Source organism: Zonotrichia leucophrys, chromosome 7, assembly GCF_028769735.1.
Source record: "Zonotrichia leucophrys gambelii isolate GWCS_2022_RI chromosome 7, RI_Zleu_2.0, whole genome shotgun sequence".
Taxonomy (NCBI): Eukaryota; Metazoa; Chordata; class Aves; order Passeriformes; family Passerellidae; genus Zonotrichia; species Zonotrichia leucophrys.
Window position 1 is genome coordinate 1,254,687 of NC_088177.1, and position 109,096 is coordinate 1,363,782.

The following is a 109,096-nucleotide window of genomic DNA, read 5'->3' on the forward strand; positions in this document are numbered from 1 at the left end:
CCAGCTGCTCTGGGAATTCTCAATTCCCAGTGTCCCATCCATCCCTGCCCTCTGGCGCTGGGAGCCATTCCCTGGCTCCTGTCCCTCCATGCCTTGTCCCCATTTCCTCTCCAGCTCTCCCGGAGCCCCGGATCCTTCCCCTCTCCCGGTGAGCATCCCCAGCGGTCCCTCCCAGCGCCCGGCGGGGCTCCGGGCTCGCCCCTCCGCTGGAACCGTGCCGGGGCCGGGCTCCGGGGGTTTTGCCGTCCCAGCCCCGCCCCGGGGCCGCCCCCCGCCCGCCGCCCCCTCCCCAGCGCGCTCCGCCCCGGCGGCGGCTCCGCTGCGCCCGGAGAGCGCCCGGGAGCGCGGGGAGCAGCGGGAGCGGAGCCATGGCCGCGGTGCGTGCGGGGCCGGGGGCGGCGGGGCCGGGGCCGGGACCGGGACAGGGACAGGGACACCTCCTTGATGCTTTGTCCCCGGGCAGGTGACGAGGGGCACCGCGACGCGCCGCAGCCGCCTCAAGCGCTCGGACGGCAGCACCACCTCCACCAGCTTCATCCTGCGGCAGGTCAGCGCCGGGGCTCGGCACAAGCGGGGGGCTCGGGCACAAGCGGGGGGCTCGGGCACAACCGGAGGGCTCCGGGGCTCGGCGGGGCCGGACCCCGTGCGGAGCGCGGCGGTGCCGCTGCCCGGGGATGCTCCGGCTCCGGTTCCGGCTCCGGCACCGCTGGAGTTGCGGGCACGGCGGAGTTCGGGGCTGGGAGCGGCCCCAGAGCCCGGCTGCGGCCGGAGGAACGCACGGATCGTCCTCGCCTCGGGCTCCCGGCGCTGTCGGACCCGCTGGGCATCTCCTCGTTATTCCCCGGGACACCGGGAGATGCTCTTGGCGTAGGGAATGGGAGCTGAGGTTTTAGTGATCTCCTGACTTGAGGATTTCTGGAAGGGAAATGGTTTTAAGTGTGTCAAGAGCATCGGTATGTGAGGTTGGGCTGCTCGGAGCTGGTTGCACAGCAGCCCCGTGCACTGCAGGAGCACTGGTAGCCATCAGCGTGGAACCTCATGCTAACATTCCCCTTTTCCTTCTCTGCCTCCCTTTTCCATCCCTGCTCCCCTTTTCCATCCCCGTTCCCAGTCTCCCACTCTGCCTGCCAGCTGTCCCTGCTCAGACACAGACATGCATCCCGAGTCCCCCAGAGCATCACTCTCTGCTCAAACCCCTGTTTGCAGTAAATATTATCCATTTCATTCCCAAGTCCAGCGTGTGCAGCACTCCCCAGAGCATGACCCTGCATCCCAGGGACTCCAGAGGGACTGAAGGAGGCTCAGGGGAAGCAGAGCCGGGCCCTTGGTGGATCAGGGACACTCGGCACGCGTGGCAGCGTGCTGTGCTCAGGCCGTGGAGGTTGCTCTGTCACAGAGGGGGATTTCAATAACCCAGGGAGGTTTCACTGCCTGCTGGCACCTCCTGGTCACGGCCCCGGCCCGGAGCAGCCGTTTGGGGCTGGCAGGCCCCGTTCCCAGAGTGACATGTGAGAGTGTCGGGATGAGTGTGACGTTCAGGGTGATCTGAGCCGTGCAGACTGGAGTTGAAGCAAGGATAAACGAGCAGAAAGGCAGTTTTGGGTTATGCTGGAGGGTTGAGGAGATGCTGCCGTGGGTGCTCCTGGGAGATGTCCTGGAGCAGCTCTCAGCCTGCAGGGGAGCTGCTTCCAGAGGTGCATTTGTGCTGCCTGGGAGTTCGGGGCTGGGGGTTTGGGCACAGGGTCCTTGGCATCACCCGGTGTCCAAGGCAGCAGGAATGACCTGGAATTTTGGAAGCCAGGCCTTTGTCTGGTTTTGGGGGACTCACTTCCCTCCTGACCCCTCTGGGGGTCATTCCCCCATCCACACTGGATGGGCCCTTCCAGTTAAAAGCAGGAAAATCAGGTGATGGGATGTTTTCCCTGTCCTTTACCCTCCCACAGGGAAGTTCTCCCTCATAACAATCAGGCTCTGCAAGCACAAGTGGAACAGAAAGTGCCACCAGCAGGGATCAGCTTCAGGCAGCGCTGTGGTGCTTGTGGGTCTGATTTAAAAACAAATGGGAATTCTGTCAGTGGGATCTGTAATCAGTGTCCCAAAGGAGTTTAAATCTTTTGTACATCTTGTATACATGAAAAACTGAGCACCAGCTTCTTCCCAAGCCCTCAGTACCTATGGAAATGACATCCTTGGTTTCCTTCTGTGCCAGGAGAGAAGCAGCTCCCTGGGATTTGAACTCATTACTCGACTTTTCATTATGTTGCATTTAATTTCTGGTTTCGATCCGTTGCTCAATCTAATTTAGGAAGGGAATAACGTTTGGAGGAGCTTTTGGATTTGCATTTTTTTTGTCCACACCGTGTGCTGGGAAGCAGGGAGGGTCTGTGGACTGTGTGTGTGTCCACAAGGACAGAGCTCCCAGCTGCAGGCTGGCAGTGCCCTCTCTGCTGGGGGAGATGCTGCTCTGGAGGGCACAGGGGGACTCCTGTGCTGCCAGGAACAGCCAGGCGGGTGCTGGGAATCCGTGGGATGATGTTTGAACACCCCCAAAGGCAGTGGGGTCCCTGCTGTCCTGGAGTGACTCCTGATGCAGATTCCCAGCTGCTGGGATGGGCCCCACATCCGGGCACAGCCAAGGCTGGCAGCAGAGCTGGCACTGAAGGGGTCAAGTGTGGCCTTTGGGCAAGGAATGGGTGCACAGAACTGTTCCTCTGACGTGGCAGGTGCTGCTCAATTAGAGCCAAGAACCCCTTAAGGGACAGGAGTCAATTATTAGACACTAATTAGGGCAGCTGGAAACATGTGCTTGTGATTCCGCACAACGCTGGCATCAGAACTCCTCCTTGTGTTTTCTGGGCGTTTGTGACACAGGGTTTGGTGTTTTCCCTTGGAATTCTGGCAGGATCAATTTATTCCCTGAGATTTCTGATGAGATTCATTTCACTGACAAAAGCTGTGACCTGTGCAGGACAACAGCAAGAGGTTGTGTCAGAGCATCCAGCACTTCTTGGGATGCTGGGGTGGAAGTTCAGCTTCCCTTTCTCCTCATTTTTCTCCTTCACCTCCTCTCCAAATGTCTCCCAGAGGAATATTTACACATTTTGCTTTTTATTGGGCCAACTGTAGCCCTGATGCTGGTGAGATTGAGACACTTCCTCAGGCAGGGTCTCCCTTTGGAATGTTCTCCCTCACACCTCAGGCTCAGGAGGGGCTGAGGGAGCCGGGCGGGGCCTGGAGAATCCCTGAGGGAGCCGGGCAGGGGCTGCAGAATCCCTGAGGGAGCCGGGCAGGGGCTGCACAATCCCTGAGGGAGCCGGGCGGGGCCTGGAGAATCCCTGAGGGAGCCGGGCAGGGGCTGCACAATCCCCGAGGGAGCCGGGCAGGGGCTGCACAATCCCCGAGGGAGCCGGGCAGGGGCTGCACAATCCCTGAGGGAGCCGGGCAGGGGCTCAGCCTGGAGAAAAAGAGGATCCAGAAGGGAAAAGCTCTGCAGCAGAACCTTCCTCAAACTCCCCTCACTTCTTTTTTCCCTCACATTTTCCATTTTCTCCCACTTTTTGATTTTCCCCTCATGGCAGGAGAGACCCTGAAGGGAACCCCGCTGGGGAAGAGGCTGGAGAATTCTTGAGGGAGCTGGGAAGGGCTTGGCCTAGAGAAAAAGAGGATCCAGGAGGGAAAAGCTCTGCATCAAAGCCTTCCTCAGACTCCCCTCATTTCTTCCCCCCCTCATGTTTTCTCCCACTTTTTGATTTTTCCCTCACAGCGAGGGGCTGGAGCGTGTCCAGGGAAGGAAATGGAGCCGGGCAGGGGCTGGAGAATCCCTGAGGGAGCCGGGCAGGGGCCGCACAATCCCCGAGGGAGCCGGGCAGGGGCAGAAACATTCACGGGAATCAGTGGAAATCCTTTCCAGTTTGTGCCAGAGACTCCAAGTGAAGCCACTTGGAGTGTCCCTGAGCAGCCCAAGGACATTCAACTTCACACAAAACTATATTTAGACGTGCAGTTTATTTCTGGAAGTTTTTGCTGCTTCTTTAGAGATAGTTGAGGTTAAAGCCAATTTTCTTTTGAGACTTAGTTACACCTGGTGCTGCATCTCTGGCAGCACTCGTGCTTCCCCCTTTTAAATGTAATTTTTCCTGTGTAATATTGAGAGGAAGAGAAGAGCAGCATTTTGTGTTATCAGCTCTCATGCTGTAACAACACTTCAAAGGTTGAGGATATTGTGACAAAAGAATTTAGAATCTTTAAAAAGAGTTTTGTGGCCTTGTTTCCACAGGGCTCTGCTGGTCAGTGACCATCTCTGAATTCTTCCCAGAATTTTGCATTTTTTGGTCTCAAAATCCTTTTCCTCAGAGCATCACCTGGAGACTCTGGTCACCCCTGCAGCTGCTGGGAGCAGGGTCCATTCCAGGGGGAGCCTGCAGTGATCCAGGCATTCCTCAAAATCCAGCACTGATTAAATGGATAAAAATCGTGTCTGCAGAGGAGCAGAGCAGAGGTTCAGTAATTTAGCTCAGGATGAGCTCAATCCTGCCATGAGTCATTAATTTCTAAAATACAGCTTACTGTCATGGAATGTGATTATTCCTTAGGCTGGGCTCTTATTTTCCTCTGTGCAGCACTCAGGAGCTGTTTAAGCATTTGACAGGTGAATAAAAGGCTGAGCCCTCTCCCCAGAGCAGCAGCCCTGGCATGGTTGTGCCTCATCCCTGCTGGAATCAGGGTGCTCAGCTCAGCTCAGCTCTCAGGGTGTGCCATTTGATGAAGAAACAGTGGATTTGGTTTGTAAAAGTCAAGATTTGACTTTGTAAATCCAAATATTTAGGTTGAGTCGAAGAGGGGAATTAAGGCTTGCAGTGAAATGAGAGTTCCCAGGGTGTCTTGCTTGACTTTCCCTCAGGTTTGGGGTTTTCTCCTGCATTCAGCACCACAGAGTTCACAAAAGCTTTCCAAAAGGGCCTTGCTGCTTTGGGGCAAAGCAGTGTTTTCTGCTCATTGCACAGAATCATGGAATCCTGGAATGGTTTGGGTTCAAGGGACCTTAAATCCCCTCCCATCCCAGGTCCCTGCCATGGCAAGGACACCTCTCACTGTCCCTGGGTGCTCCCAGCCCAATGTCCAGCCTGGCCTGGGACACTTGGCCCTGTTGTTGTGTCAGTCCTCACGGCCTGAGGCCAATTCCAGGTGATTTTTGGGGCTGGTTTGCTCCCTGCAGGGCTGCACAGGGACAATCCATGGCAGGAATTCCCTGTGAGGGACTGGGGAGCTCCCATGGCATTGTCCCCTGGCAGCTGCAGAGGAACCATCCCACCAAGGGGCAGGGCTGGGGTTTGGGATGGCTGCAGTGACCTCAGGGAGGAAATGCTGGGAAATGAGGAGTCAGCCCTGCTTCCCTCCAGCTGCCAGTGTGCAAGGTGCAGGTGGGCCCAAGGCCGTGCAGAGGCCATCCCTCCATCCTCCTGCAGGTGCTGCCCGTGTGGATGGGTCAGAGCCATGGCATGCCCAGGTGGGGCCTTGCCCAGGGTTGCTGGAAGGAAATGGAAGCACGTGGAGCGTGTCCTTTGTGGGGCTGGGCCAGGATGGATTTAGGGCAAGGCTCTTTCCCCAGAGGGTGCTGGCACTGCCCAGGCTCCCCAGGGAATGGGCACATTCCCAACAGCTCCAGGAGCGTTGGGACAGCACTCCAGGGGTGCCCAGGGTGGGATTTTGGGGTGTCTGTGCAGGACCAGGAGCTGGATCCATGATCCTGTGGCTTCCTTCCCACTCAGGATATTCTGTAACTCCATGAACCTTCACCAGGCTGAAATACCAGCAAACGAAATGGATTTTTCCTTTTGCTTTTAATTATAAAGCAAGGAGTAGGAAAATTGGCTTCTCTCCTGAGTTCTGTCATCACCAGGGCCGGCAGCCTTCTGCACATTCCCGTTTTTCCTCTGGAATGCTGCGTGCCCGGGAATCTCCGTGGCACCAGGAGGTTTAATTGAATGTTTCTTCCTGCTCTAATTGAATCCCCAATTAAGCTCTCACTCGGGGCTCTGTTGGGAGGCGATCCTGTGTGTGCTGTGTTTGCAAGCACATCCCCGTGGTTTTCCAGGGAAAACCCCCCCAGCTGCTGGGTTTTGGTCAGGTTTGGAGCCTCAGGGGTGATGTCCACGCTGAGGTGTCCAGGATGGTGCAGCTCCCATGGGATTGGGGCACCATCCATGAGCAGGGAGGGGCTGGGGCTCAGCAGCAGCTCTGGAACGGGGGCTGGGGTTGGAGCTGCTGGAATGGGGGGGATGAGCGGGACGGCTCCCTGGGCTGGGATTGTCCCTCCCAGCCGTGTCCTGCTCCCAGCGGAGCGCTGACCGCCCCACCAGCGCCATGGCAACCGGGCCGGGCTTTGCACTGAGCCCGGAGCCACCCGGCAAAGCCGGGCGTTAACAGAGAGCAACGCAGGCATGGAGAGAAAACGGGATCCGGCTGCTCCTCACCCCAAATCTGGGGGGTTTGGGGGGGATCCGTGCGGCTGTGGCGGCGGTGGGCGTTTGTTTACGTGGCTCTGTGCAGCCTGACCTATAAAATGAATTCCCTTTGCTGGAGCTGTGTGATCCCAGCGAGCATCTCCGTGCTCAGAGCAGCAGAATGGGAGCAGGATGTGAATGGGGGAGGCTCGAGAGGTGACAATGACAAAATACGTGCACAGGCAGGAAATACAGGGATTAAAAATGTATAATATAAATAGAAATATATAAATAGTCAAATATATAAATATAAAAATGTATTTGTGTATTAAGATATAAATATTTAAATATTTAAATATTCAATATATAAATATAAATATAAATATAAATATATAGGGTATGAATACACAATGCTCTTGATGTCCCCCTTCAATATTTAATAGGCAAGAAATACCTTTACAAATATGCAAATATATACATATAAAAGCATATAGATATATTTTAAAAATATATACAGGATATAATATATTATATAATAACATATACGGATTCACAAGGCTCTTGCTGTCCCCCTTCAATATTTAATAGATGAGAATGAAAAAATACCTTTGCAAACATGTAAAAAAATATATATGGGAGTAAATATAAATATAAATGGTATGAATGCACAATGGTCTTGATGTCCCCCTTCAATATTTAATAGGCAAGAAATACCTTTACAAACATGTAAATATATACATATAAAAGCATATAAATATATTTTAAAAATATATACAGGATATAATATAATATATTATATAATAATATATACGGATACACAAGGCTCTTGCTGTCCCCCTTCAATATTTAATAGATGAGAATGAAAAAATACCTTTGCAAACATGTAAAAAAATATATATGGGAGTAAATATATATATATAGGGTATGAATGCACAATGCTCTTGCTGTCCCCTTCAGTATCTAATAGGAAAGAATTAAAAAATACTTTTACAAACATGTAACTATATATTTTAAAATGTTATAAATATATATATATATGTGTAAATATATATCTATATATATAGATATTGAGAGATATATATAGATGTATATATACATAAATATATAGGGTATGAATGCATGATGGTCTTGCTGTCCCCTTCAATATTTATTAGGAAATAATTAAAAAATACCTTTACAAACATGTGTATATATATATATAAAAAAGGTTATAAATATACATATGTGTGTGTAAATATCTATGTGTATATATATATATATACACATAGATATATATACATAGATATATAGGGTACAAATGCATGATGCTCTTGCTGTCCCCCTTCAATATTTAATAGCAAAGAATTAAAAAATACCTTTACAAACATGTAAATATATATATTAAAAAGATTATAAATACATATGTATAAATATATATATATATATAGATATATAGATATATATAGAGAGATATATGTACATAGATATATAGGGTATGAATGCATGATGCTTGTGCTGTTCTCCTTCAATATTTAATAGGAAAGAATGAAAAAATACCTTTACAAAGGAACTGAAACAGCTTTTTATCCTAAACCCCTTGGGTTCTGGGGGACCCACAGAGCTGGAAAAAAGAGAATTCCTGAATTCCTTTCTGTTGGTTTCAGGGTTAGGAGGGGAAGCCTGATGTGAATAATCTTCCAAATTGGCTTTAAAAAATAATCAAGCAGAGCTCTAGGAAAATAAAATCTAAAAATTCTTGAGCCACTGACAGTGTTAAAAAGATCTGCTGTTAAAAGGGGTTTTGGCTGATTTGGCTGATAGTCAAGTGGGATAAAAAGAATCCCAGAACCCCAGACTGGTTTGGGTTGGAAGGGACTTTAAAGCTCCTCCAGTTCCACCAGGGAATTGTCCCAGGGTGCTCCAGCCCTGCCCAGCCTGGCTTGGGCACTGCCAGGGATCCAGGGCAGCCCCAGCTGCTCTGGGAATGCCAGCCCAGGCAGCAATTCCCAGTTCCCAATGTCCCAACTAAATATTCTGGTAATGACTGATGGATAATTTGACAACTGAGGTAATTTAGAGTGGGAATAAGAACGTGTCTTTCCTGTGTTGTTTGAATTTTTGGCTGCTGGTAATGAGGTCTCCAGATGAAAAGGGATTGGGAGCAGCAAGGCCTTCCCCTTTCCCTCTGACAAAAACGGGAAACTTTCCTGAAGGCCAGGGAGGGAGGGTGGGGATCCCTGCTGGCCCCATTCCCTGCCCTGGGACAAACCCCGTGGGTTTGGGGACCTTTCACACCCCACCCCTTCTGTGGGAGGTGCTGCTGCCTCGGGCTGCTGGGAATGGTGGCGCCAGCTTTGGCGTGATCTCTGAGTGTCCCTGGGTGTCCCCAGTGTCCCTGTGTGTCCCTGGGTGTCCCTGGGTGTCCCTGAGTGTCCCTGGGTGTCCCTGGGTGTCCTGAGTGTCCCTGGGTGTCCCTGGGTGTCCCTGGTGTCCTGGTGTTCCTGAGTGTCCCTGAGTGTCCCTGAGTGTCCCTAAATGTCCCTGGGTGTCCCTGAGTGTCCCTGAGTGTCCTCAGTGTCCCTAAATGTCCCTGGGTGTCCCTGAGTGTCCCTGAGTGTCCCTGAGTGTCCCTGGGTGTCCCTAAATGTCCCTGGGTGTCCCTGGGTGTCCCTGAGTGTCCCTGAGTGTCCCTGTGTGTCCCTGGGTGTCCCTGATTGTCCCCAGTGTCCCTGGGTGTCCCTGAGTGTCCCTGAGTGTCCCTGAGTGTCCCTAAATGTCCCTGAGTGTCCCTGGGTGTCCCTAAATGTCCCTGGGTGTCCCTGGGTGTCCCTAAATGTCCCTGTGTGTCCCTGAGTGTCCCTGGGTGTCCCTGGGTGTCCCCACTCCCAGCCCTGTCCCTGGGGAGGGGTGTGAAGCACTGGAAGGTTCTGGGGCACACACCCCCTGCTGGTTCCACCCCTCCCGTTCCCACTGAGCAGTGAACCCTCAGCATTCCCTCTCCTGGACACTTCCATGATGAGCAGCACAATTCAGGGAAAACCTTTTCTCGTCCCACATAAGGGATTTAACATCCTTGAGTGAAGGTCCCTGGAATCCTGGCAGTGCCACCTTTCCTGCCAGGAACAAGCAGGCAGGAAACCACGACCTCCTCCTGGCTTTCCCTGGATCCCATTTCTCCCGAGGCCTGTGCTGGATGGGGGTCCCTCTCCAGGCTGTGCTTTCAGTGCTTACCCAGGCTCTCTTTTCCCAGCTTACATAATCATAAATGCATCATTTCCATTTATCCCTGCAGACAGCAGGAGCTGCCCCCCTGCCTCCACATCTCTGCAGGTTTCTGCACTTAATGCACTTTGATATCCCTGCAAAAATCACAGATCCCCAGCCAGGCAGGGCAGTACAAGAATTCCAGACTAGAATTTTCCAAAACCCTTCTGAAAATGCTCTTTTGGAAATCAAGACATTTTTTTTCTTGGGATAATTATTGGGATTTGCTGGGTGACCTGAAGCAGCAGCAGACACCTGGATTGAAGCAGGAGAATCCCAACCATGTCCTGGGGGAAGATCCCAGTGATGCTCCTCACCAGTGACTCCTGTAAACCTTGACAACTACAGAGTCTTCCCAAAGAGAAATGTGGATTACAGGAGGATTTTCCAACCAAATCCCAATGTTGATTTGGATTTGCCAGGTTCTTGTGGTGAGTTGCATTCTCCACCTCAGGGGCTTAGGGGATCTTCTCCTGGATGGGACCTTCTTGGGGACAACCCTTGACATGTAAATGTTCACTCCCATTTATGTGAAGTGTTTTTGGAGTCTTTTATTCCCTCCACACTTCAAAGTTCACAGGTGGACTTTTTGTACCAGGAATTCATTGGGGTGTCCATTCCTTGGGTGATCTCCTCTGAGCAATGGGAACTGATTTTCCCATTAGGAGATATTTCATAACCTGGTGGAGTTTTTTATTCATCAGAGGGGGATAAAAACACCCTCAGCCCTTGGCATTTCTTGGGCCTTGATGAGCAGTGGAGGTCAATGGCCTGAGACTCATCTTCCAGGAGCCTGCTGGCAACTGGGGCTGGAATATTCTCCTGCTGCTTTGGCATTGAGCACCTTGGGCCAGCAGGAGCAGCTTCTGCTCCCTCTCCCTGCTGCCCACACGGGAGAAAGGCTCCATCCCGTGGGACAGAGCTCTGCTCTGCTGTGGATAAAGGACATGTGTGACCTGGGGGTGGCACAGGGACAGCTGGGCTGGGTGGGAGGAGAGGGACTCCAGGAATTCCAAATGGAACCCAGCTCCTCGGAGGAGAAGGTGGTGTGGGAGATGCTCAGAAGTGAGGAATGAGCTGGGGTTAAGGGAGGTGAGGAAGAGGAGGTGAGGGGAGAGCGTGGGAAGGATCCTTGTGGGATGAGCCATGGAATTGTTAAGGTTGGAGAAGACCTTTGGGATCATCCAGTCCAACATCAGCAGCACCGCCGTGGTGCCCAGTGACCCGTGGTGCCCAGTGACCCGTGTCCCCAGGTGCCACCTCAGGTGTGGGGACCCCACGCCGCCCTGGGCAGCCATTGCAGGCCTTTGCACCCCATCCCTGAGCAAACTGATCCTGACATTTCCCCTGAACCTCCCCAGCCCACTGGGGCTGTTTCCTCTGCTCAGCCCGTGGCCCTGCTCCTCTTTCCTCTCTTCTCCCTTCTCCTCCAGAAGCTCCCTCTGGCCTTGCCTTGGCTCTCTCCTTTCCACCAGTGCCTCTCTTTCCTCTGCACTGAATTTCAGCAGCTGCCTCATTACCCACTTTTGTACCAGACAAAAAGAGTGGGAAGAGGGGAAATCCCAAATTTTTACTATAGTAACTGGTTCAATTCGGATAAGGACGGCGTGTGGGGATTTTTGTTGTTGTGGTTTGTTTTTTTTTTTGTCTTGTTTTGATTTTTTAATTGTTGTTGTTGTTTGTTTCTGTTTTTCCTGGGAATGTTGTTACTCTCTTTTATTTCCCATTGTGTGTGCCACAGCTTGTGTTTGTCCCTTGGAGGTGACAGTGTTGGACACTCCCTCCCCAGACCATGAGAGCTGCCCAGGACAGGGTGGCACATCAGCCCAGTGATGGGAACAGATTGGGGGATAAAAAAAGAGCTCCCCAAAACCTGACAAAAAGCATGGCCAGGGAAAAAAGTGAGAGGAAGGAGAAGAGGAGGGGGAAAAAGACCAAGAAAGGGGAGGTGGAATCTGTCTCTGGTTGGTGTGCAGAGAGTCTGTGAGCACAAAATGTGGGTAGTGGCCCTAAAGAGTGGGTGACTCTTTCATAACTCATCTTCTGTCACTTCATTCCCCCATTCTTGGGTGTTCTGGAAGGAAAATTGTTCCTTTTCCTTTTGGGAGCAGTTGGATGTGTCCTAGGCACACTCACTGCTCCTGGAGCAGCTTCCTCTGCTTCCATCCCTTTATTTTCCTTTCTCTTTTCTTTCTGGTTTGGTCCTTTCCCTTTCCCTTTCCCTTTCCCTTTCCCTTTCCCTTTCCCTTTCCCTTTCCCTTTCCCTTTCCCTTTCCCTTTTCCTTCTCCTTTCCCTTTCCCCTTTCCCCTTTCCCATTTCCCTTTCCCTTTCCCTTTTCCTTCTCCTTTCCCTTTCCCCTTTCCCATTCCTTCCCATTTCCTTTCCTTCTCCCTTTCCCTTTCCCTTCCCTTCTCCCTTTCCTCCTTTCCCTTTCTCCTTTCCCTCTTTCCCTTCTCCCTTTCCCTTTCCCTTTCTCCTTTCCCTTTCCCTTTCCCTTTCCCTTTCCCTTTCCCTTTCCCTTTCCCTTTCCCTTTCCCTTTCCCTTTCCCTTTCCCTTTCCCTTTCCCTTTCCCTTTCCCTTTCCCTTTCCCTTTCCCTTTCCCTTTCCTTCTTTCCCTTTCCCTTTCCCTTTCCCCTTTCCCCTTTCCCCTTTCCCCTTTCCCATTTCCCTTCCCCTTCCCCTTTCCCATTTCCCTTTCCTTTGTCCCTGCAGAGTTTGGGTGAGGATTGGTACAGAAGGTGGCCCCAGGGGACAGCAGAAAGGCCACCAGGAGTCACCTGCTGCCTCCTGCCCCACGCTGCCCTCTCCATGGCACTCTGCATGTCCAGCTTTGCCCCTCTCCTTTTTCCAAGGGATTTTCCCAGGGATGTAGTTTATAGGGTTTCTACAAGGCACTGAGATTGGTTTGATTTTCCCTGTTCTCTCAGTGGCCAAACCTTCACAAAGGAAATTTCCTTGGCCCCAAAGCCCATCCAGCCTGGCCTTGGGCTCTCCCAGGGCTGGGAAATGTTTTCTGCATTTATTTCATGCACTCAAGGACTCTTCTGCTCCAAACCATCCACAAGTGGGGGAGCAGCTCTCATGATAAATCTCTTGATATTTTAAACTTCTCCATGCCCTGGCTCCTCTCTGTGCTCTGTGCAGGTGATTTAGGAGATTTTTGTGGGTTTCTGTAACCCAGGCTGATAAATAACTGAGAATCCCCCACAGCCTCTCAGCTTTCCAAGTCCAACTTGGAAACTTTCACCTGCAAACCTTTCCCCTTCCTTTTTCCACAGATGCCTCTGGTTCCTGTGATGGAAAATGAGAGGCAGGAACACCGGGAGCTGGGGAATCACAAGCTGGTGTAATTTATGCAGGAGCAGTGTGGGGGAAATTGCAGCCCACTCCTGTTCCACATAAATTATGGATGTACCTCCTTGGAAATAGCTACGGAGGGGGTTCAGGGTTTTTTTGGCTAATGAATCATGCCCTGAATTTCTACAGTACCTACATTGACTCAAATGTCTCCTTTTGGCCCCACCTTTCTTTTTACGTCATCTCTAAACTTTGGCTGAACTCCCAGCTCCGGATGCTTCTTTATTTTCCTCACCACAGACCCCTTCCTTGAGGAATTCTGAAGAATTTCCCCCTTCCTTGAGGAATTCTGAAGAATTTCCCCCTTCCTTGGAGAATTCTGAAGAATTTCCCCCTTCCTTGAGGAATTCTGAAGAATTTCCCCTTTCCTTGAGGAATTCTGAAGAATTTCCCCCTTCCTTGAGGAATTCTGAAGAATTTCCCCTTTCCTTGGAGAATTCTGAAGAATTTCCCCTTTCCTTGAGGAATTCTGAAGAATTTCCCCCTTTGGAAAAGGGACTCCTAAATTTGCTCCCAGAGCCTTCCATCTTATGGACTTTCCATCTTGTGCTTTGGAGATCTCTGAAGAGATCCCTCAGCTGGTTTTGAAGGATCTGTGGGAATAAATGGGGGTTTAGGAAGGTGCAGTCTGCTCTGGTGTGCATACATCCATGGATTTAGAGCCTTTGGAGCTGTGGCCTCCAAGCCAAGGGCCTGGGTGACACTTTGGGACTGAGCAGGGAAATAAAGGAATTGGGAAGATATTCCTGAAGGAGGTGAAGGATGCTGCTGCTCACCCTGCATTTGGGGGTGTAAAATACAGATATAATATTGATATTGATATTGATATTGATATTGATATTGATATTTCTGCAAGCTGAGGAGGGATTTAGAGGAATGCTGAGTGCAGCCCTAGGAATTACCCATGAGGAATATCTGGGGAAGATATTGGAATATCATTGGAAGATATTCCTGAAGGATGGTGCTGCTCACCCTGTATTTGGGGGTGTAAAATACTGATATAATATTGATATTGATATTGATATTGATATTTCTGCAAGCTGAGGAGGGATTTAGAGGAATGCTGAGTGCAGCCCTAGGAATTGTCCATGGGGAATATCTGGGGAAGATACTGGAATATCATTGGAAGATATTGTTGAAGGAAGTGAAGGATGCTGCTGCTCACCCTGTATTTGGGGGTGTAAAATACAGATATAATATTGATATTGATATTGATATTTCTGCAAGCTGAGGGGGGATTTAGAGGAATGCTGTGTGCAGCCCTAGGAATTGTCCATGAGGAATATCTGGGGAAGATATTGGAATATCATTGGAAGATATTCCTGAAGGATGCTGCTGCTCACCCTGTATTTGGGGGTGTAAAATAGAGAAATAATATTGATATTGATATTCTTATTGATACTGATATTGATATTTCTGCAAGCTGAGAGGGATTTAGAGGAATGCCTAGGAATTATCCATGAGGAATATCTGGGGAAGATACTGGAATATCATTGGAAGATATTCCTGAAGGATGGTGCTGCTCACCCTGTATTTGGGGGTGTAAAATACAGATATAATATTGATATTGATATTGATATTGATATTGATATTGATATTGATATTGATATTGATATTTCTGCAAGCTGAGGGGGGATTTAGAGGAATGCCTAGGAATTATCCATGAGGAATATCTGGGGAAGATATTGGAATATCATTGGAAGATATTCCTGAAGGATGCTGCTGCTCACCCTGTATTTGGGGGTGTAAAATACAGAAATAATATTGATATTTCTGCAGGCTGAGGGGGGATTTAGAGGAATGCCTAGGAATTATCCATGGGGAATATCTGGGCTGGGATCTGACCTCCTCCCCTGCAGCAGAGGGAACATCCAGGAGCTGCTGGGGAAGGGCTTTGGGGAGGGAGTGGAAGGTGAAGAGAAGGGGTTTGGAACAGGAGAAGATGGAACAGCTTTGGACCTAAAATGAGGCTGCTCCAAGGATACAGAACGTGGTGGAAAGGAGGAGTTGGAAGTGTGATTCTCATGGTAATAAAGGAGCGGGTGGAGCGGCGTAGGCACCACGGAGAGGGGTGGAATGAGGAGATGCAGGGGGGAGGATCGTGGAAGTCAAACCCAGTCCTGGAAAACCATTTGGATTTTGCCATGGCTGCAGCAGGCAGCATTTCGAGATGCTAAAGAGAGACACTGGGAACGTTTTATTGTCTTGTGTGAGGAGCCTGCCTGGGCTATATTTAACCCATCTCATGTGTGCTTTCATGAGGAATGTGTGCAGTTTCCCCCGGTTTGTGTCATCTCTGAAGCACAATCATTCTGTTCTGCTGGAAGGTGTCGCTGCCATGGCAGGGGGTGGAACAGGATGAGCCTCAAGGTCCTTGCAGCCCCGGCCAGCCTGGGCTGTGACTCAGTGCCACAGCACTCCCTCCCCACACACAAATACCAGAGCACTTGGGTTCGGGCCCTGGCCATATGCTAATGTAAAATATGCTAATGAGCAGCTAATGAGCGAGCAGGGAGGATGCTCTGCCTGAATTCCAGCATCAGTTCCCCGGGGTTTGGGGAATTTCAGCTAAGTCTGGCTGGGAGAGGGGTGGCTCTGCCATCCACAGCAGTTCCAAGCTGTGCCTTTCTCCCATTCAGGTCTATTATTAGAACCTTTCCTTGGTACAATGTATTTTAATAAAATCCCTGGGTTTTTTTCCTATTCAATTCTATTCTTAGAACACTTTCTTGGTAGGGTATATTTTAATACAAGCCCAAATCAAAATGCACTGTGCTGATGGTTTCTGGCTCCCCTGGCAGGACTGTGCCTCTGAACTGGTCCTGCTGTGTCCACCCACATGTTACTGCCTTGGAGGGGGTCAAATCCTTTGTTCCTGGAAAAGCCCTTTTTGGGTTGTACCTAAAAGGCAACATTTTGGGGTGGGATGAGCTTGCACTATTCCTATGGAAGCAAAATACTGTGCAGAGAAAAAAACCCCAAATTTCAGAGCATGACTGGAAATCCGTGACCATCTGGAGGGAGAAGCCTGCAGGGAGGTGTCCATGTGTCCATCACAGATGTTCATCACCCCTCGTGGCACAGCAGATCCCGAGGGATCCCAGGGATCTGCCTCCCTGGCTTCCACCCTGGCCCTGGCAGCTGTGGCTTGGTTTGGGCTTGAGGGGGTTCAGCTGGGCTTGGAGAGCATGTGGCACATCTCCAGTCTGCCCTGGGCATCCCAGAATCCCAGCATGGGTTGGAAGGGTTAAAGCCCATCCTAATCCACCCCTCTGCCATGGCAGGGACACCTCCCACTGTCCCAGGGTGTCCAGCCTGGCCTTGGGCACTGCCAGGGATCCAGGGGCTGCTCTGGCAATCCCAGCCCAGCCAGGAATTCCCAGTTCCCAATGTCCCATCCATCCCTGCCCTCTGGCACTGGGAGCCATTCCCTGGCTCCTGTCCCTCCATCCCTGTCCCCAGCCCCTCTCAGCTCTCCTGGAGCCCCTTCAGGCCCTGCCAGGGGCTCTGAGCTCTGCCTGGAGCCTTCCCTTCTCCAGCCATCATCCACAATTCCATGTGCTGCTCTGGCCCAGCATCAGGATTTGGGAGGCACCATGGGGAGAAGGCAGGGAGGGGTAAGAAAAGGAGATTTTGGAACAATTATTTTGCTGCATTTTGTCCCCAGAGAGAATCTCCAGTTCTTGGAGCTTCTCCGTGGCCTCCTCAGGACTCGCTCCAGAGCTTCTCTGTGCCAGGGCCTGCCCACCCTCCCAGCCAGGAATTCCCAATTCCCAACAATTCCCAGTGTCCCATCCATCCCTGCCCTCTGGCACTGGGAGCCATTCCCTGGCTCCTGTCCCTCCATCCTTGTCCCCAGTCCCTCCCAGCTCTCCTCCCCACATCCAGGAGAGCAGGCACAAGCGTCCCTGTGTTTCCAGCAGGTACCCAGCAGTAATAACAATCTTCCAAAATGTAAAGTTGTGACCAAAATAAATCCTGTGTCTTCCCTGGAGTGGTGATCATCATGGGAGATGATCCTGGTTTGGATCCTGGTTTGGTTTGGGTCAGCTCCTGGTCCTGGTTTGGATCCTGGTCCTGGTTTGGATCAAGATCCTGGATAGGATCCTGGTTCTGGTTTGGATGAGCTCCTGTTTGGATCCTGCCCCTGGTTTGGATCTCAGTCCTGGTTTGAATCAAGATCCTGGTTTGGATCCTGATTTGGATCCTGGTTCTGGTTTTGGATCCTGGTCCTGGTTTGGATGCTGCCCCTGGTTTGGATCCTGCCCCTGGTTTGGATCCTGCCCTGGTTTGGATCCTGGTCCTGGTTTGGATCCTGGTCCTGGTTTGGATCCTGCTTTGGATCCTGGTTCTGGTTTTGGATCAGCTCCTATTTGGATCCTGCCCTGGTTTGGATCCTGCCCCTGGTTTGGATCCTGCCCCTGGTTTGGATCCTGCCCTGGTTTGGATCCTGGTCCTGGTTTGGATCCTGCCCTGGTTTGGATCCTGCCCTGGTTTGGATCCTGGTCCTGGTTTGGATCCTGCCCTGGTTTGGATCCTGGTCCTGGTTTGGATCCTGCCCTGGTTTGGATCCTGGTCCTGGTTTGGATCCTGGTCCTGGTTTGGATCCTGCCCCTGGTTTGGATCCTGGTCCTGGTTTGGATCCTGGTCCTGGTTTGGATCCTGCCCTGGTTTGGATCCTGGTCCTGGTTTGGATCCTGGTCCTGGTTTGGATCCTGCTCCTGATTTGGATCCTGGTCCTGGTTTGGATCCTGGTCCTGGTTTGGATCCTGGTCCTGGTTTGGATCCTGCCCCTGGTTTGGATCCTGCCCCTGGTCTGGATCTTGTCCCCAGCCCTTCCCTGGCTGTGTTCCCTCCCTCAGCCTCTCAGATTTAATGCAGGATTCAAGCACAAACCCCTGAGCTGCTGTCTGACCCCCCAGATGCTGGTTTGGGCTCAGAAGTGCTGGGTTTGGGGCGTTTTGCTGCTGCTTTTTCTCTGCTGGCTCCCATGAACAGCAGGTTGCTGCAGTTTGCTTGTGTTGCTGCTGTCTTGCTTTTTCTGTGAGTCCTTCCACCCTCGTGCCATCAAGTGAAGCATTTTGTAGGGACACACAACGCTGAATTTCATGGGAATTAAATATCTGGTCCTAGAAAAAATAGGAGCAGTGTTTATAAGAATGTCAGACCATTGGGACATGTCTTCACTTACACAGAAAGTCACTAGTTACCTTCTAAAAATCCATTTTCACAAGATTCCTCCTTATCCTTAGCTTTCCTTCGAGCAGGAGGAAGCTGCAAATCCTGGCTCAGGTGGTGAGCCCAGGTTGTGAGGGGAATTTGGAGGAGTCTGCTCCTTGGTTCTGGTGCAGTGTCAGGATGAAGATCCTCTTGATTTACTACAAGGAGTCTCGTGGCTGTCAAATACACAATTCCCATTTCTTTACAAGCTCAGATCCATAGGAAAATCCTTTTCCAAGAGAATTAGAGGCAGGAAAATAATTAAAAAGCGAAATCCCATGCCCGGTGTGCATCTCGGCTTAGGTGGCAGCAGGAGCTGAGTTTCTGGGATGGAACTCTGCAGTTCTGCTCCAAGCCACAGGATGGGGATGTTGGATTGAGGCTCGCTGGAGCATCCCAGTGTTCAGCACCGAGTCCTCACCACTTTAAGTCCTTTTCACAATTTAAATGTGGGGTTGATATTTTTATATCTTTATGTTTTTCTATTTTTCAAAGTCCTGAGCACGTCAGCTCAGGTGCAAGTACCACAGACACAATGGGACTGATTTCCAGGGTTGCTCCTGCTGATTTCTGGGGAATAATTTGCAGTGCTGGATGTCTGTGAGAAGCCTGGGTTATCCCAGGAGAGATGAGTTGGAGGTACAAGGAATGCTGCTTCCAGGAATTTCTGAATTTTTTTAGCCCTGCTAAGACAACCATGATGGCTCTCTCTTGCCTTAAATGTAAATTTGTAGAATCCCAGGATGATTTGGGTTGGAAGGGAGCTTAAAGCTCATCCCAATCTACCCATTCCATGGACAGGGACACTCCCACTGTCCCAGGGTGTTCCAAACCCCATCCAGCCCCTTGGGCACTGCCAGGGATGCAGGGGCAGCCCCAGCCCAGCCAGGAATTCCCAATTCCCAGTGTCCCATCCATCCCTGCCCTCTGGCACTGGGAGCCATTCCCTGGCTCCTGTCCCTCCATCCCTTGTCCCCAGCCCCTCTCAGCTCTCCTGGAGCCCCTTCAGGCCCTGCCAGGGGCTCTGAGGTTTTCCTGCATCCTTCCCTTCTCCAGGGGAACATTCCCAGCTCTCCCAGCCTGGCTCCAGCCCTGGAACAGCCCCAGGTCCCTCTGATATTGGAGCCCCTTCCCTGCAGGAGCTCAGCTCCAGGATGCACCGGGCAGGGTGAACATTCCATTTTGGAGCATTTCCCAACTTCCCAAATGCAATATTTCCACGCCCACAGGGGGGGATGCCAACCTCATCTCCAGGCAGGACTGGCAGCACTTTGTGGCTGTGAGAATAAAGAAATAAAAGAACAAAAATAACAAAATAAAGAAATAAAACCCTGTGCCAGCCCCCAGAACTGCTCCTGCAGAGCTGTGTGCTCCTTTCCATGTGGGAAACCTTCAGCCTGTGCCAGGCCAGGCTCTGGCTGCCCAGAACTCATCAATAACTGGTAACTTATCAATAACTTGTAACTTATCAATAACTGGTAACTTATCAATAACTTGTGGCTCATAAATAACTGGTAACTTATCAATAACTTGTAACTTACCAATAACTGGTAACTTATCAATAACTTGTGGCTCATAAATAACTGGTAACTTATCAATAAATTGTGGCTCATAAATAACTGGTAACTTATCAATAACTTGTAACTTACCAATAACTGGTAACTTATCAATAACTTGTGGCTCATAAATAACTGGTAACTTATCAATAAATTGTGGCTCATAAATAACTGGTAACTTATCAATAACTTGTAACTTACCAATAACTGGTAACTTATCAATAACTTGTAACTTATCAATAACTGGTAACTTATCAATAACTTCTAACTTACCAATAACTTGTAACTTATCAATAACTTGTAATTTATCAATAACTAGTAATTTATCAATAACTTGTAACTTATGAATGCCAGAGGCAGGTTGGAATTTTTTGTTGGGGTTTTTTTTGGCTGGGTGGGTGGGTATTTTCGTTTCTCTCATTGACACTTTCTGTTAGGCAGGGATGGATGGGATATTTGGGATATTGGGATTTTGGGATTTTGGGAAGGAATTCCTGTCTGGACCGGGATTCCCAGAGCAGCTGTGGCTGCCCCTGCATCCCTGGAATTGTCCAAGGCCAGGCTGGAATCTGGGGCAGTGGGAGGTGTCCGGTCATGGCAGGGCTGGATTGGGATGGGATTTGAGCTCCCTTCCAACCCAAAATATTCCAGGATTTTCTGATCCATGATTCCCTTTTTTGCCCTTCTATTTACCCCACAAACCACCATTGTTTTGTTGTGATTGGCGCAAAATGCTCATTAATTTCTCTCATCTCCTCACAGACCTGTTGGTTTATAAGTTGCATAAAAAGTTGGTTTAAGTTGCATAAAAATATTTTGTCCTGAGAGTAGAGGATGGGAATTCCAGGAGTTATTTTTCCAAGGAAGAAGATTCCATGTTTCAGCCCAGAAATAACTGTAAATCCCCAGTGGAGTATGGTGGGGTGCACGGTGGCACTGCTGAGATTTGGGGAGATGTAAATTAAAAATTGGTGCTTTTTAATGATAAAATCTTGGATTTCCTTATAGATTAAACTTTCTAAAAAGAACTGGGCAAGGCAGCCAGATATCGTAATGCAAATGACCCCATTTGTGCTGCTTTGGCACCATAAAACTGTGAGAAATGTGATGAAAAGAGCACTGAGGAGGTGCAGTTTTCCCAGCTGACTGCCCCATCCCTTGATGTTCCATAGGGAAAGGTCTTTAACTGGGAAAATGAAGTTATTCCCCCATCCTGCCATTAGGATTTCTCTGGGAGAGGCCACTGCCCTATTGTCTCCCTGAGAGCTGCAATAAGAGCACGTGGCTGTGTCTGAATCACAGCTTTTCCCCCAAAACCATCTTCCATCTCCAGCTATCTACTCCATAATATTACATTTTATACTTATAAATCATATATTTATACTTATATAATTTTTATATTCTATTTTATATTATTTATCTTTAGATATTCAATTTTTTTTAAAATCCAAGTTTGTTTGGAAATGTTCACATGGAAGCCAGCAGAGGAAAAGGTCTTCCAAGGTCTTCTCTGTGGTGACTTTATAGATTAATAATTAAGTAAATAATTTATAGATAAATAATTAAGTAAATTAAGTAAAATAATTAAGTAAATTAATAATTAAGTATATAAAATAAAATACAAATAAAATAATAAAATAAAATAAAAATAAATAAAATAAAATTTTAGTTCATTAATGAAATTAAATGTATTTATTTATTTACTCATTATTTCTAATAAATCTCCTGGGAACGTGGGCTAGGGCTGTCTGCTCTCCTTGTCCCAGACTGGTGGAACTGGGAGTGCTGGGGGGGATTTCAGAGCTGGCTCAGCCTTTGCTTTGTCTCCTCAGAGCCCTAAAAATGTTCTGCTGATGTCAAATCTCTGCTCTCTCCCCCTCACGTCGTGGAGCACGGGGAAAATCTGGGAAAAGCTCTAAAGATGGAATAATTCTGAGTCACTGAGACACTAATAAACACTCCCACACGCTGGCAGGGCTCGGGTTTGGTTATCCTAAATAACCATAATTGCTGAAATTTGTCATATTTGGTGATTTTTGGGTTTGTTCACTAAATCAGGAGCTTCAGGAAAGCTCCAGCTCCTGAGTCAAGCTGGGAGAAATAGTAAGAGAATATTTATTTATTCCCTTTGCCCAGAATTGTGCAGCAATTATGACAAAACAAATTTATTCCGGGTTCTGCCGATTGCCATGGAAACCCACATGGAAAATAGCAGTGCAAGGCCACTTAGCATGAGGCATCCAGAGGGCTCATCCCTGATTAACTGATTCATGCTAGAGATTTGGGGAGAGAAACCCCTAAAATGGAGCCATTGCCCTGGCTAATGGCAGCTCTGTGGGACAGGGAGAATCCTCCAGGGAAGGGAGGAGATGCTGTGGCTCAGGGAGTCTCTCCTGGGACACCCAACCCTCAGATTGCACAACTGTGCCACAGGGTTTGGGCTTTTCCAGCAGCAGTCAGTGAGGGAGGACGAGTGGCTGTGCCAGGCAGAATTCCCAGGTGGGAAGGGCAGGATGGTTTTGGGTGTTTCTGGAAGGCAGAGCCATCAGAGCTGTGCTGGAGCTGCACTTTGGGGCTCTGGGCTGTGGGACCCTCTGGGATGGGGGGAGCTGGGAGGGTGTGATGGAATTTGGGAACTGATTTAGGGATTATCCTGGAATCATTAGGGCTGGAAAAGGTTCTCGGAGATCACCAACTCCAACCATTCCCTCAGCACTGCCCTGTCCCCAGATGTGACATCCACAGGGCTGTGAAATCCCTGCAGGGATGGGGACTCCACCTGAGCACCTTTTCCTGCAGGAATTGTCCCAAATCCCCCCTGAGCTGCCCTGGGCCGGCCTGAGGCCGCTCCCTCTGCTCCTGTCCCTGTTCCCTGGGAGCAGAGCCCGACCCGCCCGGCTGTGCCCTCCTGGCAGGGAATTGCAGAGAGGGAAAAGATCCCTGGGGATCCTCCTGTGCTCCAGGTGAGCCCTGCCCGGCTCCCTCAGGGATTGTGCAGCCCCTGCCCGGCTCCCTCAGGGATTGTGCGGCCCCTGCCCGGCTCCCTCAGGGATTCTGCGGCCCCTGCCCGGCTCCCTCAGGGATTGTGCGGCCCCTGCCCGGCTCCCTCAGGGATTGTGCGGCCCCTGCCCGGCTCCCTAGGGATTGTGCGGCCCCTGGGCTCCCTCAGGGATTGTGCAGCCCCTGCCCGGCTCCCTCGGGATTGTGCAGCCCCTGCCCGGCTCCCTCAGGGATTTGCGGCCCCTGCGGCTCCCTCAGGGATTGTGCGGCCCCTGGGCTCCCTCGGGATTTCACCTGGTCCTCGGGGATTGTGCGGCCCCTGCCCGGCTCCCTCAGGGATTGTGCGGCCCCTGCCCGGCTCCATTTCCTTCCCTGTCCAGCTCCAGCCCCTCAGCCCCTTGCCATGAGGGGGAAATCAAAAAGTGGGAGAAAACATGAGGGGGGGAAGCAATGAGGGGAGTCTGAGGAAGGCTTTGATGCAGAGCTTTTCCCTCCTGGATCCTCTTTTTCTCTAGGCCAAGCCCTTCCCAGCTCCCTCAGGGATTCTCCAGCCGCTGCCCAGCCCCATTCCCTTCCCTGGACATGTTCCAACCCTCAGCAGTAAAAGCTGCCCTCATTTGTTCCCAAACCAGCTGCTTTGGAGCCACTTTCTCCCTGTGTATATTCCTTTTTTAATGATTTAGCTGTGCTTGTTGAAATTTGTAGCTGTGATTTTATTGAAATCAAAGAGTTTTTTTTTCCCCCAGTTGTGCTGGAGAAGCTTCCAAATGAAAGCTGGGATTGATTGATGGATTGATTGATTGATGATTGATTTCTGATGTTTCCCTGTCTCCAGAAATGGAAGTGTTGAGGAAAGCATTCAGTGTTACCCTGGTGCTGAAGCTGAAGGACTTTGTCATGCTGTGCAGTTTTGCACATCACGGGTGTATAAATATGAGTATAAATGTGAGCTCTGTGCTCTGAGTCACTCTGGGAGCTGCCGGGGAGGGGAGCCCTGGCTGTCCATGGAAGCACAGAACTGGGAAAAGGCTCTGCCACTGTCCAGCTGCCCAGGGAGCTCTGATCTGTGCAGGGCCAGCAGGGAATGATGCAGGAGAGCTGCTGCTGGAGAGGGGATCACAGAATATCCACAGGGGAACCACCTGTGGGAATTTTGAATGAATTAGAGACAAGAGCTCTGAGTTTTTTAGATTATGTGATTCATTCCTGCATAGGTAGGAAGGGTGAGTTGGGCTCACACCTTCACTGCAGGGCTCAGAAGGTCCCAAGACCCTCAGTACAAGACTTTTAAAGGATCTATTGACCAATAAAGCACTGCCAACAAGGATATTTATGCTTTTGACCCAACCCTTAAATATTTCATTTTATGGACTTGTGTGTGAGCTTTCTTAGCCAATCATGTTATGGCACACAAACCCACAGTGCTGCATCCTAAACTCCTTGTTCACCTCTGGAACTGCTTTTATTTTTTCTAGATCTTAAACTCTAAAACTCTAAATTTTACTTAGCTTAATGTATCTCTGCTTTAAACTATAAATCCACATTCTCACTTCTAGCACCTGAGTTTGGGAGCCTTTTCCAAGGTCTCACACCAAATCCTGTGTTTAATTCTGAACTTTGGCTTCCAGGCCCAAAGTTCTGAGAGTTCCTGCATTTCAGATTCCAGCAGGGACCCACAGGATCACTGATCTGCCTCCTGCACAGACAGCCCAGCAATCCCAATGCCTGAGAATCCCAGAATCCCAGAACAGTTTGGGTTGGAAAGGACCCAGTATGTCTGGACTGGTGTCACAGACATATTTTCTGAAAAATCCTTTGCTAGGATTTTTTCTCCTGAGATGCCTCAGAGGAAGAGAAAAACAATGGTTATCTGCTGCTGTGGAATGCAACAGGTGCATCTTTGATTGGTTTCATGTGGTTGTTTCTAATTAATGGCCAATCACAGTCCAGCTGTGTTGGGACTCTGGTCAGTCACAAAATTTTATTATCATTCCATTCCTATTCCTTTCAAGCCTTCTGATGAAATCCTTCCTTCTATTCTTTTAGTATAGTAAATAATATAATATAATATAATATAATATAATATAATATAATATAATATAATATAATATAGATATATAATATACGTCATATTAATATTATAACAATCATATTAATATATATCATAAAATAATCAGCCTTCTGAAAGATGGAGTCAAGATTCTCATCTCTTCCCTCGCCACCACAGGCTCAGTGCAGGACCCAGGGGAGCCCAGGACTGGCTTTGCCCACTTTGTGTGTGCCATTTCCTCCTGCTGGAGTTTATTTTGTGGGATTTGTGGTGCTTTGTTCGAGCAGAAGCAGGCTGGCAGGTCTGTGTTGTCACCCCGAGCACAGCTTGTCGTGTTTTGGGTTCATTTTCTGGGTTTCTGGCCCCAGTCCAGCCTGGGCTCAGCAGCCTGTTTGTCCTGCCCACGTGTCTGTGCAGGAGTGCTGCAAATCAGAGCCCAGGTCTCCAGAGCTGCTAATTAATGCACCTCCATTAATTGGCACTTCTTTCAGGTGTTGGACTTCAACCAGCTCATTTGAAAGAAGGAAATGCCACTGGGTGTGAAGCATTCCTGGGCCCCAAATGGCCATAACGTGCTTATTCCATTCATTAAATGTATTTTGGGGATTTATGAATTGATTGGCTGCGCTGGAAATTACTGTGAATTACCTGTGAGGAGGATTCTGGAATCAGACATTGCTTTTGGGTTGTTTGCTGGGTTTTTTTGTGGTAGGAAAACGATGCCTGTGAGTCTTGCAACACAAGAGCTCTGTCTGGAAATGGCTCCTGAGATTCCTAAAGCTGAGCTTTAATCTGCATTCTGGATGTTGGGAGGGAATTTTGGAGCTGTTGTCTGTCAGTGCTCAGCAGGGAGGGGAGGAATTGTCTGCAGCAGAAGGAATATTCTCATTACCTCTTCGTACCTGCTCATTGAAGATAAAGGCATTTAAGAGTCTGCTTTCAATTAGAGCCATTTGGTGTTTTAAGGAAATGCTTTCCTGGATGGATCAGCCCTGTCAAGAGCTGGATATTCCCAGTTGTGAGCACAACTCAGTCCCCTCTGCCCTCCCCACCCACTCACACCCCCAGGGTTTAGGTGGGCTCTGCACAGGATGAATAAACCCAAATTATCTGCACGAGGAGGAGCTCAGGGCTCTCCAGCTCCGTGGGGAGAGTGGGCACGCACGTGTGTGGGCAGCAATGAGCCCAGGGACAAAAGAACCCGTGAAATCCTTCAAGCCTGCTTCCTGCTACTATGAAAAGTACCGAAGACGTTTAATAAAAACCCTTTTATTTTTATTTTTTTTCCCCATGACTAAGTCTGTAAAGCTGCTGTGGTTAAACCCTGTGGCTCTGGAGTGTGTGAGTGCAGCCTGAAGGACATCCAGCCTTTGGGGGTCACCTCACCTGTGATTCAGAGCTTTTGGCCCCTCCATCAGGCAGGATCAGGGCTGTCTGTGGATTTTCACAGTGGACTTGCCCCAGTTCCTGTTGCTCACGTGTGGCTGTGGGGTTCCAGTTTCCCTGCAGGATTGCAGTGATGGCTGTGGCTGCTCTGGGCTGGGATGGAGCTGCAGCTTTCCCTGTGCCTGCCCTCCTTCCATGCCTGGGCTGGGCTGGCATCCAGGGGCAGCAAAGGGAGCCCAGCTGGAGCTGGGGAGGGCTCTGGATCCTTGGGAAGGGCTGGAAAACTCCAGAGGGGTGGCTCTGGGGTTCCAGTTTCCCTGCAGGACTGCAGTGATGGCTGTGGCTGCTCTGGGCTGGGATGGAGCTGCAGCTTTCCCTGTGCCTGCCCTCCTTCCATGCCTGGGCTGGAATGGCATCCAGGGGCAGCAAAGGGAGCCCAGCTGGAGCTGGGGAGGGCTCTGGATCCTTGGGAAGGGCTGGAACACTCCCGAGGGGTGGCATGGGGTACCCAAAATCTGACTCAGCTGTGCGGAGGAGGCACAACCAAAGGCTCAGAATCCTCCTCTGGAACAGTTTTGCCAGAAATTCAGTGTGGAGTGAGTGAGAAAGGGAAGTGAGCTTTGCTGGTGCCAGACAGGAAGGGTTTGGGTCAGGTATTCCTTGTGGGGAGCAGGAAACCAGAAACTTCCACAAGAGGGGTTCATCTGCAGCCTTGGGAGATTTGATGTAAAAATACAGCACACAGACATTGAGCAGAAAAATCATAAACTTCTGTTTCTATAATTGTAGGTAAGAATGTGCTTAATAATTAAATAAGTGAGAAACTAATTATTATAAATATTATAAATAAGTGAGAAATTAAGTGAGTGAGAAACTGTATGGGTAAGATGATGAAGGGTTTATAGTAGGGGTGGGGTTGTATAGAGTAAGCTGAGAGTTTAGAAGTTATAACAGAAACAGAGTTTAGAAATTATAACAGAAACAGAGTTTAGAAATTATAACAGAAAGAGTTTAGAAGTTATAATAGAAGCATCTGTGTGTATGTGAGACAGAAGCCGTTGGACAAAAGTATCCACAGTGCAGCAGAAGTAAGTAAAGATGATAGATCAGAAAAGTAAAATAAACCCTGTGGCAGCTGTCTATTAATTTAGAAAGTTTTACATTGTCTTGTAATGAAGAACTTGTGATTACTCTTGAGCTATGGCTGACTGCTTGCTCCTCTAAAATCTCACAGCCCTGAGATTGATGTTTATCTGAGCAATAAATCATTTTTAGCCTGAAAATAATCCCATCCCTTCATTTCTAAAGCAACAGTGACAATTCCTGACCCTGCCAGGCCACGAGGAGCCTTGGAGCCTGGGCACATCCTGGTGAAATCAGTCCCAGTGGGACATGGATGGGAGAAAGGGACACTGCTGGTGCCTGCTGGATTTCCATTTGCTGGGAATTCCACGTTTGTTGTGGCCATTGGTGCAGCTCCAAGGAGGATTTGAACAGTAAAGTCAAATTATGGATTTCCCCCCTCCAAACTCCCTCCATGCCCAGGCAATTTTCCTTCACTCAAAATCAAGAGGTGATTTCCGAGTATCCCATTTCCAGGTGGGTTTGAAAGCCATCCCAAACCCACAGGTTTCCAAAAGCCACATTTCTGACTGGAGAAAGCAGCCAGGAAAGCTCCACCTGCAGCTCTCTGGTTCCTCTTACCCTGCTCCTTTCATCCTGCTGAACCAAGAGGTGGCAGCAATATTCCCTGCTAAGGCATTTCACGTGTTTTACATGAATATAATATTTCATTGCCATAATGAGCCATTTTATTTCTAGCCTGAACTGGAACAAGCCCAATTTTTCATCACAGCATTGATGTATCTGAAAATTCTGCTGCTAAATTTCTGGTGTAGCCCAAAAAGTTTGGGTTTCCCTTGGCTGCACAGGGTGCTGGGCAAAGCAGAATTCAGTGAATTATTGTGTGTTTAAGCTGTTGTTCTGCCCATCACAGCAGATATTTTCAGAGAATAAAATTAAGTGCAAAACAGATATTTAAAAAAAAATCAACTTTAGGTCCCTTGCTAAACCTGTTCCTCCAAGGGATCCAGGCTGAAGTCAAAGCTTTGCCTTTATCCCTAAATTTTGCTAAGCACAACGTGCAGAGCTACAGCAGGGGTAATATTCCAATTTATGGCAAATCTTTTTTTCAGGATGAGCTTCCAAGTTCTTCATTCCAACAGAGCCTGGGCTTTTTCTCCATTTGGGATAAATAAGTCCTTTTATGAATTTGGAGTTCTATCACCTTTTAATTCCGTGCTCCCTCATCTGGACACTGAATTAAATGCTGAGAACATGAGGTTCTGATCTGCTCCTCTATTGCTCATCATGATTATAGGCAGGGATGGCAGAGCTGCCATTAGTTATTATTCTCCACAATTAGAATATTCTGTTTTCTGCTTGTAACTCTGTCAGCCTGAGCTGCTCAGGCTGAATTTTCCCATTTTTTGCTCTCAAGTGAAGTCCAATTCTCACTTGAAATACAGTGAAAATAAAAGTCCCCAAACTTTTTTGGGGCTGCAGAAAATATTAATGCTTTCCTAATTAAAATATGAATCGAGAAATTAATTAATTTCTTAATTAAAATATTAATTTTATACTTAAAATATTGATTAATACTTAATATTAATTTTCTAATTAAAATATTAATTATTTGGGGGCCACTGAATATTAATGCTTTCCTATTTCCTTCTAATTTTTCCTTCCTGTCTCGTAGGTAGTTTTAGATCTAGGACAGAACTTTCAGCAGTTTATTTAGAGTTTGGGGGTTTTTAAGTCATCTCTGTAGGGATGTTGTAAAAGCCTGGAATAAACTAATGATCTTGGTCTTTTTTTTAATGCAGAGTTTGAGAGATCAGTGAAAAATTCATTGTAAAAATGCATTGAAAGATGCATTGTAGCAGGACCATGTGGGGTAAAAATGTAGGTGATTGGTGTGAAAATGGGATTGAAAAATATAGTATGGTGAGAAATTGGTGTGGTAGAAAAAAATGTAGGTGATTGTGTTAGAAAATTGTGATGTGTTAGAAAAAAATACAGGTGATTGGTGTTAGAAAAATATAGGTGATTTGTGTTAGAAAAAATATGGGTGATTGGTGTTAGAAAAATATAGGTGATTGGTGTTAGAAAAATATAGGTGATTGGTGTTAGAAAAAAATACAGGTGATTGGTGTTAGGAAAAAAATACAGGTGATTGGTGTTAGAAAAAATATAGGTTATTGGTGTTAGAAAAAATATAGGTGATTATCAGCAGCATTGTGTGGCAAAAGGTACCAGGCTGAAAAACATTCCTAAGGGATTGTGACCAGGAATTAGGGTGGCTTCTGATGGAATGGTGCTGAGTTTTACATCTCTTGTGTCTCACCCTTCATCGAGACTGATAAGGGAATAAAATCTTTTCAAACCCCTCTCAGTTAGCCCATCTCTGTGCCAGCTGGGAAAAGCAGCAAATGGAGTTTTTACACGTTGCAGGCAGTGCTGTAAGGAGGATGAGGAGTCATCATTTTGAGGATTTTTCCACAGATTGTGTGTTGTGCTCCTGGATGGTGAGAACATCCCAGAGTCATCGTTTCAGCAGGTACAAAAGGAGAGGTCTCTGCAGGAAGGAGCACAGCTCACTTAAATATGCAGAGCTAAAGCCAGGAATATTTGTTCTTCTCAGCTCAGCTCCCAAGTACTCTGCCTAAATATTTCAAGAAATCAGGTTGGACGAGTGGTTCCTCCTTCATTGATCTGTTATTTCTGGATCAGTTTCTCCACTTGGACAGGAGGCATGGAAATGTACTGCAGGGAGCTGAGGAGTTTCCTGCCATCCCCTGCCATGGAATTCCGAGTGCTGTGTTGCAGCCTGTGGTAATTGGATTATAAAGCACAGGGAGAGGCAATAAAATCAGCATCCCTCATCAAGGCATCCCTGTAAAGTCCCAAGGGGAAGCAGCAAATGGGAATGAAGTTGAGCTGTGTCTGCCCATTTAAAAAATTATTTATTTATTCTTTTAACCTCTTAACAAGAGCAGCAAATTCTTCTTAGCACTGGAATTAAAAGCTCTGTGTGTGACTACCCTTTGCCCTACTCCTTGAGCCTAAAAACAAAATAAAACATGTAGTTTTACTAGTTTAGCTGAAGAAAAAAAAAAATCTGCATGAGATCCTGTATTTTACAGAAGCTGGAGTTTCACTGTAGCTTGCAGATTGTCTTTTTGCTCACTTTGTTTTCTCCAAAGAACTATTCCATGATAATCGTAATTTACCAAAAATACATTTAAAGCAACCTTTTCATGAGTGTGCGCTGATAAAACTGCAAATATTTAAATGCATCTGGGAAATTAACCCCGACCAGGAGCTCTCTGGGCTGTTTGCCTGTTCTGAGACAGGAAAACCTTTCAGTTCTTGCTCTGTAGAGGTTGGATCTTCAGCCATGGGATGTCCTGGCATTCCCAGCACACTTCCAGAGCCCCTTCTCCCTGCAGCTTGGCTGTCCCCAGGCCCAGGGGGATGGCTGCAGCCCTGCTGGGTCTGTTCCACTGTTGATGGGGTTTCCAGCATGCCCTGGTGCCTTTCCCTGCTCGGGTAAAGCAGCAGCAGCTTCCCATAAAGTTTGTAATTGGCTTTTAGAGAGCGTTTCCCATCATCCCAACAGTTGCAGGCTGAAGAGTTGCACAGAAACTCGGCATCAGCACTTATGGCAGCTAAGGAGATTGATTAGCATTCATAAGGGAAGCAGAGGAGCTGAAAATAAGGAATAAAACAAGTGCTTAATCCTTTGGCCCAGATGGTTTTTGGCAGGGCAGATAAAAACGTGGCTCTTCCCTAAAAACAGAACCCTCCCCATCTCCATTCCAGCCAGGAAATCTGACACAATTCCAGCCACAGATCCATTCTGGCTTTTTGGAGTGTGACTTGATGTTTTGGACCTTCTCAGCAGCCTGGGAGCTGCTGGAGGGCTCAGTGTCCATGGATATCCCTGTGCCTGTCCATGGATCCTTCATTCCAAGCTCTCCATCCTCCAGAGGGTTTGGTGTCCATGGATATCCCTGTGCCTGCCCATGGATCCTTCATTCCAAGCTCCCCATCTTCCAGAGGGTTTGGTGTCCATGGATATCCCTGTGCCTGCCCATGGATCCTTCATTCCAAGCTCCTCATGTTCCAGAGGGCTCAGTGTCCATGGATATCCCTGTGCCTGCCCATGGATCCTTCATTCCAAGCTCTCCATCCTCCAGAGGGCTCAGTGTCCATGGATATCCCTGTGGCTGCCCATGGATCCTTCATTCCAAGCTCTCCATCCTCCAGAGGTGTGGCTGTCCATGGATATCCCTGTGCCTGCCCATGGACCCTTCATTCCAAGCTCCCATCTTCCAGAGGGTTTGGTGTCCATGGATATCCCTGTGGCTGCCCATGGATCCTGCAGACCCTTCATTCCAAGCTCCCCATCTTCCAGAGGGGTCAGTGTCCATGGATATCCCTGTGGCTGCCCATGGATCCTTCATTCCAAGCTCTCCATCCTCCAGAGGGCTCAGTGTCCATGTCCATCCCTGTGGCTGCCCATGGATCCTTCATTCCAAGCTCCCCATCTTCCAGAGGGATCCCTGTGCTCACACAGGGCTGTTCTTGAGGCCATTTGGGATTTGTTCCTCTCAATCCTGTGCTCCAGTGGAAGCCACATTTGGAGCTGGCTGGAGCTGTTGAACCCCTGGAGCACAGCCTGCCTGCCCCAGGAGCTGGGATCGTCCCCTGTTCCCTGTGCAAAACCCTCTGGAAGGCCTTGGCTTCCTGCAGGTCTCCCAGTGCCAGGGAAAGAGGCATTTCACAGCTCGTTAAATATAGAGGGTACCTACAAATGTAGCCCAGTTACCTCTCACTGGAGGTGCTTCCAACCAAGAGGAAGTGACAACCGAGTCTTCACACTCTTTAATTATAGCAGCCTTTACATAACAGTGTCAGATAAATGTGTTTTAGGATAGGTGGCACCTCGCTTCCTCCAGAACTGTCAAATTAGACCAGACTAATTTATTACTTGAAATTCCAAGGATTAAAGCATGCCGTCCACCCAGTCTGTTTGAATAAAACCCTGAAATTCACCGAACCCTCTGTGCCACGACATATCCCAAACACCAAAACAGTTTGAAACAGAAATAAATCCCTATTCCTCTGCTGGCTTCAAGGACTTCCAAGTGCCACGAGTCCCATTCTGCTGGAAAACAGGGTTAGAGGGGATCTCGGGAGGTTCTCCTGGCTGTGCCTCCTCCCAGGGCAGAAGCTGCTGTCACTGCACCAGGTTCTTATCTAATCTCTATTATAAAACAGAGGAGGAGGGAGAGAGGCAGGGAAATTGCTTTAGAGGGAGAAGGGGCAAGGAGTGGGGCTGTGCCAAGTAATTTAGGAGAGTGAGGAACTGGCCTCCTTCCCATGGATGGAGGCAAGGTGGATTGCTGGAGATTGCTGATGGTCCTTTCCCTTTCCATCACTGAAATCCATCCCTGGGCTCTTCTGCTGATGGCAACAAGAGCAGCTTTCCATAGGGGAGAGCAATTTTCCTTTAGCAGGGCCTGGAATCCAGGTGAGGCAAGGTGAAACCCAGAGTTTGTGTTTGATGGGGAGGATGCTGATTGGTTTTGGATGGTCCTTTCCCTTTCCATCACTGAAATCCATCCCCAGGCTCTTCTGCTGATGGCAACAAGAGCAGCTTTCCGTAGGGGAGAGCAATTTTCCTCAGGTGGGGCAAGATGAAACGCAGAGTTTGTGTTTGATGGGGAGGATGCTGATGGGGACTGTGGGTTTTGGAGCCCTCTGTGTGCTGGAAGGAGCAGATCCATATCCAAGGCTGCTCCTTGTGGGATCTCAGCACCTCAGGACTGAGGTGTCACCGAGACCACCCCTGGGGGGCTCGGGAGTCCTGGAATGTTCCAGAAGTGTCTGGTGGCTGGACTTTGATCCTACACAGGAGACGACACCTGTATGACGATAGGAGGATTCCACCGGAGTGAATAGTGAAAAGATTAGCTAATTAGAGAGGGAAACACAAAGTTTAGGATTTCTGTACAGGGGGGTTTAGAGAAGTAAGATGGAGGAATTGGGGCGTGTCCTGTCCTTCTTCTTCTTCTTCTCCTCCATCTTCTGTGGTGATGGTGGCACTTTGGGATTGGTCATTACTGAAAGTGCACCGGACAATAAGAATAAAAGGTATTGGGGAAAAATGATAAATATTGTACACGTAACCATGGGTATAAAGATAGGTGAGTGTGCTCATGGCTGGCTGCTGAGCAGAGCTCTGTCGGGCCGAGAGAAAATCTTTTAGATAAACAATTAATAAACACAGAGACTGAAAGAAGAACTGAAGCCTCTTCTCGTCCTTTGATACGCGGGCTGCCCCAAGGCCACCCCGGGCCTTTCCAGGCCACCCAAACAGCCGAAAACCGGACAGCTCCTAATGCAGCCACTAATGCTGTTTGCTAATGTGCCCTTGCCTTCTGGGGGGTTTGCCTCATTATCCCTGAGTAATGCCAGGAATCCAGGAGCAGGGAGAAGCCGTCAAGAACGTGGCTGTGCTGGGGTTTTGCTGCTTCAGGTTCAACGTTGCTGTGGCTGCCCAGAGCAGCAGGAAGGGAGGCAGTGCTGCTGCTGCTGCCCTGGGTGAGACCCCAGGTGGAAGGGCGTTTGCTGGAGTGGGGAGCAGCAGAAGTTGCTGACTCCCATCCCGCTTGGCGCAGTGCGGTGCCGAGGCGTTCCCTCGCCTCGGCAATCTGGATCCTGCACATTTATTTATTCCAGCAGCTCTTCAGTGTGTTTATGCAAATAGTTCATTGCTCCGGCTCCTGAAAGAACCACACAAGTGCTGTCATTTGATTGAGGAATCATTAGATCGGGGCTGGAAATAAAATTTTCTCTGGTTCTGTATTCACGCCCTCGGAAAAAAACCACCCCAGTGCTCCCACATTTGGGTAGCTCAGGACTGACTAAATAATGGTATTTTGGGATGGATGGATGCACGTCTCAGAGAGATTTCCTTTGTACTCTAATTAAAAATAAAGAGGATGTGAATAATCTCTAATGGCAGCAGAGTATTTGGAGGAAGCCAAGTATTTTTGGAGGATTGTGGATACTCAAAGTATTCTGACTTTCGAGCTCTTCTCTTTCTCCCACCTCCAAGCTGAAGATATTTTAGTCTGGGTTATATTCTCAGTGATTTGTTGGGCATTAAAAGTTTTGGATGACTCGTGGTCTTTGTTTACATCTCTTTCAAAATCTCCTGTACCCTTGGAAATGTGGAGTTATGGGCTCCAATTAACATCATCAGTGAATCCTATTAAAAAAAAAGGAATAATGCAGCAACTGAAGCCATTCAAAAATGACATTTTTTAAAGGTTAGACTTTACCAAGGCCCATTTCAGCTCCTTAGCCATTGCATGTTTTCAGCAGGTCATTTCTGTAGTGCTGAACAGTGGAATTCCCTGCAGGATAATATCAGCTCCATTCAGCCCCCCGTTCCCTCAGCACATTTATTATATTTATATTACTTCCCAGTCAACTTGAAAGAGCTGGGTGTCTTCCTCCCTCACCTCGGTGTGTGTTTCTTGGATAAATTACCTCATAACATTCAAAACAGTCTTTGATTTAGAATTCCTCTCTATTACAGGGAATTGTATTTTTATAGCATCTTTTAGGAGCCTATGGAGTTGAGTCATTAAATATGTATTTTTAATAACTTCTGTGTCTTAAAAAGGACAGTGTGAAATGCAAGGACTGGAAATCAAATGTGATTCCCCTGATTTCTGAATTGTTTTATTACAAATCTGTGTGAAGTTCACTTCTTTCCCTTCGTCTTGACCAAATTATTCTTATAGTTCATCCTTTCACTCTGGAACAGCACAAATCTTCAAGAAGTCTGTAGAACAGGCTGCAAAAATTAACTCCTGAATTGGGAGTTTTATAAACATTTTAAAGACCATTTTAGAAACTGAGATCCTCCTCAATCAGAATTAGTAAATTGGGAATAAGATTTAGCATAACTTTGGGGGATCTTCCATTGAATTTGTAAGAAACTGTGAATATGGGAATATTCACAAGAATAACACCTTTGGCTTTGCTTCGGGTGCCTGTTGGACACTTCCCATGGGATTAGTGTTAATTTTGCAGAATTGATGGAAGCTTTTGGGAGGAAAAGTGGATGAAGCAAATGGAAAACACAAATAGGAAGCGTTTGTGAAACTGCAGTGGTGGATCAGATTGCACTGAAGATGAGGTTTTAAGTAATTGTTTTAATAAGAGTAGGAAGTAAATTGTAAATTAGTTCTGTCATTAGTGTTTAATTATTTATTGACTTTTTAATCACGTAGTGTTACACCAGAAGTTTAATTTGTAGAGCTCCAGGAGGAACCTGTTTAGATTTTGTTTCTTAATTTAGTTGTAAATCAGGTTCACACTTCTGTTCTTCTAATTCTTGGTGGTTAGGATTTGGTTTTCTTGTTTCCAGACATTGTGTGTGTGTGTTTTCTGTCAATTCTTAGTGTTTAGTCTTAGTGGCTTCGGGGTTTCCAAATATTGTTGGAGGGTGGAGGGATGGTTTTTTTGGAAACCACCTGCTGTTCTCTGGAGTCTTGAAGAAGAAAGGCTGTATTTAACTTCTGGATTTATTATTTTATTATTTTATTAAATCGTGTGTTTTATTGTAACTAAATCACAGGATTGGGCTGGACGGGACCTCTGGAGTGGCCTGGAGCAGGTGGCACAGGGATGTGTCCAGGTGTTGGGAATGACCTGGAGACTCCAGCCCTTCCTGGGCAGCAGTTCCAGTGCCCTGCCCCCCTCATGGAAAGATGATTTTCCCCATGTTGAGCTGGAAGTTGTGTTTTATCTTATGGCCATTGCTCCTCCACCTGTCACTGACACCACTGAACGGAGCCTGGCGCCAGCGTATTTTGGAGATATTTGTATACATTAATGAGATCCTACGTCAGTCGTTTCTAGACTATACGGTATTATTTTATTGTAAACCAGATTTATTACAAATAAGCAAGTGTCCGCCGCCGTGTCGGCCGCCCGCGGGGCTCAGCGGCCGCCGCCATCAGCCCGTGAGGCGCCGTGAGGGGCCGTGAGGCGGCGCCAGCGCGCAGCGCTGCTCGCGGCCGGCGCGTCCCAGCCAATGGCGTGGCGGCACCGGTGCGTTCCAGCCAATGGCGCGGCGGCGGCGGCGGGGCTCAGCCAATGGGGGGCGGCGGCGCGGCGGGCGGGAAGCAGCGGGGCAGGCGGGGGGGCGCCGGCGGGAGGCGGCGCCGCCGCAGCGCTCAGGGAGCTCGGCCCCGCCGCCTCACCGCGCTCCGCCGCCGCGCTCCCCGGCCCTCCGGCCCCGCACCGGCTCTCCATGTACGACAACTTGTACCTGCATGGGTTTGAAGACTCGGAGGCGGTGAGTGCCGCGGGGCGGGGAGCCCGCACGGGCGGGCTGGGTGTCCGTGTGCGGGCGCGGTGCCGGGGGGTGACCCTGCGCTGCCCCGGAGATGCCGGCACGGGCTGCCGTGGTTCCCTGGGGAATTCTCCCTCCCGGCGCCCCTCACAAACCGGGTCTGTGGCTGCACGGAGCCCCCGGTGCCGCGGGCGGACGCCGCCGTTCGGGAGCGTTCCCCGGCGGTGCCCGAGTGGGGTTTTTGGGGGTTTTTGGGCATTGCCGGGATTGCCGCGGCCATGGACACGCTGCTCCATATTAAACAGGGATCCGTTACATAAGGCGGTGTGGACAGCTCGTAAAATACATAGATAACAACATAATATAGAGTGTACGTCAATGCAGACGTATGTATGGTATGATGTGGTGTCCTCAGGAGAATGGATGGGTCCTGGAGGGCTTCGGATGAGGAATTTTTTCCTGCCTGTGTCAGTGTTGGTCTGGAAGTGCGATCCCTCTTAAGTGTTACCTCGCTTGTTTTAGCATCCCTTTATTGCAGGCAGAGAGGAACAACAACCGGGCAAAATTGTCATTAATGCAGTGCACCATGTTGAGAGGAAATACTGTGTATTGCAATCCTTCCGAACTGGGTATTGCAATTATTTTAAAACTCTGCTGCTTAGAAGCCTGGACTGGTTTGGGTTGGGAGAGTTTAAAGCTCATCTCGTGGGCAGGGAGAGCTTCCACCATCCCAGGCTGCTCCAAGCCCTGTCCAGCCTGGCCTTGGGATGAGGAAAGCTTTGGGTCAGTTTAGAAATCCCTGCCCTTTTGGTGTGTGTGTGTTGACTCTTCCTTGGGTCCCCTGTCCTGCTGCTGCTCACAAGCTGCCAGGCTTGTGCAGATGAGTGTGTTGGTTCCTTTAGGGATGTGATTTGGGATCCAGCTGGATGTTTCTGTAACCCAGGCAGATTGTGAGTCCTGGGGAGCTGTTCTCCATCCCGAGTCTGCCTTGTGCTGGTTTAATGTCTCTCAGCAAAGTCTGACTATGCTCTTAAGAAGATAACTTAGAAGTGCAGAATTAGGGCTGAGAAAACTGAGCTGCTGGGTAGTGGTTGGTGTAGAAGAAATGTGTCATTTATAAAAGTTCATTAGAGAATGCAGGTAAATGTGTGCTGGATTTAAAGGTGCTTCTGAGATGCTGAACTCTGTGCATTCCCAGAATCCCAGGGGATTGGAAGGGACCTCTGGAGATCATATCCCATTCCAACCCCCTCCCAAGGCAGGGTCACCTGGAGTTGGTGACACAGGAACACATCCAGGGGGTCTGGAATGTCTGTGGAGACCCCACGGCCTCCCTGGACAGAGTTCCAGTGCTTGGCCACCCTCCATGGAGAGAAGTTCTTTCTCATGGTCAGGTGGAATTTCTTGTGGTTTAGTTCATATTTGAGTAAACCCAGGTGATCTCTTCCAAAAACGTTATTTGGGAAAAGCAGCTTTGATGACACCTGTTGCACAAACATCTGGGTTAGGGTTTGTGCTGGAAGAACTGTTTATGGATGAGAGGAACTTGGTTTTTAGATGTCCACTTGGAAGCAGTGGAATGAGGAAATCGTTTCCAGATTCCCTAATACTCTGTTAAGCTGTTTATGATAATGCAGTTTTACAGCTGGTTCAATTTTACAGCCTCTCTGCAATTGAGAATGCTTTTAATAGACCTAATTTCCAGAGTCACAGGAATATGTGAGAACCTCCCTTTTCTCAATAAAAACACCCCAAACCTTTAAAGCAATGTGGATCTCCCAGTTGTATGGAAAAACTGGAGGCCATAAACCCCAAAGGCTCAGGCACCAAGCAGTTAAAATTCCCCGAGTGTCTGTTTGCTTTGTGCCATTAAAACATGAAACCTTATTATTTTAGCTCCTGACTCAGGGCCTGGGAATGCCTGCTGAGACAACGGCCTGGCAAACAGGTACTGGGGATGGCTCACATGAGAGAGAGGAGAGGAGGCCAGAGAGGAGCCAGGGAGAGGATGGAGATGCTGGGAAAGGAATGGTGGTGCTGGAATTGTGGTGCACAGCGAGTAACTGCGAGCAGCGAGATGCCAGCAGGGCTCTGCGTTGCTCTGGGTCAGGACCTGAGGGCTCATCCTGCAGCTGGAGAGCTGGAGCAGCCCCGGCTGGGATCCCCTGGAGCACTGCAGGGAGGGCTCTGCTGATCACAGCCCGGAATAAAGCACAGCCATGAGTCACTGGCACGGGAACGGCTGCCTGGAGTGGGCATTGCCCTGAACCCACCCAGCCCTGCGTGCAGAGCTCAGCCTGGAGTGGGCATTGCCCTGAACCCACCCAGCCCTGCGTGCAGAGCTCAGCCTGGAGTGGGCATTGCCCTGAACCCACCCAGCCCTGTGTGCAGAGCTCAGCCTGGAGTGGGCATTGCCCTCCAAACCCACCCAGCCCTGTGTGCAGAGCTCAGCCTGGAGTGGGCATTGCCCTCCTGAGCCCACCCAGCCCTGCGTGCAGAGCTCAGCCTGGAGTGGGCATTGCCCTCCTGAACCCACCCAGCCCTGCGTGCAGAGCTCAGCCTGGAGTGGGCATTGCCCTCCTAAACCCACCCAGCCCTGCGTGCAGAGCTCAGCCTGGAGTGGGCATTGCCCTCCTGAACCCACCCAGCCCTGTGTGCAGAGCTCAGCCTGGAGTGGGCATTGCCCTCCAAACCCACCCAGCCCTGTGTGCAGAGCTCAGCCTGGAGTGGGCATTGCCCTCCTAAACCCACCCAGCCCTGCGTGCAGAGCTCAGCCTGGAGTGGGCATTGCCCTGAGCCCACCCAGCCCTGCATGCAGAGCTCAGCCTGGAGTGGGCATTGCCCTGAACCCACCCAGCCCTGTGTGCAGAGCTCAGCCTGGAGTGGGCATTGCCCTCCTGAACCCACCCAGCCCTGTGTGCAGAGCTCAGCCTGGAGTGGGCATTGCCCTCCTAAACCCACCCAGCCCTGTGTGCAGAGCTCAGCCTGGAGTGGGCATTGTCCTGAGCCCACCCAGCCCTGCGTGCAGAGCTCAGCCTGGAGTGGGCATTGCCCTGAACCCACCCAGCCCTGCGTGCAGAGCTCAGCCTGGAGTGGGCATTGCCCTCCAAACCCACCCAGCCCTGTGTGCAGAGCTCAGCCTGGAGTGGGCATTGTCCTGAGCCCACCCAGCCCTGCGTGCAGAGCTCAGCCTGGAGTGGGCATTGCCCTCCTGAACCCACCCAGCCCTGCGTGCAGAGCTCAGCCTGGAGTGGGCATTGCCCTGAACCCACCCAGCCCTGCGTGCAGAGCTCAGCCTGGAGTGGGCATTGCCCTCCAAACCCACCCAGCCCTGTGTGCAGAGCTCAGCCTGGAGTGGGCATTGCCCTCCAAACCCACCCAGCCCTGTGTGCAGAGCTCAGCCTGGAGTGGGCATTGCCCTGAACCCACCCAGCCCTGCGTGCAGAGCTCAGCCTGGAGTGGGCATTGCCCTCCAAACCCACCCAGCCCTGTGTGCAGAGCTCAGCCTGGAGTGGGCATTGCCCTGAACCCACCCAGCCCTGCGTGCAGAGCTCAGCCTGGAGTGGGCATTGCCCTGAACCCACCCAGCCCTGTGTGCAGAGCTCAGCCTGGAGTGGGCATTGCCCTCCAAACCCACCCAGCCCTGCGTGCAGAGCTCAGCCTGGAGTGGGCATTGCCCTGAACCCACCCAGCCCTGTGTGCAGAGCTCAGCCTGGAGTGGGCATTGCCCTGAACCCACCCAGCCCTGCGTGCAGAGCTCAGCCTGGAGTGGGCATTGCCCTGAACCCACCCAGCCCTGGCTCTGCATTAAGGGCACGAGTGATGGGCAGTGAGTGCCACTCATCCCCTCTAAACATGCTCACTTCTGCAAAGGTGCTGTAAAATTTGTACCTAACCTCTCCTGATTCACTGCTCAGCAACAAACATTTCTTAACAGTGAACAGATATTTCTGTGATTTTTGTAACAGCATCTCTTATCATAATGTGTTTGTGTGTGTACATAGATATAAAACAAGCAAAAATACCATTTTTATTGATGGATATATAAAGAAATGAGCGTGTGCATGGTATTACAGTCCATTACCAGCTGTGATGATTAACGTGAAGTAGATGATGCAGTAGCTGGTGTGAGGCTTTTTGGAGGAGGAAAATTACACTGCTGAAGCTGAGGAAAACTCCAGTGACTGTAGATAGACAAACAGTCATTTCCAGGTTTAGGAAAAGAGGTGCAGGGATATGGAAGTGAACAGTTCTGCAGGGACAGGTGTCCTTGTCAGGGGCACAGGAAGATGGAGAGGGCATCACCCCAGGGGGAAACATCTTCCCACTGAAGGTTTTTCCTTGCTTGTTGTCCTGCCTTGTGATTTTTTGATTTTTAGGCCTTTTTAAAAATTCTTTGGGTAGTTCTAAACAGCGTCACCCTTTTGGGAATTACAGCTTGTAGGGAAGCATTTCACATTCTTGTTCACAAGAGGATATAAATGCCCGTTAGCACAGGGGCTTAAGGCAGGGAGATCCCCTGGGCAAGCAAATAATAAATGAATTTTGTTTTACCTCTCACAGCTGGGAACTCACTGTCGTGTGTCTGTGGTGGGGAGAGACTGGGATGCTGCTCCATAGCCAGTCCAGAGTTTCTCTTGGATTTCGGGAAAGACTCCACCTTTTTCAGAAACAAACTTCAGTGAAACCTTCCCATAAGAAATCACTTTTTCCTTCTGCAAAATTACCTTTCCATTTAGGCAGCATTTCATTAAAAAATTCTCTGCAGGAGTTCGCAACAAGTCCCCAGGAACAAAACCTGCCTGGGCTCAGTGTTTGCACCTGCAGAACTGTCAGCACGGCCCCTTTTGGGTCGTTTGCTTCTGTTCATCCCTTGAACAGCACCTGGGATGTGAAACAGCTTTCCTCGGTCTGGGGGTGTCAGGGGCAGGCTTGGCAGCACGTGAGGCTTTATCTGGGCTGCTTCAGTGCGTTATTGGGGCTGCTTCAGTGCGTTATTGGGGATATTTCACTGCGTTATTGGGGATACTGCACTGCGTTATTGGGGCTGCTTCACTGCCTTATTGGGGCTGCTTCACTGCGTTATTGGGGATACTGCACTGCGTTATTGGGGATACTTCACTGCATTATTGGGGATACTGCACTGCCTTATTGGGGATACTTCACTGCCTTATTGGGGATACTGCACTGCTTTGTGGGGACACTTCACTGCGTTATTGGGGATACTGCACTGCGTTATTGGGGATACTGCACTGCGTTATTGGGGATACTTCACTGCTTTATTGGGGATACTTCACTGCGTTATTGGGGATACTGCACTGCGTTATTGGGGATACTGCACTGCGTTATTGGGGATACTTCACTGCGTTATTGGGGCTGCTTCACTGCTTTATTGGGGATACTTCACTGCCTTATCTGGGCTGCTTCACTGCATTATTGGGGATACTGCACTGCGTTATTGGGGCTGCTTCACTGCCTTATCTGGGCTGCTTCACTGCGTTATTGGGGATACTGCACTGCGTTATTGGGGATACTTCACTGCGTTATTGGGGCTGCTTCACTGCGTTATTGGGGATACTGCACTGCTTTATTGGGGATACTTCACTGCTTATCTGGGCTGCTTCACTGCCTTGTGGGGCGCCTGGGAGGAGCTGCGGGCATGGGGACGGTACTGTGGGGTCAGTGAGGGGCTGCTATGGGGTCAGTGAGGGAACGGTGTGGGGTCAATGAGGGAACGGTGTGGGGTCAGTGAGGGACTGGTGTGGGGTCAGTGAGGAGCTGGTGTGGGGTCAGTGAGGGACTGGTGTGGGGTCAGCCAGGGCCAGTGTGGGGTCAGTGAAGGGTAGGGCAGCGCTGGGAGGGGCCGGGAATGGAGGGAGGGCACGGTGCCAACGCTGTTCACAGCCGGTGCCAGCCCCGGGCACCGGTGACAGCCCCAGCTGCCGGTGCCAGCCCCAGGAGCCGGTCGGTGACAGCCCCGTGCCTTTTCCCGGGTCATCCCGCGCTTCCCAGCCGGGGCAGCTCTGCCCCCTCCTGTCCCAGCCATTTACAAAAGCATTTCTCTCCTGTCTTCCTCTTCCATCGGGGATTTTGTTGGGGAGGTTCCTACTGATTGGGTTTCCACGTGGTGCCTCTGACCGTACAGATGGAAAGGTGGCTTTGCTTGCCCCGTGTATCCCTGTTGTAGCAGATGTTTTCAGTAACTGCTCTGACTTGCTTGCTCTTTCCCCAGCACATCCTCCTCTCCTGAGCCAGAGGAGCTCCTTCTCTCCTCGACCTCTTTTAAGTGCATCTACCCCTGCCTGGCTGCCCTTGGCCATTGCCACCCCTGCATCCACAGCTCCTGCTGGTACCAGACAGGCTCTCGGGGAAGCAGGGGGGCTGTGGATGCCCCACTTTGCTGTGGGGCTGTGAGCCAGGCTGATGCCCTTCTGTGCAAGCTCAGACTCTCACCAAGGGTTAGACAAACCCCTGGGGTGGCATTCATGCCCACAAAAGTGCTTGACATTCTGAAAGGGGTCTTTCCTCTTTCCTCTGGTGTTTGTAGGGACTGAGCACCAGTGAGATGAGCCCAGGTAATTACTGGTCCCAGTTTGCCCTGAGCAGGACTGTGAGTGGTGCTGCATTATAACAGGGTTTGTCTTCAGTTACTCCATACAACTCTTGAGAGCATTGCTGAGAATTTTTAGGAAAAAGGTGGTGGGAATGGTGGGGAAGCACATTCTGCTCACTGTGTGAATGGTCAGCACGGTGTTGTGAGGACACAAAAGTGCTCCCCTGCTTTTTCAGTGCCATTGCTCCCCAAACTGCATTCCCTCTGCTGCCAGTGCACACTTTTCTCATGGCACCTGAGACAGGGACATCTCTGTGTGCTGCTCAAGCAGGAAAAGTGATTATAGAAAAACAAACCTTGGTAGGGAAGTTCATATCCAAATATTGATTGGATTTGTGTCTGGTGCCTCTGTGATTGCTAAAGGGGGAGGAAAGGTGGGCTTTGCTTGCTCTGTGTGCCTCAGTTGTTGTGGGTTGAGTAACAACCAAAATGTGTATTTAAAAGTGTTTTTCATGCTGTCTCTTCTGATCATGTGCTGGGTTCTGCAGCACCCAGTCCATTCTGTAGAACATCTTTGTACAACAGGCAGCTGAGAGCAAGCAGAGGCTTTATCCAGCTGCCAGATAAATCCTGGGACTTCAGGGGGTTGGTTGGAAAGGTGTCAGTGCTTGTTTGGTTTGTCATGTCCACAGGGCACCTCTGAGATTGTCAAGGTGAAGGTTGGTACTTGAGATCTGATGGTTTATTTATATGTCGTGATGGATTTTGCAGGCAGGGACACCTTCCTGTATCCCAGGTTGCTCCAAGGCCTGCCCAGCCTGGCTTTGAACATTCCCAGGACTTTGGCAGCCACAGTTTCTCTGCTCCCTGTGCCAGGGCCTGCCCACCCTGCCAGGGAAGGATTTTTGCCATGGAGAGGGATGTGAACTGGGAGAAGTTTGCAGTGCTGTTGGTTTGCTGGACACCCTTCTCTTGCTTCTCTTTGGGCTTGACTGTTGTGAATTTGCCCCTTCCAATTAGTGCAGTTCCTGATGTTGAATCCAAAGGGGCTGAGGGATGTCAGGACCCAGGCATGCAGCATCTTTTCTATCAGCTTGCTGCTTGTTTATGTAGGATTTTTAGTTTCAGATGTGTGCTAAGCTCTGCCTTGATCGGGACAACAATCAATATTTTCCAACAAAAAGAGATCATCCTCTGCCCATTATGTCTCCTGGATTCTCACTGCAATCTGGCTTTTACGTGGTCAGAGCTTCTGTGTGTTTTTGACAGTTCCAAATCTGTTTTTGTGTCTATTAGCCCCTAATAGACTGCCTTGACTAATGAATCATCAGCTGCCTGATATTTATCTTGTGGAGAGGGCTGCCTGAGAGGCTGCAAGGTGCTTTGTTTGGGGGTTTGCTGGGGTGGTTTTGCTCAGATTTTCCTCCTAAAATACTCAAAGCTCTACTACTACAGCATTAGGTATGCCTGCCTTGCTCTGTGCTCTTGTGAGGATGGTTTTCTGTGTGACTCAGATCTTCTGTTCCTTAAATGCCACATTGTGATTTGATAGTATAGTAGTCAAATAAAACACTCAGGAAGATTCATAAGTCATTTTTATAAATTGCTGCTTGCTGTTTCCATAGAGGTGCTTGCTTCTTTTATACTGGAATACCAGAAACACATGGAAATTAAATGGGAAAAAAAAAAAAGAGAAAAGCTTCAAGGATCAATCAAGAAAAGCTGCTGGTCCAGGGTGTGGTTGCTAAAACTGAGTTCACTTGGAGCACATCACAGAAATAATAAATAACAAGGGAAGGAGCTTAACCCAGGATTTGTTGCTGCCATGGCTCGCTTCCCTATCTCCCAAAAACACGCTCTGCTCGGGAGACCCTGAGCTGTTGGAGGCTTTCCCTTGGAGCATGCATTTATAAAGACAGGAGAGGCTGATTTTCCAAACCAGCACTTCCCCAAATGCAGATTGCCTTACAAACAGGACAGCTGCTCCTGGTCATTTGGAATCCAGTGCTGAATTCCAAAATGTCACAGAGCTGGCGGGGTGCTGAGTTCCGTAGGGATCCCAGGTGGTGTCAGGCTTTGCTTGCAGCCTCTCCTCAGCTCCTGTTTGTATTTTTCCACAGTGCTTTGTCACTGGTTTGCATGCCAGCAGTGAACTGGTTTCAGCTCTAGAGTGTCTGCTTTTGCCATGCCCTTTCTCCTTTTCATATCTCAGCATAAAAACCCATTCAGGTGCAGTGTGTGGAGCACAGCTTTGTCTGCCCCACGGTGCTGATCAAGCGAGCTGCATTTTGGATTTGGAGGATATTCCACTGTCCAGAGCCAGCCATGGAGAGCTGGAGGAAACCAGCAGTGCCTGAGTTTGTGGATGCACAACACAGGATGTAAATCTGCTTTTTCTGATTCTCTCTGAAGCCTTGTCTGAAGGGGTCTGAAGTGTCCTGTGGTGGCCACAGGCTCTGCTCTGCTCCTCAGGAGGGTTTTAACTTTCACCAGAGGAGAGGAGGACAAGGGGCTGCTCTTCTGCTTTGGTTCTTTTGGGTTTTCTCTCCCTAAAGAGTCCCCCAGGACAAAGGCTCCATAAGTTACAGAAATGGAGCCATTTGGTTGTGCTGCTGCACCAGCATGGGGAATGCAGCCTGGCAGGGATTTGATTTATTACAGCAACAAGGCAGAAATCATGAGGAAAAACCACTTCCTATCACCGTGCTGAGTACTGGAGGAGTGAAGTGTGCTTCATATAAACTTCACAAGCCTTTCTGTTCTGGGAGAATTCAGTTTGAACTGTTAGGAGAATTCTGCTTATACCAAATACCAGATTATATACCACATTTTCCCTGTGAGTCCTCCCTTGGTTTTTCCCCGTGCTGGGACATTTCCCTGAGCTCTGCTCAGCTCATTTGTGCTCTCAGCTTCCTCCCAGGGGCTGTGTCCATGCACGATTTCCTGGCAATATTGTGACCCCCATTCCACTGTGGTTGGTGGATTCCCTGCAGAATGTCTCTCTCTTGCTTGGGAAAACGATGTGTTCTGACAAATCACCACTTAATCTGTGATATATAGGTCATGAGACACCGTGATAAAAGTTTATGTTCCAGGACAATTAGTGCTGAGCTCATCAGGTCCTGACCAAACAAGCCCCAGCATCACCCTTGGGCAGGGATGTTTCAATTCTGACCAATAACTGGAAAATCTCAGCAAGGAAAAAAGGCAGTGGCAGCTTGGCCCAGCCCTGGCAGCTGTGAGAGGCCTCTGGGATAAAGCTCAGGAGCAAAGCTGCCAGGAGTGACAGATCCACAGAAATCATGACGGGCACCAGGGTAGCTCTAGATCCAATGGTGTCAGGAACCCACGTCTTAAGAGAGGAACCCACTTGCCGCGGCAAAAAGTCCAAATATGGACCACACTGGACAAATTCAGACCAGCCTTTTTTGTTTATTAGTACATCAGCCTCAGAACATTGTTAGATGTTAACAGCATGCTGGCCTAAAGGAAAATGTCCCCGAAGGTGGGGTAAAACGGAATGACATAAAATCATCTCAGTTTAGATTTCAACCAATCACACCAAAACAAGACATATTGACAAGCTTTCCATCCAATACTTACGTAAGAGTAGTTAAAACAAAGACTGGTTCATAAAAGACAAAGAACAGAGCTCTATTCACAGTAACCTTCTAAAGATATACATTAAATAAACTTGTTGCCATCCTAAAGCCAAATCTACAGAGTCCTATTGTTATTTGTCACGTCTACTGCTTGGGAAACTTTTCTGCTGTAACAGAACTTCGGGCCACATCCTGAGGCCTAAATACTCTTTTTTAACCATTTCCTCAAAACCCTCTAACTTTATGGATTCCCACAAAATCAGTGTCCAGGGGCCCCACAGAGGAGCTGCCTGGCATTCTGTGCCTGCACCCAGCTCATTCAGGGCAGCTTTCCCCAGTGTGGGACACAGCCAGGCTGCCAGCTCGTGTTCTGGGAGCAGTTACTTGAACTGAAATGTGCCCCTGAAGTGTCTGTTGGAGCAGCAAAACTGCCTCAAAGAATCTCTATTTCCAAAGTTTCTGACAAGTAAGAGAAGTAGCTTTATCCCCACTGTGGTGCTTGTTCTGGTTAAAATGTTCTCCAGATGGTTTTGCACACCATAAACCAGGAATGTTGGAGCTCTGCACGTGTTATTGATCTCTTATTGGAAAATGAAGGAGGTATTGACAGCTGGAAAAACAGACAAATGAGTTACACTTTGCCCCCCTCCATTTTTCCATGACAGCCATTTGTTGGTTTTTCTTGCTGCCCCAAGGAGCAGAGTGGTAGTAAGTGCAGGAGTGCATTGCTGAGTAGCTGCTGTGTTCTGCCTGGAGCAGATTCATTCCAGGAATGCATTAAGTGATATTTCCCTTGAATAGATCAATGTAAGCAGCCAGTGGGAGCTGGGAGGAGAGGAGTCACGCACTGCAGTGTTTCCCCTTCCACATTCAAAATTCATGCTCTGCTGCTGGGTACGGACAGCTTGTTTTGAGAAGTTGGCTTGGGCCTTCAGATTTGCCATTGGATGTCCTTTGAGTGCTGATGCTGAAGATGCTCTGTCTGTTAGAATATTTAAGAGCCTTGTTAAGTGTTTAGCCTCCCTGCTCTGTACTGAATGTAGCACATAGGAATCTTCCCTTTTTGTTGGCTTTCTCAAAATCCCAGATTGGTTTGGGTTGAAAGGGACCTTGAAGGCCATCCAGTTCCATGGGCAGGGACATGTTGGGAATTTAGCTGACTAGAGACTGGAAAAGTACAAAACCATGGCTAATTCCAAGTCCTGCACCTGCATAGATAGCCTGTCCTTGGGCCTAGTGTAGTATAATAACAAACAGTGAAAGAGACGTGAGAAAAGAGAGATGGAACCCCTAAGGAATGAGGAAGAGTTCATGGCATAGTTTAACCTATAGATTGCTTGGCTTACAGAATATTCATAAGCTTATTATTTGCTGTATAAGTGTCTGATGCTTTCTGTCGCAGACATTTTTTCATAGAAATCCTTTCTTTCACATTTGTCCATATTCTGGGAAGCAAAGGCCCAGAAGATGAATGTAAACAATTGTTATCAGCTGCTGTGGAATGCAATAGGATGCTCCTGTGATTGGCTCATCTTCCATGTGTACCATTAAGGGCCAATCCCAGGAGCAGCTCAGGGACAGATTCCCTGCACACAGAACTTTGTTATTCATTCTTTCTATTCTATTCCTAGCTTAGCAGCCTCTGCAAGCTCTCTCCTTATTCTTTTTAGTATAGTTCTAATGTATTATATATCATATATCAATAAATCCAGCCTTCTGATCAAGGAGCAAGATTCTCGTCCTTCTGTCACCACAGTGACTGTCTAAGGTCACTGGAATAGGGGCATGCTGCCCTGTTCTGAACAATGGAACTGGGCTTTCTTCCAAACTTCAGGCCTGGCTGCACTGAGCTCTGGGGTGGCTCCCCCCCCTCCAAGAGAAAACCCCTCTTGCCTGTCTTCAACCACCGTGATGGACCAACAGAGATGCCAATCCGCTCATCAAAGAACCAAGAACCCCTCTTGTCGCAGACATTTTTTATAGAAATCCTTTCTTTCACATTTGTCCATATTCTGGGAAGCAGAGCCCCAGAAGATGAATGTGAACAATTGTTATCAGCTGCTGTGGAATGCAATAGGATGCCCCTGTGATTGGCTCATCTTCCATGTGTACCATTAAGGGCCAATCCCAGGAGCAGCTCGGGGACAGATTCCCTGCACACAGAACTTTGTTATTCATTCTTTCTATTCTATTCTTAGCTGAGCAGCTTCTGCAACTTCTCTCTTTATTCTTTTTAGTATAGTTATAATGTATTATATATCATATATCAATAAATCCAGCCTTCTGATCAAGGAACAAGATTCTTGTCCTTCTGTCACCACAGTGACCGTCTAAGGCCACTGTAATAGGGGCATGCTGCCCTGTTCTGAACAATGGAACTGGGCTTTCTTCCAAACTTCAGGCCTGGCTGCACTGAGCTCTGGGGTGGCTCCCCCCCCTCCAAGAGAAAACCCCTCTTGCCTGTCTTCAACCACCGTGATGGACCAACAGAGATGCCAATCCGCTCATCAAAGAACCAAGAACCCCTCTTGTCGCAGACATTTTTTATAGAAATCCTTTCTTTCACATTTGTCCATATTCTGGGAAGCAAAGGCCCAGAAGAAGAATGTAAACAATTGTTATCAGTGCTGTGGAATGCAATAGGATGCTCCTGTGATTGGCCCATCTTCCATGTGTACCATTAAGGGCCAATCCCAGGAGCAGCTCAGGGACAGATTCCCTGCACACAGAACTTTGTTATTCATTCTTTCTATTCTATTCCTAGCTTAGCAGCCTCTGCAACCTCTCTCCTTATTCTTTTTAGTATAGTTATAATGTATTATATATCTTATATCAATAAATCCAGCCTTCTGATCAAGGAACAAGATTCTCGTCCTTCTCTCACCATGGAGACCTCCTCAGGTGGCTGTAATAGCTTTCTTCAATAAACTGGACCTGTGATGAGCCAGCTGGTGTCCTGGTGCCCTTCCTTGGACAGGGACACCTTCCACCATCCCAGAGCGCTGTCCAGCCTGGCCTTGGGCACCTCCAGAGACAGGACAGCCACAGCTTCTGCCAGCACCTCTGCATGTCACACACAAACCCATCAGATTGCACAAACCCATCAGATTGCACAGACTCCGTGCTGGCTGCAGGAGGAAGCTCTGCCCTGTGATTTCTGATTCAGCTGCTCTGCATGCAGCCTGTACCTGCTGAGGGGGAAGATGCCTTCAAAGGGATGTGGCTTTGCACAGATATTTTGTGTCTTCCTTCACAAGCGAGAATTTAATTTATAAAAGATGTATGAGATCTCTTTGGTATCAGAATTGGATGTTTTACATTCCACAACAACATGTAATTATTCATAAAGCTTGTCTGCCTTTCTTCTGGATGTTCTGATCTCATACAGGTAAAGCAATCCCAGCTGTGTTCTCAGAGTAACAACCACAACAGTGCAAATAAACACAAACACTGCAGCGTTGTTTTGCTGAGAACTGTCAGTGAACACCTCTCTCCAAAGGCATCACAGCTTTTCAGGCTGGTTTTGCTGAACATTTTCAAACCAATCTAAAACAGAAATATGTGTGCCTTTAAATCTGGAATCTGGGGCCAGAACTGAACAGAGGGATAAAACCAAACGTAGCTTTCAGAGGAGCTGCACTGATGTATTTCAATGAAGTGCAGCCCAAAAGTCCTGATGGCTGCACGTTCCTTTCAGCTGCTAAATAATTCCTCCCTTTGCCTTTTCACCCAAGTGCAGTTGCTGCATTACTTGCAAAAACAGAGAAAGGAGAAGGAGGCACTTGGCAGCAGCTGGAGCTGAAGCAGCTTTCTCCCATGGCAGCACTTGAGTTGGGCAGTCAGCAAAGCTTTCCCCAGTGCTGCTGCCTGCCTGGCTCCTGCTGCAGTCTCTGGGGGGCTGAGGGACCTGGGGGGTTTGTGTTGTTTTGTTTCTCTCAGAGCCAGTCCCTGTGTGCTGTGCCCAGCACTGCCATGGTGCTGCTGGCTCCGAGGGGCTGCAGTGTGGAGAGCTTTAATGTGGAGAGCTTTATTAACAGTTGGTTAGCTGAGAAAGGCCATGCTGACATATTGCCACTGGTCAAGCTGAGAAATCAGCAGTCAGCAAGCTGAAAGGAGATGTCAGCAGCTTGCAATCAGTGGCCTTGCTGCAACATGGAGAAAGGGAGTAGAGATTAGTCCTGAATATCTCCTAAGAATATGTAGAAAGTATCAAAAGTAGGACCATAGGAATGTAAAAGTAGGTGTAACTGCTGATATGTAACTAACCAATCCTGAGCTCAACTTTTGCAATATGCATGAAGTTAATTACGAACTGTATTTAACCCGCTGTGCTGATCAATAAAATTGGGCCTGTGATGATCAACTGGATGTCCTGGTCTCCTTCCGTCGACACTGCAGGGCAGCAATGAGCCCCGTCCTGCTCCTCTCCTGCTTTCCAGATCCAAGGGAGCTGGCCAGGCTGCACGGGCAGGAGGAGCAGCCCCTCCTCCCCAGGGCTCAGCACGTTTTTCTCTCATTTATTCGTGTCCCTTCACTAATTTGGGGGTGTCAGCAGCGTGACTGGTGCAGCTCCGTGCACGTTTTGAATGGAGGTGGGGAAGGGGCTGTGTCAGGTGTTGCCTTCTGATCCAAGGCAGGCGGCCTGGTTTCAGGAAACAGCACGGCGACCCCCTTCTCCGGGGTCCCTCAGGCCTAAGAAACACGCGGACACCAATATGGTGGAGGATCAAAGGCCTTTATTCTCTCTTCCCGTGGGGTTTTATAGTCTAGGGGGCTTCTACGTCAGGTGGGGGTCTGTCCTTACCATCTATGGTTAGTAGGGATGGAAAGTTACCTGGGCAAGTGGAAAATTACCGGAATCCGGTTCAGGGGGCTGCATTCCTATGTTAATTTTCTTATCTAAGGGGGCAGGGGCCCTGTCTTCCCGTAACATCACGAGATCTTCCGAACGCCAGGCCCTACCTGCTACAGTCAGGGCAGCTCTGGAGAGATCCCCACACAAATGTGTCTGTCAGGAGCCAGCTCGAGCCCTGGCTGTGCCTGTGGTGCTCTGTGCGCACTCTGCCCTTCCCTGCTGGAAAAGATGTGCAGGAACTTCATAGGAATGCAGGAATCACAGAATGGCCGGGCTTGGAAGGGACCTCAGAGCTCTTCTGCTCCCACCCCGTGCCGTGGGCAGGGTCACCTTCCCCTGTCAAGGGATGGGGCAGCACCGCTCCTGTGGGCAGTGCTCCTGGGAGGGGGCACATGAGCTCTACCCCCAGGGAGAGGGGAGACAGGATTCTGTACCCTCCCTGTGCCGTGGGTCACTGTGGGGCCGGGGAGGATCCCCCTTTGGGGCTGGAAGCTGAGTGTGTGTGCCCAGGGCAGACCGTGTCCTCGCATCCATGGAATGTGACGGGGCACTGTCCCCTCCCTTGCCGTGTCCCAGGGAGGGCTGGCTGTTCCCGTGCCGTGGTGGGAGCCCTGGGGATGCTCATCCCTGCGGGACGGAGCAGCTGTGGCTCCTCCTCCTCCTCCTCTGTCGGGTTTTCGGCTGTTTGAAGGGCCTGGAAAGGCCCGAAGTGGCCTTGGGGCAGCCGCGTATCAAAAGACAAGAAGAGGCTTCAGTTCTTCTTTCGGTTTTTATGTTTATTAATTGTTTATCTGAAAGATTTTCTCTGGGCCCGACAGAGCTCTGCTCAGCAGGCAGCCATGAGCACACTCCCTGCCCTCCGGGCGGTCACCTATCTTTATACCCAAAGTTACGTGTACAATATTGATCATTTTTCCCCAATACCTTTCACCCTTATTGCCCGGTGCACTTTTAGTAATGACCAATCCCAAAGTGCCACCATCACCACAGAAGATGGAGGAGAAGAAGAAGAAGAAGAAGGACAGGACACGCCCCAATTCCTCCATCTTACTTCTCTAAACCCCCCTGTACAGAAATCCTAAACCCTGTGTTTCACTCTCTAATTAACCAATCCCTTCACCATTCACCCCGGTGAAACCCTCCTGTCCTCATACAGGTGTCGTCTCCTGTGTAGGATCAAAGTCCAGCCACCAGACACTTCTCGAACATTCCAGGACTCCCGAGCCCCCAAGGGTGCTCTCGGTGGCACCTCAGTCCTGAGCTGCTGAGATCCCACAGCTCAGGGCACGGGCGCTGGCAGGGAATGATTGTGGAGCTCGGAGCTCTCCGGTGATCTGTGCCCTGCAGGGAGTGCCAGGGGAGCACTGGCACATAACCCGTGCCTGCTGCATCCCCAGGCCCTGCTGCCTGTGTGCCTGGGCCTGTGTCACATGGGCACACGGGACATCTCTGCTCCGTGGCACACGGGCACACGGGAAATCTGCTCCGTGGCACACAGGACATCTCTGCTCTGTGTCACATTGGCACACAGCAAATCTCTGCTCCAGCATGCAGTGCCAGGGGAGGGCTCTGGCCAGCACCAGCACCTTGGTGTTGGAGATTTTTTCAGAAATAGCTTAGAAGGCAGCTGTGAGGAGCAGATTCTCACAGCCTGTTTCTGTGAACAGCAGAGGTTCTCAGGTTGTTTTTAATTACAGGTAAAAGTGACAAACATGAAGGCCTTGAGAGCCTTGCACACCAGAGTTCTCAGGCAGCTTTCTCATAACAAGTGGATGTTCTATCTTTGGCTGTTTTGGGAAAGTAAAAATAAGTTTTGAGAACCCAAATCTTGGTATTGGAAACATAAGGAGAGGTTGGTGTGTTATCTCTGACCTGTTGTGAGCTCGGGTTTGCAATATGCATGAACTTAATTAACACGGTTATAAAAAGTGATTGATTGAGTGAATAAACGGAGTCAATGCTGATCAAGGAAGGTGGGTCTCTCCCTCCCACTTCAATACCTTGGCACTGGGGGCTTTGCTTTGTTCAGGGCACAAAGGGGATCTGGAACTTCTGAAGCTCAGCCTGGTTTGTGAGTGACATCCTTCCCCCCATCCTTCTCCTGCTTAGGAAATGCAAGGAGTGGCTTGGTCAGTGAGACACTTCCCTGTCCAGGGAACTTTTTATAAATATATTTACTTTTTATAAATATATTTAGTTTTTAAAGAACAAACCCCAATGCCACACTTGTAGGGAAAATGAGGCCTCTTAAAACCAGACTGCAACAAGTTTCTGTGGGGGTTGAGCTTGCTCTAAAAGGAGCCAAAAAACTGCTCAGAACATTCAGGCTTGGAGATAAGAGCCAACTCTGCTTGACAGATGTTAATTTTAAAAAAACACAGGTCAAAAGCAACAGAATAACCTTTTCTGGTTTGTGAGTGACATCCTTCCCCATCCTTCTCCTGCTTAGGAAATGCAAGGAGTGGCTTGGTCAGTGAGACATTCCCTGTGCAGAGCTCACCTGGGGTCGTGTCAGCCCCAGCTCCCTGTTTTGGGATGGGTTCCTTACCTGGGGCTTTTCTACTCTGCCTGCTCACCCTGGAACGTTTTCCTTCTTCGTGCTGGATGTTTCTCTGTGCATTTGACCAGGCTCTGACTTCACTCATCATCCCCACTCCCTGCCTTTTTGATTGCATTTCAGTGCAGATTTACAGGGCACCAGCAGAACCTTTGACATTTTCTTTTGGAGCAGATATACCTCTGCTACAGCATCCCACAAGAATGGCAAAGCTTTTTTAAAGGTTTAAACCTTGTCAAGATTGACAGATTCCTCTCCTGACAAGGCTTTTTTTAAACCTTCTTTCAGCAAAAAACAATATCCAGGTGATTAAAGCTGTCCTGTTTGCTCCTGCAGGTTTGTGTGTGCTGGTGCATATGAGAACTGTGATGGAGAAGGAGATTTTGCACAGAATGAGACCACCAGGGCCTTTCTCAGTTATTGCTTATGCCAAATCAAAAGGGTTGTGAGTAATATAGTGATTCCTAAAGGAGTTTTTCTTGATGGGAATGCTTGTTGGTTGCTGGCAGGAAGGAATATTAAACTATTGTTTCTCCTAAGATATTTCATTAAGAATCCATTTTGGAGATAAAACTGGAGGCAGTTATTAAAAAATTTAAATATTGTCTTTGAATTTTTAATGTTTAATTCTCTAAATTACTGTCAGTCATCAAATCCCAGAATGGGCTGGGTTTGAAGGCCCTGATGACCAGATAATCATAAGAATTTCGGAAAATACGTTCATATTATGTAAAAAAAAAGGTTTCTAGTGGCTGGAGTTGAGCTGTAGCACAGAATTCTGGCTGTTCCCTCCTTGTGGGTTTGTGTTTCCACCTATCATTACCACCTCCATTTATCCCAGCAGGGAATCCATGGACAGACTCTTTTGCCAGTGGCATCCCCAGGCTTTTTGAAAACCTTGGGTATTTATTTGTTGCTGCTTCTCATTTCCCAAAATGACAGGTGCTTGGTTGTTTGTCCTGTGTTCTGTTGGTCCTCACAGACCTCCTGGGAACACTGATAACAACAAATCCTCTCACAGCAGAGGTTTGTTTTCAGTGTGTGGAGCAGATATGGGAACAGCAGAATTATCACTGGGGGATATTTCCCTTCATGTTGTGCAGTAATGATAAAAACCAACCATTTTTGGGGGAGCTCAGAGTGCTCCCAGAGCTGCTGGAATTGGCCCCACTGAATTCCCAGCCCCATCCCTGTGAATTCCCAGTGGGCAGCAAAGTCCTAGAAAGTCCTTGGGCTCCCTGGTTGATTACAGAAATTAAAGTGTCACTCAAATAGGTGACAGCAGGATGTCCTTTCTCTGGTCCTGGGCTCTCAGCACGTCGAGATTTTGGATTGCAAGGGCTCGGGGAAGGAGTTGTGTGGAGAGCCTGGTTCAGGCATGGCTTAAAGAAAGAGGCCATGAAACGATTCAGCTAAAGGAAAAAAGCAGCCTTTCCCAGGCTTGATTCTGTAAATAATTAAGGTTCTCAGCCACCTTTCATATAAACAACAAGATTCTCAAACCGTTCTGTCCTTGGCTGCTGCTGGGAGCAGACAGTCAGTCTGAGAACAGAGATGAAAGTTTTGAGAACTCTCCATATCATGGTGGGAACACTGATCTTGGTTTCAGTAAACTGACTTTTGGTATTGTAAACAAAAGGTGGAGCTGAAGTTTTCTCTACAACCTATCAGGAGCTCAGATGTTGCAATATGCATGAACTTGATTAACACTGTTATAAAAGGTGTCGGGTTGATCAATAAAGTGGAGTGATGCTGATCAATAAGGGTGGATCTCTCCCTCTGACTTCAATAGAGTTGCCATTTGCAGCCTGCACAGCCCTTGGGAAATCTGGGCTTTTTCCTCCTGAGAGAGCCCCAGCAGTCCAGAAGAGCTCCTTGTAGGTTCAGCAGGCAAGGGATTTCAGGACTGGCTGCAAGGAAAGTGATCAGAGGTCACAGGAAAAAAAAAAAAAAAAAGAAAAGTACAAAATGTTAAAAAATAAAAATCAAATTCTCTGTTTGTAAGCTTCATTTATCAGTGTTTAAAGCAGCTTCTAAGCCTCCTGCTTTGGAAGCTTTTGGAAGGAAGGAGCTAATTAAAACCATGACATAACACAACATACCCAGCTTAGGCCCAAACTCCATCAGTTGCTTGGCTTAAATTAAGCAGCGTGAAATTCATTTCAACAATGCCCTCCCAGCATGCCACAATTCCTTCCCATTCACTGCCCAGCGTGAACATTTGAAACAAAGTCATTTTCCTATGATTCTGTTGAAGATGGGAGCCTGGTTCTCTCTGATTCTGTGACGTTCTAAAGCAATTCTGTTGAAAAAAGTAAAATAAATATTCAGGGTTATTTTGGTTGTGTAAAGCCTGATGGTGTGGGAAGTGGTGACACCACTCTAGAAGAAAATCAGGACACTGTAATCACCAAAATCCTTAAAAAAAGATGGATATTCTTTAAATTAGCAGTTGGAATTAGGAAGAGCATGCACTGAAAGCAGACAGGTGGCAAGGATCTTCTCAGCAGTGAGGAAAATTCCACTTCACCCCTCACATGTAGAACACCCTGAGGGTTCTGGTGCAGCACATCCCTGCTCGGGGCACTGAAGTGTTCTGTGTGCCTGAAAGGGATGGGCTGGTTTGATTTGTTGGGAAGTTGAAAAACCATTTCAGCTAATGAAAATGAAAAATCCTTTTCAGCTAATAAACTGAAAAATTTCAGTTTGTTCTCCTAGTGCTGCAGGAGAATAAAGTGAAAGTTTTCCTTTGTTCAGCCTGGAGAAGAAAAGGCTTTGGGGACACCTCTGTGTGTCCTAAAGGGACACAATCCCAAAGGGGTTGTAAAGTGAGGGAGAGGGACAGGGGCTGGAGGGACAGGAGCAGGGAATGGCTCCCAGTGCCAGAGGGAGGGATGGGTGGGACATTGGGAACTGGGAATTCCTGCCTGGGCTGGGATTCTGGGATTCTGTGGTGCCTGGGAGCAGTCCCAGCTTGGCACAGGTCACCCTTTGGGGATTGGTGAAGGAATTCCAAGTGAGTTACAGATGGGAGCGCTGAGGTTTTTTAGATGCTGTGGTTTATTTTTCTTCTACACAGGCAGGAATGGTGAATTTGATTCACAGCTTCATTACATGGCCCAGAAGGTCCCAAGACCCTCAGTACAAGGCTTTTAAAGGATCTATTGACCAATAAAGCACTGCCAAAATGGATATTTATGCTTTTGACCCAATCCTTAAATATTTCATCTTATGGACTCGTGTGTGAGCTTTCTTAGCCATCATGTTATGGCACACAAACCCACAGTGCTGCATCCTGAACTCCTTGTTCACCTCTGGAACTGCTTTTGTTTTTTCTAGATCTTAAACTCTAAAACTCTGAACTTTCTTCTACTTAATGTATCTCTGCTTTAAACTATAAATCCACATTCTCACTTCGAGCACCTGAGTTTAGAAACCTTTGCCAAGGTCTCAGATCAAATCCTGTGTTTAATTCTGAACTTTGGCTTCCAGGCCCAAAGTTCTGAGAGTTCCTGCATTTCAGATTCCAGCCCATCCTGGTTCTCCCAACGGTGACCTGGTGACAGGAGAGCCCTGGGCAGAGCAAACCAAATAAAGAGGGAAATAGATCAACTGGAACAGAGTGAAATTGTCCGATTCGGCTGTTTGTGGCCTGAAAGCCGGTGGCCTGGCCCGCGTATCAAAGGAACAGAAGAGCTCAGTCTTCTCGTCTCGGTGTTAAAATTGTTTATCTAAAAGATTTTCTCTCAGCCCCACAGAGCTCTGCTCAGCAGCCAGCCATGAGCACTCTCCCTGCCCTCCGGGCGGTCACCTATCTTTATACCCAAAGTTACGTGTACAATATTTATCATTTTTCCCCAATACCTTTCACCCTTATTGTCCGTGCACTTTTAGTAATGACCAATCCCAAAGTGCCACCATCACCACAGAAGATGGAGGAGAAGAAGAAGAAGAAGGACAGGACACGCCCCAATTCCTCCATCTTACTTCTCTAAACCCCCCTGTACAGAAATCCTAAACCTGTGTTTCACTCTCTAATTAACCAATCCCTTCACCATTCACCCCGGTGAAACCCTCCTGTCCTCATACAGGTGTCGTCTCCTGTGTAGGATCAAAGTCCAGCCACCAGACACTTCTGGAACATTCCAGGACTCCCGAGCCCCCCAAGGGTGCTCTCGGTGACACCTCAGTGCTGAGGTGCTGAGATCCCACATGAAATGAGAGGAGGAATGGGAGCTGATCCTCCTGCAGATCCCAGGTTAAACATCCCTGGTGCAGTAACCAGGAGCTGGCTGGAGGTGTGATTTATTTCTGTTAGTGATCCACACTTGTGATCAGGAGCTCTCCGTGCACACAGGAGGGTGGCTGAGGGTGCTTTAGGAGCACACCACGTTATCCCAGTGTCGGATCTCAAGATCTCAGTCCTGAGATGCTGAGCCTCCGAGACCACCTTGGGGGGCTCGGGAGTCCTGGAATGTTGCCAGAAGTGTCTGGTGGCTGCACTTTGATCCTACACAGGAGACGACACCTGTATGAGGACAGGAGGGTTTCACCGGGGTGAATGGTGAAGGGATCAGTTAATTAGAGGGTGAGACACAGGGTTTAGGATTTATGTACAGGGGGGTTTGGAGGAGTAAGATGGAGGAATTGGGGCGTGTCCTGTCCTCCTTCTTCTTCCTCTTCTCCTCCATCTTCTTTGGCCACGGTGGCACTTTGGGATTGGTTATTACTGAGAGTGCACCGAGTTATAAGAATAGATGGTATTGGGGAAAAATGATAAATATTGTACACGTAACAATGGGTATAAAGATACGTGGCTGCCCAGGAGGGCAGCACAGTGTGCTCATGGCTGGCTGCTGAGCAGATCTTTGTTCGGCTGAAAGAACATCTTTTAGATAAACAATTAATAAACATAAAACCAGAAAGAAGAACTGAAGCCTCTTCTCGTCCTTCGATACGCGGGCTGCCCCAAGGCCACTCCGGGCCTTTCCAGGCCCCTCAAACAGCCGAGATAACTGGACATCCCAGCACTGCCTGAAGGCTGCCTGTCTGAGGGGATGCTGTGGCAGACCACATATGGCAGCCACAGATGCCCGTGTACTTGGCAGGATGATTAACTTTCGTTTGGGGGCAGTATTTGTAATTTATCTTTTTTTTCCTGGAGACTTACGGAACGTTCTTGCCTTCCCAACGTGTTATGTGGGACAGACACAGAGCATCCTCCTCACAGCAGAGCTGATTTAGGATACCAGGTGCACTTTTATGATCAGGTTTCATCAAACCCAGCTTCCCCAGAGCCTTGGGAAGATCATTCAGTGCTTTCAAGAGCTGAAGTGATTAGACAAAATAAAGCAGTGTCTCTGTGCCGTGTCAGCTTTAGTTTGGAGCCTTTTATCGTGGAAAAGCAGCACCTTTTTTCCTCTCCTGGGACTGCTGAATAGCTTTCCTGAAAAAGAGGCAGCAGCTGCAGAGGGTGAAGCAGAATTCAGGCTGGAGGTGTTCAGGTGTGGATTCAGTGCCAGGTCTCACAAGCTGCATTTGGAATGAGGCACAGATCAGAGCGTTCCCAGGCAGCTCTGTGCTGCTTTGTGCAATTGGAAAGGTTTGTGTGTCCAAATTTGGATCACTTTGTGGGGTGAGCACCACCTGAGCCCGTGGCTGTCCCTCTGGCTGTGATCCTCACCTGTCCCGTGGCTCTGAGGCTGCAGGAAAAGAGCTTTGGGTGTTGTTTTGTGGAGGAAGATCTGGATTTTTCACCTGTGAAAAGGGAAAGTTCAGAGCAGCTCATGTGTTCTCTAACCACTCCCTCAGGCTTTGTGTGTACCTGCAGTGCCTGCTAAGCAAAATCTTTTTGTGCCTTGCATGTTCATTTGAACACCACCAAAAGAGATGGGAGTATTTTGGCAGTAAATAGAGATCTATATTACCAGTGTTTTTTTAAACTCTGTTTCTTAAATGTGGCAACACAATCTGTGCCCAACTGAAGGCAGCTGGAGAAAGGAGATAGACTGCAAGATTTGAAATCCAGGGGGAAAAAAAGAGATCAGGAAATGTTGGAAGAATTGCCCTATTTTCTAACAATTAGTATTCCCAAAGAAAAAAACATGTTCTGACTACCTAGTAATTTCCAAATTGCTGAGACACCTAATGAGTTGTCTTAAATAAATTTACCCAACATATAGAAGGAAATAATTGCTGAGCATTTGATTCTGAAATCCCAACTCGGTGCCAAGCGGTTGTGCAGCTGCCTTGTGTGTGTGTGCTGGGGACTCAGCAAGAAAATCATTTCCTTGGGGACTGAACCTTGTCCTGTTGGGCTCCCAGTGCCTCATCCACGTGGGAATATTGCCATTATTTCTGGCAAGAATTTTGAATTTGTGGAAAAGTCCCACTGAACTCTGCTCCTGGAGCTCCCTGTTTAACACTGCAGTGGCTGGGATGGATTTTGTGGTTCAAGGGGGATGTGAATAATTGCAGAAACAGGGCTGTGCTGCAGGTGTGCTCTGTGCCCCCCTTTCCATGTGGGATTTTTTGGAAAAGTCCCACTGAACTCTGCTCCTGGAGCTCCCTGTAAACATTGCAGTGGCTGGGATGGATTTTGTGGTTTGAGGGGGATGTGAATAATTCCAGAAACAGGGCTGTGCTGCAGGTGTGCTCTGTGCCCCCCCTTCTCATGGGAATTTGTGGAAAAGTCCACTGACTCTCTGCTCCTGGAGCTCCCTGTAAACATTGCAGGAGCTGGGATGGATTTTGTGGTTTGAGGAGGATGTGAATAATTGCAGAAATGGGCTGTGCTGCAGGTGTGCTCTGTGCCCCCCTTTCCATGGGAATTTGTGGAAAAGTCCCACTGAACTCTCTGCTCCTGGAGCTCCCTGTAAACATTGCAGTGGCTGGGATGGATTTTGTGGTTTGAGGAGGATGTGAATAATTGCAGAAATGGGCTGTGCTGCAGGTGTGCTCTGTGCCCCCCTTTCCATGGGAACAGTGCTGTGCTGTCCCTGCTGCAGCTCCATGGAAGCTCTGCAGAGTTTTGCTGGGCACACACAGATTTTCCTGGCCCCGGTTTCCATTGCAGCACAGCGAGGTTTTCACGCCAAAGGAAGGGATCCCCACTGGTTTGTGTTTGTCTTTTAATTAATTACATCACCGGCCCAGTAATTAAATTTAGCTGCCCACCCTGAGTGCTGGGATGAGGTGAGCACCAAGTGTGGCGGCCATTGGTTTTTAAAGTGTGGGAGTTTCTTAAGTCCTCAACTTCTGGTTCTTGTTTTCATGTAAAAATGAGTCAATACTTATTTTCTGGGACCCCCATCTCCATGACATACTTCTGTGTTGGAGAATTTTGCTCAGACATGGCTTGAAGGAAAAAAGGCCATGAAAATATACAGCTGATTGAAAAGTAAAAGGCAGCTGTAAACAGCAAAGTTCTCAGACACGTTCCTGTAAACAGCAAAGTTCTCAGGCTTGTTTTTTAATAACAAGTAAATACCTTGTCCTTGGATAGTGATGGGAAAGCAGAGTGACAAACATGGAGGCCTTGGATGAGAAAAACAAGTTTTGGTCTCAATAACAAACCACAGGTATTGAAAACAAAAGGAGGGGGTGGTCTGTAATCTGTAGCCAATAATGAGCTCGGGTTTTGCAATATGTATGAACTTAATTGACATGGTTATAAAATGTGATGTTGGATCAATAAATCGGAGTTCGATGCTGATCAAAGGATGGGTCGACTCCCTTCGCTTCCTCACTTCTGGTAGTAACCTGTGAGTTAAACCTGCTTTGTGCACCTGGACCAGGGAGATGTTTGTGTTGGGGCTTGGAGTGAGCCTCACTAACTCTGCCGTGGGTTTTGTGGGGTGTTTTGGGTGGTTTCTGGAGCATCCCTGGCATATGGCAGCATATGGCCCTGCAGCCATGCCCGTGCCTGCCTGCCCTCCCTGTGCTGTGTCAGGAGGGACGGGGCCTCGATCCTCCCGGGAGCTTGCACAGGGCTGAGCACTCTTGGGCTGCTTCTGAGCTCAGGCTCCAGCCTGTGATGGAATTGCCTTGGGGGAAAGGGAGGATGGGCTGATGGAACCCCTGAAAGGGCTGGGGGGGTTCAGCCTGGGGACGAGGAGGCTCTGGAGAGCCCCTGGCAGGGCCTGAAGGGGCTCCAGGAGAGCTGGGGAGGGACTGGGGACAAGGGATGGAGGGACAGGAGCCAGGGAATGGCTCCCAGTGCCAGAGGGCAGGGATGGATGGATGGATGGATGGATGGATGGTTGGATGGATGGATGGATGGATGGATTTGGGATTGTTTTTAGCTAAGCTGAATTACATTAGTTGATGAGAGAGAGAGAGAGAGAAATAAATAATAAGTTGCACAAAAAATGAATTCACAGGAGCCCAAAGTATAAGGGCTGTGGAGTAAGCAACAAGTCTTTCATTGCCTTGAATAATGTAATTATCTGGAAAAGCCTGTTTCTTTCAAATTGCCAAATCTGGTGTCAGCTGAACTCACTGAAGCCCCACAAAGTTCCTCTGTCTCCCAGAGGGATTGGGGTTAGATAAGGGTGGGATTGGTGATTTGTCCTCAAATGTTACCTGTGAAATTGTGATATCCCCAAATGACCAGGCTGCTGCTCTATGCAATGGGGAAATAAAGAAGTTAAAGGGTCTTTTTAGAGAATCCCAGAATTACCAAGGCTGGAAAAGCCCTCCAAGATGGAGCTGTGCCCAAAGCCTCCCCTTGTCCCCAGCCCCGAGCACTGAGTGCCACCTCCAGGGATGGGGACCCCACCATTCCCTGGCAGCCCTGCCAGTGTCTGACCTCCCTTTGGGGTGGTGTTTGCAGGGCTTTTAGGATGAGGCAAGAGATGAGAATGTTGACTTTATGTTTTAGAAGGTTTGATCTATTATTTTATATATATATTATATAAAACTATACTAAAAGAATAGAAGAAAGGATTTCATCAGAAGGCTGGCTAAGAATAGAAACAGAATGATAACAAAGAATTGTGACTGACTGAGAAGTCTGGACAGCTGGGCTGTGATTGGCCATTAATTAGAAACAACCACATGAGACCAATCAAAGCTCTACTTGTTGCATTTTACAGCAGCAGACAATCACTGTTTACATAGCTTCTCAGGACAAAAAATCTTAAGGAAATGATTTTTCAGAAAATATGTCTGTGACACCCTTTCCATTAACAAATTCTCCCTTTAGGAACATCCTGGTGTACAAAAAAAGATAGGAAATGGCTTTCCTCTTTCTGTATCTCTCATTCCCTCTTGCAGTTTCAGCAAGTGGGAGCTGTCAGAGCAGAACTCACTGCTCTTGGTGCTGAGCAGACAGCAGTGTTTGTGTTGGATTGTTGGGCAATATTCTGTCAATATTCCACAATATTTCTGGCAATAATCCTGATCTCCAATCAAACATTTCAAACAGAACCCAAAATTCAGTACGAGTTTGGCTCCTTTTCTGCCCCTCTCGCTGCTATTTGCAGACGGGTGCCTGATTTTGAGTGTGATGCTGCAGCTCAGCACCCTGTGAGTCACAGTCCTGGGGCTGCAGCTTCCAGATAAGGCACAGGCTGCCGGGAGAGCCTTGGGAGAGCGGGATCATGCGGCTGGGATGTACCAGTGCTGGCACTTGGCACTGGGCACCGCTCAGCCTGGCACCCAGAGCAGCCGGGGGTGGCCTGGCAGCAGCAGCTGCTCTGCCTCAGCCTGAGCTCTTCTGACGGCAGCAAATGAGGCAATGCTCAGCACACACCAGTACAAACCAGTGTGGGCACTGGGTGCCCAGCACAGGGGTCTGAGCCAGCTAAATCCCCTCACTGAGCTGGGCTGGAGCACAGCAGACCTGAGTGAGCAAACTACCAGCAGTGCCCCAGGGGTGCCCAGGTGGGTAGGAGGGCAATGGTCCCTGGGCTGTGCCAGCCCCGTGTGACACAGCCCCAGGGCACTGCTGGGCACCTCCCGGCCTGGGGACAGCTCTGGGACAGGAGGGACCCTGAGGGGCTGGAGCGGGGCCAGGGAAGGGAACAGAGCCGGGCAGGGGCTGCAGAATCCCTGAGGGAGCCGGGCAGGGGCCGCACAATCCCTGAGGGAGCCGGGCAGGGGCTGCACAATCCCTGAGGGAGCCGGGCAGGGGCTCAGCCTGGAGAAAAAGAGGATCCAGAAGGGAAAAGCTCTGCAGCAGAACCTTCCTCAAACTCCCCTCACTTCTTTTTTCCCTCACATTTTCTCCCACTTTTTGATTTTCCCCTCATGGCAGAAGAGACCCTGAAGGGAACCCAGCTGGGGAAGAGGCTGGAGAATTCCTGAGGGAGCTGGGAAGGGCTTGGCCTAGAGAAAAAGAGGATCCAGGAGGGAAAAGCTCTGCATCAAAGCCTTCCTCAGACTCCCCTCATTGCTTCCCCCCCTCATGTTTTCTCCCACTTTTTGATTTTCCCCTCAGAGTGAGGGGCTGGAGCGTGTCCAGGGAAGGAAATGGAGCCGGGCAGGGGCTGCACAATCCCTGAGGGAGCCGGGCAGGGGCCGCACAATCCCTGAGGGAGCCGGGCAGGGGCCGCACAATCCCTGAGGGAGCCGGGCAGGGGCCGCACAATCCCCGAGGGAGCCGGGCAGGGGCCGCACAATCCCTGAGGGAGCCGGGCAGGGCTCACCTGGAGCACAGGAGGATCCCCAGGGATCTTTTCCCTCTCTGCAATTCCCTGCCAGGAGGGCACAGCCAGGGGGATTTGGGATCATCCGGGGAACAGGGACAGGAGCAGAGGGAGCGGCCTCAGGCCGGCCCAGGGCAGCTCAGGGTGGGCCCAGCAGGAATTTCCCCATGCAAAGGGGGCTCAAGCACTGGGAGGTGTCTGGAGCAGGCCTGGCCCAGTGCTGTGAGTTCCCTGCTCTCTGCTCCATCCCCGAGGAAGCAGAAGGAAGAGCAGGATGTGCAGCTTCCCAGCTGGGAAGAGCTGAGCTGCTGCCAGCTCCTGATGCCACTGCTCAGCCTGGGCATGCTGCACTTTTTCCAGCTCAGGATCCTGAACTCTGCATCTTCCCAGCTTTTCCCAGCCCTTCCCAGCTCTCCCTGGGTGCAGGATGTCCTGGAAGGAATTTTCTGCTGTGTTTAAAATCACAGCTGTGGGTGAAGCTCCTGTTGGCAAATCCTGTTCTTGGCCTGGAGCAAATCTGCCTTTCCCCGAATGAGTGTGGAACAAGGAAAGAGCACAGGGTCACCAGTGGTTCTGAGCCAGCAGAATCCTGGTGGATGTGGATCCACAGGGATGGACAAGGGATTCACAGGGATGGACAGGGATTCACAGGGATGGATGTGGATCCACAGGGATGGATGTGGATGCACAGCAATGGCCATATATTCACAGCAGTATTTAAGAATATGTGACTTTCCATGGACAGTAAGAATATTGAATTCTACAGTGCCTGTGCTGCAGGATATAAATCAATGTAGGAAAACAAAGAATAGGCATGTAATGCTGTAGAGTGGCTCTGTTGGAACACACAGAGCCACAGACTGATCAGGAGTAAATATTCTCTGTTTTGCAAGGTTAAAGCTCTGGTTTTCCACTGGCCCCAGTGGGATGCTGGAGTCAGGCTGGTCTCTATAAAGAGAGGAGCCACTCCCCTCTTCAGGGCTTGCCAGGTATCCTGAAAAATGTCAAAAAAAGGCAAAAATCCAACTGTGGCAGCACCTTCTTTGCCCCTTTGCAGGCTGATGCTCTCTGCTGCTGCCTGAACATGCTGCTTTCATGTCATATCAATACAGAGCAGCTTTAATAATGTCATTTTTGCCACTTTTCCCCCCTGGAAGCCCAGAAGAAACCTCTGTGGGAATGGGAACAAAGCTCTTACACAACAGAGCATATTCATGGGGGGGGATGATTCAAACCAAGCTTTATAATTCCTTAATTATATTTGATGTGACCTAACCCTTGACAATCCTGAGTCTGAGGCTGTCAAACAGGATGTGAATATTATAAAGACTTTTGGACAGTGCCCAGAGCTGAGCTGGATTTTTACTGTGTCAGTAAGAATGTGAAGGAGAGAGGTTTTCTCAGCATTTTTGTCTATGTAAAAATCACTCCAAAACTACAAAGAAACCAATTACTTCTAAAGTATTTTTAAAATTTGGGTGGGGAGGGGGTTTCTGCTTGTTGCCTCAGTGTTTTCTCAGTGAGCTGGCTTTCCTTTCAGGGCTCAGCAGATTCGTACACGAGCAGACCCTCAGACTCTGATGTGTCTCTGGAAGAGGACAGGGAAGCAATCCGCCAGGAAAGGGAGCAGCAAGCAGCCATCCAGCTGGAGAGGGCCAAGGTGTGTGCTGCTCACTGACCATGGAGCTCCTTCTGTAACGTTCAAAACCACACAATCACAGGGATTACATGTGGTGCTTTTTATTAAGTGCTTTTTATTCTGGGAATTGGGGTGTATTCAACCCAAATCTGACTGACCATACATCCGAAATGATCATGTTTTATATTCTATCCTTACATAACTTTCATGTTAATTATTAAACTTATATTGTTCTATTGTATACATAAATGTAGCCCCTCTCTGAATTTCCAACATAGTTTCTCACTATTCTTCTTATGGTTATATAATAATTACTTTTAATTACTAAACAATCATCACATCTAACAATTATATAATTTATCATACTGCTTACGCAGGTGTAGTTGATCTGGGAAAGCACAAAGCCTAACATTTTAGATTCTATCTTGAACTTTTTCCAGGGTTCCTGCTGGTAACATCCACACTTCCTTCTGGAATGCCTGGGCAGTTCAGTCAGAGTATCTGCAGAGAAGGTGTTTGGGGAATTTGGTGTAAATCCTCCTCTAAATGGGGATGTTCTCCAGGGAGCTGAGCTCTGCTGGCCTGGGTGAAATTATTAGGGCTGAATTTTTATGGATGAGAAGTTCCCAGCGTTTTTGAAGGGTTTTTTTCTGTTTGTAGTCCAAACCAGTAGCATTTGCTGTCAAGACCAACGTGAGTTACTGTGGGGCTCTGGATGAAGATGTTCCTGTCCCAAGCACTGCCATCTCCTTCGATGCCAAGGACTTCCTCCACATTAAAGAGGTAAAACCCAGGAAAAGGGGATGGGAAAGGGACTCTTTCTACAGCCAAGGGCTTTGATTTGAACAGCTGAGCCTTATCCAGGAGGGCACAGTGAGGATGAGCTGGTTCTTCATCCCTCCCTGGGGTGCTTATCCTGCCCTTTTGCAACACTTGGTGTTACCAACATGTTGGAATTTCATCACACAGGAAGGAAATAATGCCCTTTATTATTGGAGTGAGCTGGGAGGGGGAAAGTTAATGAATGCACTGAGGAGAATAGCAGGAACTCCATCACAGGGCTCAGGGAATAGGAAATCCATCCCACCCTTTACAGTGGTGGGTTCAGATTCTTTTCATCAGAACCAGTTTGTGGTGGATCAGAGAGGGTGCAGGAGAAAGGGATTCCATGGAGCAGCACCAGGTCATGCCAGGTCTTCAGAAAAACACCAGATAGGCTCCCTTCCAGAGAGGAAGTAACACTTAGGATAATGCAGTAAGCAAAGAAAATCCTGAAGAGGACAGATGCAAAAATAAGGGAAAAAATGGAATAAATGAGCCCTGAGTATGGGCTTTGGTAGAGAAAATTGCATTTTATTGCATGCTGAGCATATTTTATGCAATTTTTTATCTGAAGTGAGCCCTCCACATTTGCATAACCCCCTGTTGTGCTGTGGATTGGTACAGAGGCTTGCAGCTTGCAAAAGCACTTTTTCATCTCTGCATTTTGGGTTTATTTTGGGGTGTTCAGTGCTCATCTGTGTCTTTCTTTGAACACGTGTTCATCATCACTCCAGAGCACTGATCTCCCTTAGACAGAGCACATTCAGGAGGAAAACACCTGCTGCTGCCCCTCCTCTGGTGCTGGAGCAGGGAATTGCTTCACACCCCCTCTCCCTGACAGGGAAAGGCAGTAAATTCCCTTTTCCAGTTTTTAATCTTGGTTTTCCTGGACGTGGCCACCTTAATTGTCAGGGCACTGATTGAGTTGCACACTCCAAGCTCCTGGCATGCTGCCCTGTACATTTTTGCAGACAAGTGTCCCAAATCCATGCCTTGGCATTCCATGAGTTGTCTCCCAAGGTCTAAAATGCCAGGATCACAGTGCCACTGAGCTGGAAACCATCTGGGTGCTGGTGTTTGTCAGCTCAGCCTGCCTGGAGCTGGAGCTCAGCAGGATTTGGGGAATGGCTCCCCATGCTGCAGAGAGGCTTGGCAGGATTTGTTTGTTCAGTGATTCCAGGGTTTGGAATGTTGCTGAGCTGGGTGCAGAGTCAGGTCACCCTCTGGCAGTGAGTGAGGAGCTGCTATTTTCAGGCTGTGTCCTGTATGGCTCATCTGTCTCCTCCAAACTATACATTGTGTGCCTGCCTAAAGGATGAAATGGCAACAATTCCTGAGGGAGCAGAAGGAGCCATGGGCATGGCAACCAGGGGAGGGAACGTGCTCCTCCCACACACAGACTGACACAGGGGAGGGGGTGAGCTAATGCAGATAAATCCCGAGTTCCTCACTGCAGCCTTGGCATTTGTGTGTTCAGGTGCTCTCAGCACAGCCCAGGCTGCTTTGGGATGGAAGGCACCTTGAATGGGCAGGGACATTGCCACTGTTCCAGGTGCTCCAAGCCCTGTCCAGCCTGGCCTTGGGCACTGCCAGGGATGCAGGGGCAGCCACAGCTGCTCTGGGCACCTGTGCCAGGGATTCCCACCCTCCCAGGCAGGAATTCCTGCCCAGAATCCCATCCTATTGAAGTTCACCATATATTGAAGTTGGAGGGGAGACGACCCACCTTGCGTTGGTCAGCCATCGACTCCGATTTATTAATCCATCAATCACTTTTTATAACAGTGTTAATCAAGTTCATGCATATTGCAAAATCTGAGCTCACAATAGGTCAGAGATAACACACCAACTCCTCCTTATGTTTCCAATACCAAGATTTGGGTTCTCAAAATTATTCTTGCTTTCCCAAAACAGCCAAAGATAGAACATCCACTTGTTATGAGAAAGCTGCCTGAGAACTCTGATGTGCAAGGCTCTCAAGGCCTTCATGTTTGTCACTTTTACCTGTAATTAAAAACAACCTGAGAACCTCTGCTGTTCACAGAAACAGGCTGTGAGAATCTGCTCCTCACAGCTGCCTTCCAAGCCATCCCTGAAAAAATCTCCAACACCATCCCTGCCCTCTGGCAGTGGGAAGCAATTCCTTGTGTCCTGTCCCTCCATCCTTTGTCCCAGGTCCCTCTCCAGAGGGGCTGATTCTGATCCCATGGCTGGAGGCATCACTCAGAGGTCCATGAAGAAAGATTCCCATGGTCAGGCTGTGCCTTTGGAGCCAAAATGGAGCAGGCAGTGCCCTTGGAACTCAGGTGTTGTAGAGTCAGACTGGTTTGGGTTGGAAAGGACCTTAAAGCCCACCCAGTGCCACCCCTGCCATGGCAGGGACATTTCCCACTGTCCCAGGTGCTCCAAGCCCTTCCAGCCTGGCCTGGGACACTGCCAGGTCTGTCCCTAATGGTGTCCCACAGCCTCTCAGTTCACTGATTTCCAGCAGCAGGATGCTGAATGCTGAAGGATCTGTCTGGTTCACAGACTGGAAGTAGTTCTGTAACTTAACATACTTCAAATAAAGCTTTGCTCACTGCCACTGTGTGAATCAAGGTCAGAACAGCAGGAGCAATAAATACCTAACTGGAATGATCAACTGGAACCTCTTGCCTAAATATATAAAAGAGGATAAAGAGGTTTTTCAACTTTGCATTCCCATCATTTTTATTACATGTTCATATTTATGATTGGGTTCATATTCAGATATCTGGGTTGATAAAAACCCATTTATTTTTCAGGGCTGGGTCTCTGTGTTGCAGAGCCATCCCCAGGCACTGCTGCACCTCTGACAGCAGGGCCTGGGTGTTTGTGTGTTCCTGCAGGAGCTGAAGTGCCTGCAAATGTGGAGCCAGGAGCAGGGATATCTCCAAGAGGAGATCTCTGTGATGGCTTTTTCCTCGAGGCACCAAACAAAACCCATTCACTCGTGCTGCTCCTAATGACTCCAGAGCCAGTTGTGAAAAGCAATGTTTCTTTTGAACACCGAGCTGCCTAATGAAGCAGAACAGAGGAGAGGCTTTTCAGATACTTTTCTTCAAAAGCTCTGCTGGCAGCAGCTACAACAAATCCTTTTCCACTCCAATATCTACCAGGATCCCGCTTTTCATTTTGCCATCATTAGGGACAGACCAGACTTTCAATAAAGCAGAAGAATTTATGTTACTAAAGGTCAATGATAAAATGCTGTGCTTTAGGTATATATTGAAGTTTCTTCCTAAAGGTGAATTTCTCTTCATCTGTCATAACCTGTTAATAACATTCCTACAAATACGTGGAGAGGAGGAAGGGAAAGTGGTGATCTTTTGTCTAGACCATTAAATGTGACAAGCAACATTTGATGGGAAGCTGGAGGTGTTATTTTTGTGTTTGCTGCTGGGAGGTTGTTTGGTGGCCTCAGCTCAAAGAAATGAGTTCTGCTCATTAAATCAACCTGGAAATTAAATCAGCAAGGGCCAGGACAAGGGGAAACGGCCTCGGTGCTCTGCTCTCACACTTGAGCCTGGTTCATTATGCAGAGTGGAGTGAAGGAGTGTGGGTGACTGTTGGGAAGGATGAAAACTGGACAGGAAAGCCTCACAGATATGTGTGCTTGGCAGAAAGCTCTGAATGTAGAACCTGAGACCAAAATAGAGATGGAAGCAAGTTTTGATACAGAAGAATAACAGATGTGTAAATTGGGGATTGCTGGGCCTGTCTTGCTGGACAGCTAAGAAGGGAAAGGTTATGTCAAGTTGGAAAGAGACTTTGATAAGCTGACCACAAACAAAAAGATGTTTTTACCAAGCAGAAAGATGCCACAGGCAAACAGGACATGTCCATGTAGCAAGTAGAAAAAAGGTTTTAAGAATTTTCCACTGCAAGAAAACTGAAAAACAGCTTTAAGCTTAAACTGTGCCATACTAACTCATGTGATTGATAGTAGTGACCATAATATGTTAATGACAGTAGTCATGATAGGCAGTAGGTAAAAGTAAAGATATAGATTGGTTTTTATGTATGAAGATGCTGAGCAAAGAAAAGGGTATAATGCAGTGTAACCAACATGGAAGGGTTTTCAGGCTTGGCTGCAGCTGGGGCTGACAGGCTCTGTCAGCCATGCCCCTGGACTGCAGTAACAGTTGGTTACCTGCAAGAGGAGGTGCCAGGGAGGGAACTGGGGAGCTGAGTGGGCAGGAGCCTTGCTGTGTTGCAGAAATACAACAACGACTGGTGGATAGGGAGGCTGGTGAAGGAGGGCTGCGAGATCGGCTTCATCCCGAGCCCGCTGCGCCTGGAGAACATCCGCATCCAGCAGGAGCAGAAGAGGGGCCGCTTCCACGGGGGGTGAGTGAGCACAGCCTGCCCTTGCAGAGCCCCCAGACCCTCCCTCAGCCCGGGCAGTACTTCCAAAGGTCTCCTGCTGCTGCCTGGCTGCAGGGCTGGCTCTGGGATCCCCGCTGCAAGTGCGGGTTTGTGGGGAGGGGGAGATGTTGGTGATGAGAAACAAAACGGGTCTGACTTCAGGGAAGAGCAGGGAGGGATCATGACAGCAGTTTCTGAGAGTTCTGTGTGCCCATGGCCTTAAGTCAGCTTGGGCTCAAAGTCTCCCAGATTTTTCCCAACTTTTCTTAGGTTATGGGTTTTTTCTTCCATTTTTCCTTTTTTCTCCATTTTGGCCTGTGGTGGTGTTCACAGGGGTCTCAGGATGAGGGAAGAGATGAGAATCTTGACTCCACATTTCAGAAGGCTGATTGATTATTTTATGATATACATTATATTAAAAGAAAATGATATATTAAAACTATACTAAAAGAGTAGAAGAAAGGATTCCATCAGAAGGCTGGCAAAGAATGGAAAAGAATGGAATGATAATAAAATCTTGTGACTGACCAGAGAGTCTGAGCCAGCTGGCTGTGATTGGCCATTAATTAAAAACAACCAACACTGACCAATCCCAGATGCACCTGTTGCATCCCACAGCAGCAGATAACCATTGTTTGCATTTTGTTCCTGAGGCTTCTCAGGAGGAAAAACCCCAAGGAAAGGATTTTTCAGAAAACATCATGGCTACATTGGCCCAAACCAGACTTTGTAAGATCAGCTTTGCCATCCTTTATTCTTCAGCTTCCAGCCTGAGGTTTTTGAGTGTCCACCTGCCAGACCTGGAGATTGCAAATCCCTGGAAAAAGGTCTGGGAGATAAACCTGGGAAATGCTTTCAGAATAGCTGAACAGCATCCAAATTTCTCCTATAATTTTTGACACAACTTCAGGGGCAGCCAGTGGGTCTCAATATACAGAGAGATTACTGAGTTCAGTGAGATGCTCCTGGATTTGTATGATAAAATTCCATATTATAATGATAAAACAGTTAATATTTAGCTTTTTTAGTTAGAGTCATTTATGTTGGTATGACCTTGTGATTCCTCATGGGACAGTTCCTCCCCAAAACCTCCCACATTTTGGGGTGCCTGCTGTTAATGGGGTCTTTCTGCTGCTGCAGGAAATCCAGTGGGAATTCTTCTTCCAGCCTTGGAGAGATGGTCTCTGGCACCTTTCGAGCCACACCTACAGCCACAGGTAAGACAGGATTTATTCAAGGAAACCCTTGCTCATAATTCTGTCTAAAAACCCTACATGAGCAATGCAGGTTCTCCCCTTTGCTGAGTTACTGAGGTGTTTTCTTACAAAGTGTTTGCATGCACAGGGCAGGAGGACAGCTATTCCCAGCCTGCTGGAGCTGCTGAGGGCTGGGAAAATCCTTGGGAACAGTGGAGCTGCCCCAGTGTAATGCACAGATTGCCCAGTTTAATATATTATATAGAATGCCCAGTTTAATGCATGGATTGCCCAGTTTAATGCATGGATTGCCCAGTTTAATGCACAGATTGCCCAGTTTAATATATTATATAGAATGCCCAGTTTAATGCATGGATTGCCCAGTTTAATACACAGATTGCCCACTTTAATATATAGAATGCCCACTTTAATATATAGAATGCCCACTTTAATGCAGAATGCCCAGTTAAATGCACAGATTGTCCAGTTTAATGTATAGAATGCCCAGTTTAATATATGTAATGCCCAGTTTAATGCAGACTGCCCAGTGCCCAGTTTAATGCACAGATTGCCCAGTTTAATATATATAATGCCCAGTTTAATGCAGAATGCCCAGTTAAATTCACAGATTGCCCAGTTTAATGCACAGATTTCCCACCTTAATGTAAAGAATGCCCAGTTTAATGCCCAGATTTCCCAGTGTAATATATAGAATGCCCAGTTAAATGCACAAATTGCCCAGTTTAATGTATAGAATGCCCAGTTAAATGCACAGATTGCCCAGTTTAACGTATAGAATGCCCAGTTTAATGCCCAGATTGCCCAGTGTAATGTATAGAATGCCCAGTTAAATGCACAGATTTCCCAGTTTAGTCAGGCCTGAGCAGAGGGAGGTGCTCAGACAGAAACCAAAGTGCTTTGGCAAAGGGATTTCTGCTTGCCTGGGTGTGTTTTAACCAAGTTCTCATTTGGTCTTCTAGCAAAACAGAAACAAAAAGTGGTAAGTAATGCTTTTGTTTGCATTTTATTTCCTCCTAATTCATCATTGCCAGGATTTCCCTGTGGATTTGTTTGCCTGGTGGTCTGAAGGGTTGTTGTTTTTTCCCTCTAGACAGAACACATTCCCCCCTATGATGTGGTGCCATCAATGAGACCTGTGGTGTTGGTGGGCCCATCCCTCAAAGGCTATGAGGTATGGACTGAGGTGTTTGCAATTCATTCAACTTTCATTATCCCTGATCATCCTCAGTAATTCTGTGTGTGGCTCAGTGCAACTGGTTTATGATAATTTCAAGTGATTTAGCTTAAATAATTACCAAAATGTTCTGTGAGAGCTGAGGGTTACTTCTGGCTTGTACTGTTTTAAGCACAGTGCAAATCCATTCTTTTCAGTGCACTCATTCCTGATTAAATCAAGTAAAAAAGAGAATTTGTGTCTCCTACAAGAAGTCAAATTAATGAGCTGGACTCTACACATGAAAAATGTTCATCAAACCAGCCCATGCTTTGAACTTAATTTGCAAAACATTTGAAGGAGCTTCCTTGTTGTTCTCCTTTTTTCACTTTATTAATAAATTCAAATATTTTGCAGAGGAACCTTTAACCCTCCTGAAAGATTGCCCAGGTGGGAGTGGGCAGGATAACGTGCCCAGATAACCAGGACTGGTTTTTTGGGCTGCTGCAGGTTCAAGTGAGCATTTCCCACGTGCTAAAACAAGCAGAGACTTTAGCAGGGCAATTCAGGGAGCTCAGCCATGTGGGAAGTGCTGAACCAGGAGCTAAATGAACATAAAATCAAAGATACACTTCATTAAGCTTAATTAATGTTGTCAGTAATTGATAGGATATTATTAACCATATTGGAATGGTTCTTTTGGGGAGGTGGCAGCCCTGGCATTTGCAGTGAGAGTGGCTGGAGGTGCAGCTCAGCAGAGCAGGTACTTCATGTTCTGCTCTCTGCCTTTTAACTTGATGGGGAACTTTTCTGACAGGAGTCAATTCCCTCTGTGCTGCACCACAGATCAATTTACCTCTCGAGTTCGGAGGGGAGAGAGGCAAAAACCTCTTCAAAATCACAAAAACCTCTTCAAATCTGCCACCCTGTCTCTTTATTTTGAATAAAACAACACCAAACACAACACCTTGAACATACAATTGTGTGGAAAATTAATAAAATTTAATAAATTTATTATTTATTATAATAATAAATTTAAAAAATTAATACATTTATAATTTAATAAAAAATTTAATAAATTTATAATTTATTAATAAATTAATAAAACAACACCAAACACAACACCTTGAACATACAATTGTGTGGAAAATTAATTTCAATAACAAAAATACTTGATCTTGCTTGGGGGAATTTATTTTGACTGCTTTTTCCTGCCTGAATGCTGAAGGAATCAGTTGGAAGGAGGGAAATAAACGGGCAGAGAGGCCTGGGGGCTTTGATGGAGCTGCAGCCTGGCCTGGCAGATGATGATTGTCAGCCTGAGCTGTGCTGCAAAGGACAAGGAGCTGCTCAGTAAATCAGGAAACTGCAGGGATTTATTGCTGAGTGCTGTGGTGGCGGGCTGTGGCACTGGCACGGTTCTGCCCAGCAAGGGTGTGGATTGTTGGCTGTGTCCCTGCCTTCTACTCACCTCTTTCCTTCCTTTTGGCTTCTTTCTCTCCCTGTCCATCCCCCTGCTCAATCTGCTCCCCTCTGCCAAGGTGACAGACATGATGCAGAAAGCTCTCTTTGACTTCCTGAAGCACAGGTTTGATGGGAGGTGAGAAACTCTGTCCTTCTCATGCTGCTTTGCCCATGTGTTACTCACATTTCAGTCAATTATTTTATTGGTTTTTTTTAATGCCAGAGGGTTTGCTGCATGATCAAAGCTGGTTTTCTGGCTTTGTGTCACCACTGGAGAGTGGGACACAGCTCATGTGTTCCTAGGGGTGCACATCTGCATTTCTGCCATGGCTGGGCTAGGAGTTCTTAGTTCAACACAAGAATTCTGTCTCAGTGTCTTCCCTAAGAAAAATCAGCTCTAAAATATTCCTTATTTGAGATTTTATTTTGTCTGCCTTAAGTAGGCAAAAATACTGAAGAAGGAAATGCTGAGGAATAAAGCCCAGATAAAGAATTGTAAGGAGGGTTCATCTCCAGCTGTAGGGGATATTTGGGATTCCCTTGCTGGGAGCACAGGTTTGGTCATGGCATCCCCTCAGTCCTTGCAGGTGCCTGCAGCATCTTGGGGGTGTTCTGCCCTTCCCAGTCAGTCCAGATATTCCAGCTGGGAAAAGAGGCTGTTCTGGTAACACATCCCACCGAGTCAGCTTTGAAATGCCCAAAGCACCAGGGCAGGGAAGGGATGTTCTGTGGAAGAGCTGGAGCAGGATGGATGGATTTCAGGAGTGAGGAGGTGGCAGGCCTGCTCACACAGAACATTTCATGATCAGCCTCTGTGCAAAGCCTCTCCTCTCTGGCCTGTCCTGAGCTGCTCAGCTCAAGGGATTTTCTGGAAGTGCTGATTCCATCAGCAGTATTGGCAGCTGGCTCAGGTGGGAGTGTGAAATTTCAGCAGAGGAGAGCTCAGTGCCACCAGCAGCCTGGCACCATTGATTTTAGCTCTGAGGAACTCAGGAAAAAGCTGCTTCTTGGTCCTTCTGCCAACTTCTATGGCTCTGTGGTCTTCCCCCTCCCTCCCTTTTCTTTCTTCTTTCTTCCTTTCCATCTCCTCTGCAGTTCTGGGAGAGGTCCATGTTCCAAGGAAGGAGCTGAGTGTCCAAGGAAGAGCTTTCCAGAGGCATCAGAGAGCCCTGACTCCTTCCCTGCCCCTGAACTCCCTTGGCTTTGCAGCTCCTTCCTCTGTAACTGCAACCTCCCCTGCTGGTCACTGAGCCCACAGTCCATTCATTTCTGGTTTATACTCATTTTTACCTTTGGCCTCCACTGTGTACATTTATTTATGTATTGTACAGAAAAGTAACTGCACTTCTTTATAACCCTGCAGCTGAAAACTCCACTTAGAGCTGCATAAATCTTGTGTTCTGTGCAAAAGCTGCTGGTCATTCCCAGCTTGCTTTGTTCCCATTTTTCCTGGGTCTTTGGCTCATCCCAGGCCTCCTAATTGGATTTTAGATGAAGGGATCGTGTTGTCTTTGCCTTGTAACATTTTGTGTCTTTCTCACTCACTGACAGATGAAGTAAATAAATCCCCTGCCTTAAGTGAAAGAGGTGCAGTGAAGTTAAACTGGAGTTCAGGCAGCCCAGAGAGCTCCAGTTCCTTTTCTCCTGCTCACGCCAGCCCCTGTCAGCTGGGCTGGGTTACTCCTGGTGTAACTGTGGGGAAGAGGAAGCGCTGCCTCACTGCAGCTCCTTGTTCTGGGTGCCCCAAGCCTCACATAACTCCCAGCATTTATGGCACTGTGTAAATTCATGCAGGAGATGAGTGAGCTGGGAGGAGGAAAGTTCATTAATGCACCAAGGAGAATGGCAGGAACTCCATGCCAGGGCTCAGGGAATAGGAAACACATCCCAGCCAGCCAGCCCTTCTGTTCATTTGTTCTTTAATGGTGCCAGAACTCATCTGGAAACGTGCCTGAGCGTGTTTGCTTGTGTTTGCCCTTTGGAATGGGCTGTGCCCGTGGAAATGCCACTGGTGTGTTTGTGTGTGCTGTGCTCTCCTGGCAGGATATCCATAACCAGGGTGACAGCTGACATCTCCCTGGCCAAGAGGTCAGTGCTCAACAACCCCAGCAAGAGAGCCATCATCGAGCGCTCCAACACCAGGTCCAGCCTAGGTAAGGCCCTGCCACAGCTGGCACTGGGCTGGGCTTGCACACAGGGGCAGGACAGCGTGCCAGCCTTCCATCTGAGCTGGGAGGGAGCCCCAGCACCATGGATCAGCTGCTGGCCCTCACAGACACCCCAGAATCCCACCCTGGCGTCCCTGAGTGCTGTCCAAACCCTCCTGCAGCTGTTGGGAATGTGCAGTGCCCAGCACCCTCTGGGGAAGAGCCTTGCCCTGAAATCCAGCCTGACCCTGCCCTGGCTCAGCTCCAGCCATTGCCAAGATCAGATCCCAGCAGAGGTGCAGATTTAAATGTGTCTGCAGCATTTTACTGCACGATCCTGAGCTGGCCTCTCAGCTCCTCCTCCTTCCCAGCCCTCTGCTTTTAATTCCACATCACAAGCAGCCAAAGAGCTTTCACTTGTCCAGCCAAGGAAATGTCATTCCTGACCCTGGGACCAGTTGTGTGGTTAATTTTGAGCAGTCACAGCTGAATTTTGCTGTCTGGCTGTGAGACTTTGGGTCCTGCTCCTCTCCTCAGGACTGCTGGGGAACAGTGGCCTGAGGAATTTTTATTTGGACTCCATGATCCTGGAGGTCTTTTCCAGCCTTGATGGTTCTGTGATTGTGTGATTCTTTCTTGTACAAGGGTGGAAATTTGTGTGTGTCCCGTGCATTCCAACATCCTGCTCTCTGGGACACCCTCCCAGGATCTAGGAGGAGTTGGGTTTGGGAAAAAAAAAGCCCAAATTCCAAATCTGTGCCATGGTACAGGTAACAGGTTATTCCATGGCAATGCCATCAGTTCACATGTGGGGTGTGTGACAGTAAGAGGGAGAGGGTTTTTATCCCAGTGGTTTCAGCTGCTTTGTTTTCCTTTGCAGCTGAAGTGCAGAGTGAGATTGAAAGAATCTTTGAGCTGGCCAGGTCCTTACAGCTGGTTGTCCTGGATGCAGACACTATCAATCACCCTGCACAGCTTATCAAGACATCTCTAGCACCAATTATTGTCCACGTGAAGGTGTCCTCTCCAAAGGTAATTCCTCACCTGAAGATCCAGGAGGGAGCTGGAGGGCAGGGTGGGAATGGGCAGTGTGGAATCTGCACCTGAAAAGGAGAAAAAGTGACATAAAGCACTGCTGGTGTGCTACAGTCCATCCAGCAATCCAGATAATTCTCTGTAAATACAATTTTCATGCTTCTCTATTGTCACAAATAACTTAGGACTTAAAGTGGGATAAAGCAGAAATGCAACTGAAATTTCTCAAGGGCTCAAACGTGATCCAGAGGGAAATGTTCCCAGTTCTCACAAGGGTTATCACAAAGGTTTGGGATATTCAAGGGCAGCGTTTTATGGAGAGCTTCTGCCCTTGGTAATCCCTCAGGGGGATGTCAGGCTGAGCTTTAGGGAGATAAATAATCCTTAAATTCACCTTTTGCCCTTTCCTGCTGGCAGGTCCTGCAGCGACTGATCAAGTCCAGGGGGAAGTCACAGAGCAAACACCTCAACGTCCAGTTGGTGGCAGCTGATAAACTTGCACAGTGCCCCCCAGTAAGTACAGAGCAGAGGCTGAAGGGCTCCTGCTTTGTGGAATTGTGCTGATCCCTGTGCAGGGCTGGCTCCCTCCATTATCTCTCCCTGCTGTGCTCACACGGCCCTGCACTCGTGAGGCACAAAGGGCTGCAGACTTTCACCCTGCCTATCTCCTGCCCCGGGTTTGTTCTGGTCTTTGGCAGGGTGACAGGGCAGGAGTGACGTGGAGGGGACAGCAAATCTGCTCATTAGCAAATGACATCATCTGTGGAGCTGCAGCTCCCAGCGGGACAAAGTCTGGCTTTGGAGAGGCCTCCCCTCCCTGCACTGGAGTGTGTGGGAAGGCAAAGGGAGTGAGCAGGCGTGTGAGCCCTGCTCCTGACCCTGCAGGCCATGCAGCCCCTCAGCAGAGCACAGCCACTGCTCTGCCAGCTCCTGGAGTGCTGAATTCATCCTGCTGATGGAGCACAGCCTGCAGGGCTCATGGGCAGGGCTGGGGAGAGGCTCTGCCAGGGCTGGGACAGGGCAGCTCAAACTTGCTTTTAGTTTTGAAAGGCACACCTGGTTTCTGGGACAGAGGCAGTGGAAGTGGGCTTGGATGTGGCTTTGTGGGATCTCTGTGGGATGTTGGGATGGGAGTGCAGAGGTGCCAGGGCAGTGACAGCCCCTCTGGGCAGCCTGTTCTTCTGCAGAGCTCAGCTGGGTTACATTTCTCACATGGAATTTGTTACTGAGTTGTGATCTCTTAAAATGCTGCTGGGTTATTTCTGTGAGCCATCCAGGCCCCACTGACCCAACCAGAACTGGAACTGTCCTGGAGAGCAAACTGATCCCTGTAACACACATCCCTTCCCAACTCCTGATCCCTGTAAAACACATCCCTTCCCAGCTCCTGATCCCTGTAAAACACACCCCAACTCCTGATCCCTGTAAAACCCATCCCTTCCCAACTCCTGATCCCTGTAAAACCCATCCCTTCCCAACTCCTGATCCTGTAACACACATCCCTTCCCAACTGCTGATCCTTGTAAAACACACCCCAACTCCTGATCCCTGTAAAACACATCCCAACTCCTGATCCCTGTAAAACCCATCCCTTCCCAGCTCCTGATCCCTGTAAAACACACCCCAACTCCTGATCCCTGTAAAACCCATCCCTTCCCAGCTCCTGATCCCTGTAAAACACATCCCTTCCCAGCTCCTGATCCCTGTAACACACATCCCTTCCCAGCTCCTGATCCCTGTAACACACATCCCTTCCCAACTCCTGATCCCTGTAAAACCCATCCCTTCCCAGCTCCTGATCCCTGTAAAACACATCCCAGCTCCTGATCCCTGTAAAACCCATCCCTTCCCAATCCTGATCCCTGTAACACACATCCCTTCCCAATCCTGATCCCTGTAACACACATCCCTTCCCAACTCCTGATCCCTGTAAAACCCATCCCTTCCCAACTCCTGATCCCTGTAAAACACATCCCTTCCCAACTCCTGATCCCTGTAACACACATCCCTTCCCAACTGCTGATCCCTGTAAAACCCATCCCTTCCCAAGCTGAGCTGAGGCACTGGAGTGCAGCTGCCCTGTCTGTGGTGTCTGCCCTGAGCTCTCACACAGAAGAGCCCTCTGCACACTGTCCTGTGTGAAAGGTGTTTCCTCTGGCACCTGCACACAGAACCCTGGGAGTTTCACAGCCTTTTTTTGCCCTTTCTTCAGTGATTTCCTCTCACTCAGCTTCACTTTGCTCACATCAGCTGAAATGAGAGAAGGCACCAGAGCAGCTGTGGCTGCTCCATCCCCTGGAAGTGTCCCTGGACAGGGCTTGAGGCACCGTGGGACAGTGGAAGGTGTCCCTGCCCATGGCAGGGGGTGGATGAGATGGTTTTAGGTCCCTTCCAACCCGTGGGATTCCTAAATTCCATTACATAATCCATGTGGGGTGCACTGGGATTGTCCATCCCCAGGTTACTGAACTCTGCCTCAACAGCAGGCCTGGAATTGCACCGCAGTGCTGGAGGCCTCACCTGGAGCAGAAAAGCCTCTCCAAATGTCAGTGCCAGGCTCCAGCCTTGAGCCCAGCCCTGCTCTGGGCTGTCTCACCCTGCCCTGCCCAGGGGCTGCTCACAGAGAGCTCAGCATTTGCACTGGTGATGGGCAGGAAATGAGGGCAGTGCTGACTTGGAGCTCTCCCAGGGAGCTGACAGTCTGGCCTGGCCTGAAATTAAACTTGGCCCACGGTTTAATGAAGTAAAAGTTTATTGCTGAGAGCAAAGGCACTGCTCCCTCTCTCCTGCTCATCCCTTGTGCAGCTCAGATTCCTGCAAGAGGAGAATTTGGAGTGTTGGTTTAAAGGGAAGGTCCTTGCACAGGATGCACTCCTCGCTCTGTTCCTCTGCTGAGAGCCAGCCATAAGGAATGAGCTGGGGCTGCATGTCTAGACACTGTAAAAATAGCTGTAAAAATAGCTGGGCATATTTGAGCTCAGGAACTGCTTTCATTATTAATTCCTTGCTAATCTGCCCCTGATGCTGCTCCAGCCAGCCTTGGGCACTGCAGGATACCAGGAACATTGCAGGATACCAGGAACATTGCAGGACACAGGAACATTGCAGGGCACAGGAACATTGCAGGATACAGGAACATTGCAGGATACCAGGAACATTGCAGGGCACAGGAACATTGCAGGATCCAGGAACATTGCAGGGCACAGGAACATTGCAGGATCCAGGAACATTGCAGGGCACGGGAACATTGCAGGGCTCCAGGAACATTGCAGGATACAGGAACATTGCAGGGCTCCAGGAATATTGCAGGATACAGGAACATTGCAGGGCTCCAGGAACATTGCAGGATACCAGGAACATTGCAGGGCACAGGAACATTGCAGGATCCAGGAACATTGCAGGGCACAGGAACATTGCAGGGCACGGGAACATTGCAGGATACAGGAACATTGCAGGGCACAGGAACATTGCAGGGCACGGGAACATTGCAGGGCACGGGAACATTGCAGGATCCAGGAACATTGCAGGATCCAGGAACATTGCAGGGCACAGGAACATTGCAGGGCACGGGAACATTGCAGGGCACGGGAACATTGCAGGATCCAGGAACATTGCAGGATCCAGGAACATTGCAGGGCACGGGAACATTGCAGGGCACGGGAACATTGCAGGATCCAGGAACATTGCAGGATCCAGGAACATTGCAGGGCACAGGAACATTGCAGGATACAGGAACATTGCAGGGCACAGGAACATTGCAGGATACAGGAACATTGCAGGGCACAGGAACATTGCAGGGCTACAGGAACATTGCAGGGCACAGGAACATTGCAGGGCACAGGAACATTGCAGGGCACGGGAACATTGCAGGATCCAGGAACATTGCAGGGCACGGGAACATTGCAGGGCACGGGAACATTGCAGGGCACAGGAACATTGCAGGGCACAGGAACATTGCAGGGCACAGGAACATTGCAGGATACAGGAACATTGCAGGGCACAGGAACATTGCAGGGCACAGGAACATTGCAGGGCACGGGAACATTGCAGGGCACAGGAACATTGCAGGGCTCCAGGAATATTGCAGGGCACAGGAACATTGCAGGATACAGGAACATTGCAGGGCACAGGAACATTGCAGGGCACAGGAACATTGCAGGGTACAGGAACATTGCAGGGCACGGGAACATTGCAGGGCACGGGAACATTGCAGGGCACGGGAACATTGCAGGATCCAGGAACATTGCAGGATCCAGGAACATTGCAGGGCACAGGAACATTGCAGGATACAGGAACATTGCAGGGCACAGGAACATTGCAGGATACAGGAACATTGCAGGGCACAGGAACATTGCAGGGCTCCAAAAACATTGCAGGACTCCAGGAATATTGCAGGGCCCCAGGAATATTGAAGGACACAGGAATAGTGCAGGGCACAGGAATATTGTAATTTAACTGTGTTTAAATTGATTACTTCTTCCACAAGTGAGTGATGGACTGGAATGTGTGTTGCACCAACATGTGGGTGAATTGCAAAAGAGTAAAAGCAGTAAATTAAGAGAGGAGCAAAAGAAGAGCAATAAACAGTGAACTGCACCAGGGGATGCAGTGTTAGGAATATTCTGATTACAAGGAAACTCCTCCTTGCTGGCAGAGGAAACTTTTCTCTGTCATGCTGGGAAGAGAGAATAAATGAAAAAAAGAAGAAAAACTGCTTTATCATTTTAAATCTTATTCTGAGAGCTGCAAAAACAGGTGGAAGAGAGCAGCCTGTGGTTGGTGCTGGTTGCCCTTTACACCCACAGCACCTGCACTTATTTTCCATTTCCTGTGCTGTTCTCACAGTATTTTGCAAAGTTAAGATTAGAGATGAGATAGGAAGTCGAAGTGCTGAAAATAGGGTTGTGTTTCTCTCGAGGGGCTCTGCTGGTTCTGGAGGACAGGCAGGGCTGGAGGTGGTTTCAGCCAGCACATGGAGGAGGTGTCTGCAGAGTTCCCTGAGGCAGCAATGCTGCTGCTGCCTCCTCTGCTGGGGAATGGCTCTGGGGGCAGCAGCACTGGAAATTGATAAATAAACGGAAGGGTTTTGTGCCCAGGAGCAAAACAGGGCTCATGCAGCACCCAGGGACAGTGCCAGGGCTCATGCAACACCCAGGGACAGTGCCAGGGCTCATGCAACACCCAGGGACAGTGCCAGGGCTCATGCAGCACCCAGGGACAGTGCCAGGGCTCATGCAGCACCCAGGGATGGTGCCAGGGCTCATGCAGCACCAGGGACAGTGCCAGGGCTCATGCAGCACCCAGGGACGGTGCCAGGGCTCATGCAGCACCCAGGGACAGTGCCAGGGCTCATGCAGCACCCAGGGACGGTGCAAGGGCTCATGCAGCACCCAGGGACAGTGCCAGGGCTCATGCAGCACCCCAGGACAGTGCCAGGGCTCATGCAACACCCAGGGACAGTGCCAGGGCTCATGCAGCACCCAGGGACAGTGCCAGGGCTCATGCAGCACCCAGGGATGGTGCCAGGGCTCATGCAACACCAGGGACAGTGCCAGGGCTCATGCAGCACCCAGGGACGGTGCCAGGGTCATGCACCACCCAGGACAGTGCAAGGGCTCATGCAACACCCAGGGACAGTGCCAGGGCTCATGCAACACCCAGGGACAGTGCCAGGGCTCATGCAACACCAGGGACAGTGCCAGGGCTCATGCAGCACCCAGGACAGTGCCAGGGCTCATGCAGCACCCAGGGACGGTGCCAGGGCTCATGCAGCACCCAGGGACAGTGCCAGGGCTCATGCAGCACCCCGGGAGACAACTCCTGAGGGTTTTGGCTCTTGGTCGCCTTCTAGAAATACTTGTACCATTTTCTGTACTAGACACAGAATCATGGAATGGTTTGGGTTGGAGGGGAAGTTGAGGATCACCTAATTCCTTCCCCTGCCATGGGCAGGGACACCTTCCACTGTCCCAGGCTGCTCCAAGCCCTGTCCAGCCTGGCTTTGGGCACTGCCAGGGATGCAGGGACAGCCACAGCTGCTCAGGGGCTCACCCCCCTCCCAGGCAGGAATTCCTCTGCAGTGCCCCCTCCCTCCCTGCTGTGTTCCAGTGTGCCATCCATGCCCCCTGTCCCTCCCTGCTGTGTTCCAGTGTGCCATCCATGCCCCCTGGCCCTCCCTGCTGTGTTCCAGTGTGCCATCCATGCCCCCTGTCCCTCCCTGCTGTGTTCCAGTGTGCCATCCATGCCCCCTGGCCCTCCCTGCTGTTACAGGACCCCCCCTCCATGCCTCCAGCTCCCTCTGCACTGCCCTGTGCTGATTCCCCTTCACTGACCAGCTCCAAGGCTGGCTGTGAGGGCAGTGTGTGCCACCCCCCCAGTGTGTGCCACCCCAGTGTGTGCCCCTCCCCAGTGTGTCACCCCAGTGTGTGCCCCCCCCAGTGTGTGCCACCCCAGTGTGTGCCACCCCCCCAGTGTGTGCCACCCCAATGTGTGCCCCCCCCCAGTGTGTGCCACCCCCGTGTGTGCCACCCCAATGTGTGCCACTCCAATGTGTGCCACCCCCCGGTGTGTGCCACCCCAATGTGTGCCACCCCCCTGTGTGTGCACCCCAGTGTGTGCCCCTGCAGTGTGTGTGCCCCTACAGTGTGTGCCCACCCCAGTGTGTGCCACCCCCAGTGTGTGCCCCCCCAGTGTGTGCCCCCCCCCCCAGTGTGTGCCACCCCAGTGTGTGCCACCCCCCCAGTGTGTGCCACCCCAGTGTGTGCCCCCCCCCCAGTGTGTGCCACCCCAGTGTGTGCCCCCCCCAGTGTGTGCCCCCTCCCAGTGTGTGCCACCCCAGTGTGTGCCACCCCAGTGTGTGCCCCCCCCAGTGTGTGCCACCCCAGTGTGTGCCCCCCCCGGTGTGTGCCCCCCCAGTGTGTGCCACCCCTTCCAGTGTGTGCCCCCCCAGTGTGTGCCACCCCAGTGTGTGCCACCCCCCTAGTGTGTGCCACCCCCAGTGTGTGCCCCCCCAGTGTGTGCCCCCGCAGTGTGTGCCCCCCCCAGTGTGTGCCCCCCCCAGTGTGTGCCACCCCCAGTGTGTGCCCGCCGTGTCCCCGGCCGTGACCACGCTGTGTCCCTGTGCCCAGGACATGTTTGACGTGATCCTGGACGAGAACCAGCTGGAGGACGCGTGCGAGCACCTGGCCGAGTACCTGGAGGCGTACTGGAGAGCCACGCACACGGCCAGCGCCGCGCCCATGACGCCCCTGCTGGGCAGGAGCCTGGCCCCGGCCGCGCTGTCCCCGTACCCCGCCGCCATCTCCGGCCTGCAGGTAGGAACGGGCCCCGGGCCGGCAGCAGCGCCCGGGGCTGCCCGGGCTGCCGGGGGCTCTGCCGGCCCGCGGGGAGGAGGCAGCTCCTCTGGGAATCGGTGCTCTGCCTTTAGTGGGAGCCACACCATTTCCTAGCCAGCAGGCAGCTCGGTGTGATCCCTTTTATTCTACCCTCATAACTTCACCAAACCTTGGCTTATGGGTGGAAAAGCTTGTTCTTTGAGTGTGAATAAAAGGCATTATTTTCTTTTTTATTTTTTTTTACCCATTGAAAAAAAATTGTGACCCTTTTTTTCCACAGGGATAGCTCAGACTCGGCTGAACTTTGACACTTCAATCGTGGCATGTAAATAGTCCTTAATGAGAAGTACGTGCTTTATTAAGTTTGAAACCAGAAATGTTTGGGGCTGATAACTGGGGATGCTTGAGGGGCTCAGGATTGCAGGGAGCTTTAAACCCTGCAAGTTTCAGGGTGTGTGGGACTCCAGGAGTGTCACTTGCTAATGTACGTCAGAAATAGAACTGAACAAATGACGTTTAATGAATAATTCACCTGACAAATGTAACAAATGTCTGCTCTGCTTGTGGAGTGTCTGGAAGCAGGTAACAGCTTTGGAGGAAATGACTGTTGTTTGGTGTTTTCAGTTAACATCCAGCTGGCTTTGCTGTGAGTGAGCTGCACTTCCCTGAAGGTGCTTAATTCCTGCACTCACCTTTCTAGAGCCCTGCTTGGTTTTATTGGGACCAGCAAGTCACTGTCTCCTGAGTGGCTGAATGCACAAGCACTGTTCTGTTACTAATAATAACATGCACATGTAAACTGTTGTTTCCATTTTCCACTTGCCTTAAAATTTCAGTTTTCCATCCCTTCATGCCAATAAAATACCATCTGCAGAACGTTCACCTCTTCAGTTTCATTTTGAGAACTGGGTGTATCCACAGAATTTTTTTCAGGCATTTATTTCTCTCTGATCAATGGACACCAGCAATAACTGTGAAATGTTGCTCCATTTACTTAGGGAAAACTCACACTGAAGATGAAAATCACCCCTGTGCAGTGGGCTGGCTGAAGGTATGCATCACTTAATCCCCACTTCACCCGAATTCCAAAGGGTTTCGGTGGGATCAATGGTGCTGGTGCTCTGCAGAGGGGTAAATTTCTCCCGGAGTGATCCATGCCCAACCAGAGCTGCAGGTTTTCTGTGCCACCAGGGCTCAGGCCCTGCTGTTTTCCATGGGTATCTCACAGTAAGGACCTCCACCATCCCTGCTGCCCACCAGGAGGTTTTATGCCCATTCAAACCTGTGAAGGATTTGCATCAGCTTTCACTGTGGTGATGTGTGTGGTAATTAAAAGGCCCTCAGGCTAATTAAACCAGCAAAGGTGCTTGTGGTGCAGGAAGGTTTTATATTCCTTCTGCCCTTGGTACCTCGGGGACTGAAAAGCAAAAGCCCAAAGGCTACACAGCAGTGACCTGATAGATAGAGGTGTGCTGGGACAGGCTGTCCCTGCTTCACCAAATCCACTTTGGGAGGCTCCCATTTCCACCTGGCCGTGGCCTGGACTTTGGCCTGCTGAGAACTGAAAGTTCTGCCTGAGCTCCTGACTCAGGGGGGTCACGAGGGCCACAGTCTGTGGCACAGATCCAGAGCAGTCAGACAGGGCACAGGTGGCACTGCTGGCTCTGCCACACCTGATCCTAGGGAATTGCCTTCCTTAAAGGAAGAGCTCGATGCTGAGCTGAGGGGGAACAGTAAATTAGATCTTTGCCACAAAAATATTTATTGCTCTGAGAAGCTGAGGCTGCCCCTGGATCCCTGGAAGTGTCCCAGGCCAGGCTGGATGGGGCTTGGAGCAGCCTGGGATAGTGGAAGGTGTCCCTGCCCATGGCAGGGGAAGGAATTAGGTTATCCTCAATTTCCCTTCCAACCCAAACCATCCTGGGATTCTCTAACTCCTTGGCACCAGTCGTTTCCCTCTGACTGGTCAGCTCTAAACACATCTAGCCCAATTTCAGTGCCTGGATTCAACTCCTGGAGCTCAGGTTTTGGAGAGATGTGTTCCTTAGGCTCCAGGGCAGTGGGGTTTCAGGCCCATTCCTGCAGGCAGTCATCCCAGTCTCCCAGCAGATCAGAAGTTACCTGGGCCATCAGAGCCAGGTGCACCCAGGCCAGGCGTGTGCCACGCTGACACCCCGGGCACTCAGCAGGCCCTGGGATGAGCACACAGCCAGGGAAGCAGGAAGGTTCCTGCAGCCCCAGAGGTGAATTCCCACAGGGGAGGCAGAGGGGTGAGCACAGAGATAAAGCTACAATTGATGAGGGGATTATACATCCAAACTGCATTTGTGCCAGATAAACACGAGGATAATTCATCATGGAATCCACGAACCCCAGAATGGTTTGGGTTGGACGGGACCTTAAAGCCCATCCATGGGCAGGGACACCTCCCACTGTCCCAGGCTGCTCCAAACCCCAATGTCCAGCCTGGCCTTGGGCACTGCCAGGGATCCAGGGGCTGCTCTGGCAATCCCAGCCCAGGCAGGAATTCCCAATTCCCAATGTCCCATCCATCCCTGCCCTCTGGCACTGGGAGCCATTCCCTGGCTCCTGTCCCTCCATCCCTGTCCCCAGCCCCTCTCAGCTCTCCTGGAGCCCCTTCAGGCCCTGCAGGGGCTCTGAGCTCTGCCTGGAGCCTTCCCCAGATGAACCCCCCCATCTCTCCCATCCTGCCTTCAGTTTCTGCAGCCCTTTGCCATAACCCCCACCACAGCCTGGTGCTGTGAGTGGGGATCCCCTGCAGGAGCTCTGCCCGGCTCTGGGCTGAGGTTGCAGAGGGGTCCCTGGCTCAGGGCCCCTCTCAGGAGCCTCCCTGGCAGCAGCAGCCCCGAGCTGTGAGCACACACCCTGCTCCATCCCTGCCCCGGCCCCAGCAGCCTTGCACATCAATGATTCAGGAAAGAGTCGCCAGGCAGAGGCTGTAGCAGCAGGAGGAAGGTTTTATATCCCAGAGAGCAGGGGCTGGAGTTTCAGCACGCAGTTTGTCCTGAGAGATGGGTGCTGATGCTCCTCAGAGGTTTAATGTGTGGTGAAAGCAAACAAAGTGCTTGTTTTAGGCTATTTCTTCACTGTGCCATTAACTGGCAAAAAACCATGAACTAATTTTGTTCATGTGACAAGTGATGGGCATTGTCATTATGGGAACGTGAGGAGAGCTAAGGCTTCTAATTAATAAATTATCTCAGGAAAATGATGGGCATTGTCATTACAGGAACGTGAGGAGAGTTAAGGTTTCTAATTAATAAATTATCTCAGGAAAATGATGGGCATTGTCATTACAGGAACGTGAGGAGAGTTAAGGCTTCTAATTAATGAATTATCTCAGGAAGGGATTTTCTGTCCACATATTTAAATACTGTGCTTCAGTTGAAAGAATTTATTATCCAATGATTTTAGCATCCCCTTGGCTAACCATCAATGGTTTGGCCATAGGAAGGGTTTTAAGTGAGGCCCAGAGCTGCACCTTTAAAAACAGCCCAAACATCTTCAGATGTTTTCCAGAACCACAGAAATGGACGCTTAGCCATTCCCTAAGCAGAGTAGCAGCGTGGATGTTCTGTTCCTGATCAGAGAAAAGTGATAAATGCTGACTACATCAGCTCACTTTTCATGCTCGGTGTAACACTCAGCAGGGCGAGGAGCTGCAGCAAGCACAGCTGCCCGAGGCCGGCCCTGCAGCAGCCGGGCCCTGCTGGACCGGGAGAGCCGGGAGCTGCTGCAGGGCCGGCCCGGGCCGGGCCGGGCAGAGCCGGGAGCTGCTGCAGGCCCGGGCCGGGCCGGGCAGAGCCGGGCAGAGCCGGGAGCTGCTGCAGGCCCGGGCCGGGCCGGGCAGAGCCGGGAGCTGCTGCAGGCCCGGGCCGGGCCGGGCAGAGCCGGGAGCTGCTGCAGGCCCGGGCCGGGCCGGGCAGAGCCGGGAGCTGCTGCAGGCCCGGGCCGGGCAGAGCCGGGAGCTGCTGCAGGCCCGGGCCGGGCCGGGCAGAGCCGGGAGCTGCTGCAGGGCCGGGCCGGGCCGGGCAGAGCCGGGAGCTGCTGCGGGGCCGGGCCGGGCCGGGCAGAGCCGGGAGCTGCTGCGGGGCCGGGCCGGGCCGGGCAGAGCCGGGAGCTGCTGCGGGGCCGGGCCGGGCCGGGCAGAGCCGGGAGCTGCTGCGGGGCCGGGCAGAGCCGGGCCGGGCAGAGCCGGGCAGAGCCGGGCCGGGCCGGGCCCTCACTAACTGCGTTCTCTGGCCCCGCAGAGCCAGCGCGGGAGGCACGGCGCGCACTCCGCCGAGAGCTCTCCCCTCGAGCGGCGCAGCCTCATGAGCTCCGACGAGAACTACCACAACGAGAGGGCTCGCAAGAGCAGGAACCGCCTGTCTTCCAGTTCCCAGCACAGCCGAGAGCACTATCCCCTGGTGGAAGAGGAGTTCCCCGACCCCTACCAGGACTCGTACAAACCCCACCGCACCCGCGGCTCCCCCGGCGGCTACAGCCACGACTCACGGCACCGGCTCTGAGTGCTGGGACTGGGGCGGAGCGGCATCCCCCGCTGGTACCTCGCCATAAGTAGCTATAGGAGTATCAATTATACCACGTTCATTTGGCAGGTGTGACCGTGACACCGCGGTCGCACCCTGCTGTCACTGATGTTTAATTAGGGGGCAGCAAAACCCAGCCCGGCCCTTCCGTTTCTGCCCGATCATAGAGGTTGTTTTTGGGATTATTTTTGGGTTTCATACAGCGTTCGCATTTATAGCCATATTTTTTTTCTCGTCCTTAGGTATTAGACACATCCGTTTGTAATTTTGGGTACTTATCGAGGCACTTATAAAATAATTTCCTGTGCTGGAAATTCCAAATGACCAGTTCCAGTTGGAACCAATTTATAAACCAATTCCTGTTGGAATTTGGGTGAATTGACTGGAAAGTCGACGTGAGCATGTTGGGAAAAAAATAAACACAAACTAAAATCTGAAAATTACAAACCACTGCAAGTCAGAAAGTCAGCTCCAGTATTTGTTTTGCTGGGAGCTCAATTTCCATTTCAGGTTGGAGTAAAAGGATTTATTCTAACGATTTCTTTCCAGAATGGCTTTTTCAGACAAACCAAATGTAAACTCTCGAGAGTGCCAAATATCCCAAATTATTGCAGCAGTTACAAAACACTTTCCAGTTCCAAATTATTTTTAGACCTGGCATGAATGTTGCAGCCAAATGATTCTTGAGTTCAGCCAGTCCTGACAGCTTTGTTGGGACCAGCAGGGAGGAGCTGCGACAGGAGACGGGAAGTAGGGACAGGAAAAGGAACAAACTCCATCCTTTGTGTGCTTGGGGGTCGGGAATAGTCTTTATTTTTTCCCACTCTTTTACCTGAATACAGCTACAAGTCCCAAAATGGAACAGGAGCATAGAGACATCAGATTTTTCTCCCATTTTTATCCTGCTTTTTAAATGGAAAGCAATCCCCTCCTCTGACCCTGTGTTGAAGTCCCTACATCCCAGTACCCTGAGTAGCTGCCCACATGTTCCATCTTCCCAGGCCCACCTGGGGATGTCTGACCAGGTCTGACCATTCCAGCAGCGCACAAGAACCCCCCAGAAGATCCATTCCAGCCATGAAACCCAAGGGGAGGGAGTGGGCTTCCCCAGCCATCACTGACAAACATTTCAAACAACATCTCGGTCAGAATTGCAATAAAAAAGGGAACATCAGACAAAAATCTGCTCCCAGGGAAGTCGTGGAGCTGATTCCAAGCTTTGCATTCCAAGAGCTATGATAAATCCTTGGAGATATTGCTGCCTTACTTCCTACCAGTCATTTCTGTCACCTGCTGAGTCTTGAGTTCCTTCCAAGAGATGAATTTCTGTGCTTGGACCCTGTGTTTTACACCATCTGCGAAGCCTTAGATCCCATGGGATTGAAAATTGAGCCCCATTGCCCATTTTGTACAACCACTGACATCTTCCAGCAGAGCCTCCCGAGATTCCCACCGCACCCATTCCCTGGAATTGGCACAGTTGTGATGCTGAACGTGCATTTGTTTGTGCAGGTTCACATCACAGCTATGTTTTCCCCAAAATAAGGATCATTAATTTTTTATTTGCTTGTTTTCCTCCCAAAGCCTGCTGAACCCAGGCTTTGAAAGCATGTAGCACTACAGGAATTTCTGGAATATTCTGGTTTCTTCTATGTCCTGGACCAGCTGGCAAAGACCACTGGTGTTTCCAGCATCCTGGAGTCAGATTATCCTCTTGAAGTTGCTGGGAAAAGCAATCCATGTCCTTTGTGGGGCACCCAAACCCACACCATCCCCAGCAGCATTAAGAGGTGGCAGACACCTGATTAATTAATCATTTTAATGACCCCACTGCCCAACAGGCAGCTGCAGCACCACTGGGTGATCCCGATGGAGCAGTTACCAAGGGAAATGTGGAAATCTGTGCATCCACAGAGTTGTGGATGGATCTGCCTGAGCTGATCCTGCCCATTCCCTGTGGCTGCAGGTGCCAGAGGAGCTCTGGGGGGACGTGGCAGGACCTGGCTGTGGCAGCTCCTGCAGGATTCTGTGCTGCAGCACGGGGCAGCATCCTCCAGCACCTTCTCCAGCCCCTTTTCCATGGCCAGCACACAGAAAGGACAGAGGAGGCCTTGGCAGCCCCTGCTCCTCTGAGCTTTCCTTGTTTGTGCATTGCAGTCCTGCTTGCAGGGCAGCTGTAGAACCCTGGGCAGCAGCTGCTTCTCTTTATTCTGCACTAGATTAGGGATCAGCTCGTTAACTGCTTGAGGAGATTTACATATTTGCATATTTGCAGTCAGATACTTGCTAGAGCCTTTTGGAGCCTTGTTTTCAGTCTTCCATGTCACCGAGGGCAGGGAGGGATCCCCAGCCACCACACTCTGCACAGTCCTTCACCTCAACATCTCAAGTGCCAAAACTGCTTGGGTTTGACAAAAACAAACTTGTGAGGAAGCCAGGGATGGGCCTGAGCTCCTTCATGCCCTGGGGTTAAGCTGCCCTGAGTTTCTCCCTGAGCCCATTCCATTGTCACCAAAGGGGCCCTGCAGGTCTCCCTCCTTGCTGGGGTGCTGAATTCTGTGAAGAGAGAGATTCCTGCAGTACAGAGAGAGCAGCCAGGCTGGCAGACTCTGCATTTATTGCAGATCCTGTGGGCAGGGTTTGTTTGGAGAGGGGATTTCTGTTCAGGACACAGTCAGGAGTGAAAGCTGTGCTGGGGATCAGGATTGGTGATTCCTGCTGGGATTCCAGCACTGCTCAGCAGCTCTCCTGTGGTTCAGCTGAAGTTGAGGAGTTCATGTGTTCCTGAGTGAAGCAATCCAGCCTCATTCTCCAGCCCTCACATCATTTCTTGTTGTTAAAATAGTACTGAAGACCAGAGCTCTGTTGGGAGCTCTGGCAGGGACAGAGGGTTTACAAATGTTTATAAAACAGGGAGTTTTTTTTAAGTTGTGTTCTTATCCGAGTTTCTCATTCAGACACTTTGGGATTAACAAGGATTTAACCAATCAAGGTGATAACAACAATCTCTACAGAGAAAATTCAGCACATTCTTATGGTTGGGCATCAATTATTCTAATTGTTAACCTTCAAATACTTTCTCCCTGGAGTTGTATTTAACATGTACAGATTCTTTTCCTGAAGCCAAACACTTCTCCCATGGGATGTGCAACTCACAGCTGCTGATATTTGTAACTTCAGTTTGATGCCAAATCTTCTGAATTCAGTTTGGTCTCAACACCACAGAATTCCCTGGAGCTTCCAGACTCTCCTGTCTTTACTGACCTGACCGTTCTAAAACAATATTGTTATTCCTGTTGTTCACAGCACACTGAGTTGGGTAAGTCAGGGGTTCTGACACTCCTTTTTTCTTTAATAATCCATTAAGTGTGTCCTCTGCTGTATTTTCTTTCACAGCTTCAGAACTTCTGAAACTTGTCCTTGATCCCACATTCCCGATTTTTTTTTTTATGGCAAAATAATTGGAGACTATACACGAAAAAATCAGATGCATATTTTATAAAATGCCATTTATACAAACCTGGGTTTGCTCCTAAAAATGTGCATTTGAACATCAGGTTCTGTTACCCCTGTTGGTGCCAGTCCAGGTTTGGGGTTGGATCCATGGGATTTTGTTGGAGTTGCCTCTCATTCCTTCAAATGTTAGTCCTACAAAGGCTGCAGGATCCTGTAATGCAGCCAAGCTCAACTCTGGGGAAATGGAGTTTAAATGATCCTAAAAGAGAGTGTGGTGTCATTTTAAGAGGCATTTCAATAACCTTGGTGAGGTTGTTACCAAGCCCAGTTTATTTTATATAGAAAAATAAAGGCTTATCTTTAAAAAACTCAGAAATTTTAACAAAGTTGTAAAATACATGTAAGGAATTAACTCAGAGAAAGAGGCGAAAATGCTACTTAGGAGTGGAAGTTCAGATTTCTTTCAGTGTGTGTGGAATGCACTCAAGAAGTCAGGAGAAATGTTGTGATTGGATCCATCGGAGAGCTCGGGGAGGAGGGGGGATCATTTCAGACCTTACCCAGTGTCTCCCCTTTACTCCTGGGAAGGAGCAGCCTTGCCTTGGCCCCAGGAGGGTTTATGGAGCTGCCTCAGGAACTGGGGAACCCAAATCCCTTGGCAGTGGCACCAACTCCTGTCTGGTCCCAGAGCAAGGTCTGCACCTCCTGATCCTCCCCTGCCTCACCGGGATTGCCTGAAAACCGAGCTGGAATTAATGAATTAATTAATTAATGAACTGGGACATGCCCGTGGTGGATCTGCTCTGCAGCAGGGAACCCACAGAGCTCAGAGTTCTCCTTCTGCCAGCAGTGTGAAAACAGAGCCAGGGAAAAGAAGCACATTTGTAATAGCACAAATTTACAATAATTCCACTCCTGCATCTGGCATCGTGGGTTTGGAACCAGGGGGGAGATTTCTGATCCAGCATCAGTGGATTTATTGCATTTTTGATCTGTTTACTCGCTGCCTGATACTTCAGCAGTTGATTTTGGCATTTTGCACATGGGATTGATTTTTCAATAACTTGTATCCCTTCCATATGAATTAATTAATGACAACAAAAAGAACCTTTTGAAATCACAAAGCCCACTGCATTCATTTCTGCTGATTTCCTCCTGGAAGCTGAAATCACATGAGTAACTTTAATTTTGGCCAATGTGTAGATCTGGGATGGGACTGGTGAACCCAGCAGCAGCCCAAGGTCGGGAATGAAACGCTGCCAGGAAATGTTTGTGGGGATGCAGAGCTTGGAGGGGGAGGGAAGAGTCACAGCACCCCAAATTCCAAGAATTCCCTGCAGACCTGAAGGGAAACCTGAAGGGAGGTGAGTGAGGAACTGTGTGTGGGCCCAGGTGTGTTTGGGATTGGGACACCCCTGAGTGGTTCCCTCGTGGGGCAGACAGGAGAGTCAGGCAGCAAATGCCGATTGTGTGCAGGCAGAGCGGGGAGAACGCTGGGATCTGCAATTCCAGCTGCACACTCCAGACCTTGGGCTTCTCACATCCTGGCCAATCTCTGTTTCTCAGCCAAACTGGCTCCCAGCGAGAGCCCGGCAGCGCTGCCTCGCTGGGAGCCAGTTCAGAGCCACACTGGTGAAGACATTACTGCCTTTACTGGGACAGAGCCACGCCAAATTTGTGTTTTCTGCTGATTTTCCCTTTGTTTTGCCCTCTAGACCCCGTGTGTGTAGCACCTGACCAGGCATGTGGGTACCATATACTATGCAATGTGTACAGTGGTGCATGCTCTGCTCTCCCTCTGCTTTTAGTGGCTTTCAAAGAAAACTACAAAAATTGGAAAAAAAAAAAGAAAATAATAAAAAAAAAAAAGTGGTGTTATTTTTGTGACCAGGATCATGCAGACTGCATGCCCATAGTATCCTCATTTCTATGGATTCGTTTTCTGGAATTTAGATGTACAAAGATGAACTGCATTACAATAACTTTTCTACAATAAATGAACAAAACTACCAAGCGTTTAAAAGTCTGTCCAGTGTCTTTGTGTGCTGCACCAAGATTGGAAAGATGCTGAGGAGGAACCCGGAGTCCTGTGGCATTTCTGCTGTTTGCCAATAGATTTTGGCAGCAGCCTCACGTGTTGCGTTTTTAGGAAAATTTAATGAGGTTCTGAAGAAGGAGATGCATCTGCTCTGCGAAATAAATGATGTTTATTTTTGTAACGAGCTTAAATAGCTGTGACCCAGAAGTACAGAAATCCAGATAATTCCTGCTGATCCAGCAGGGAGCGAGGTGCTGGCAGCCAACCGCTCCTTTGAAGGATTCTCAGGAATGTTCAGGGCTCTGGAGCTGGTCCTTGGTGGGATCTCCTGGTTCCTACGCAGGAGCAGGGGCAGAATGATGGGAGGGATTAAGGATTGGATAATTATAAGGTAATGAATAGTTTATCACAGAATGGTGAAGGTTGGAAAAGACTCCAAGGCCACAGAGTCCAACTGTGGCTGATCCCCACCCGAGTGCCACCTCCAGCCACTTATGGGATCTTGGAAAACTGAAAGCACTGGAAGGTGCTGCCTCTGGAAGATTCCATTGGAATCTTGAGGAAGCATTGGAAGATTGCAGCCTCCTCTTCCCAAAAAGGAGAAACAGGAACCAGCAACCTCCTGGAGATGCTGTGAGCAGCCAGACCTTGCCTTGGAGGGACAGGAGCGCGCTGGCCAGGTGAGCTGCACCCTCAGGCACATCTAAAGCTCTTAAAATTCTGGTTAATAGGACTTGCTTGGCTGTGGGTTCAAAATTAGATCTTAAGGCATGAGTTTTCATCGAAGCTGTTAATGAAAAGCAGGAGGGTTTTCAAATAAATATAACGGAGCAAAAAAATGCCTTTGGTGTGTTTTTGTATGATCCTAGGGGTTCAAATTTCTTAAGCTGCTTAAGTTGCCTGTGTCCTGGGGAGGGGGCTGGAGCCCCAGGAACAGCTCAGCGTGGATTTTGGGGCAATTCCATCAGGAAAAAGTGCTCAGGTGGAGTCCTTATCCCTGCAGGGATTTCAGGGTGGATGTGGCACTCGGGGACACGGGGCAGTGCTGGGAATGGCTGCACTCAGATATCTTGGAGGCCTTTTCCAGCCTCAGCCATCCCATTTTCCCTCCGTTTGGGTTTTTCCTGCACAGAAGCATTTCCATGATGAAATCCTTCCGTCGGCACTCCAAGCACTTCCCCAGCACAGACTCCCCGACCCTGTCTGTGCTACAGCTGGAACAAAACGGACACGACCCGAAAAATCCCTCCCAGATTTCCAGGAGGGAATTGCAGTACACGACCCGAAAAAGCCCTCCCAGATTTCCAGGAGGGAATCGCGAGGCTGTACCAGCCCTGCCCACTGGAATGCTTCCCTAGAAAGCTTCCAGCAGCACTGGGAAGCCCAGCTTAGCCCATAAAAACCAGCAGTACGATCCAGGTTCAGCCAGGCTGCCCTAGGGAAAAACCCAAACAAATGGCACGGGGGGTGGGGGGAATCCTCTGAGGTTTTTATTGAAATAATCAGAATAAACGGTTTAATTGAACTTTGGTAGCTCTCCCACAGCTGTGCAGCCACCGAAGCCTGCGAGAGCTGAGAACAGAAGAACGCCGAGTGCTTCTGAAATTCCAAGCTGAGGACCGGCAGAAAGGGGGATAATTGCCAGCTAATGAATAATTAACGCCATTGCAGGCTGGATGCTGAACCTGTGGAATGTTTTACACCGGAGGAGCTCACCCGGGGTGCGGGATGGACTGGCACAGTGGGCTACCACGGTATTTCTCTTCTTAAACTCTTCAGGGCCATGAATTCCTCTCCTGAGCAACAGGAAACACAAAATCTCTGGACACAGAAGACTGGAGATTACTCTGGCCTTGCTGCTTTGGTTCTGGACCAGCAGGGAAAATTAAACACAAGAAGCTGCTGTGGGAATAAAAGCTGGTTGAAGATGAAAAACTTCTGGAATAAGAAAGGAGATTTCCTGTCCCAGGCCAGGCTGGACATTGGGTCTTGGAGCAGCCTGGTACAGTTAAAGGTGTTCCTGCCATGGCAGGGAAAGGTGTCAGGTGTTGGTTTTCTTAGTTTTTACAGAGATGGGGTAACTGAGAGGTTTTAAAAGATTTTATTCTATTATTAGTGAGACACAAGAGATATAAAACTTATTCATTACCCATATCACAAATTATTATAGTCAGGGCCAGGACAAGTGAGAGGGCAAATACTCCATGTCTTGTCTAAGGCAGCAGCACAGCTGTGCACAACCTAATTATTAAACTCAGTGGAGGGTTTGGACAGAGAGAAATTTATCTCAAGGAAGAGAAGGCTCTTGGCAGATCTTAAAGCCCATTCCAGTGCCAGAAGTGCCCATATGCAAACTCACCCACAGCTACTGGGGAGCAGCTTCACCCACGTTACTCCTGAGTTTTCCTCAGAGCACCAAGTTTTAATACGGCAAAGTGAACGTGGGTTCTTCATAAACTGCAGCCAGGCTGGGAGAGCTGGGAATGTTCCCCTGGAGAAGGGAAGGCTCCAGGCAGAGCTCAGAGCCCCTGGCAGGGTCTGAGGGGGCTCCAGGAGAGCTGGAGAGGGACTGGGGACAAGGGATGGAGGGACAGCACACGGAGGAACGGTTAAACCTGAAGGGATGGGGTGATTTCGATGTGGTACCGAGGAGAAATCCCCGTCTGTGAGAGCGGCGAGGCCCCGGCGCGGCTACCGGGATCAGCAATGAAGCGGGAGGTGCCCGTGGTAGGGCCGGGATGGGCTGCGGGCCCCGCAGAGGCTCCGAGGGCAGTGGGTCTGAGGGAGCCCGGCGCTGTGGCACCGCGGGCAGTGGGTGTGCGGAGCCCGGCGCTGTGGCACTGCGGGCACCGGGTCTGACGGAGCCCGGCGCTGTGGCACAGCGGGCAGTGGGTGTGCGGAGCCCGGCGCTGTGGCACAGCGGGCAGTGGGTGTGCGGAGCCCGGCGCTGTGGCACCGCGGGCAGCGGGTCTGACGGAGCCCGGCGCTGTGGCACTGCGGGCACCGGGTCTGACGGAGCCCGGCGCTGTGGCACAGCGGGCAGTGGGTGTGCGGAGCCCGGCGCTGTGGCACAGCGGGCAGTGGGTGTGCGGAGCCCGGCGCTGTAGCCCCGCTCCGCCGGGCGCGCTGAGGCGGTGCCGTGTAATGGCGGCCGCGGTGCCGCCCCCGCGCGTCAGCGCAGCGCGCCCGGCCCGGCCCGGCCCGGCCCGTCCGTGAGGCGGCCGCGGGCGCTGCTCTGCTCCCGGTGCTGCCTCCGCCGCCGCTGCCGCCCCGCTGCCGCTGCCGAGCCCCGTCCCGAGCCCCGTCCCGACCCCGCGGCGATGTCCGAGCGGCAGCGGCCCCGGCGCGGCCCCAGCCGGCACTCGGGGCGCTGCGCCGGGCCCTGAGCGCCCGCGGCCCCGCAGAGCCGCGGCCGGCGAGGCCCGGAGGGCCCGGCCGAGGATGGGGATCCTCTTCACCAGGATATGGAGGCTCTTCAACCACCAGGGTGAGGCCCGGGGGGATCCGGGAGGGACCCACAGCCGCTCCGGGGCGGCCGCACCGGCTCCTGGAAGTCGGGGGCTTTAACCTTTTTTTTTTCCACCTTCTTTCAATTACTGGAGTGCTCATTTCCTGACAGCCGCCTGTTAAATTATTAACGTGTGCTGCTCCTCAGAGGAGCACGGCCGTGGCGCGGCGTGGCGGGTGGGTTCGTCCTGCTGTCGGCAGAGTGCGGGTTTAAGTGGCAGTGCTGGATAAGTGGCTCGTTCACGGAGTAAATGTTATTTATAGCTTCGGTTGTGGCTGCCCCTGGATCCCTGCAAGTGTCCCAGGCCAGGTTGGACAGGGCTGGGAGCAGCCTGGGACATGGAAGGTGTCCCTGCCCATGGCAGGGGGGTGGCACTGGTTAATCCTTGATTTCTCGTCCAACCCAAACCATTCCGGGATTCTGGCATTTTAAACACCCGTGTCCTTACAGCTAGGTGTTCATGAGAGTTGTAACTTCAACTACAAGACACCTCCCCATGCTCTTTCCATGTTCCTGAAGTCCTTGGGATCTGATTTAGAGTGAAGCTCAGTACTCTCACACCTGCTGGTTGAATGTCCCAGTTATGTCCCCGTTACCGTGTAGTGCAAATACAGCAAAATATTTTTGTCTTGTAGCGTCCAGCCCCACCTCAGAGCTTCTGTTCCAACTGATTTCCTAACATCCACTATGCTGGCAGCATCCCACCTGAAACAAAAGTTCCTAGTTATGTGGGGTCAGGTAAGCAGACACTTTTACAATATTGTGCAGTTGTGCAAAGTTATTAAAGCTGGAATTTCTGTTGGAGGGCATGAAAGAACTCTGCAAAACCACACAATATTGGTAAAATTAAACCCCAGACAGCCCCACTTACCTGACCCCTGTCCCCTCCCTCTCCTGTGGGATAAATCAGTTTGCTGGCAGGGATTGATCTCAGTGTCTGAAGCTTGGGCATGTTTTTAATGCTTTTTGTTGCCCTTGAGGAACACGGGGAAGGAGGGGAGAAACCCCCTTGTCACCAAGCTTTTACTGGACTGCTCCTGCTTGGTTGTGCAAGTGAAAGTTGAGTAACAGAGCTGAGAGCTGGCTGTGCTCTCCCAAACTGGAAATCATCCGTTTTGATGTGTTTGACTACCAGTTGTAGAGTTCCCAGCCACTTTTGTGGTGCACAGGAGAGCAGGTGCTGAAGGGAGGCAAGGATTGATGGGGCATTGAGCTCCACAATGTCAGAGGTGGGGTGTGGTGACTTGTCCAAGGCCAGGCTGGGTAAATGTGTCCTGTGAAATGTTGGGGGGCACAGGGATCACCCCAGCCTGGTTGGGTTTTACCTGTTCTTTGCAGAGGCATCAAGAGATTGCCTGGGTGAAGGGAAGGTGGAGTTGGGAGCTGAAAAGCTGAAAGTGGAGTTGGGAGCTGCAGAGTTCCCAGTGGAGTTGAGAGCTGTTGTGGCTGGGGGGTGCAGTGTGACACAGGCTGCACAAGCCTGCAGGAGCCTGGGAGAGGATCCCAACGTGACCCTGGCAGTGAGGGATGGAAAACCCTTCTGAGATCTCTCAGGGCCGGTTCTGTGGAGGGGAGAGCTGCCAGCCCCTTCCCTGCCCACACAAACTTCCTGGGCTGGCCCACAAACACACCTGGCCACGGCACCTGGAGCTGGGCACTGTTGGCTCAGGAAACCAGAGGCAAACGTGGCACTGACTCTGATCCAGCCCCACGGCTGTGCCTTACCCGTGCTGTTTTCATTGCAGAGCACAAGGTGATCATTGTGGGCCTGGACAATGCAGGGAAAACGACCATTCTGTACCAATTGTAAGTAGCACCTGTGGGGGCATTTCCAGCTGTGCTCCGTGGCCCTGGGTGCTTCACTCTGAGCTTTCCAGGTGCCACAGGGTGCCTGGAGCTTGGGAAGGGCTCTGCTGGATGGATGAGGGTTTGTTCAGGGGGTTTGGATGCATCACCTGCTGTTAGCAGGCACTCCCAGCACCCTTGGTGTCACGGCCCTGGCTCTCTGCCAGCCCCATAAAATAGGATTGGAGTGAGTGCTGGCCACGTTTGCAAAACTGATCCACGGCACAGACTTGAGCAGCACCCAGATCACTCTGTGAGTGGCAAAGCACCTCTGCCTGCCCTGACTTGTGTCCCCAGCGCTGAGATCAGTTTGTTTGTGGGATGGCATGAAGGAGGAAGGCTGGACCAGCACAAACCCAGGACAACACCCCCGTGCTGTCCTGCACCTTCTGCCTTCCACAGCAGCATTGATTTGTGTTTGCCTTGCATTAACCTTGCTCCTGGTTTACATGGAGCTCAAATGAGTTTCATATCTCAGTTCCCAGCTGCAGTTTGATAGAGGACACCAATCTGTCCACAGGCTCAGAAGCAGCTCAAGGTCTGTTTGTGCTGGGGACAGATTGGCCTTTCCCACGTGCAGCGTGTGGCACTGAGGAGTGTTCCTGAGTCAGAAATAATTCCTGATAAATGATGTGGCCATGCTGCTCCAAGCCCACATGTAAAATTGGCTTTGTGGAATGGCTGGGGTTTGTCACATCCCAACCTGCTTTGCCTTTCCCCAAACATTTCTGGCTGCTGGTGCCCTGCCATGCTGCAGGGCTCAGAGTGGAAGGTGAAGGTGATGGTGATTTATAGAGGGAGTGAGAGATGTTCAAAAGCACAGAGTGAAGGGTATTTCTTAAGTCTGGAAACTGCTGCAGCTGAGGGCCGTCCTTGGTGGTTTTTAATCCACTTCCTCCATAAATGTCTCGCTGTTCTTCCCCTTATTTCTGCAGTTTCAGTGCTTTCTTTTCCCTCTCATACAGATCTCTGTCTGTCTCCTTTTTCTTTGTACCCACTCTGACTCCACAGGACTTTCCTAGCTCCCTTATTCTCCTGCCTTACTCCTCCTTAACCCTGCCCCATCCTTGCAGATCCCATTTTTCCTCTTGCAGACACTTCCTCGTCTCCCATTCTCACACTCAGCTCTCCTTGCACTGGCCCAGGGTAACTGGGATTGTTTTTCAGAGCTCTGCACCATCCCTTTATCTCCTTGGCTCTCTGTATCCTCTTCAGGAAATATCCCAGCACCATTACAAGTCTCAAATTGCTGTCACTGTAACTAAAAGCCCTGCTGGAACTTCAAAAAGGTTCATACAAAATGAAAAGCTATATCAAGATGATCAGAAGAAAAAATAATTAAGTTCTTTTGAACACAGATGGTTTGCCTTGGAGCTACTGTTAATTTTTTTTGCCTGTTACAGTAGAGTTTAAATAGTTTGAACTTATGGAGAATCCAGAGCACACATTTGGTTATTTGATATGCAACTGGTGCTCTTAGTGACAAAGTCACACTCAGTATCACTAAACAGTACATTTGAAATGTTTAATGGCTTTGTTTGTCTCCAGAAAGTTGTGTATGAACTGTGCTGAGGGGAGAAGAGGAGGAAGTTGGGACAGGAGCATTGTGAAGAGTCTGGGTTTAGTGGCCTGCCCTGGAAGGAGAGGGGATGGAGTGGGTGAAGTGTTTCTGGTGGAGCTGGAGGATGAGCTGTTGTTTTTCTGAAACCTTGGAAATCTTGTGGCTTAACCACATTCTTGAAGCAAAACAACTGCTGTGTCCCATGTCAGCCAAAATGGGCCTGGAGAAAGAAGAGCTGAGTGCTCCCGAAAGCTTCTGAAGCAAAAATGCTCTCAGCTCCATGGTTTAATTAATTATAACACATTTTGTTCACAAGTGCTCTCTCAGCTCTATAATTTGATTATTCCATAGTTCACTGAGTCCTTTTCATTGCTGTTTTTATTTATGTTTGCCCCTTCCACCAGCAGCCCTTGCCTTGGCTGCCCAGGGAGCGTTGCTGAGGTTCTGCCCTGGGCTGCAGCTCCGGGGGCGGCTCTGAGTGACTGTGCTGTCCCTGTCCCTGTCCCCTGTGCAGCTCCATGAACGAGGTGGTTCACACCTCTCCCACCATCGGCAGCAACGTGGAGGAGATCGTGGTGAACAACACGCGCTTCCTGATGTGGGACATCGGGGGGCAGGAGTCCCTGCGCTCCTCCTGGAACACCTACTACACCAACACCGAGGTGACAGCCCTGCCCCTGCCCTGCACGCCACTCTGCTGTCCTGTCCAAGGGGCTGGGCTGGTGCCCTCACTGCTCTGGGAATGCTCATCCCACCTGGCTGGGGCTGGGAATGGCACAATGTCTGGGAATGGCACAATCCCACCCTGCTGTGGCTGGGAATGGCACAATCCCCTTGCTGTGCCTGGGAATGGCACAATGTCTGGGATGGCCACAGTGGCTGGGGATGGCACAGTGTTGGGAATGGCACAATCCCCTGCTGTGCTGGGAATGGCACATCCACTTGCTGTGCTGGGAATGGCACAATCCCACCTTGCTGTGCCCGGAATGGCACAATGTCTGGGAATGGCACAATCCCTCCTGGCTGTGGCTGGGAATGCTCATCCCACCTGGCTGGGGCTGGGAATGGCACAATGTCTGGGAATGGCACAATCCCACCCTGCTGTGGCTGGGAATGGCACAATCCCCTTGCTGGGTCTGGGAATGGCACAATCCCACCTTGCTGTGGCTGGGAATGGCACAATCCCACCCTGCTGTGTCTGGGAATGGCACAATCCCCTTGCTGTGTCTGGGAATGGCACAATCCCACCTTGCTGTGGCTGGGAATGGCACAATCCCACCTTGCTGTGACTGGGAATGGCACAATCCCCTTGCTGTGGCTGGGAATGGCACAATCCCCTTGCTGGGTCTGGGAATGGCACAATCCCACCTTGCTGTGCCTGGGAATGGCACAATCCCCTTGCTGGGTCTGGGAATGGCACAATCCCCTTGCTGTGCCTGGGAATGGCACAATCCCCTTGCTGGGTCTGGGAATGGCACAATCCCTTGCTTGGCTGGGAATGGCACAATCCCCTGGCTGGGCTGGGAATGGCACAATCCCACCTGCTGTGGCTGGGAATGGCACAATCCCCTGCTGTGGCTGGGAATGGCACAATCCCCCTGGCTGTGGCTGGGAATGGCACAATCCCCTTGCTGGGTCTGGGAATGGCACAATCCCACCCTTGCTGGGCTGGGAATGGCACAATCCCCTGCTGTGGCTGGGAATGGCACAATCCCCTTGCTGTGCTGGGAATGGCACAATCCACCTTGCTGGGCTGGGAATGGCACAATCCCCCTTGGCTGTGGCTGGGAATGGCACAATCCCACCTTGCTGGGTCTGGGAATGGCACAATCCCACCTTGCTGTGCCTGGGAATGGCACAATCCCCTTGCTGGGTCTGGGAATGGCACAATCCCACCTTGCTGGGTCTGGGAATGGCACAATCCCACCTGGCTGGGTCTGGGAATGGCACAATCCCCTTGCTGTGTCTGGGAATGGCACAATCCCACCTTGCTGGGTCTGGGAATGGCACAATCCCACCTGCTGGGTCTGGGAATGGCACAATCCCACCTGCTGGGCTGGGAATGGCACAATCCCACTCTTGATGCATTTGTGGTCTGGGAATGGCACAATCCCACCCTGCTGTGCCTGGGAATGGCACAATCCCACCTTGCTGGGTCTGGGAATGGCACAATTCCAACCTGCTGGGTCTGGGAATGGCACAATCCCACCTTGCTCTGGCTGGGAATGGCACAATCCCACCCTGCTGTGCCTGGGAATGGCACAATGTCTGGGAATGGCACAATCCCACCTTGCTGTGTGCCCGCTCACTCTCCCTGCAGTGGGTGCTCCAAAACCTGCCTGGCAGCCCCAGAGTTCCCTCCAAAACCTTGGCAGCTCTGCCTCACAAGCTCCTCTCATCACCAGCTTCAATGAGTTCTCAGAGCTCTTCAGAGGTGCAGTTGCAGTGCACACACGCATATGTGTATATAAAAAAAATTATATATATATATAAAGATATGTATATAAATTTTATCAACCACACAACTTCATAAAAACAATGCTTTAAATCAAGCTTTCCTATATGTTATCAAATAAAATTTAAATATCTATATTATATTTATAAATATCTATATTATATTTATATATTTATATTATTTATATTTATAAATAATATAAATATAAAAATAGAAATATTTAACTATTCGATTTATATTTAAATATTCATATTATACAAATGACATTTTGTATGGTTAAATACAATTATCACAATGATTACCTTTGTTCTCCAGTTCGTCCCTATGAGGTGCTGGGATTCCTTAAAGTTCATTTCAGCCTAAATGAAGCTGGGAGGGTGTTCTTGGAGTTTGGAGCTTCAGGACTTTTTAAATCCCATGCAAATACCTGTTTGCATGTTATTCTTGATCTAGACAAAGAAAAATTATTCATTTTGTTTTAAAAAACTGCAACAAATGATTTGAGGGATCTGTGTGGTGCCTCAGCTACACCAAGCAAAGAACAAAACCAGATCTGGGATTACAGAGAATTTTCTTGCTTTCAGTATGAATTTTTCACTGAAAAATGGAGAACAGAAAGTGAAAAGTTGTGTCAGAGCTGCCTTGTCCCCAAAGCACAGCAAGAGTGAACAACCCCAGAAGTGTGGGATTACTGGGGCTGGAGGGAGGTTTGGGCACGGGGATGGGGTTTGATAATCGAGCTGGATAAAGGGCTGGCAGTGGGAACAGCAGGAGTTTCTCTGCCTCATCATCTCCCTTTTGCAGTTTGTGATAGTTGTGGTGGACAGCACAGACAGAGAGAGAATTTCTGTGACTAAAGAAGAGCTGTACAAAATGTTAGCACACGAGGTGAGTGCGCCGTGTCTTTAATATTTATTTTAATATTTAATATTTATTTTAATATTTAATATTTATTGTAATATTTTTTTAAATTATCTGGCTGATACATGCCAAGAGAAACAGTTCTACACTCTGAACTGCCTTGTCCCAGCTGCACTGTGTTCTCCCAGTGACACTCCCAGCAAAGCTGTTAATTAATACTGAATTACAGAAGTGGCCTGTCACAGTGCTCCAGTGAAACAGCAGCTGGGACCTGTCAGGGACATCTGTGGGTTCTGGACTTCAATCCATGTTAATATCTGAATCAGAGCCTTTAAATAATAAAAAAATATCCTGCAATAATTTAATAATTATTTTGATATATTTATGGTTGCCTGAGGTTTTAGAGCATTTACAGTGTGTGTTAGAGCACCCAGCTCGAAATTAAAGGAACTTTAGCCCGTGGCTGCAGCAGCCACTGCTCTGGGGGTATCTGGAATTCCAGAGTGGGAATTGCTGAATTGTACCAACCCTCCTTAAAGCTGAGCCCTGGGTCAGCTCTAAACCTGAGCTGGGCTGGTGTACAAGCCAGGCAGCATCTGTGGCATGACCTGAATGCAAACTGGATCAGGGTGTGTGAGCTGACACCGAGCTTCCAAATTTAAGTGTCAGAATAAAAAAATATGCATAAAAATGATGGAATTATAGCCTAAAATATTCCATCTATATTTAACCTATAGCCACGGTTTGGGAGCATGCAGGAAGGGCACAGCCTCCTATGGATTTCCTTTGAGGAAAAACAGGGGCTTTGCTGAGGATCTTTCAAGTTTTGATTTTTTTGTGGTTTTGTTTTGTTTTGTTTTGTTGGTTTTGTCTTTGTTTTTTTAGTTTTTGATGTTTAATTTAAGTTGTTTTTAATAAAATAAATTCTAAAAGAGCAGTTCAGGCTGTGGGGTGTTAAATGTGGCACGGGGGGTTTGGTGCTGCTGCCCAGGATCGGGATTTCAGAGCTGGGCTCCTCATGCTGTTGCAACAAGCTGCATCTTGTGTTTGCTGCTGTCTCAAGGAAGATGAAGTTGCTAACGAGCTGATTTTGCCGCAGGGAAGGTCTGGAATTCGGGCAGAGCAGAGGATTGGGGAGCTGTGAATGTGCCCTTTGTGTCCTGCAGGATGTTCCCAGGCTCCCGCTCCAGACGTGCCTGTGACGTTGGGAGAGAGCAGCAATGAAAGTCAAATATTGATTTTAAATCGCTTTTCTTCGCTCCTTGAAAACCTTTTCTTTCTCCTAGCCGGTTCCATGGAGCTGCTGTTAAGGCAGAATTAGTTGTCCAGCTCAGTTCCAGCTATTTTCTGGAGCAGTTGATTATTTGGGAATTAATTTGGCTGCTTGCAAACAGGAGTGTGCCTGACAGGCAGCTCAGTGCTTGAGCTGGCCTGGCTTCTGGGAACACCTTTTTGCTTCCAAGGGAAAGATTTTCAATGATATACCAAAGCCTTCATGTAATCCCAGGCAATTTGGGGTAAAATAAGCTTATCCCTGGAGTCACTGTGCCAGATTGTCAGTGCTGCTCAGGTGTGGGGGTGCAGGGGTCCCAGGATGAGGGAAGAGATGAGGATCTGACTCCATCTTTCACAAGGCTGATTGATTGTTTTATGATATATATTATATTAAAACTGTACTAAAAGAATAGAAGGAAGGATTTCATCAGAAGGCTGGCTAAGAATAGAAAAAGAAAGAATGAATAGCAGAGGTTTGTGGCTTGGGCTCTCTGTCTGAGCCAGCTGACTGTGATTGGCCATTAATTAGAAACAACCACATGAGCCCAATCCCAGATGCACCTGTTGCATCCCACAGCAGCAGATAACCATTGTTTGCATTTTGTTCCTGAGGCCTCCCAGCTTCTCAGGAGGAAAAGAACCTAAGGAAAGGATTTTCCATAAAACACATCTGTGACACTGAGGTGCAGGGGTGCACAGGGCTCTGACCTCATGGACACAGCAGAACGTTGTGCTGAGATTTTTACTCCTCATCCAAGGCAAGAATTGGCTGTTTGCTGAGCTGGATCAGGGCATTTCCTGCAGCTCCTTGCTCTGGAGCACTCTTGGCTGGGCTCTGGTGTCCCCTCCTCGGCCTCCTGGGGCTGCTCTGCTCTCTCATGGCCTCCTCTCCTTTCTCCCCAGGACTTGAAGAAAGCAGGGCTGCTGATCTTTGCCAACAAGCAGGATGTGAAGGAGTGCATGACAGTAGCTGAGATCTCCCAGTTCCTGAAGCTGACTTCAATTAAGGATCACCAGTGGCACATTCAGGCCTGCTGTGCTCTCACTGGAGAGGGGTAAGAGGGATTTGTGTCCTCAGGAGGGGAAGCTGGAATTATTCTGGGGGTTGTATTGTGGTGTTTGGGTTTAACACACATTCCTGCCCTGTCCAGAATCCCAGAATGGTTTGGGTTGGAAAGGACCTTAAAATCATCCCAGCCCTGGCATGGCAGGGACACCTCCCACTGTCCCAGGGTGCTCCAAGCCCTGTCCAGCCTGGCCTGGGACAGTTCCAGGGACCCAGGGGCAGCCCCAGCTGCTCTGGGCACCTGTGCCAGGGCATCACGGCTTCATAATCTTGATACTTACAAGATTTTTGGGCTCAGAACACCAAATCCACATCACACCCACAGTGGCACCTCACAGCAATAAGACTTGTTATGATTTGGGTTTAA

At 49.6% G+C, this 109,096-nt stretch overlaps 2 protein-coding genes across 14 annotated transcripts in view; both read left to right on the plus strand.

Annotated features, from left to right (window-relative positions):
- The first annotated feature begins 263 nt into the window (after positions 1-263).
- Positions 264-90,783, plus strand: CACNB4 (calcium voltage-gated channel auxiliary subunit beta 4). 12 transcript variants are annotated; one of them, XR_010441119.1, is made up of 15 exons: positions 264-377; positions 464-547; positions 66,455-66,574; positions 67,214-67,336; positions 71,613-71,743; positions 72,902-72,978; positions 73,938-73,957; positions 74,069-74,149; positions 75,673-75,731; positions 77,639-77,748; positions 78,623-78,774; positions 79,195-79,290; positions 85,905-86,090; positions 86,392-86,457; positions 87,110-87,162. XR_010441119.1 is itself a non-coding variant. In XM_064718961.1 (15 exons), exons 1-14 carry the CDS (start codon positions 369-371, stop codon positions 87,158-87,160), a joined length of 1,299 nt encoding a protein of 432 aa, XP_064575031.1. In that variant the 5' UTR covers positions 264-368; the 3' UTR covers positions 87,161-87,162; positions 90,383-90,505. The 12 variants fall into 12 exon arrangements, 11 of the variants coding, with proteins under 11 accessions (XP_064575031.1, XP_064575028.1, XP_064575032.1 ...); XM_064718961.1 differs by lacking the exon at positions 86,392-86,457 and adding an exon at positions 90,383-90,505; XM_064718958.1 differs by lacking the exons at positions 86,392-86,457; positions 87,110-87,162 and adding an exon at positions 90,383-90,783.
- Positions 90,784-99,354: 8,571 nt separating this feature from the next.
- The window catches only part of ARL5A (ADP ribosylation factor like GTPase 5A), an 11,951-nt gene continuing 2,209 nt past the window's right edge, over positions 99,355-109,096 (plus strand). The window contains exons 1-5 of one of the 2 annotated variants that reach the window (XM_064717775.1): positions 99,355-99,645; positions 101,412-101,472; positions 103,587-103,734; positions 106,332-106,415; positions 108,567-108,718. In XM_064717775.1, coding sequence (XP_064573845.1) covers positions 99,600-99,645; positions 101,412-101,472; positions 103,587-103,734; positions 106,332-106,415; positions 108,567-108,718 — 491 coding nt within the window. In that variant the 5' untranslated portion in view covers positions 99,355-99,599. Of the gene's footprint in view, positions 99,646-100,321; positions 100,405-101,411; positions 101,473-103,586; positions 103,735-106,331; positions 106,416-108,566; positions 108,719-109,096 lie in introns of those variants that run through there. The other variant, XM_064717776.1, reaches the window with a different exon arrangement.

Bases quoted from the DNA above. Each gene is read 5' to 3' on its own strand.
- CACNB4 (XM_064718958.1), top strand. The intron at 77,749-78,622 runs GTAAGGCCCTGC...TTTCCTTTGCAG, and splicing joins CAACACCAGGTCCAGCCTAG to CTGAAGTGCAGAGTGAGATT. The intron at 79,291-85,904 runs GTAAGTACAGAG...CCCTGTGCCCAG, and splicing joins AACTTGCACAGTGCCCCCCA to GACATGTTTGACGTGATCCT.